At 47.4% G+C, this 144,179-nt stretch overlaps 1 protein-coding gene and 1 long non-coding RNA gene across 2 annotated transcripts; one reads left to right on the plus strand and one right to left on the minus strand.

The window, feature by feature from the left end:
• Positions 1–249: 249 nt before the first annotated feature.
• On the minus strand, positions 250–120,150 carry JPH3 (junctophilin 3). Its single transcript, XM_054048521.1, has 5 exons — positions 119,508–120,150; positions 84,569–85,346; positions 29,984–30,108; positions 14,587–15,506; positions 250–2,775 (listed from the first exon to the last, which is right to left on the minus strand). Exons 1-5 carry the CDS (start codon positions 119,887–119,889, stop codon positions 2,695–2,697), a joined length of 2,286 nt encoding a protein of 761 aa, XP_053904496.1. The 5' UTR covers positions 119,890–120,150; the 3' UTR covers positions 250–2,694.
• On the plus strand, positions 6,161–17,981 carry LOC128848553 (uncharacterized). The gene is made up of 6 exons (XR_008447067.1): positions 6,161–6,347; positions 13,891–13,996; positions 14,524–14,639; positions 15,200–15,313; positions 17,210–17,310; positions 17,734–17,981. It is a non-coding gene; the product is annotated as an uncharacterized LOC128848553 (long non-coding RNA).
• Positions 120,151–144,179: the final 24,029 nt, after the last annotated feature.

A 144,179-nucleotide genomic window follows, 5' to 3' on the forward strand; every position in this document is an offset into this window, starting at 1 on the left:
ACTGAATCTTAGACACTTTGACTGAATTTTTAGTCCCATAGAAACTAGAACATAAGAACAGCTCTAGTAGGTCAGACCAATGGTCCATCTACCTCAGCGTCCTGTCTTCCGACAGTGGCCAATGCCAGGTGCTTCAAAGGGAGAAACCAAGAGATGAAAGACAAATGGACTTAGGTTGAATTTGGGGAAGACATATATTAATTCCTTGGAGGTCTGAAAGAAAAGCAGTAATAACTAGTCAGTCACCAGTGTGAGAAACCTAGGCATGAAACCACTAGTACTTTTATTTGATGATATGCATTTTTGTGCTGTTTTATACATATCTAAATATTGTACTGTGTTTGCATTTAAATATGTCACCTGCTTCTGTAGGTATCTGTGGGTCATGCACTTACTGGAATGTACAAAAAAAGTTCTCTAGAATCTTTACAAAGAGTTGCAAACAGAATTACAAAACACATATCGCAGCATGTATGATTTCCTAGGGCTGCAATTACATTATGTCGTTATTTGGTTCACTTAAGGTCTGCAGCAACCATTCAATATTAAAAAAGATGAGTGGGGGGGGGGGGAATGAGGATGGACAAAAAAGATGGACTGTTCCCCTGGAAACAAAATGATCAGAAAAGTTACTAGGCTCGCATTATCTGCCATTCATTCCTTCCATCCCACACCCTCTACCCAGAAAGGAAAACAAACAAACAAAGGAAAGAAAATGGCAAGACGGAATGAGCGTGGCAGTTTAAGAAAAAGAACTGAATTTAACTGGCACATGCGCTAATCTTGAGTTTATTTCTGGTTAAAAATATAGCAATCCAGTGCAGTGTAATAAAGAAATCTGCTGAAAAGGTAGCAGAGAAACAGCTAAAATGTAAGCAAAGCAAAGCCAAGTCCACAAGTCAGGTTGTGTCCAACACTCTGTATGGAAAACGATGAGACGGATTTGGTCACAGACAAAATCTAGGATTGTATTTGGGCCATATCTGACCCTCATGACTCCCCCACCCGCTTTATCCAATGGCCTTGCAGTAGGTGTAATTGTGGGTCAGATAGGGTTCCGATATATACTGTATCAAAGAGAGGCAGTTAACCGTTTGAAGTGCACAGCTGACGTAGCAGGCAAGGACAGACTGCATGTGGTTTTGGGGATGGAGGTAGGCAGGGAAAACAGTTGCATTGTTTTTGGAATGCAACAGGACGTCAGGAATTTCCAAGCAACTGAGCTAAAACCATGCTTTTGTCATTGCGACCATAAAAGCTCAGGACTGGGGTACTGCATCTTTAATGAAGGTGTATTATCGGGGCGGGGGAGGGAGGAATGGGGAAAAAAATCAAGGCAGGCATAGAATCATAGAAGGGTAGGACTGGAAGGCACCTCAGTAGGCCACTTCCATTACAAAGATGTTAAAATGAACAAAATTAAGTGACGTATAGAAAAGAATACATCCTTAAAGGCTGCTGTTGCCAATGATGTTTTTTTACAGGGACATGTCGGAAGCTGGAATATACATCCTGCATACAAAGTGCAAAAATACTACATGCTCAGAGCCCAAGCATGATGTCTGAAGCGGTCCATGGCAAGATGTAACAGGCATACCCAGCCGCGTTCCTCCGCTCCTGCAGCTGTTGCAATGCGCCTCCCCAGATGTCCTTTGCTGGATCAGAATTGAATCTCCCACCAGACAGCTTCCTTGCATTCTCTGTAAGCGCTGGTGTGGTTGTGTAGGTGTGGTTACAGTTCAGGATGGGATAGCTGGTGATTGTGTTAGTATCACCGCTCCTGATGTGTGTGTATGGGGGAGTTGGGCCGTAATAAACCACCAGGCAATATATGGGGTGAGGGAAGGGCAGATTTGTAGCTAGGAGAAATCAGCTTTGAACGGAAAGAGGGTGGCTTTGGGTGGTTTTGCTCTGGCTGAGTGAGGACGGGAGGGTGGCAGCAGGTATGATATTTACACCTTGTAATCCCCCCACCACCATACCAGAACTGAGCAAAATGCTGATTGCTTCAGATTTTTTTAAAACTGTAACAAAAATAGGCCACTTTCCCTTCATCCTCTATCCTCTGTACTCAGGGGGGGGTCTCTTCCCCTCCCCGAGCACCTCCTTTTCTCCTCCTCATTCCTGCTTTTTTTTCTGGTAGCAGAGAGGGGAAGAAAAATATGAGGGTTTTTTTTTGTGGCGGGGGGGGGGGGAGGTGTTAGAGGGGGATGGGTGAAAGGGGGTTCCCCCCCATTAACTTCACAACAATGAGGTTGAGTGTTTACACCGGAGACTCATTCACCCCCCTTCGTGCCCTGTTCCATCTGCCCACCCTCTTACCTCCATTTTGTAATTTTTGTTGTTTGTTTACTTTGGAGGGGAAAAAATAACTGACTCTTATTTTGCTGGGATCCTGTCTCATCCTTTCTGGTGCTGGGAGGGTCAGAGAGTTGTTAGCATTCTGCCATGCCACACAGCATAGTGTTGTACAAGCGAAGAATTTTGGCTAAAATCCAAAAAACATTACCCAGGAAAAAAAGGCAAACTGTGAGTGAGACTCAATCATTTGTTGTTGTTCTGTGAAAAGACTTGGAAGTTGTCATAGGACAGTTCAAGTTATGATCTTTCTCTTTTTTTGATTTGTTTTTGTTTGGTTTTTTTCCCCCCGTTCATACACGTAACTCTTATTTTTGCAAACAAGACAGTCTTGAGTTAGATGAAAAAGTTAATAAACAAAATGGCGACGCCAATGTTCAGTAAGATCACCATGACTACCAGAATGGGAGCCGAGCCCTGGAACAGAGAAAGAGAAGGAAAGAAGTTACAAAGCATGTCGAAATTTGGTGGTTAGCCAACTGTTGGTAGGAAGGGTCAGAATCTGTAATTATACCGTAACCCGGCAGGGCATGATTTGCTGAGGTGCAGAGCACCTGTAACTTCCACTGAAGCTGTGGGCACCTCTAAGCATGAGACAAAACAGGTTGAGGGAGGAGTAAATAGTACTTTGCACTTAGGTAGCACCTTCCATCCAAGAATTGCAAAGCACTTTGCAACTGTTAGTGAATTTTGCTTCACTGTCACCTTTTTGAGGCAGGTAAGGATTCTACACGTGAGGAAACAGACACACACAGCAGGTTTTGTGGCAGAGCCAGGAAATACCCCAGATGTTCTGACTCCTAGGACTTTTGTTTTAACCATAGGAGCTCTACCCCCACCTGGCTTTTGTCCGTGTACAATTCAGTGCAACGGTAGCTTCTGAGACCTCAGAGGAGCTCGTTGTTGTCTTCTTCGTGAAATAAACCAATTCTGTTCAGTTAGGGGCATGCTATGTGCACCCCAAGGGCCAGATGCAGCCCCTGGCAGTCCAATTCTTGTTACTGTGCAGTGAGGACAAAGCTGATGGACTAAAGATAGAGTATGAGACACCTCATTTGGTTCTCAAAGGGGGGCGTTGGAGCAATCCAGTGAATTGGAGCCAAGTTGTGACCATGATGGGAGGTTGACTGAGGAAGTTTATATCTGGTGGATCAGTAAGTGTGGACAGCACCTGAGCTTGGATTCCCTCCTGTCATGTACATGGTGAATCCTGCTTTAAGGGACCAGCTAAAACCAGGTGCCTATCTGAGGTGATGATCTAAAAAAGATGGCGCAGAATCGTACTCGCTATGTTTTGGGACACTTTGGGGTGGTCTCTTCAGAGAGTCGGTTGTCTAATAAGTGTGAGCTCCCGTGCAGGGGGCAATACACCCTAGAGATGGGCCAGTGCTTGGACATCAGTCTTCTGTGCTTGGCACGCTAGGCTGCTGCTCCCTCCTTTAATGCTAAGCCTCTGAGTGGGACTGCTGCTCGCCTCTACCAACATGGTTCGGAAGAATCCAAGTACTGGGCAGGCTAGAGTGCAAAAATGAATGGGAGCTGGCGAGCACTGGATGGAATAGCCGGCACCTTTGTCTAAGATGCTGCAGTTGGGTAGCACAGGGAATGGGATACACAGTAGGAAAGCCAGAGGCCCTGAACGGCCCCCATTCATAGTCATTTTAATTATATAGATTTGTTTATTTCATGAAATGGAGCAATTAGTTCCCTGCTTCTCCCTCCTCCCTCCCTTCTTCATTGTAACAAGGCTCATTCCGGTTGTAACAAGGCAGGGGTGGATGCCCTCATGAAGCCAGTCTTTATACCACAGCAGATCTATTTAAAAACCTCCTTGCGAGACAGAGATCATTTCTCCTCCGGAGCTGCTTGATTCATTTCACATTTGGGGAGGTGGGGGCCCAGGGCGGGGAGGACGGGGCTCTGCCTTTGAGAAGCTGAAGCTTGCTGGAAAGGCATATGCTGTTGCGTAGCAACGAGGTCAAAGGAAGCCAACCAAATGGAAGGATTTCTGAGGGAGCCTCCTGGCAGCCAGGTAGCTGCTCTGGACTGGTTTGTGCAAATCTCTTTGCCTGTGCTAAGCCAACCCTTTTGGGTGCCGAATTCCTTCCCTGCTTGCTGCCAAGTTGGAGAGAGGCTAAATACTGTGATGCAGATTGTTATTCACTGTACCAGCTCCATTTCAAAAGATTATTGGGTTTCATGTGCTTTCCCCTAGGATCAATAGGATAATAGGTTGCTGATGGTTATCAATCTGGTTGTTTCTGCTGGCAGGGCAGCGCAGTGATGCAAAAACCCACTGGGTCTCAGCCACCCATCAGCCAGTGCAGGATTCTCTCTCAGTGTACGTTCTCTAGCCTTTGGTCCAGTCTCCATTTAAATGTCCCTAGTGACAGTGTTTCTGCCTCTTTTCCTATTCCTGTGCTCGGTCTAGTAGGTCAAATCAACCACATACAGGCCAAACGTACATGCCAGCCAGCCTGAATGCTGCTCAGGCAGATGGCATGTGATACCCTCTGTGTGCTTCTTTCTCATCGCTGAACAGAGTTGTAGAACAGGACCGGATGTGGCTAGTCTAAGCATTTCTTAATTCTCTGGTCACTAGAGCTTTCCCCTCTTAAATGCGAGAAAACGTAACTCTGCAGTCCTTCCTGGGACCAAACTCCCATGGAAATCATGGAGTTCAAGGGAAAGTTGATTGGAATTTTACCTGAGTAAGGGCTGCAGGATTAGGTCCTTAACATGTGCACTGGGATACCTAAGTCATGCCCGTGAGAGGTCTGTGAGCTTGTGGATTTAAAAATCACCTCTGTACGTGCAGTTGTCTTTGGGGATTCCTTGCAAAGGGGGCAGCCGATGTCTGACATCCTTTCAGCCTACAGCTTTTCACATTTGCCCTTTCTCTACTCCTCCGGACCTAACTCCAAAGAGGACTATCGATGTAGTGATCTCTCAGCTGGGAATGGACCACCCATTGTAAAGGCGTTGGAATGTCTTAGCAGAGGGGCCAGATTTCTGATAATATGCTGGCTAATCTAATCAAAAGCTTTGTGACCTTTCAGGCTTTTGCTTCAGCTCCAATTATAAACTTTTCAATGCTGCTTATGCCTGGGCTTTTGATTCGACAGCTTTGTGCTTTAACCTCCACCAAAGATCTACTCATCCCCGTCCCATCCCCTGCGATCGCAGGAAGCTGACTATCCTGGGATATGTGCCATCTTTGCCTGATTCCTCTTTGGTGCCCTGGAGGAAGATGAAACACTCTGAGGTGAGTGAGCCCTGGAGGAAATTGAGGCCTGTCCTCAAGCTGGCAACAGGTTAGTAAACTCCCGTGAACAGCAACGTTTTAGAACCAGCAGATAAAGTGACTGCACTGCACTGTCGACCATGCTGGACCTTTAACAAGGGAAACCTACATTGAGACAAAAGCAAAAATCCCTTTTACCTTGAGGCCTTGTGATTTGAGACGCCACACACAGCTCTAGCCATTCAGTGGCATTTCATTTAAGTCTTGCCGCACTTTAGCTATGCGGGAACGGATCATTCGCTTGAGAGAGAAGCCCAAATACAAACTTGGGACTGACACGCCTGCAGACTTTCGGGGGATGGGACTCCAGAGCCTGAGCTGTTTTGCAGCGAGGACTCGCATGTCATTTGAGGGCATAGTACTTTATCACAGCACCTACAAAGAGCCACTGTGCAGAACGGTAGAGAGAGATGTGCTGGTTCTAGGCAGTGACGCCAGGAGCTGCAAGGGGTTGTTTATAATTTCCAGTCCATCTCCCTTGTAAAGTCAGGGCACGGTTTCAAAATTTCACTCCACAGCCCAGCATCAATGCACAGATTTCCAGACTCTGCTCTCCCATGAAGTAGCAGTGTAACTACATGCAGGGTGAATAGCCGGCTGACCACATCCTCGGAAGGGAATTATATTGAGCCTCCTTTCACTCCCTCGCCTTTCCACGCTGGGGATGGTAAATTTCAGCAAGAAGGTGAGGCAGCTGAACGGCTCGGGGGCCTGATTCTCATTTATCTGAAGACCTCTTTGCTTCTCCCTGGCAGTGTAAAAGGGCATGGAAGGAGGGGTAAATTCTATTACTGCCAGAGAGGTGTAAGTGGGCCTTAGTGACAGCCAGGGCCTTGGCTTTTAAACTCATGACTTCCCAGGCACTGCGGCTGTGGATCAAGAGGGGGGCTCGGCGAGAAATAAAATGGCCCCCTGCTATGAAATCACAATTAATCATAAATATTTTGGTAAGCTTTATGTTTTGAATGGAGCTTCCAAGCTGTCTCTGTGTATTAATAATGTCATCACTGCAGTATCTAAACACCATCATTTCTGTCTCATTATCCTGTTTGTTTCTAACTGTTGTACAGCAACCCAAGGGTCTGACTGGGAATATGGGGGGCCGGGGAGGTGTACCTCACAAATAAAATCACAGCATTGTTAATTAAAATATTAACAATCCATTGTTATTTGTTATCACAGAGTCCGACCTTTGTTATCTCTGCCATGGAAACTGTAGTGCGGTTACCTAGGAATCCCTCTGGGATCTCTTGAGTGTAATTATCAAGGATGCTGCTCACCAGAAAGCCTCAGCACTGGGAACATGCTGAAAAATCAGCGGCTGGATGTCCTGTTTACACGGGGTCCACTATTCAGCAATCTATAGGAACAAGTCACTGCTAAGTAGGTAAAGAGCATTTACCAAGTAAAACATGGGGGTAAATTCTGATTTACACCCATGCAAAGAGGGACTCCAGTAAGTGAGCACCCTAGTAACCAAGAAGAGAATCTGGCCCCAAATGTAGTTATGTAAAAGCAGCAGTCGCTTGGCGCCAGTGCACAATAAAATAGGGCATTACTGAAAAGCCATATAATACTGCAGCGAGCGGGGCGTAGTTAGATGGCAAGCGGATCCATTATGGTTTATGGTCTCAGTAAGAAACGCTGTCTGGCGTTCTATGGGATTTGTACTGATGCCCATCACCTGGGTGTCTGAGCATCTCCCAGACTAATGGCTTGGCATAGCAAGGTCTCTTGTGTATTTCATGGAGTCTCTGCATCATCTCTCTTGCCTGGTCACAGGAAGGGCTGCCTGGGGTATGGTGAATCGGTGTGCTTCTCCAGAAGTAATGGGGGCCGGGTAAGTAAGTGGTAGAAGCTGATAGGTCAGAATGTAGAGATAACAGAAATTTGATCCTCATCCTGCAGTCCTCACTCATTGAAAAAATCTCATCAGCCCTTAGGGACTAAGCCCTGGAGCCATGACAACTATTATATATCTGGGGACCCATCCTGCAAGGTGCTGAGTACCCCCGAGTCCCAATGAAGTCAGCACATCACAGGACGAGGGCCTTACATAATATGCATTTATATATATGTGAGAATATGTTTTATGTAAATAAAAAAATTAATTTAAAAAAGGTCATCCTGGAGATTTTTACAATAAAACAAGAACAGATTAAGGGGCTACATTTTCAAACCTGCATTCCTAAATTGTACCTGTGATGTTTGTGTGTCTGTGTGTGTGTGCAAACGTAGTGTAATTCCATCCTACTTATGAGGGTTGTATGTATTAGTGCACCTACCAGCGTGACCTACGTGCCCTTGTTATGAAGAGCTGTAGAGCTGGGTGTGAGTTGCAGGTTCTAGATCCAAATGCCAATGTTTCCGAAGTTTGGGGGTGATCCAGGATTTTAGTTTGTTGAATTAGCAGGAGAGGGAGCCAGCCACAAAGTTGAGATCCAGATCTTGATCCCAATTATTGCCTGGTGGGGGTGGAGGAGTGTTCATAGTTCGGGGGTTGGGTGAGGCCCATCTCTAAATATTCACATCAAAAAGACTAAAACACGTACACGATGACAATGACAATAAAAATGAGGCTAAATCCTTCAGCTACATCAAAGGCCTCCTGATATCAAAAGAGTTTTAAAAGGACAACGTCAAATTGAACATCACACTTCTGTCTGAAAACTATTTACCTAGAGTTGTTACAAGTAATCCCTGAGATGGCTGTACATGAAAGAGATTAGAGGGGAAAATAGTATTTCCTCCCCTCCGCCCCCCCATGTGTTTGCTCTGTGCATTGTCAGCACTTTATGGAGAGGCAGTTTATGGATAGTTTTATGGAGAGTTCTCCATGCCCACTGATGGGAGAACAAGAAGTAATGAGCTTAGTTTGCATCAAGGAAGACTTAGATTCGGTATTAAGAAAAACTTTCTAACTCTAAGGACAGTTAAACAATGAAACAAGTTAAGTGTGGACTCCCCATCAATGGAGGTTTTTAAGAACAAGTTAGGCAGATGCGTCAGGGATGTCTAAATACCCTTAATCCTGCCTCCGCATATGGGGATGGACTAGAACACCTCTTGAGGTCCCTCCCAGCCCTATGTTTCTGTGATTTTTATAATTTTATAGTTTGTTGTCTATAGTCACTGTGACATAGTATCCACTGGCTTTAAAGGGAGGTGATAGGCAAGCATGGTCCAGTCCTGGCTCAGCCCTAAACCAGGGCATTCTGGAGGATGTCATCTAAAGGGACTGATAGGTGGAACAGTCTCAGGAACAGATGACAGTGGTCAAGTGACTACAGGACTAGATATATGGTCAGAAAGGAGAGTAGTTAGGGAGACATTGGCCCTGTTGTGAGTGTCTCTAGTGAGGGAGACCAGGGAGAGCTCAGAAATGAAGTGTGGTGCTGTGGAAGTAGCCTGGAGAGAGGGCTGTGGAAAAAGGCTGTGATGAGACACGAGGCCTGGGAAGGGGTAAGATCAAGGCCTGAATGTGGAAAGACCCCAGGAACCCCATTGCCCAGCTATGCAAATAAGCCCTGTTCACACCAGTGTATAGCAGATAAGGGGACTAAGCCAATGGCCTGGAAGACCGTGGAAGTCTTTCCATAGATTTCATAGGGCATTGGATTAGGCCCAGGCAGAGATACAAATGTGGGTGAACTGAACAGCCATTCAGAGTCCGAACAATGTTCTCGTTGACCAGCCCAACCTGCCAAATGACAGCAGCGGGTGGGGGGTGGGAAGAGCCCTTTACCAGGAGCAGCTAGGAGAGATTCACTCTCAGTGGCCTGTCTTCCTAAACATCAAGTGGAAAGAGTCTCTGTTGGCGCAGGGAGTGGGTGTTAGTTCATTACGGAGGCAGCAACCGGTTGCTATTTTTATCACTTGTTTCGTATTCTTTGGGACTCAAGGTGACTAAGTTTTCAAATGCAAATTGTCCATCCCGAGGTGCAATCCCTTTAAAATACTTTGAAAGCCCCTGAAAAAGCTGAGAAAGGAACATTTGTCACCTACGTAGGCTGGGAGGTTCTATTTCTGGGGAGAGCTGCTGGATTCCATCCGCCCCGCTTCCTTCCCCCTTTACGCATTGACTCATATCACCTTCTCCTCTCAGGTATCCTCCCCCTGGCTCAATACCTGGCCAAGCAGCCTACACTGACACCCCATCACTTCCACTGTGATACCTCAGCAGAGAGGCTCTAATTATAGGGTGACTGGCTCCCTTTCACTTTCCCTGATGACAGTGAAACATGCTTAGGATATCTTAATAGAGAATGTGCCTCTTAAAAAAATAAAACCTGGCTGCCACTGGAATGTCTTCCTCTTTCTGTTTATAATGCCTTGCCAGTAGTTGAAGTTGAACAGTGTCATTTCTGTGGTCTTTAATCAAACAAAACTCCCATACCCTTCACTGAGCATCTGGCTCCATTGAGGACCACACTAGTTGTTCTTGAGTAGTTTGAAATAAGACAAGATTTCAGCAAATAACTGAGAAAACCAAACCGGCATCTGACAATGTCTAGGGGTGAAGGCAAATGTGTTTTGGGTTGTACCCAAAAGTGGACAGGGCTTTACTAATGAACGTCTGGGAAAGGAGAACGTCAAAGGACCAAGTATTGGTCCTGCTGAAATCAACAGGCCATTTGTCATAGACTTCAGTGAGACCAGAATTTGTCCTTGTAAGCACTTCATCTAAATAAATGTGATCACTCCTGCTAAATTACAATAGTCAAATGAAACTTTTTGGTATCAGTTCATGTCTGAATTCTGGCCTGACTGACGTCCCACAACACTCATTAGCTTGCCTGGGAGATGCAGATGTTCACCCCTTTGGAACTCAAGTCATGTATTTATTCTCCCCTTCCTAAAAACATGATGAATTTTGTGTTAACGAGTGAAAGGGCTGCTGGCATTTTAAAGACTCTCTCTTCCTCCATACCTCCCCAAAGGTTAGTTCTCTTTTTCAAAGACTGGTCCAGAGGATACAGAAACCTATGGACCACCTAAATGCAGGACAGATTTCTGCATCATACGGTCCCCCAAACCTGACAATACAGGTGCCAGTACTCGCCCATCCATAGAATCATAAAATATCAGGGTTGGAAGGGACCTCAGGAGGTCATCTAGTCCAACCCCCTGCTCAAAGTAGGACCAATCCCCAACTAAATCATCCCAGCCAGGGCTTTGTCAAGCCTGACCTTAAAAACTTCTAAGGAAGGAGATTCCACCACCTCCCTAGGTAACCCATTCCAGTGCTTCACCACCCTCCTAGTGAGAAAGTTTTTCCATGTCCATATTCCTCTGCCCAAATGGTGGCAATCCGCTGCATGTTGATGTGAGTTTGTTCTGGGTGTGCAGGTCCACACACACACAGAAACATTAAGTTTTTTTTAAACTTTATTTTAAATTTTTCATATGAGTTGAGTACTGGCTTGAGAGCCCTGAAGACTGAAGTCCCCTGACTACCCACAGAAAGCACATGCCAAAGCAGCGCATGCTTCCCAACCCCTGCCTCTCCCCTCCCCACACACACTGTTGTTCAGCCCTGGCCTGGAAGGATCACATCTAGAGGGAAGGCAGAGCCTCCGCAGCACTTCAACCCCTTGGGCGCTCCTAGAACGCTAATAACAAGGGGTGAGATTAGTGCCAGCTGTGATAATGGCTTCGCTGGGAACTGACCTGAACCCACCCTGTTCTCTTCACATAGGGCACCCAATAGCTATCGGATGGTCATTACTGAGCTGGGCTGGATTTGAACTGATCACCCAGAGGAGAGAGGCTACTGCAACTAGGAGCTGGTATTCTGGTTTCATTAGTGGCTCGCGTGGAGCTGGTTCAGGGTCGATTATTTTTAAAACCGCCTGTCCTGCAAGGGTGATGCTCAAGGATGTTCCAGGCAGGTCAAAAATCAACCTGCCCAGCTAACAGCGTCCATTTCTTCCACTTTCGGAAGTGGCCCAGCTGTCTTTGAGATGAGAAATGTCCTTTTCAGCAAACAGCTTCCCAAATGGCAACGCTGGGGATGGCAGAAAAGCAGGGCTGCCATGCAAGTTGACCAGTGCGTGGGAGCGCACAGACTTTTGCAGGAGCTGTGGTTTGCGTTTTGCAAAACCTCTCCGCCAGGAGGCCGTGCATCAGGGCTGCCCGCGTGCTGGAGGCAGCCTGCTGGAAATAGGAAGGCTTGTCTAAAACTGGCAGTCTAAGTTGTGCTCTGGGGAGGCTGGATGGACTTAAACTTAACTTAAAGCCTGTCTGGGAAATCCAGAGCGGCAATGCTTTGCACAGGTGTGGGGTTCCTACTCATGAACTTGGTGGCTCTGACGGCACAGAGCTAAAAGGTGCTATGTCCTTTTCCTGGTTCTGATACTGCTTCACTGTGTGATCTTGGACAAGGGGCTTAACTGCTCTGTGCCTCAGTTTTCCCATCTGTAAAATGGAGCTAACCACACACACAGCTACCTTTGGGTAAAGTGAGGCTAAACTCCCTAATGTTGGTGAATTGTTTAGAGATCCTTGAAGGTGCAACATGCTATATGTATGTGACATTGTATTGTTGTTCTGCTATGGATGGGTGATGCTTTGTGTTCTAGATATACTCACTCAATAAGCTCTTTCTGATGACTCCCTTCCTGCCCATGCCACTGGACTCAAACCCTGTTAATGCAGCAAAACTCTTTCTAGAACAGAGAGTCGCCAGCAACATGGGTTATTTAAATCCCCATATCATCTATCACTCTGTATTTCATTAACTTAACTCAAACCTTCACCATCTGTTCCACCCTTGGTTATGAATGTGAGAAAACTGAACATGCTGCTTCACAGTTATAGCACTTAGAAATATGATGTGCATGCTAATGGCTTGTCTGTGCATCTTTACATGCAGGCTGTACCTGCTAGTTAGTCAGTAATAACTGTCTTGTATTAATGTTTGTTTAGATCTGAAGCCAGGGTTTGAGCGCCAGTTCCCTGTGTGTGTGATCTACATAGTAACTATGTCTCCAGCACGTAGGTTGGGTTCAACTCCTGCGAACCACAGAAGTTTGTCTAACTCTGGGGGCGTATATGATGTAGTGGGTTTGTGTGCATAAGTAACATCACCTGCTAGGGCTTAGCCCACAACAAGGGCTGGATTTCACCTTTAGCTCTTGTGACAGAGCCCTGTGCATTGGTGCTAACAGTAGGGTTACCATATTTTGTGCCTCCAAATGGAGGACACTCCACGGGGCCCCGGCCCCGCCCCCAGCCCCGCCCCAGCCCCGCCCCCTCCCCAAAGTCTCCGCCCCCTCCCCTGCTTCCCGCGAACATTTAATTCGCGGGAAGCCTGAAGCAGGTAATGGGGGGGAGGAGGTGCGGGCCCAGGCTGGCCCCCCCGGCGGCTCCAGCCTGGGTCGGCTCGGGCCCTGGGGTGCCAGCCCCGGCCGACCACCCCCGGCCCGCCCAGCACTGCCGGCCGGCCCCCGGCGGCCCGGCACACCCCCCCGGCCCCGCGGCCCCCCCCCGGCCCCGCGGCCCCGCACCCACCCGGCCCCGCGGCCCGGCGCCCCCCCCCGGCCCCGCGGCCCCGGACCGGCTCCCGGACCGGCGCACCCCCCCCGGCCCCGCGGCCCGGCGCACCCCCCGGCCCCGCGGCCCCGGACCAGCCCGGCGCACCCCCCCGGCCCCGCGGCCCCGGACCGGCTCCCGGTCCGGCGTACCCCCGGACCGGCTCCCGGCCCGGCGCACCCCCGCGGCTCCGCAGCCCGGCTCCCGGCCCGGCTCCGCGCACCCCCCCCAGCGGCCCAGCCCCTCGGGCCTGGACCGGCTCCCGGCACCGCGCCCCCTGCTCCCCGCCCGGCCCCGCGCCGCGACCCCGGCCCGGCCCCGCACCGGCCCCGGCCAAAGAGGCCCCGGCCGAGCCCTCCCTCCCTCCCGATTTTCCCGGACATGCCCGGCTTTTGGGGGGGATTTGAGCCCCCAAAAGCCGGACATGTCCGGGAAAATCCGGACGTATGGTAACCCTAGCTAACAGATCAGTTGTTTAGGCCCAGCTCCCTGCAGATATTAGGGCCAGACAAAGCACCTACATGCTCCTAGTGACTTCCATAGGATTTGTGGGCGTTTAGTGCTATGCAGCTCACTCCCAAGAGTTAAACTAGAATCAGGATCCCTTATCCAGAAATTCAGAGAACAGTCCTAATTTTCTTGGGCCTCTTCCATGACTGTCATATTGCATAATTAAAGGATCACATTTATTTCAGGCTTTGCAATGCAACAACATTATGGCACAAAAACATTGCATCACACTTGGTGATACACTATGATGCAGCGACATGACATCACCTTACATTGATGCAATGGTGTGAGGTAAGGATTGAAATACAGAGCTGTTGCAACTGGGTTATTTCATACTGTTGGATTTGTCAGGCCTACCGATAAAATATATCAACAAGAGCTGCATGGACCTGCTCCTTTTTTTGCTGGGTGAATTTTCATGTGGGCAGGAACCTGATAATTATTTTGTTGTTTCAGAGGGTGCTGGGTTTTTATTGGGTGGAGGGAGGGTGGTTTGCAATGTTTCATGCATTTGATCAAGTCTGAGTCCTGCTGGGATTTCATTGTGACAAAATTTTACCTTGGAACAAATCACATTTCCCTGCTTATACCTTCCCCCGCCCAATGTAGAAAATTTGCCATTTCCCCAGAGACATTTTGCCAGTAAAGCAAGCTGCAAAAATCACCTTTCAATGTACTTGATACCTTGTGACAAATGGGAGGCAGGGGGAATTCAAGGCACTAAAGGTAGGTGGTTGGTTGGGAGAGAAGGGGGCAGTTTTTCTCATGGCGTGAATTTTCTTCCACACCTTTCTAACACTGCAACGGTTCTGAACCAGCTCAGGTTCGCCTTGGCATCTGCTTCCTGAGTCAGGTTCAACGACACAAGTTTGTCTACTTACCGTACTGGATTTGAGCTCATCCCCATTTTCCTCTTCGGATTCTAGTGCAACAGGTAAGGATTTCTGTGGCGGGGAGAAGGTTAAGTCCCACCTTAATAGCCGGGGTTCTGCTTTGTCCCCGAACCTCAGATTTTCCAGTTTCTGCACTGTGGGCTCAGCAGAGGAAGCTGGCCTGAAATTCTCTTTGTTCTGGGACTTAGACCTCAGTCTCTGAACCCCAAAGCCCCGGTCTTCCCCACGGTGGTCCTCAGCCAGGCTCCTGCAGGGGCCTGCTTTACTATAGTGTCTTTTTTGGGTGTGAATCTCTTGCATATAAGAATCCATCCTCATGAGGGGTTTCATTTCCATCTCGTAATTGCTCAGCTTCTCCTCATCCAGCTCAAGCAACTTGGCACTCCCTGAGCTGTGGTTGTGGGACCGGTGGTGGGAAGTCCAAGAAACTGTGGCCGGGGAATCTGTCCACCTCTCTCTTTGCTTGTGGTTGGAGGCCATATGTTTGTGCCCTCCACTCCGGCCTCTGTAATCTTCAGGGATGGAGGCAGACCCCAAATGACTGCTGCGCAGGGTCCCACTTCTAACGCTACGTGTCCCGCCTGCTTTGTCTTCGTTCCAGCTGTTGGGTCTCAAGTAGTCTCCGCCTCGTCCCTCCAGCAACATCTGGATGTCCCCACCCCTCTCTTCGTCCACCGAGACTTGTCTGGAGAAATGGGCGCTCTTGGTCCTGCAGGTGGGGCCCAGTGGCGGGGTAGAGGAGGGGCTGGCGGGGAAGCTTTGCAGGGGGCTGTCGTCAGGAGTGAGGTCAGAAGGGGTGGTGCCTTTCCTGTACAGCTCCGGGCTTTCTTGCTGGAGCGGGGTTCCTGTGGAGAGGACCTCAATGTCGTCGCTTGAGTTCTGACGCTTTGGCCTCTGGCACTCGAGCCCTTTTAAATGAGGAGAGAGAGAGACAGGGTTACTGCTATTCTGTGAGAGCATCACAGGGCCTTTCAGGGTAAAGAACAGGACTGACAGTATCGGACACCAGAGGTCAGGCCCATGACAACAACCTTTTCCCTGCTCCTAGACCAACAGAGTAGACTCAGCTGGTTTCAGACCATGACTGACACTACTCGCAGCATCCGAAATGCTGCACTTTACGACGAGCTGGAGCCCAGCAGGGCAGGGAGTGTGCAGACAGGCCCAACAGGCACCACCCATGTTCTGCAGTGGCTCATGTCCTACCCTGGTGTGGGGCAAGGGAGTGCTGGCTGGGGCGCCGGGGTGATCTGCTAGGCATGTCAAAATACCTTCTTCGGCCTGGCCAACTCACCGGTGATGGGCAGACTGGCACTCTAACAACACCGATGCTTTGTCCTTGTTATCTTCCCTTTGAGGCCCTTAAGGCACCTGACCTACACGAGTGAATTAAGCCTTACGGTCCGCTGTGGGGAAGGGAAGTACTACCCCTCTTCCCCGTTTCATAAATGGCACAGAGAGGTCCCCAGGGCAAAGTTGTGGCTGGGTCCCCGATCCTAGTCCTGTGCACTAGCCACATGGCCATTCTCTGCCCGTGTCTCTGAGCATCTCATCCACAGTATGTACATGAACACCCCTTTCTCTTCCCTGCTACTGCACATCCAGCGGTGGGACTGAAATCTACTAGACTAGTGGGCTACCCATCTGAATTGGTTTGACAATGCATAGGTCATTTTTTGTCTGGAACTGGCAGGATTAGAGATGAGCTTGAATCAAAACCCCAGATCCAAACAGCAAGGAACTTCGGGAAAGTTCAGAGCCGGATCTGAACTTAACAGTTTCCCCCTGTCTCTATGATGGATCCAAACATCCCTGCACTTTGAGAGCATTAGGGTCAGGATTCAGAGCTGAACTTTACTCTGAAGATAATCTAAAGTTGCAGGCTCCTGGAGCCAAACGTTGAGCTCCTGACTTAGGCAAGACTCTTATTGAGAACTGGGCCCCCGGAACTGGCCCCATTTTTTTGAAGGGCTGGATGTTATTACAGACTTATAGGCAGGGCAGCAATTCATGACTAGCATCCTGTGCTTTCAAAGCAACGCACCATGGGGCCCTGAGTGCCTAGGAGACATGAGACTCGCTAGGATGAAATGCCTGTTCACGGTCCATGAGAATCCTCTGAGTCTCCGTTATCGCTGAATCTAGTTTATGAGGAAGTAAGCAGAATGCACCCCTATGCCACCCCACACAGCGTACCCTGCAAAGAGTGCATCCTACATGGACCCTCATTAGCCTATCAGCATTCAGATTCTCTCCCCATTCCAAATTTTCAAGCCCTACTGTTTTGCTGGTGGAAGGATGTGGTGTCTTTGATTTAAGCTGTTTGGCTGAATCAGTACTCTGGCCAGTTATATTAAAAATAATACTTTGTACTTACATCTAAGGCTCTCAAAGCCCCTCACAAATTAGTTAACTCAGCCTCATAACTCCTCTGAAGTGCCCAGTTTTTATTATACCAGTTCTGCAGTAGGGGAAACTGAGACACAGAGATTAAGTGGCTTGACCAAGGTCATGATGTGAGTCAGTGGCAGAACTAAGACTAGAACCCAGGTGTCCTGCCTCCCCATCTCCTGCTCTACCAATTTAACTTTGCTGCCTCCATTGTTTACAGACCTATTTGCACTCTGCACAGTGGGCTTCTCAGAGAAACCAACACCATCACACAGGACCGCAAGAGGGAAAATGTGACTTTGCCATGCTTGGGCTATGCTGGTGAGTGCATTTTCCAACAGGACCTACTCAAGGGTGTTGGGACAGCAAGATAAATTTCACATGTCAGGCTGATTACTTGGCTATGAAAGCAGCATTTTATTAATCCCTTAACAAACACCTGTGAGTCCAAGGAGGTAGTGAAAACCAAAAGTTCTTAATGCTCGTTTAACACACCAAAAGCATATTTGTTTCCAGGTAAAGCCATGCTAAGTTACATGAAAGATTTGATCTATATATTAACTGCCTGACACCCCTCAAATACACCTAATTGCAATTGCTATGGCTAGATGAGAAATGAGTCTCAAAAAGGAAGAACTCAATTTTCTTGCCTTGGTTTAAAAATAAACGCTATGAAATGCCTGCTTTAATCTCTGCCTGATCCTGCTGGATAATTTGCTTTATGTCATCTTGTTCCTCCTCAAGCACACGAGAGAGACTCTGGCTCAAGAAGGCAGGTCGGGAAAGAAGTTATAGTCAGGAAATAGCGGAAGTCTGTTTGCTGTTTCTGAAGCAGTATGGAACCAGACTCAAGCCATCCCCCAGATCCAAGTTGTCTCCCTGAAAGATGTCTCCAAGCAGAGGTCACTTCCAGAGCAGAATCTTTAGCCAGGTTCTTGGGAATATTAACCTGAGCCTGGATATGTGATGTAGTATGGTAACATTTTATTGTAACCTTGTCCTAATAAAAAGTAAAAAAAAACAAAAAAAGTGCAGTGTGAGTTCACCCAAACAAAAGGAAGGCACTCGGATTTCATAGCTTAGACTTCGTGGAAGAATCAAGTGGTCTCTATATCAACTCAAAGCAAACTATCTAATCTGTGAGCCCATGGTTCCCCTTTTTAGCACAGACCTGGATCCACCACGTACCCAGATCCAAATCTTGATGTCGTTGCTTAGAGCTTATTTTTATTATTATTATTGCAATAGCACATAGAGGCCTCAACTGTAACTAGGGCTCGATTGTGCTAGACGCTGTACGGACACAAAGTCAGAGACAGTCCCTACCTCAAAGAACTTGCAATCTAAATAGACAAGACAAAGGAAGGATCATTACAAGGGCTGGTTGAAAATTTTCTGTTGAAATTGGTTTTCAGTGGAAACCTGGGTTTTCGATTCAATGACACCTTTTGTGAAAAGTGTCCACTTTCCACAGAAAATTGTTTTTTGTTGAAAAATGTTGTCTGAAAACTGAAGTATTTCAGCTGAAAATGAGAGCTCTAGTGCCTTATAGGGGTTGCAGTTTGCTCCTAGGGGTTGCAGTTTGCTCCTCTTGCCCTCCTTCTCCTCTACGGGCTGGGATCCCCAGTTGGACTACATCTCCCATAATGCACCATGAGCAGGGACTCTGTGATGCACAGCTTACGCCAGTGAAGAGCGGGGAACCATGATGCATTATGGAAGATATAGTCAAGCTGGGGATCCCAGCCCTCAGAAGGGAACGGGGACAAGAGAAGTGAACTACAATTCCATGTTCCCTGAAATAATTTGGTTTAAGAGTTTTCACTGAAAGTTGCCAGCTCAAATTATCACTCCTGTTTGACATATGGGGAACTGAGGCACCAACAAATTTAAGTGACCACACAAGAAGGCCGTGCCAGAAACAGGAATTGGACCCAGGCCTCCTGAGTCCTAGTCCAGGGCATTAACCTCCCTTTGATGTCCTTCCTTCTTACTCTGCCTCATGAGAATTCAGCGAGAATTTGCTTGAGTTAAAACTGAGTGGGGAGCTCCGGGTTGGCCCCATATGCAGTGAGAGTGAGGATGTACATCTCACCTCGTTATGTACAACTAACCTCGTTATCTCTACACTGATTCTTGCCTGCATATTTATACCTGCCTCTGGAAATTTCCACCACATGCGTCTGACGAAGTGGGTATTCACCCACGAAAGCTTATGCTCCAATACGTCTGTTAGTCTATAAGGTCCCACAGGACTCTTTGTCACATCTCACATAGGAGTCCCTTCAGACTGCTGTTAGGAATTGTCAGACTGGATGAGACCGAAGGTCCATCTAATCCAGGATCCTGTTGCTGAGATGCTCCAGATGCTTCGAAGAAGGTGTAAGAACCCTGCAGTAGCAGATAGGTCTCATCCTCGTCTCTCATAGTTAGACATTGGTTAAGCCCTGAAGCAGGAGCTTTACTATTCCTCCCAGAATGTTTGTTTATTAATTATTCCGACTCTGGATATTCTTGTCGTCCGTATAAATATCCAGCCCCTTTTTGAATCATGCTAAGTTCTCGGCCTCGACAATTTGCTGTGGCGGTTAGTTCCACAGATTAGTAATGTGTTAAGTGAAAAAGTATTTCCTTTTATCGGTTTTGCATTTGCTACTTTGTAATTTAGTTGAATCTCCCCTTGTTGGCCTCCAAAGGGTGCAGCTCCTGAGAAGAGTCAGCCTGGGCATCTCCCTCACCGAACTGAACTTACCATGGGTGCATCTACAACATAGAAATTGGATCCCTCCACTTCAGGGACAGCGGCCAGGCTGGGTGTGTGGAGTGAGCTTTTACCCTAACCTCTTTGTTCTTCCTGACTAAACTCTAAAGCCCCCTCCCCCAGCAGGGTGCTTCTTGAACATCCTTTTCTAGAGAGAGCTTAAAACAAGGGGCAAGATTTTCAGAAGAACCCAGAATCCAGCAGCTCCCGTTGTGCTCAGTGGAGAAGTGGGGGATGGGAATTCCCCAGTGTTCTCCAGGAGAGTCAAGGGTGGGAATTCCCCAATATTCTCAAAGGGGGGCAAGGAGGAGGCAGGAATTCCTCATTGTTCTCAAGGGAGGGGCATCGGGAATGGGAATTCCCCATTGTTCTCAAGGGGGGGGAGAGGGTTGGGAATGGGAATTCCCCATTGTTCTCAAGGAGAGCCGCTGAATGCTAAGCACTTTTTAAATATTTGTCCCAAATAAATTTCCTTTGAGAGCTTTACTGCTTCTTTGCATCTTTCAAGGACAGGCGATCAGTGTGGCAGAAAGACATAATCTTGGGCCTTCTTAGACCTTGAGCTTGTGCCCACCTCAGTCTGCCGAGCCACTGAGCCTGCTCCCCCACTCCACCTCCCACTCCACCTCCAAAGTGTCCAGATTAATTTGTTTAGATGAAGTTTGGGGTTATCTGGCCAAGTCTAAACAATGTTCTCCATATTGCACATCCAAGCCGCCTAGTTATTGCCGCCTCTTGTGGGAGGTTTAGGTGGCCTTGAAACTTCCTTGTAAAGTTGGAGGTCCATTTGGGAAATCCATGCCTGCTGCATTGGGGTAAATAGTGGCTTTCACCTTGTGACGGGGTCGACTAGGTGTGGAGGCCCTCTGCTGGAGCCCTCACAGTCCTGTGTCACCCTGTCCCAGAATAGAGTAGCGGAGAAGTCCTCCAGGCAGACTAGAGTGGCTGCAGAGAAGCAACCAATCAGAGGGGCTACTGGAGCGACCAATCAGGGCCTGGAAGGCCATATAAAAGTCAACCAGGCAAAGAGACAGTGTAGTTCCTGCCTGGAGCTTGAAGAGGGAGGACTAGGTGCATTGTTGGCTGGCTGAATGAGCAGCAGGACTGTGGACAGGTCAGTGCGGGCAGGCTGAGCCCAGAACCTGGCCTGATCAGCTGAGGGCACTGAGGTGGGCCCAGCTGGTCTGGTTGCAGACTGAGCCCAGGGAGGACTGCTGAAAGGACACCAGCTGTGGGTACTAAAATGGGCCCCGGCTGGATTATTGAACAAGGCAGGGCCTCTGGGAAGAAGTCTTAGAGCGACAGCCCCATACCAGGGCTGGGGGAAAACCCCGAGACTGTATACCCCGGAATGGGGGACAGTGAATGCAGCTCAGCCGGAGGCTCGGTTCTCGCTCAAAAGAACTGTGATTGCAGGCACTATCGGGCAGAGAAAGGGGCGCTTGCGAGAGGCAGGCGTGGACCTCGTTACATGCCCCCAGAGCTGTAATGCTTTACTAGATGATGTACGCAATACAGCTGGAGCCAGAGAGGTCTTTGTGCCCCGTGTTACTCTGTTACACAGCATATTGACTCAGCAATCTCTTCCTGCTGACTCCTTCCAAACTACTTCAGTGGAGCAAAACCCTATTACCCCAGCAGATCTCTTGCTAGAGCAAAGCATTGCCAACAGCATGGGTTATTTAAATCTGCATATCCACTCTTCTTCTGCATTAGCGTCAACCCAAACCTTCACTGTCTGCTTCACGCTCAGCTATGAACATGAGAAAACCCAAATGTGCTATGGCACCTACGAATCTGGAACCTGGCCCGGCACATTTTTACTCTGTGGGTAGCCCTATTGACTCCACTGGAATCATTCATGTGAGAGAGGCTTTGCCAGGTTGAGTGATGGCCTTAAAGGATTGTCCACCCATGGAAAAACTATGCAAGAGATGCTTATTAAGTAACCTCCCATCTTAGGAGACGTCCTTAATATACATTTTACTGTATTGAATATAATTTTGCTGCCCTTTTATTAGCTCAGTTAAGCCACTGCTCTTTCTCAGTCCCTTGATTAGTGGTTTAAGACAGGTCTCATTTCTTAATATGATATTCTCATCTTTAGCCCTTATGTAATATCCAGCATGCCAGATGGATGCACTTTGTGTCAATATTAACCCACCACCCAGGGTAAAGGCATTCAGTTCTTCTCTGAAATACGGGTGTTGCCTTTAAAAGAAACCTGACAGCAGCACGGTACAATCTTGCCTGCTTGCAGCATCCAAGAATGTTCAACAATTATTATAAGCTAAAATTAGCATTGGAGCATGTGGTATTCCTGGAAGAACCACTGTGAAATTGCAAAAGAGAACACACAACATTCATGTCTGGATTTCAACGTGCTAGCGGATTTGAAGCATCCTTGGCTGGCATTGATATCTAAAGCCAATGAGCAAAGCACCGAAATGTGCTATGGCCACCTCCTGTCAGGTGACATTTAACCCTTTGGTTGTTGCAGTTTCAGCAGATCGGTTATGGGTCCTGGAGAGGCCAGGCCTTGATGAAGGGAGGTTGGCAAGGGGGCAGTGTGGCATAACCTTGTACTGCCATTGCCTGTGCTGTACCCGTTCTGGGAATACAGTGGGATCAGACTGAAACTCAGAATCCCTGGGTTCATTTCCTGGCTCTGCCACGGACTTCCTGTGTGACCTTGGGCACGTCACTTAGGTCCAGATCCTCCAAGGTATTTAGGCTCCTGATTTCAATGGAAGTTAGGAGCCTAAATACCTTGGAGGATCTGGGCCTTGATCTCTGTGTCTCAAGGCTTGACTATATCAGCATAGCTGTGCCCGCATAATCCACGCAGTGGAGACGCAGCTACCTCTGATGGCAGGGGTTTTTCTGTCCATGTAGGAATGCCACCTTTCTGAACACCAGGAGCTAGGTTGACAGAAGCATTCCTCCATGGATCTAGCTGCGTCTGCGCTGGGGGTTAGGTCAGTGGAGGTATGTCATCCAGGGGGGTGGGTTTTTCATACTTCTGAGCCACATAGCTACATTGACCTAAATGTTAAGGGTAGACCTGGCCTGAGTTCTCCATGGGTAAAAAGGGGTTAATAGCATTTCCCTGCCAGACAGGGGGGCTGGGGGGATAAATCTAGGAGCTGTTTAGGTACCATCGTGATGGGACGTACATACAAGGCTGTCTGCCTGGCACCTTTGACCAGCACTGCTTTCGCTTTTTAATAAAATGATGCCCTCCGCAGTTCCTAATGGTTGCTGATCAAGTATCCTGAGGGATGCTAGCTACACGGAAAGGAATTCCACCGTGGGGACTGAATGCTGGCCTACAAGAATAATAAAGGGCACGTCACCTCTAGTTCAGCCACAGCTGGCCTAGATCAGGGAGGTGCCACGGCATGTTCTAGGCTGCTGTAGCCGACTACGTGCCTCAAGTGTCTGTGTCTGACTGGAGGAGGCTGCAGTTAAGTTGCGTTAGATCAAGTCACATGCTGGGACTTCACAGTCCTGAGAAGTGGCCAGGTGTCCTGCCTCACCTGCAATGCAGTGTGCAGCAGCTGGGCTTTCAGGGAGAGGGAGGGGCGAGCGAGGGACCCGGTTCCTGCGCCAATGTCTGGAGGCAGAAATGAGCAGTTGGTGCCATTTCACAGCCTTGTCTCTGGAGGTTTCACAGCCCAGGAATATCCCCTTCACTTCCAAGTCTCTTTACATCAATAGATGTGGTGAGAGGCTAACCTTGGGTGGTCTCAAGGGGGGGGGAACTTGCCCCCCCAAGTTGCATCTTAATCCCAAATTCTAGGGCTTCCCCCAGCCCCAGTTGTGTCCTCTTTGTCACCTAAACCAAACCCCTCATCCATGCCCCAATCATCCCCCGTCTTGGCTATTGCTCCGTGCTTGGCTCTGGCACCCCCATAGCCTTCTCCAGTTCATTCAAAACCCAGCTGTTGAGATCATCTCTCAGCATGTCACTCTGTCTCCCCCCTGCCCTGAATCCCTCCACTGGCTCCCCCTTTTCCCACCATATCTAGTTCAAGTTTCTTGCCCTCGCCCTGAGCCCCTCTCTGTTTATCTGCTCTTCTGGCTCATTGAGTTGCCCCTGCCCAGCCTCTCCGACCCCTTCATCTGCTTCACCCACAAGCATCTTGGCACCTTCTTTCCCATCACCTCTGAAATGTTGAATCTCCCACTCCCCCCCCCCCAACTGCTCTGTCCTTCAAATCACTCCCCAGAGCCACCTCTCCTGTGGCGTCTGCAGCTACCTATGGACCTGTATGACATTTTCATCATCCCCCTTATCTCCCTTTCCTCCATCCCGTCTCCTGTTTGTCACGTTCACTTGTCACATCTTGTCCCACGGTGGACTGTAAGCTCTTCAGGGCAGGGCCCCCATTCTCCTATGTGCCTGTGCAGAACCCTTCACTTCAAGGTCCTGATTGGTTCATTTGATGCTGTCACAATACAAATTCCTGACCCGCTCGCTGAACCAAACCGACCCAGCTAACAATTGCCATGATCTGCTTTCCCATAGAAACGGCCTTATTCCATGCCAGCTCTCCTCCCCAGCCCTGTATAGCACCCCCGTGAGACAACTGCAGCCTGCCAGTCTCCCATCCACTCACCTGCTAGGAACCTTGCTGCAATTTCCCCTCTCCCCCAAGCCAGCTGCTTCATTCTGCCCCCACAGCTGTTCCTACATCACACCCTGATGCTGTGACCCCACATTCCTATGGGTGCCTGAAAAAAGCAAGGCAGGGCTCTAGGGTTGGGTTAAGTGACAGTGATTTTGGACTTTTAAGGGAAAGAAGAGGGGAAATGTAGGAAGAGGAAATCAGGCTAGCTGTAGAAAGGGGAGGGAAGCCTTTTACAGATATATTTTGTTTTGTATTTAAAAAGTTCAGTTCAGACAATAACAAATAATATCACCTGTTTCTGTAGCACCTTTCACCCTAAAGGATCCCAAAGCCCTTGATCACTGCACCACTGGAATGCAGCCACCTCTGTGGTAGAATGTGGCAGCTGTTTCACAGTGGCTTTGTTACATGACACATTACACAATCAACTGAGGACCGGAAGTGGAGTAGAATGCCAGGTCCCTCTGGAAGTGCAGGGGGGCTTTTCTGGAGGTAGAATGTGATGTAAGTTAGAAGTAGGCCAGGGCACTGCATGCCTGCTCTTTCGAAAAGGGCGGTGGGGTCTTTAATGAGCACTCCTCTAAGGGACCTTCCATTTTACAATTTTTCCAATATTACAGGCCCAAGGAACCCTACCAACATCATCTCCTGCAGCACCTGGCTTTCACTTGAGGCCTCCCATCCAACACCTGACCCCACTCAACTTGTGAATGCTGACAAGTTCACACCCAGAGGTTACAGAGCTGGCTGCAGGTAGGACAAATAGACTGACTGAGATGCACACTCCTGGCTTTTATCTGTGAGAATTGTTCAGCAGGCACTTCCAGGTTTCATGCCACGTCTTGGTTGGGGTGTTTGTTTTTTCATGCGTTCTAAGTGGAAACTAACATACACACACACACAATCCACCCGAACACCAATAGCAGACACACAAACCCCAGCACAAATCAAACAGCAGATCCCTGCCGAGAAACTAATAAAAAAAATGTATTACCTAAAAAGTCTTTTTTCAAGAAGCAATGTTAAAAAGGAAACGTCGCTTGGCAATAGGAGATGTAGATACTGAATATCTCAGGGTTGAAAAAGCCCCTGGGAGTGGGAAGACCTGTTAAAAAGCTCAGCTCTCTGATATCCGAATTGCAGCTCTGAAAGGAAGTGATAACCCGGAGGGATATTTCAGTCAGATCCGCATTTGCTCGCAAAACAGACATGGTCCCTTTACTGAGTTTTCTTGTTTACGTTATAAGTGGTTCTGTCCACAATGCAAGCCCCTCTCTGGCTAGCAAAGGGAAATACACTACGGTAAATATTCAGGGTGCAGGAATGAATGCGTGTGTCAGGGTGGGTCTGGTCCATAACCCCAGCCCATAGGACTGGAAGGGACCTCTTAGGACCACCAATCAAGGCCCTGCTATCCCAGGCAACCCTCTCATTTAATCCCACTCATGCATGTGTCAAGCTCTCTTAAAACTAGTTTAGTGGTTTGCCCCCACTCCTCCTGTTAGAAGGATGTTCCAGAACCTCACTGCTCTGATGGATAGAAAGGGATAAAAGATCCAGAACCCCTCTTATTAATGGACTAAAACTAAATACATTCTGATTTTGGGACAGTTCAGATTTAGATCCACATTTCAAACCCCACCTCCCACATTCAGGGGCATTCATATGAGCTCATTACAGACATGCAGCTTGGCATCCATAATTAAGGTCCAGAGGGTTATTTCATGCTCCTTGCCATTTGGAAGTGCATGGAATGTACAGGATGGATACAGGGAGAGGGGTACAGATGTCAAGGATGCTGGCTTGACATCTTGTAAACCTAGGATAGTGGGGGAGGTTCCTGAAAAGACAGAGAGGAAAATGATCAGAAATGTTTCAGGGCAAAGAGACAGACGCGCACACATGCAGTAAGAACAAAGGAACTACAGTGGGGCGTGAATGATACAATGCCTGCTGTACTTAAGTGAGGAGCAGATGCCGAATGCCAGCGCCATCCTACAAACTACAAATGTGCCTGAGCCAAACTCAGTAAATCTGACAGATGAACCATTGGATTCCCTCCCCTCCCCCAGAGTAGCTGGGTCCCATGCCAACCTTTCTGTGGTTCCTAGTGTAGGGGGCATGCTGGGATTGGGAAGGGGGCAGCAGAAGGCTGTGGCTAGAGCACACTCTGCTTCAGCAATTCCCAGCTAGCAGATGGCTCCCAGGGGTTAATGCCAGACAGCATATATTACAGCAGCCCCCTGGGCCATGGCTGGCATAGAACAGCCCCAGGTTTAGGGAGCCACAACTGGCCCCCTTATGATCTCCTCCTTTCCCCTTTGCTGTAACCAGTGGAAACCAGGCAAAGCAGACAGCCACTCCTAGATCTACAGCACCAGCTGACTATTCCATGCTGCCCGAGAGTACAGGAGATGTGGCGCACAAGGCACTAAACACGTCCTTTTCTCCCCCTTCTTTTCCAGTTCCAGACTAACCCACTCTGATGGGACACTCCACTATCCACCCAGCAGGTATCACCACGCCAAACAAGGAATCTCACTGGAATATGGGAGTCTCATACAGGGGCAGGGTGAGGCCAGAGACTCTTTTTAATCATACTGCATAGGTTTGTGAAGCTTTAAATCTGTATCGTTATCTTATAACCAATGGAGTCTGGAAACAACCTGAGACTTAACCTTGACATGTGATGGAAGGAAGACAGAGCATAATGTGGGAATGTTTAACGGAGGGGCCTGTAGGTGTCTCTGTGTATTTCTCCTGATCCCTTATGGCAGCGGTTCTCAAACTGGGGCCGCTGCTTGTGTAGGGAAAGCCCCTGGCGGGCCAAGGCCAGTTTGTTTACCTGCCGGGTCCGCAGGTTCAGCTGAACGTGGCTCCCACTGGCTGCGGTTCACCGCTCCAGGCCAATGGGGGCTGCGGGAAGTGGCACGGGACAAGGGATTTGCTGGCCGCCGCTTCCCGCAGCCCCCATTGTCCTGGAACGGCAAACCGCGGCCAGTGGGAGCCATGATCGGCCGAACCTGCCGAACCCGCAGGTAAACAAACCGGCCCGGCCCACCCGCCAGGGACTTTCCCTACACAAGCGGCGGCCCCAGTTTGAGAACCACTGCCTCACGGGGAACTCTGAAAATGACGATAGGGCTTTTAAATCCTCCATTCGAATTTAGTAGAGAACTGTATCCCTGACTAAAGATGGCCTACCCCTTTAAGGTCAGTCAGCCCTGTGCAGTTAGCCCTGGGCAGGGTGGGACTTAAAAGGAAGCCCAACAGTGGCCAGCTGGCTAAAGAGAGGAGCAGATGATGGCGAGAGGGTCAGAGACCAGCACAAGCACAAGCCAGGCAGAGAGAGGTGTGTGGAGGACTCCAGGCAGGAAAACCTGGGAGGGGTTGCTTGTAAGAGAGCAACCCCAAGGGGCTGAGGGGAGGATGAAAAGGACAGGATGTAAACTGAGTCCAAAGTGTGCTCAGAGGAGTGCTTGGATTAGAGAAGGGAAGACAGCCTCCTGGGGAAGAGGAGCTGGGCCTTGCCGGAGACTGGGGCAAAGAGTTTGTGTTTTGTTTTTGGAATTGGATACCCTGGAAGGGGGGGATTTTTGTTAATGTCTTAGCTGGATGGCCAAGTCATTGTGGGGAAACTGAGGCAGGGATGCTGCAGGGCCACCCCAGGCCATGGGGGAAAGGGGACTCTGGAGGTGCTGACCCCGTTGCGCCCTGCCATATGGGTTGGCTGTGGTTATATCTGAAATATATCTATTTTAAAAAGTAGTAAAACTCAATATCCGAGACCCCTGACAACTTTTGTGGGTTTACAACCCCATTTGTCTCCTTTTAAAAATGTCTCCGTCTCCCTTGTTGCTGTGTGAAACAACAGGGGGAACTGACCAAGTGACTAAAGAAACAGCCTATGTACAAATGCACAGCGTGACCACATGAAAAATACAGAAAATATTTTCTCTCTAATTTCTTTTGGTTACGGTTATTTGAGAGGTTAGCAATAACAATAGCAGGTGGGAACATTTTCAGGCAGCACTGTGATTTAAGTTGATGGTGCCCCTTTAAATTCAATTGGGGTTCTATAGAAATTACTCTAGAGGCCTTAATTTCTATAGAATTTTCCATAAGGAGTGCATTAAGCTAATGCTTAGCCCCAAAGCAGTGGAGAAATCTCAGATCTGGGCACCGTAATGGGTATGTCTATATAACCCTTGGGTTATGTAACATTTCCATTGTCACCCTGCCCTCAACCAACAAGCATCATGCCTGTGAATGTACTTCCATCCTCAGCTGGAAAAGTCCTCTGGGGTCATCTCTAGTCCATCTTCCTGCCAGACAAAGATTTTCACTATACACTAATCTTTGAAATGTTTTATGTAATGTCCGTCTAATAGACTGATGCATAAGAGCAATGGGCAGGGCTTCCTTGGGCCATCTAAGGTAGCCAAACACATGATCTCAAGGAGGGCTCATCCGTGCGGTTTCCCTGCAGAAAGGAACTGTGGCAGTTGATTGTTACTAGTATAATAACAAGGATAATTTCTTACATTTGTATGGTGTAGCATGCCAAAGGAGTCACAAATTTTACCTAGTGTGGGCAAAAGACACCCCCAGTTACGGAGTCAGTGGAATCACACGAGGGATTAATTCAGCTTTCTCTCTCTAGATGAGAATTGTCAGGTACCTGTGAAATGCAGCCACCTCTTGGGTGGCACAGGTAAGCTGTTCTACAGCTTGCAGCAACAATACCTGATGGGAAGTGAAGATGAGTCTCACATCCAACTGAAACAATGTGAGAACATAGGAAAACATATGTACTCAAATTTGAATTTGGCCAGGACACAACAATTAACCATCCCAACGCATATGAAAAGAACCATGGATCTTTGATGACTACAACCAGTGGATGGAATATGTTGTCCTAAAGATGGCACAACCCCTTAATGCCACACTGGGGCACTGACTCAGGGAGACTAGCACCAACGTAATGAGTCACCAACATCAGACACTGAAGCGATTCGGATGGATGAGTAACCTCCGATTGAAGAGCTTGAGGAAAAACTGGTGGTAGCAGCCTTCTAATCAGAGTGCAGTGTGCTAAAATTTTTGAATAATACCATTCACATATGTTAATTAATGCAGTTTAGTCTTAGATCTTCCCAACTACCCTCACTTATACCTGTCCCCTTCCTACTCTCTGGTGCACATGCGCACGCATTTGAAGGGAACGATCTGCCTCAGGAACTTTTGTGGCCTAATATAGCCCTGCCTGGCTTTATTTTTATTTTGGGCTTTGCTTTTCCATGAACCTTACATGAGAGTTTTAAAAAGTAAAATTTGGCTACTGTGTCAGTGTTTTGTCACTGTCACTTCTACTACTTAATGCTGACTAACTTTTTGTACATATTTTAGCTAGTTTGGGGGCCCTTGCAGATTATTGGGATGGGGGCAAATTTTCTCTTTGCCCCCCTGTAGCTCCAGGCCCCCCTGCCCCCGAAAAGCCCCACAATGCCCCTATGCATTGTACCATTCGACACATGCGCGCGCGCACACACAATGAAGTCATCCTGGGAGACCGGCCGGCTTGGCAGCGCAGACTGACCGTTTTCCCTGTGTTGGAAGGAAGGCGAAAACTCTTTGGCAGTGATCCTGGCAATCCGAGCTTCCTCTTGAGCTTTCTGCGCTGCTGTCACAGCCGCGTCTGCTTTAGCCCTCGAGTGGGAAGTCCTGCAAGCGAATGAGAGACAAAGACTAATTAGGTATCTCAGTTATTCAAGTGGGAAAGAGGCATCATTCAAAGAGCTGCAGCAGTAGCAATGATCACTGCCGTCCTAGCTCAGAACCCCCTCTCCCCCCCCGCCACCTCGACTAGTTACCTAGCTAAACCCAGAGCTTTTCTTCTGGTCTAGGCACCAGCCCTGCCACTGTCCAGTGCCCTACTGGTGGCCACTGTTCTTGAACCTGTTTCTGCAAGAGGGACCTCACATGGCAAACAGATCAGCCCTGTTTGGCGCTACAGAAGCCACACGTTAATGGGAACCTCTCCCCATTAGGCAGCCCCCGCTGTAACCCTGTGTCAGGGTTTTGCTGTGGCAGTTGTTCGCAGCGAAGGAATTAGTCTCGTTGAAAATATTGGGTATTAAATGTGCACTAAGAACTTGGTCCTTTGAAGTGCTGAGCAACTCCAGGCTACGCCAAGGGCCTTCAGCTGGCCTGGAAAAGATGGGCATGCTCAGCCTCTCCAGGAGCCACTCAGTGCTTGCCACTCCTCAAACAGATGGGCTGAGAAACAGACACTCAACTGGCCACTGAGCATTCTGAGTAGTAACAAACCCGACCAAAACGCCTTCATCTCCGAATCGGAACTCGTGGGTCACCTCCGCTGGAGCAGAATTATCCCCTGCAGTCGCTAGTTAGAAAACAGATGCTTTCTGTGGGAAACGTTGACTTTTGGGCAAAAGGTTGTCAGCTGAAAACTTTTAGTGGAAAAGCCAAAGTTTCAAGTGGAAATGCCACCATGGGTGCTTCGTGGGAGTTTCACAAAATGATGTATTTCATCAAACACAAATCTCCACTGAAAGACAGTTGGCAGTGAGTTTTCAACCAACCCTATCTACTGTACCTTTTTATAAGTCATTATCAAGCCATGTTTTTAAAGTCCCAAGTCCTGAACATAACACCCCTTCCCTTGAGGGACTTTTCTACTGACTAATTGTTCATGCAGTGTTCCCAGTCGCCTACATTTTTCTTAATTTCATCCTATTGCTCGGAGTTGCTTGCTCTTCTACAATCCCTCCTTGTCCTTGATGTATGCATCCTTTGACTAATGGTAATCAATTATCCTACCTCCCACCCTTAGCCAAGCTATAGACGTACCCTTAAAAAATGTTATTGCCTAGACACTAGGGTAAAGGGAGCATTAGCAATAGACTGACTCTTCCCCACACCCCAATCAGTCCCTCCGGCTCCTTCAATCATTTTTGTTCCTGATCTCTGAATTCCCTCTAAGTTTTCCAAATCTGTTTGTCACTGCATGTGCCCAGAACTGAGTGCAGTGCTCTGAGAAACTCCTATACATGGAAAATAAGAATGACAATAGGATACATTCTACACAATATAGTTTTTTTAAAAAAGAACTAAGTGTATCCAAAACAAATGTAGGGGTTTTTCGTGTGTGTGGTCAGTTATTTGAGTCCAGATTAGAAAGTACCATTATTATGATTTAGTTGGGGATTGGTCCTGCTTTGAGCAGGGGTTTGGACTAGATGACCTCCTGAGGTCCCTTCCAACTCTGATATTCTATGCACCTACATCTGCAGTCATTCTGTAACAACAGGGTACTGTGTAATCATATCCGCACGATGCATAACTGCAGGAAACAGTAATGACCTGTCACTTGTTGACACGTTCTGTTTCTTTCACAAGTGCCGGGTTTATATAAATTGCCTCCGCTGTAGTAGCTGATGGAATTGATATGACTAGTTCCTAAAGAGTTATTTAAGGTGGCAGTGCGAGAGTAGTGGAGATGACACTGATATAGGGAGACCAGATGTCCCAATTATTATCAGGACCAGCCCGATATCAGGGGCTTTGTCTTCTATACACACTATAGCCCCCCCCCCCCCCCGATGCATGGATGGCATCATTGTGGCCAGTTCATTAAGGGCAATTTTCCACAGATTCATACATTAAAAGCCAAGAAGGGACCACCATTGTCTGGTCTGACAGGCATAGGACTTCCCTGAGCTAATTCCTGTTTGAACTAGTGCATAGATGGTTTTAAAAAAAAAATAAAGAAAATCCAATCTTGATTTTAAAACTCTCTGAAATGGAGAATCCACCATAACCCTTGGTAAACAGGGAGGGTAATTAGCCATTGGAACAAACTTGCGGTTTATTTCCAGTCTGAATTTGTCTAGCTTCAACTTCCACCCGCTGGATCTTCTTGGACCTTTTGTCTACTATATGGAAGAGCCCATTATCTTTTGTCTGCTATATGGAAGAGCCCATTATTACAATTTTGTACCCTGTATAGGCACACTTAGATTGTGATCAAAGCACCCATTAACCTTCTCTTTGTTTAAACTAAATGGATTGAGCGCCTTGGATCTATCAATATAAGGCATGTATTCCAATCCTCAGGTCATTCTTGTGGCTCTTCTCTGACCCCTCTCCAATTTAAGGTGCTGCAGCGGCAGTAGTTCTGATAATATGCATCTGGCCAGTTCCCATACAGTTTCTCAAATATATAAACTCCTTTTAAAAAGTGCTGTAGAAGAAAACAACCGTTCTTGACCTTTGGTCTCTGGAAGAACAATTAAAACACTTGCTTTGCCGAGAGCAGCACTTGACACTCCGCCTCCTATCACATTCTCCAGAGAGCAAGCAAGACACCCAAAGAATGAGTCTGCTCTTGGTGACTGTTCATGATGGTGCATGAAACAGACAGGGGACAGTTTGACTTCATCAGCTAGTTTGACCTCAGGGTGCAAGGAGGCAAAAACAATGCAATCAACTGAGTAAAGATGACACCGACAGAATGTGTGCAAAGATCACCAGCGTTCTGCTTTCCCTTCCAAAGGGATTGCGCCAGAGGAGCTCAGAGTGCAGAGCTCAGCAGATGCTGGGCTCCTGTCTGTCTCAGAGCTCAACATTGGCAATATTACCGTTTTTAACTCCACACACAGCCTAATTCAGCAGGGCCCTGCCAGCCGAGGTCTCGCTCCAGGAACTGCAGGGCACAATGAGCAAGCTTTCTTCTTTGCTGGTGCCAGGCCTTAGAAAGGAAGCTGTCGCCAGGCTGTGCCCAGCCACTTGCTGGAAAACTAGAACTCAGCATGAATCCAGTTCAGCCCACTGGAGAAATTCAGAGTTCAAAACCATGCAAAATGTATAATCACACCCTATTTGGATGGGTCCCTTTGGGATTTCATGCGTGCCCATAGCTAGGCTTGGAAGGATTAGCTTTTTCTCAGTAAATGTTGCTAAACGGTGATTTTGCTGTACACGCACAAACTGAGAAAAAACATTTCCATCTATACTAATAGACAGTGACGGGAAAATTAAGAAAAATGCTACTTAAGAACTTATCCTTAAATCAGACTCAATATTTACGTTGTCTGTTTTGACATGTGATGTTGACAAGTAGTGTTTTAAGCATTATAAGGCTTTAACTGAATCGCAATATCTATTGCCACTAAATATTGTCTGACCCCCTCCATAATTTCCTGCAACTGTGAAATTTAAATTAAAAAAAGCTAAAATATAAGCCTCAAGATTAGCTGCTCAATTCACAACAAATAAAAATTCTAGATCTAGTTTAGTCAGGGCACCGGTCAGCTCTGGTTGCTGCCTGGCTGGGGAAGCTCTCAGGTGCCATTGTCTGATATAAGTGGTGGTGGTGGTTCATTTGGGTGCTTTTCCGTCTGTGTCAATACTGAACCAGTGCTCCATGATGTCCTGGTCCGATGGTCTAGACAGTATTTGGTCCTGCCATGAGGGCAGGGGACTGGATTCGATGACCTCTCGAGGTCCCTTCCAGTCCTAGAATCTATGAATCTATGAACAGTGTGGACTGAGCTTCTGGACGACCACCACAAACACCTCCACTTTGCATTCCAATTGCAAGGTGCGCCTCTTGAATAAAAACACACAGCACATCATCCCCAAAAGTATCCACACAGGCTCTCCCTGGAGAAGGTACTACACGTGACAGAGGCTTGTATAAACCAAACCCCTGAGACAAAGCGTGCATCTGCATTGTGATAAAAACCCCACGGCACCAAGCCACAGAGCCCAGGTCAGCTGACTTGGGCTTAGGCTGCAGGGTTAAAAATTACAGCATAGCTGTTCAGACTGGAGCCTGGGCTCTGAGACTCTCCGCCTCACAGGGGTCTCAGAGCCCAGATGCCAGGCCAAGCCTGGACGTCTACACTGCAATTTAATAGTCTCGCAACCTGAGCCCTGCAAGCCTGAGTCAGCTAACTTGGGCTCTGAGACTCAGGGCCGTGGATTTTTTTTTATCAGTGTAGACGTATCTCAAGAGTCTCCTAGAATTGTAGGACTGGAAGGGAACTCAAGAGGTCATCTAGTCCAGTCCCCTGCACTCATGGACGTGTACAGTGTGCAAATCAGGTGGTTTACATTTGGGATCCCTTTGGAGTGACATATAAATATATCAACTTACACTATTATGTTAGAAAGTAAGGACTAGAGACCAGTCTTTGATAGTAAGTGAAGTTCATCATTTTCACTTTTATTATTACAGTACTGACTCGATTCCATGATCAGGACCCCGTTGTGCTAGGCACTGTATTTATAGCCTATGTACATATTGGTCCCGGCCCAAAAGAGCTACCATATAAGTAACAGACCTATAGCATACATAGGGCTGGATCATCAGGTCCAAATTCATACACCTCCACAAAGGATCTGTTTCAATTCACGTTGGCTGAGGATCGGTCTCATAGCCGATTCTCATATCGCACTGAGGGCTGATGGTGTGTGGCCAGCCTTGGGATATAATGCCCATAGTTGCACTGACAACTGGAGGTTGATTTTCAGTCCAAGGTGCAATATTTTTCCTGGTGCCCTAAAACCTTGGCTGCTATTTATTAATCATATTTATTTATTAAACCGTTATTAGTTCTATGGCACCAACTGTGAGCTAGCCACTGTTCACACAAGTCTGAAGACATGGCCATTCCCTCAAAGACATTGTAGGGCAGATGTGATGCTACCAAAGAAAAATGATTCAGCCAGGAAGTTTAGTAAGGCACTTGTTAATTCCATTATATTTGTCCAGAGTGTTGATGTTCTTTAAATATATATATATACTCGCCTCTCTTCTAACTCTTCTTAGAAGTGAGGACTAAGGTTTATAGAATTTATGCCCGCCCACCACACATAATTGTCAATATACAGTTTGCAGCTCTGTTGCATCTCTTGAGAGAACTGTTGCACTTTACTTACAGATGTTTTCAGAGCACACGCTGCTTTGTTTGTCCCCTGAATCTTTTGAGATTTAAAAACCCCCAAAAGGCCTCTCTTCTTGTCCTGCTGTTGTGCCCTTCATAATTGTCTACATTAGGAGAGGGTAGTTTTACAAAGCAGTAAATTAAAGGTGGGATCGAGTGCCTGTGAGAACTTAATCTGGGCCTTGGTCTTGCTTCCATTCGTTCTTCGCAATCACACCTATATTGTTTTCAAGCAAACACCCAGGCAGAACAGTAGGTTTAAATAACATTACATTGTGGCTGCCATTAGCTGCTGCCAGGGAATGCAGGGTCTCGGACCAGTGCTGCGTGATGCCCATTGACGTCAGAGCACTCGGGAACTCCCACTCACTCCAAGGGGACCCCACAGAATGGAGGGGAGGACTCATGGAGTGCTGCAGACTTGAGGCTCTGCTTGGTGCACCTGGGGTGGGGTGCAGAGGTGGCAATATGGTAAATTTCTGCTCCCCTGACCCAACAGGCCAAATCAGTGCCAGTCAAAGTGGACACTGAGGGCACGTCTACACTGCAATTAAAAACCTGCAACTGGCCCCTGCCAGCTGGCTTGGGCTCGGGCTGTGGGCCTGTTTAATTGCGGTGTAAACACTCAGGATGGAGCCCGGGGTCTAGGACCCTGCAAGGTGGGAGGGCTGCAGCCTGAGCCTGCACGTCTACACTGTAATTAACCAGCCCCTTAGCCCAAGTCCCAGGAGCTTGAGTCAGCTGGCACGGGCTAGCCACAGGTGTCTAACTGCAGTGTAGACATACGTTGGGATGCTCTAACGCCAGCTGGAAAGCCCGCTCAAGACCGCCACCAGCCAGGATCCCAAGTGCACAGTGCGCTCCAGCTATTCCCCTGACATGCACCACAACACCCCCTTCATAGAAGAGGGGATGGAGAATGGGTGGCATAGAACCAGCTACACCAGCGTTATGTCACTGTGGGATTCCCCTCCATCGGGGAAATCCCAGGTCCAGGGACTCAGTCTGGGCTGAAGACCTGGCCCCTCTGTGGTAACCTGCACTGCTTTGCCCTGAGGATTTGGGTGGGAGAATGCAGCACAGCCTGGTCCCCCTTACAGCCCTCTCAACCCACAGAGCTGGACCACTGCAGAACCCCCTATGGGAAGAAGGGCAGCACTCCCCTCTTCTATACACATTCCCCCCTCGGAGAGCCGCATGCTCAGGCTTCCCTCTCTTCACGGAAGAGGATGGGAATGTCTGGCCATGAGGGTCGGATACAAGTCCCACCAAAGTCAACAGGAGTTTGCCCATTGAGTACAATGAGCTTTAGATCATACCTTGAGCGTGGGCATCCGGGGCGGGCCTGAGGCAGCTGTGGTTGCTCAGCCGCTTTTGGGATTTGGCCCAGGTAACGTAAAAATAAATGATATTAATTGTGATCTCCATTATAAAAATATACCCAATTCCCGCAAAGCGGATACAATGCACACCGCTGCGCAGAGGCGTGGGTGGGCTTAATTGTTTGTAATGCGCTCTAAGATGCTTGGAAGGAAGGCAGCATTGAAGCGAGAAGTAGAATTATGATGATCCATACATTGCATAATAAAATACATAAGTATTCCCAAATCAGTGCAAGTAATCCAGTTAGTGCTAGCATGAGTTTCTCAGGCACTATATTTAACAGCTGTCTCCTTTATATATGCATGCTGTCTATAGCGTGCACTAGATCTTAATTCCCCAGTTAATTGCTTGATTTTTATTTCCTTGTAAAGCAGGTCCTCCTACATGACACACACACGCACACACATTTTAATTGCTCTTCTCCTGCCTCATGTGGCTGAGTCTAACTTTAAGTAACCTGGGGCTAGTTGCGTGTAAAAAGATGAGCTCTGTATATATTACAAAGAACACATGGTCCCTAGCTGAACAGCAAAGCGGCAGTTTCAGCGTCGCGTTCGGCTGTTTTGTGAATGGGACTCACTTGAGTTACAAGACTGCATCGACTTTGGAATGTGTTCTGGAATAGCTGTAGTGCCACCTTGTAACCTCCTAGAAACCACTATAAAAATAAGGTTTAATCTTTCCCTTTGGTATGAGCTTAACTCTAACAGCAGCTGCTGTGTTAGGCTGGAGCTGCTGGTATCAGGTATGCAGGGAATTGTCTTTAAAAATAAAGGATTGGGGACAGAGCTAAGTGTGGAACAGGGTAGCTGAGTGAGAAAGAAATGGGGGAAGGGGGAGCAGAAAAGGTCATAAATGGACAGAGATGAAAATATAGAAATTCCTAACCATGAATAGCTCCTGTTGATTTGTATCTTTAACTCTGATCAGAAAGTTGCTGATCACGCACATAGCTAAGTTACGTGACCACGTGTTCCGATGAGGGTTGGCTACCATTGCTCATCCTCTTCCATTTCTTATCCCCACTTGTGGCCTCTTCTTCCTACTCAGTCCCTAAGTTCTTCTGGACAGGGTCTGTCTCTTAGTAGGTTTTCAAGCCTGACCTCTGTTGGGCCCCCAAGGTGCTACTATAATATTAACATGACAAATAAAAAATAAGATACACTATAGTAATGGCTCCAAATATTAAAGCTAATTGTAGAGTATCAGGCCATTAGTCTGTAGTAGGGATGTTGGCCGGGGCAGAGCTGGCAAGGGCAGCTGGGGTTGGAGGTCAAAGTCATCCCGCATCTGAACGCTCACAATTGGGTGGAGTGACAGCTCTGATTTGGTTGAGGCAGACAGGGGAGCCAGATTTGGGGCTGGTTCTGATTCTTCTTCCCTCCCTGTCCCCTTCCTCCCCGAAACCTTATCCCTGATTACTGAGCAACTTGTCAAATTGGAAGGCAGAACTGGCCGGAGGAAAAATAACAACCAAACAGATTTCGGTAGATCTTTTCAGATCTGTTGTGATTTGGCCGATGCTAACGGGGGGAGGGGGGAAGGGATACTACCTAAGAATGGATTGTAACGCCAAGCTTATCTGCTCTGTCTAAGCTATAAGAAGATGGAATAAACTGATTTGAAAGGAAGAGTCTGGCTTTCAGGAATGCCAACAGGTCGGTCAGGGCTTTGTTTGGGGAAAGAGCCATTCAAAATGATAATTATATATCTGAAACTCGGCCCTGGCTTTGTGTGAAAGGATTAGGGTATCTGCAAGCCTAGACTGATTTTATAGCAGATCTGGGGCAATTCATGGTTTTAGGAGGAAACTAAGCAAAATCCAAACCAGGCAAGACTTGAATGTTTTTAGATCAGTTTTGACTTGGTTTGAATTGAAGGGCAAAGGCAGAGTTCGGGGAGTGACAATTGTAGGCATGCAAAAGACGTGCTCTCTGGTTTCTTTGCATTTTGTTACCAAATGGAAAATAGACCCGTCTCCAAATTTTTTTCAAAGGTACCGCATTATCTGAGGAAAAAATGAGTTGGCTCTATGCTAAAAGCAGGAGGCAAGATGTATTTTTCACACTTTTGATGTGAGCGGAAAAAGCCATTTGGTCAAATATTTTGCATTGGGTGAAACACTGTTTTGCAAAATCACATGGAATTAAAGGACCACGCTTCTCATGTGATTCGCACCTCCCAGGCACACAAACATTTTTATTTTTCCTTAACTCTAAGGTGAGCCCAAGCAAACCCAAAGCAAAAGTACATATGGGTGTTATCAGCCAGCCCCTCCATAAAGGCACTGAGGCTTGCAAACAAGGTCCAAAACTCTGAGCTTTATTGGTCACGTTTATCTGGAGTCAGTGCTGTGTGAATACTCCTGCAGTAAATACTCCCACCATGTACTGAGATCAGTATAGAACCTGCCAAAGAGTAAAGAGGGGATAGACTCTTTGGGTCCCAAACCCCACCTCTGACTTTCACACAATTCTCTGTACCTGGCTGATTCCTGGGGTTCACCATAGCTGCAGGACTAGGCCTTAAGGCCCAGATTCTCAAAGACTTTAGATGCCTCTACAACCCACTCCTGCTCCCTGTAGAGTCAATAGCTAAATTCCATTGACTTCAAAGAGGGTGTGACGCTTTCTCGGGGCATCTAGGACTGGAAGTCACTTTGTTACCCTCCAGTGTGAGGGAGACTTTCCCAGGTCTTTGACATTGCCAGCCTGTCAGCCACTCAAGCACTCTCCTCAGGGCTCTGCCAGTCCCTGCTTTGCCTTCCAGGTTAACACCCCAGTCCCTGCACTCCTCAGAAGTGTCCCCTTATACTACCCAGCCCTGTTATTCTACTCTGACAGGTTTATTATTCCCAAGAGAACGGTATCTACACCAGCTTGTTTGATTCAACTGGGGATACGCACTCTGCTTACTACCACAGCAGCAAGATGCATTTATAATAGAAACAAGAAGTTTATTAGCAAAGAACAGAGATTCAAATGGATAGTGAGTAAGAATACTGGAAGCAGAACTGGTTACACATCCAAAGCGCAATCCTAAGTCTAGAGGCCTTACTGGTTTTCAGTCCTAACCATGTTCCTGGTTATTTCATGAACACCACACCCCCTTTAAGAGGTTTCCTCAGTAAATGGCTGCTAAAATGTCTTCTTGCTTCTCATTGCTTTGTCCACCAAAGACAGGATGTCCACAGTGTCTGGTTGTCAGGCGTCCGGTTTTCGACTGGAACGCCCAGTCGAAAAGGGTCCCTGGCGGTTCCGGTCAGTACTGCTGACCGAGCTGTTAAAAGTCCAGTCAGCAGCGCAGCGGGGCTAAGGCAGCTCCCTGTCAGTGCAGCTTCCCGGACGCAGCCAGCATGTCTGGCCCCTAGGCGCAGGGGCGATCAAGGAAGTTCCACGTGCCGCCCCTGCCCCCAGTGCCTAGGCGCCTGGCTGCACCTCTGTCTAGGGGCTGGACATGCCAGCCGCTTCCAGGAGTGGCGTGGAGCCAGGGCAGGCAGGGAGCCTGCCTTAACCCCGTTGCACTGCCAGCCAGGAACCGTCTGAGGTAAGCACTGCCCGGCAGGAGCCCGCACCCTGAACCTCCTGCCCCAGGTCAGAACCCCCTCCCACACCCTAACTCCCTCCCAGAGCCCACACCCTGAACCCCCTATCCTAGCCTAACTCCCTCCCACACCCCGCACCGCCATCCGCATCCAAACTCCCTCCTGGAGTCTGCACCCCACACCCTCTCCCACACTCCAACCCCCTGTCCCAGCCCTGAGCCCCCTCCAGCACTCCAAATCCTTCGGACCCAGCCCGGAGCCCCCTCCTGTACCCCAGCCCCACCCCAGAGCCCACACCCCCACCTGGAGCATGCACCCCCTCCCGCACCTCAACCTCCTGCCGCAGCCCTGAGCCCCCTCCTGCACTCCAAACCCCTTGGACCAAGCCCAGAGCCCCCTCATTCACCCCCAGCCCCACCCCAGAGCCTGCACCCCCCCTCACCCCAACCCTCTTCCCCAGCTTGGTGAAAGTGAGTGAGGGTGGGAGAGAGTGAGCGACGGAGGAAGTGGGGGCTGGAGTGAGTGGGGGCAGAATCTCAGAGAAGGGGTGGGGCAGGAATGGGGCCTTGGGGAAGAGGGGGGTGCCGGGGGCGGGACATGGGTTTTGTGCAGTTAGAAAGTTGGCAACCCTGCTGGTCCACATGTTTTTCCTGATGACTTTCACATGTAAATGAGGCTTCCATTGTGTTGGCTTTATAATGCTTAATTCACCTTAGGCAGGGGTAGGTGAATAAACAGACTTTGTCTCGCAGAAAACCTGTATGTCAATGCTGGCTGGTTATGTGGTTTAAAACAGATTTTTAATGGGTACACAACTCCTTACACACCCACTGTATATACATCTTGCAGTGCTTATGATGACCAGTATGATGTAAATCATTTGATGCCTTGCATGCCACCCTTGATAAATACTATGGCAGCAGTGTGTTAGGTGTAGTGAATCTGTCAAGACTGATAGACACAGCTGGTTCAGAACAGTGAACTCTTTGCCAGTTGTCATTGAGACATAGGGCCATAGAGAACATGAGCTACTCCATCATCTTTATACTTCACTTCCCCCCCACCATCTTCCATTTGCTTAGCTCTGATTCAGAGTTGATCTCACTGTTCAGGGCTTAGAAAGCTGAGACCAAGCCCCTGCCTGGCAACAGGTATTTAAGATTAATTCCCCATAAGAGAGTGCAAAGCACCTGCAGTGTTGGGAAGCTCCCTCATTGGTCTCTTGCTGTGTAGCGTATTGAAGTATCAGATCCTGTAGCAAAGGCTTTGTGGCTCCATCCAACGCTGCTGTGCTCAGTTGAATTAAACGATTAAATAAAAAAAAAAAGTACCTGAGTCATTACTTGCAACAGACAGAGTCACTTTTTCAGAAGAATCTTAACAGAGCCTCATTGTTTACAGAGAAGAAGCCTAGATTCCTTATTGTTATGGGCCAAAATATGCAAACTTGGGTGCTTAAAGTTAGGCACTTAACTCTATATGTAAGTACATAAGAAAAGTGGCTGAATTTTTATAGATGCCAAATACCCGTCATTCCAATTTCCATCATCTCTGAAATCAAGCCACTTTATTAGGTGCCTACATGTGACTTTGGGTTCTTAAAGTTAAGCACCCAAGTTGAAAACTGTATCCGTTATTTAAGAGTTGTAATGCCCAGCCAGGACCATTGTGCGAGGTGCTGTACAAAGACACAGTCCCAGCCATGAAAAGCTGCTGGTTTAATTAAAGCTTGAGACAAAGATGCAAGAAGTGAATGTGACCTACCAAGAACTATGGCAGGTGCATTCTGCCGGCATGTACCTGGGACATTAAGTAATATGATCGATGCATTCTGTCTGGCTTAGAGTGTAACTGGCATTTTCAGCAGCGTGCCAGAGTCTCCTGCTTGTTCAGACCCGCAATATTCACCAGCAATTAAGCAGTTAAGGAACAAGTGGCTTTATCATGGCAGATGAGGAACTGTCTCAAGTTTTCCTAAGGGGCCAGGGCTGGCTCCACTGCATTCATTTAATCTATTAGGTCAATATGTAATCAGGCTGGGGTTTTTTAAAACGCATTTTTATCTTCCTAGGGGAGGAGAATATCTTCTCTCTCCATTCCCTGGGCTTTGCGTGCTTTTTTTTAATTCTTTAAAAAAAACCCAACAGGAATATTCACTTAGATATGAACGGTAAGAAATGTTTTTAAGGACATTTAAGAAGCTGCATTTCCAGGGCTTTTAATATCTATATCTTTCCCCTGGAAATACCAAAAAGTAAGCGTAGCACATGGCTGGATTTCATATTTTAAGATCAGTGCTACTTTTAGGAGTCCTAGCTACACAAAGGGGTAGAAACAGCCATAAACCCTTTGTGTATGGAACGCTTGGATAGAAGTTCTATCACATGTATCAACTCTCTGGGCAAACTAGTGGGAACTGTGGGGAAAAATCCACATCCAAGAGGTTCTAGCTGGGTAAACCTGTGCTCCAAACCAGGAGAGCTCTGCTAATGTGACAGTGAGGGTGCCATTTTGTAGCAGGGGTGTGGGAGTGGTGTATTCTCCTGCTGTTGGTTCATTACTGGTAATTGATTATGCAGATTTTTCTATGGCGTAACTCCTGAGTGACTGTCAGACACAAATAACACTTAGCTCTGATACAGAGCTTTTAACCACTAAGTGTCAAAGTGCTTTCCAAAGGACCGTCGCTATGATTATCCAAATTTTACAGATGGGGAAACTGAGTCACCAACAGGGATGTGACTTGCCCAAGGCTACATAAGAGGCCAGTGGCTGGGAATAGAAAGCAGATCTCCTGAATTCCTTAACTGCAGGAACATCAGGGATCAGCTCCATGTCTAACTCCTAGGGCCTAAACACTCCCAAACTTTGGGGAAGTTCAGATCTTGACCCAGGTCTGAATTTTGTGTCCTTCTCTATTGGCTTGTCCATGAAAATAGTTTTGTTCCTTCAAGCTCATCTGATCCTGTTGCTTAAAACTTGGCATTTATATAGGGCTTTTCATTGTCAGTGTGATTTCAAATATTGCCGAGCTCTTGATGGCCCTGTGAGGTAGGAGAATACTATTTTACAGATTGGAAAATTGACCCAGAGCTGTGAAATGAGTTGTCTAATGCTACAGAAGGAACTCATTGCAAGAGCCAGGGTGGTTAGTGTTATTTATTAAGCCCTGACTATGTGCTTAGTGCTGTCCATAACATAAAGGAAGATACAATCCCTTCTTTGAGAAATTGACGATCTTGAGACAATTTAGACAAGATTCCTGGTTCCCAGTCCTATGTGCAGGCCACTGTCCCATGCCTCAGTCAGTAAGCCACTCCCCTTTCACTAGACAGCCACCTTCCCTTTTGAAGTCATAATCATCTGTAGGATATCACAGTTTGTTGCCATGGGATAACAGCGATGCCTTCAAGAGGGAAGAAGCAACAGGTGCAGAGAAGCTTGTAGGATCCAAACCCAAAGCCAGTTTTCCTGCAGTTATCTCTTGAAAATAAACAATGAAAGGGGGAAGACGGAGAGGAAATATCCAACTTCTGTGGAGTTAGTCCAGATTTATACTGGTGTATTCTGAGAGCAGAACCCAACTCCTACTCCATTGACTTCAGTGGATTCCTCCAGATTTACATTAATGTAACTGAGAGGACAATCTAACTATTAGAGCTCGTCTATATGGAGAAGCTATTCTGGATTAAGGTAGAGTGTAAACCTAAAGTGCAATAGCTATTACAGAATAACTCTCCATGGGAACACTCTTATTCTGGAGTAAGAGTTTCCACAGAGATCTGCTCTGAAATAGACATTCTGGTCAATGGTCCCATATAGACAAGTCCTTACCCCACTGACTTCAGTGGGGTTACTCTGTATTTACACCAGCGTACATGAGAGCAGAATAAATACATCCAACCTACAAGCACCAAAAAATGAAAAGCAAAAGTCTCTGCTCAGAGCTGGTAGATGAATCCCTCAGCAGAAGGGAGTAGGGTGAAGGCCGTGTACATGACGTAACCCTCTCCAAAGGGTATCTGATTATCCAAGAAACCAGCTAACGAAAGAGAAACACTGCAGCAGGTACCTGCTTAAACTCGGTAGCTCCAGACAGCCATTGGGAAGGCTTTTGCCTGCCTACGGCAATGCTCAGTAGCAGCCCTTCTGTTCTCAGGTTCTGTCTGGAAGCGACTGAGGATTGATTGAGATGGCAGCTTTATCATCTCCGCACGCGCACTAGAGGGTGCAAACTGGAACTGAATTATTAATAGCCACTGCAGATTGCCTGACTTCCATCTCCAGCCATCTGGCTTCCTCCGACTGCCGGAGCAGCTAATTCAAATGCACCTTTGCGGGGAGGGGAAGGAGAAAGCAGGAAGCTCCCAAGCCTGGTCACACCGCCCTACCCGGCCTGCAGATACCTGCCAGGCCCACACACCATGCTTCTGTCCCCTAGTGCCTGCCCAGTCCCTGCAGCCATCTCCAGGGTACCTTCCAATGAGCAGCCCGTCGTCCGCCAAATGCCCGTACCCCTCTTCAGCCCTTTTGATGAATAACTGTAGTTCATTCCTTCTCTTTACAGTGTCCCTGCCTCTGGGGCGGGAAGGGAGATTCCATGAAGGGGAAACATACACACGACCATTATAGACTATGCTATAGATCCAGGGGTCAGAGCCATCCCTGGTGTAACTCCAGTGAAGTCAGGGCGCTTGCCCCATTCAGCTCAGCACTGTTGATGATCTCCCTGCAGTGGCTTTAGGGTAGTGTGTGAACTCATCTGGGATTCCACCCGCCCTTCTATGTCTGAGGACACTGGATGCTTCTTTCTCCAGCACTGGCTTCCATTGTTCCTGGCTCTGCTGGAGGAGGTTCTCCAGAGCAACATGAGCTACTCTGCCCACTTCAGAAGCAACCTAGGACTCAGCAGGCCACTTTCCTAATACTCCCAGAGTCTATTGGTCCTGGGGAAGCGGTTGCAGGGTGGGGAACTGAATTCAGACCCCTTGCACTGAGCTGCCAGTAGACCCATCAGACCATCCATCCTTCTTGCATTTTACTCCCGCCATCCCTCCCGATCTTCTTCACAGCTGTTCTTCTCCCCCATGACTCCTGTGCTGTGAACATTTCCCAGCTGCTCCCAGAGGCTCACACCCTGTAAACTGGCTTCCCAGAGATCTGCCAGCCTTTCAGGGAATAACTGTTAGAGGAGGGAGGAGGTGCTAATGGGCATTAATTCACAGCACAGGCAGAATCTATTCCAGAAAAGCTCGCAGCTTTACAGCCAGGGGAATGAGCAGAGCAGACACGGGGCCAGGAGTGTGTGTGCTTCCTGGATAGACCTGTTGGGTGTACGTCACCAGTTCTCAACCCTTTTCCTCCTCTGATGCTATAGTACAGACCCAAGGGATGTTATCACCTCCTCCCCTGCCCCAAGGATCCTGTCTGCTCAGTCCAGTTCTAAATCCTTGTACATAAATATCATGCCTCTGTCTACAAAGGCTCATCATGAAAAATGCAATGGCTAACACCCTGGCCCAGCTGAGGGACATGCCTCATTTGAAGTGTGAACTGCAAGTGGAGTGTAATTCTTACAGTAAGAATTCTACCTAAAAATGCAGCTCAGGCTTGCAGTCCATTCTGACTGCACCTCAAAACCTCATCCACATCTCAGTCTTTCTCTCTGGCGGCAGGACTATAAGTGGGAGGAACAGTGGCTTTGAGTTTGTAGGTGTGGGACCAGGATTAGGAGTTAAAAGGTGTGGGTCTAGATGAAATTTCTATAAAGTGGGTGCACAACTGGTTGAAAGGCTGTACTCAAAGAGTAATTATCAATGGTTCAGTCTCAAACTGGGAAGGCGAATCTAGTAGGGTCCCACATGGGTCAGCCCTGGGCCCGGTACTGTACAATGTTTTCATAAATGACTTGGATCCTGGGGTGGAGAGTATGCTTATAAAATTTGCAGATGACATCAAGCTGGAATGCAAGCACTTTGCAGGACAGGATTAGCATTAAAAACGACCTTGACAAATTAGAAAATTGGTCTGATATCAACAAGATGAGACAATAAAGATAAGTGCAAAGTGTTACACTTAGGAAGGAAAACTCAAATGCACAGCTACAAAATGGGGAATAACCAGTTCTGCTGAGACGGATCTGGGGGTTACAGTGGATCACAAATTGAATATGAGTCCACAATACGATACAATTGCGAAAAAGGATAATACAGTATTCTGCTGGGAGATGTTAACAGGAGTGCTGTAGGTAATTGTCCCACTTTATTCAGCAGTGGTGTGGCCTCAGCTGGAGTACTGTGTCCAATTCTGGATGCCACACTTCAGGAAAGATGTGGACAAATTGAAGAGAGTCCAGAAGAGAGCAACTAACATGATAAAAGATTTAGAAAACCTGATCTATAAGGAAAAGTTAAAAAACTGGGCATGTTTAGTCTTGAGAAAAGAAAACTGAGGAGGAACCTGAGAACTGTCTTCCAATCAGTGGTTTGAGCATTGGCCTGCTAAACCCAGGGTTGTGAGTTCAATCCTTGAGGGGGCCATTTAGGGATCTGGGGCAAAAATCTGCCTGGGGATTGGTCCTGCTTTGAGCCGGTGGTTGGACCAGATGACCTCCTGAGGTCCCTTCCAACCCTGATATTCTATGATTCTATGTTAATGGCTGTTATAAAGAGGACTGGGATCAATTGTTCTCCATGTCCACTGAAGATAGGCTAAGAAGTAATGGGCTTAATCTGCAGCAAAGGAGATTTAGGTTAGATATTAGAAAATGTTCTAACGATCAGAGTAGTTAAACTTTGGAATAGGTTCCAAGGGAGATTGTAGAAGCCTCATCTTTGGAGGTTTTGAAGACCAAGCTGGACCAACACCTGTCAGGGATGGTCTAGGTTTACTTGGTCCTGCCTCAGCACAAGGGGCTGCACTTGATGACTTCTCAAGGTCCCTTCCAGCCCGACATTTCTATGATTCTATGATAAATTTTCTGTCCACACTTGGCTGCAATAGTGGAACCCATACCTCAGCTCACAAGGCAGGATGGTGAGAGGGCCTTGGCAGACTCCCATCGGCAAGCGTTCAATATACTGGAACAAATGATAACCGATGCTGCTGTCCTGAAGCACTGCAGCCCGGAGAGCCACTTGCATTCCAGCGTGGTGCGTCAGAGAAAGGACAGGCTGTAGTTCTCGCAGGATCTCGCAGCTGCTTTTCAAATTCAAGATGCGCTGAGTGTGCAGGATTGAGCTGTTGTCCCTGCCCCATTCCACAGGCATGCCATGCAAAAAAAGACATGCTTCACCCCTGGGAATTGGCAGTTGTCTTAGACAGGCTCGAGAGGGTGTTGACTGGCCAGGAATGAATACACAGCTCCACTCCTTGATAGAAGGGTGGGACACCTGCAAGATGTGTGATAACTGCCAGCAGAAAGAGACTGTTTTCCATGAGCTGCCCACCTGATCACAGGGAAAGATGGGAGTGGACTGACTTACCTTCAATGTAAAAACCAGTACTTGATTACAGTGGACAATTCTTCAAATTTTGGGGAGGTTGATGCCCTGCCTGATACAAAAAGCAAGTCAGTGACGGGAGCACTTTTTGAGATGCGGCATTCTGGACACTGTATTCATCCACAACAGACCCCCATTTGCCTTGGGAGAATTCAGTGCAGATGGGGAGTTTGCCCCACCACACCTCCTCTCCAGCATGCCACAGAGTAATGGAATCAGCCGTGAAAACAGCTAAGAGACTGTTACACAAGAAACAGAGGAATATCCCATTACAGGGGTGCCGAAACAGTCCAGCACAGGCACTGAGGGGATGAAGGACCCCAACGAGAAAGGGAAAATCTGCTGCAACCAGAAAGATGGAGGCACTAACAAGAGGAGATGGCCAATGATCAGAAAAATCTGGCACTAGAAAACAACAGGTGAGTCCAGGACCGACAGGCCCTCCTGTGAGGATTGGGTGATGTACAAAGGAGTCCGGGTGAAGGAGTTGGGAGCGCAGGTGGTGATCTCTTCGATCCTTCCAGTCAAGGGTAGGGGCTAGGCAGAGACAGATGCATCCTGGAGGTGAGTGCCTGGCTGCGAGGATGGTGTCACCAGGACGGCTTTGGCTCCTTGACCACGGGATGCTGTTCCAGGAAGGACTGCTAAGCAGAGATGGGGTCCACCTATCGAGGAAGGGGAAGAGCATATTTGGATACAGACTAGCTAACCTAGTGAGGAGGGCTTTAAACTAGGTTCAAAGGGGGCAGGAGACCAAAGCCCACAGGTAAGTCAAGAACATGGAGATCTGGGAGAAGGGTCTGAATTTGGGGGAAGCATGGACTGTTATAGCAGGGATAAAGGAGAGACAAGACAGAACTGGGGTGGGGATGGGGAATCAAATCAGTATCTTATACATCTGTATACTAATGCGAGAAGTATGAGGAATAACCAGGAAGAACTCGAAATGCTAGTAAATAAACACAACTATGACATAGTTGGCATCACAGAAACTTGGTGGGATAATACATATGACTGGAATATTGGTATAGAAGGGTACAGATTGCTTAGAAAGGACCGGCAGGGAAAAAAGGGAGGAGGTGTTGCCTTGTATATTAAAAATATATACACTTGGACTGAGGTTGAGATGGAAATAGGAGACGGACTTGTTGCAAGTCTCTGGGTAAGGATAAAAGAGGTAAAAAACAAGGGTGATGTCATGGTCAGGGTCTACCACAGACCACCTAACCAGGAAGAAGAGGTGGATGAGGCTTTTTTTTAAAGCTAACTAAATCATCCAAAGCACAGGATTTGGTGGTGATGGGGGACTTCAACTACCCAGACATCTGTTGGGAAAATAACAGATGTATTGGAGACAGTTTTTTATTTCAGAAGGTGGAGAAAGCTACTGGGGGAAGGCTGTTCTAGATTTGATTTAGACAAATAGGGAGGAACTGGTTAAGAATTTGAAAGTGGAAGGCAGCTTCGGTGAAAGTGATCATGAAATGATAGAGTTCATGATTCTAAGGAATGGTAGGAGGGAGAACAGCAAAATAAAAACAATGGATTTCAAGAAGGCAGACTTTAGTAAACTCAGGGAGTTGGTAGGTAAGATCCCAGGGGAAGCAAATCTAAGGGAAAAAACAATTGAAGACAGTTGGCAGTTTTTCAAAGAGACATTATTAAGGGCACAAGAGCAAATGATCCCACTGCGTAGGAAAGATAGGAAGTATGGCAAGAGACCACCCTGGCTTAACCAGGAGATCTTCAGTGATCTAAAACTCAAAAAAAAAAGAGTCCTACAAAAAGTGGAAACTAGGTCAAATTACAAAGGATGAATATAAACAAACAACACAAGTATGTAGGGACAAAATTAGAAATGCCAAGGCACAAAATGAGATCAAACTAGCTAGAGACATAAAGGGTAACAAGAAAGCATTCTACAAATACGTTAGACGCAAGAGGAAGACCAAGGACGGGTTAGGCCTGTTAATCAATGGGGGGGGGAGGGAAATAATAACAGAAAATGTGGAAATGGCAGAGGTGCTTAATGACTTCTTTGTTTCGATTTTCACCAAAAAGATTGGTGGTGATTTGCCATCTAACATAGTGAATGCCAGTGAAAATGATGTAGGATTAGAGCCTAAAACAGAAAAAGAACAAGTTAAAAATTACTTAGACAAATTAGATGTCTTCAAGTCACCATGGCCTGATGTAATGCATCCTAGAATACTCAAGGAGCTGACTGAGGAGATATCTGAGCCATTAGCGATTATCTTTGAGAAGTCATGGAAGATGGGAGAGTTTCCAGAAGACTGGAAAAGGGCAAATATCGTGCCCATCTATATAAAGGGAAATAAGGACAACCCAGGGAATTACAGACCAGTCAGCTTAACTTCTGTATCCAGAAAGATAATGGAGCAAATAATTAAGCAATTAATTTGCAAACATCTGGAAGATAATAAGGTGATAAGTAACAGGCAGCATGGATTTGTCAAAAACAAATCATGTCAAACCAACCTGATAGCTTTCTCTGACAGGGTAACAAGCTTTGTGGATACAGGGGACGTGGTAGACGTAGTATATCTTGATTTTAGTAAAGCTTTTGATACTGTACTGCATGACCTTCTCGTAAATAAACTAGGGAAATGCAACCTAGATGGAGCAACTATAAGGTGGGTGCATAACTGGTTGGAAAACCATTCCCAGAGAGTAGTTATCAGTGGTTCACAGACATATTGGAAGGGCATAACAAGTGGGGTCCTGCAGGGATCAGTTCTGGGTCCAGTTCTATTTAATATCTTCAGCAATGATTTAGATAATGGCATAGAGAGTACACTTATAAAGTTTGAGGACGATACCAAGATGGGAGGGGTTCCAAGTGTTTTAGAGGATAGGATTAAAATTCAAAATGATCTGAACAAACTGGAGAAATGGTCTGAAGTAACAGGATGAAATTCAATAAGGACAAATGCAAAGTACTCCATTTAGGAAGGAACAATCAGTTGCATCCATACAAAATGGGAAATGACTGCCTATGACGGAGTACTGTGGAAAGGGATCTGGGGGTCATAGTGGACCACAAGCTAAATATGAATCAACAGTGTAACGCTGTTGCAAAACAAGTGGACATAATTCTGGGATGTATTAGCAGGAGTGTTGTAAGCAAGACACGAGAAGTAATTCTTCCACTCTACTCTGCTCTGATTAGGCCTCAACTGGAGTATTGTGTCCAGTTCTGGGCACCACATTTCAGGAAGGATGTGATCAAATTGGAGAGAGTCCAGAGAAGAGCAACAAAAATGATTAAAGGTCTAGAAAACATGACCTATGAGGGAAGATTGAAAAAACTGGGTTTGTTTAGTCCTGAAAAGAGAAGCCTGTGAGGGAACATAACAGGTTTCAAGTATGTAAAAGGTTGTTACAAGGAGGAGGAAGAAAAATTGTTTTTCTTAACCTCTGAGGATAGGACAAGAAGCAATGTGCTTAAATTGCAGCAAGTGAGGTTTAGGTTGGACATTAGGAAAAACTTACTAACTGTCACAGTGGTTAAGCACTGGAATAAATTGCCCAGGGAGGTTGTGGAATCTCCATCATTGGGGATTTTTAAGAGCAGGTTAGACAAACACCTGTCAGGGATGGTCTAGATTCTTAGTCCTGCCTTAAGTGCAGGGGACTGGACTAGAGGTCCCTTCCAGTTCTATGATTCTATGATTAGACACCAGAAGGAGTGGACCAAAGGAGTGCTGAGGGGTGCAGTGTCACCTAAATCATAGGAGGTGACTATGCCGGAGGGACAGGTGATCCAAAGGAACAGGAGGGACTTACGAGTCAACAGACCCAGCATCTGGAGAGAGTCTACAGAGATCACCGTGGATCAGAGAGAGACAGAACCATCCGGAGGCCAACCCCACAGGGAGGGAGGAGATTTCACAAGCTTGCTAGACTTGGAGACAGAGATCCTGACTTGTGATGCAGTTGCCTGTTGAGGAGACCATTCTAGATCAAAGACTATGTGACCAGCTGAGTCTGTGGTAAAGATGAGCCTCCAACTCAGCTATCTAGCAACCTGAGGCCGAAGGGACTCGTGATGGGTGTCTGGTCGCCAATTCTTTGTTTTTAATGTTTGAAAAATAGGGGCAACGTATCACGATCAGTGGAACTGGAATCAGAGGGCCTATGTTCCCTGGAATGTCTGTTATTGAGGGCGCAGCAGCAGAACAGGGAATGTGGAGAATTGGGCGGGAAGCAACTCAGCCATGTGGACAGAGCAGTCCACAGAATTGACTAAAGTTCCACTTTTTCAACTTAACCTGCATTCAGCTTTGCTCATGAAACAATGCTGATCTCCCCTCCCAGGGGTTGTCATTTCTTTGCCCCCTTAGTGCAAAGAGGGTGGAGGTAAGCAGCACTGGAATGTTATTTACCAACTGCAACGTAATTAACGTCTGGAGAGGGAGGCATGTTTCCAGCCACCTGTCACGTCTAATGAAGCTATTTGAGGGCACCCGGCAAGCAAGCAACTGATTAAGACACCTTGTGTCACCCGCCTTGTCTCTCTAAGACAACGCAGACAGGAAATACTTAGCTACAGGAAATCTAGACGCTTAGCCTATATCCTCAGCCCCAGTTCCTTCTGTCTCCTCCCCATCCCCCAGTCATCTTTCAGAAGCATTACAAGCCACAAGAAACTGCTGGCAGGGTGGAGGTGGCATGCACTACTAGAACATCCCTTTGCACACACTCCTCTCCTCCTCCTCCTCCTCCATCCCACAGACAGCACAATTAACAGCGCAACAGCTAGAGCTTTGAGAGGAAGGGAAAAAACTGCTTCCAGATGGGCTCTTGCAGGCAGTACAGCCTGCTGCAAGGTGCCTTTGCTAGCTGCTCCGTTGCTCACCCATGCACCCAGAGCCTCCCCAGCTAATAAGAGATGTGACCCCCCACATGCACTGACCCCAGAGGTTACAGCAAATCCCAACAGCACATGACTGGATGGGAACCGTGGGGGCGGTGCCAGCAGCCAAAGGGTTACAGAGAGCTGGGCATTGGACTATGGAGTCCATTGCCGCTGCGCAGCTCCTGGATGGGCTCTGGTTTCACTCCCAGGAGGCTGTAATTGATTGGAAGGCGCCAGAGATGCCAACCCTGCCCCCCCTCACCCCCACAATTAGCAGCATAACAACTCCAGCAGGCTGCAGCCTCTATGTAGCAGAAGTGGCAGCTTGTTACAGGGAGGGGGAAGGGGAGGCGCCTGGGCTCATGGCAGCAGCCCAGGAGGCTGTGTAGTGTTAACAGAGCACTTTAAGGAGAGGCTGTTGTATCTGGAAAGCAGCCTCCTCTATATGCTCCCCAAAGCCCCCACAGAATAAACAGGAGAGGAAGATGGGGGGGGGGAACCTTTGTTCTCAACAGCATGCCACTCCCTTTCACCCCTAAACCCCTGCTCACCAAAATATCTACGCTGCGAGCAGAGGTTAGACCCCGAATAGGGAGACGTGCCAGTGGTGTCATGAAATGCACCAGAGACTTTGTTGTTGCTGTTGCTTTCACCTGGAAGATGCTCAGATACCACAGTGAGGGGTGGCAGGATAGAACCCTAAGATAGATAGAGGGGTGTGTCTGGGGATATAAAGAGAAAAGGTTTAGCAGGCACCTTCCAGGCTGCGGAGGGGTGAAAATTCCCAACTCACATGGGAGTGCGGTGAGATGAGTGTCTGTAAAGCAAGGGCTGGCAACGTACAGCCTTACCCGGAGCAGTAAGTATTATTATTCACAACGACAGTGTGGAGACTGCGTTGGAACAGGGCAACAAACACACCCTTCCGTGCTGCAGATTCAATGCACCAGACAGCAATGCCCCAGCGCTTTGTTCAGAAGTCTGAACAGGAACTGGAAAGAGCTAGTTGCAAGCGGTGGCCTGTCTTACTTTCCGACTCGCTCTTGTGGTTTGGGGAGAGCAGGTTTCGTTGTGCATACAATGGTCGGCTCGGATACTTAAAGAGTAAATGTGAAATACAGGCATTCCACCTGCTTCCTACTCACAGCCTTTTGCAGAGGCGGGGGTGGAGAGCCCTACACGCTCATACCGCTTGCATGCACACCCTTGCAAATACACCCCTTCCATACATGCTTCCACAACTCCGTGCAAAAGCAGCATGTTACAAAGTGCCCGTAAGCAGGAGGCAAAACGTTGGGGAAGAAATCACCAGCAATCCTAAAAAAGAGGCCGAGGCATAAAAGTTCTGAGAAACCCGAGCAGTGGTGAATGTGCCATACGCTGCAGATCTATATAGTCTATATTAAATACAACCCACTTCCCCCACACACATCAGTGCAGCATTACGGTAGAGATTTTAAATGCAGAAAAAGACGAAGTTATAGTTCCCAGAGCAGTCATAACTCAGCCTGTTTGGACATGTGTAGCATTTAGTTTGGCTGCATATGCTGCCGACTTCAATGATTTAGGGTTGGATCCTGAATTCTTTTCACATTCCAAAACTCCCACTGGCTCCAAGCAAGCCTGGTGTAGGCTTTGAATGAGCCCACAGCCCTGCGTGTGCTTTCACATCAAAACCACACAAAGTGCATAGCTTCACCTTTACGATTTTGTAACAAAACCAGCTGAACTGTCCCTGTTTTGACTGAAGACCCCATGGGGGATATTGACACCCATAGAGCTAAGCCAGTGTAGATGCATCGCACCAGTGGAACATGCGGCATTCCCCAATTTGAAAGCAGAAGTACAAACAGCCCTAATATAGACAGGTTTTGACTTCGTTTTTTTTTTTTTTTTAATTCTTTCAAGCCTGAACCAGCAAGGAAATCTCAATGGAAAACAACATCCAAAGAATCGCAGCAACAGTCACTAAACATCCTCTGTTTGTACAGCATTACATTCTAACACAGGCACTAATGCACCTGTCACTTGTCCTTGCAGCTCCCGGATGCAAAGAAGGCACCTCCTTGAGGGAAGAATGCATTGCTGTTCTCAGGTTTGCCTAACTTTCTGAGCTCCAATTGAGGGCTGAGACAGCCCCGGGGGCAAACTGCCATATCATTGTCAGACACAAATATTCCCAGCTGAATTCAGCAGGAGGAAGAGGGAGCGGGGAACCAGCCTGCTGTTCCCACCCTTAGGACAAAGGCTGGTATGTACCTTTTGGCTCCCGTGCTGTGATCTCTCCTAGGCATGGAGACAGGGTTGGCCAGAGCCGCCTTGAGTTAAAGTGCTGGTCCATAGCCAGCCTCAGTGTGGAAGATCATCACTGTTGCCATGGCAACCACCAGGCTCATTGGCTGCTTAAAACTTCAGGCCCCCTCCAGAAGGAGTCAGTTTTCCCATATCCCTTTATCTGGGTCCTTCCCTTACTGCTGCGTTTAAAACAGAGGAGGCAGGGGGCAGATCCCGTCATCCCAAACACAGCCCCAAACGCCCTCGTACAAAAACAATCCTGGCATTCTGACTGGCCAACCAGTGTGTAACTGGAAGGCAGCCCCTTCTGACCTGGCAAACATTGTCTGTATTGGCCTTTGATTGTACATGTATAAAATATAGGCAAACAACACAGGAATGCAGGGACAAGATTAGAAAGGCAAAGGCACAAAATGAGCTCAAACTAGCTACGGGAATAAAGGGAAACAAGAAGACTTTTTATCAATACATTAGAAGCAAGAGGAAGACCAAAGACAGGGTAGGCCCACTGCTTAGTGAAGAGGGAGAAACAGTAACAGGAAACTTGGAAATGGCGGAGATGCTTAATGACTTCTTTGTTTCGGTCTTCACCGAGAAGTCTGAAGGAATGCCTAACATAGTGAATGCTAATGGGAAGGGAGTAGGTTTAGCAGATAAAATAAAAAAAGAACAAGTTAAAAATCACTTAGAAAAGTTAGATGCCTGCAAGTCACCAGGGCCTGATGAAATGCATCCTAGAATACTCAAGGAGCTAATAGAGGAGGTATCTGAGCCTCTAGCTATTATCTTTGGAAAATCATGGGAGACAGGAGAGATTCCAGAAGACTGGAAAAGGGCAAATATAGTGCCCATCTATAAAAAGGGAAATAAAAACAACCCAGGAAACTACAGACCAGTTAGTTTAACTTCTGTGCCAGGGAAGATAATGGAGCAAGTAATTAAGGAAATCATCTGCAAACACTTGGAAGGTGGTAAGGTGATAGGGAACAGCCAGCATGGATTTGTGAAGAACAAATCATGTCAAACCAATCTGATAGCTTTCTTTGATAGGATAACGAGCCTTGTGGATAAGGGTGAAGCTGTGGATGTGGTATACCTAGACTTTAGTAAGGCATTTGATACGGTCTCGCATGATATTCTTATCGATAAACTAGGCAAATACAATTTAGATGGGGCTACTATAAGGTGGGTGCATAACTGGCTGGATAACCGTACTCAGAGAGTAGTTATTAATGGTTCCCAATCCTGCTGGAAAGGCATAACGAGTGGGGTACCGCAGGGGTCTGTTTTGGGACCGGCGCTGTTCAATATCTTCATCAACAACTTAGATATTGGCATAGAAAGTACGCTTATTAAGTTTGCAGATGATACCAAACTGGGAGGGATTGCAACTGTTTTGGAGGACAGGGTCATAATTCAAAATGATCTGGACAAATTGGAGAAATGGGCTGAGGTAAACAGGATGAAGTTTAACAAAGACAAATGCAAAGTGCTCCACTTAGGAAGGAAAAATCAGTTTCACACATACAGAATGGGAAGAGACTGTCTAGGAAGGAGTACGGCAGAAAGGGATCTAGGGGTTATAGTGGACCACAAGCTAAATATGAGTCAACAGTGTGATGCTGTTGCAAAAAAAGCAAACATGATTCTGGGATGTATTAACAGGTGTGTTGTGAGCAAGACACGAGAAGTCATCCTTCCGCTCTACTCTGCTCTGGTTAGGCCTCAGCTGGAGTATTGTGTCCAGTTCTGGGCACCGCATTTTAAAAAAGATGTGGAGAAGTTGGAAAGAGTCCAGAGAAGAGCAACAAGAATGATTAAAGGTCTTGAGAACATGACCTATGAAGGAAGGCTGAAAGAATTGGGTTTGTTTAGTTTGGAAAAGAGAAGACTGAGAGGGGACATGATAGCAGTTTTCAGGTATTTAAAAGGGTGTCATAAGGAGGAGGGAGAAAACTTGTTCACCTTAGCCTTTAAGGATAGAACCAGAAGCAATGGGTTTAAACTGCAGCAAGGGAGGTCTAGGTTGGACATTAGGAAAAAGTTCCTAACTGTCAGGGTGGTTAAACACTGGAATAAATTGCCTAGAGAGGTTGTGGAATCTCCATCTCTTGAGATATTTAAGAGTAGGTTAGATAAATGTCTATCAGGGATGGTCTAGATGGTATTTGGTCCTGCCATGCGGGCAGGGGACTGGACTGGATGACCTCTCGAGGTCCCTTCCAGTCCTAGAATCTATGAATCTATGAAAAGGTGAGAAGGCAAGCAAGGAAGAGGGGAGAAAGACTGGGTCATTCTTTAAATCCAGGTGAAAGGAAATTCCCATGCTGAAGCCCCACTAACCGGCTGTGCAGGTCTGGTGGAGATCCCCTCGTCTTGTGACTGGACTCTCACCGCTTTCGGGGTAAGTCAGTAATTTGTAGCATCTGCAAATTTTGCCACCTCACTGTTTGCCCAGTAACAGTCTAGCAGCCTGCTCACCAGCCTAACCCGAGGCCTGCTAGTCCTTATGACCATTGTCTGGAGCTTTCTCCAGACTGTTCCCTGGTGGCCTGCAGGGGAACTCGGCACCTCCCTCTACCATGGGCTCCAGCCCAGGGCCCCTGTAGCTGGTGATGAAGGTCTGTTTCTTCAGACCTTCTCTTTCTTCCCTGGGCTATGTCCTACTGCAGCCTGCCTCAGGCCTTCTTTCCCAGCCCTCTGCAGGCCTTGGAGGAAAGGCACCAAAGAAAAAGCACAATATCAGAATAGTCCAAACATGTCCTTTCTTGGGCTCCTCCTGTTGGGAGATACGTGACGAGCCATGGCTCGGCTCCGGGTCTCAGGGCTATTGTGAAGTGCTCACAGGACCCCCAGGCAGCTCCGTCCCACCTCAGCACTCCTGACTGGAGCTAACGGGGAGAGGTCTGTCCACCTCCCAGGCTGGGCCCTTCTGGATTTAGCTTCTCCCTTTTAAGGCTCCTCCTTCAAAACTGGCATGCCTAGTAGGTGTGGCAGGGCAGGGCTGCCAGAGCTCAAAGCTGTTTTAACCTTTCCTTGCCTGGTTGGGGGTTTCTACATACCATCACATGCCAACCTCCCCTCTAGCCATAAGTAAAGAGAGGATGATCACGATCCACCTTGGACTTATTCGTAACCCTCAGGCTGAGCACAAGTGAGACACTTAAGGTGTTTGCATTGGCAGCAGAATGCCTCATTTTACTGAGTCTGCCCCTGAATCAGGTTGTTTTGAAGTGGGTTATTAGATTAGCAAATTAGTTAATTGCCATGGTTCCCTCAAGGAGTTCTTAGCTGCCAGAATAAAGTTCTTTGTTCGGCAGGTATGTGGATTCAGAATGCTCACGTTGTGGCTGAACCAAGTAATTGCAGATCAGTATTCACTAGTGAACATATAGAATCATAGAATTGTAGGACTGGAAGGGATCACAAGAGGTCATCTAATCCAGTTCTCTGCACTCAAGGCAGGACTAAATATTATCTAGACCATCCCTGACAGGTGATTGTCTAACCTGCTTTTAAAAATCTCCAGTGACGGAGATTCCACAGCCTCCCTGGGCAATTTGTTCCAGTGCTTAACTACCCTGACAGTCAGGAAGTTTTTCCTAATGTCCAACCTAAACCGCTGCAATTTAAGCCCATTGCTTCTTGTCCAGAGGTTAAAGAGAACAATTTTTCTGCCTCCTCCTTGTAACAACCTTTTATGTACTTAAAAACTGTTATGTCCCCCTTCCCCCAGTCTTCTCTTCCCCAGCCTAAATAAACCCAATTTTTTCAATCTTCCCTCATGGGTAAGGCTATGAATCATTCACGGAGGTCACAGCTTCTGGTGCAGCTGCACTGGTGTGGCTGACCCCAGGAGCACCCCAGCAGCAGGGGAAGCCCCGGGGCCGCCCCGGGGCCAGCCGCACCGGCCGCTGCTCTGACAGCCCCAGGCAGCTGCTCCCCGGCACTGTCCTGGAGCAGCGGTCCCGGTGTGGCCCTGGGCTGTCCCCCACCCAGAGTGGCAGCAGCAGTAGGGCCATGGGCCATCCCCCACTCCAACAGCAAGGGGTCCCAGGCTGCCCGCCCAGCAGAAGTGTCACCTGCACTGCTCCCCCACCCCCAGCAGTAGTCTTCAGGAATGCCCCCTTCCCAGCAGGTAAGATTTAGTCACAGGTATGTTTAGTAAAAGTCGTGGATAGGTCACGGGGCTGTGACTTTTTGTTTATTGCCCTTGACCTGTCCATGAATTTTACTAAAAATACCTGTGACTAAAGCTTAGCCTTACTCATAGGTCATGTTTTCTAGACTTTTAATCATTTAATCATATCCTCAATCCCTATCAAAATCAAAATAGTGCTGTCATGCAGTGTACATCCAAAAGCTGATCTCCTTTAAATTGGTTTGAATCTGGTACGGGGAGTGGGGGTTGGGAGAGTATGCCCTCTGAGGAAGAGTCAACATGGTTTTAGTAAAGGGAAATCATGCCTCACCAATCTACTAGAATTCTTTGAGGGGGTCAACAAACATGTGGACCAAGGGGATCCAATGGATATAGTGTACTTAGATTTTCAGAAAGCCTTTGACAAGGTCCCTCACCAAAGGCGCTTATTCAAAGTAAGCTGCCACGGGATAAGAGGGAAGGTGCTCTCATGAATTGGTAACTGGTTAAAAGATAGGAAACAAAGGATAGGTATAATGGTCAGTTTTCAGAATGAAGCGAGATAAATAGTGGTGTCTGGCAGGGGTCTGTTCTGGGACCAGTCCTATTCAACATATTCATAAATGATCTGGAAAAAGGGGTAAACAGTGAGGTGGCAAAATTTGCAGATGCTACAAAATTACTAAAGATAGTTAAGACCCAGGCAGACTGTGAAGAGCTACAAAAGGATCTCTCAAAACTGGGTGACTGGGCAACAAAATGGCAGATGAAATTTAATGTTGATAAATGCAAAGTAATGCACATTGGAAAATATAACCCCAACTATACATATAAAATGATGAGGTCTAAATTAGCTGTTACCACTCAAGAAGGAGATCTTGGAGTCATTGTGGATAGTTCTCTGAAAACATCCACTCAATGTGCAGCGGCAGTCAAAAAAGCAAACAGAATGCTGGGAATAATTAAGAAAGGGATAGATCATAGGACAGAAAATATAATGTTGCCTCTATATAAATCCATGGTACACCCACATCTTGAATACTGTGTGCAGATGTGGTTGCCCCATTTCAAAAAAGATATATTGGAATTGGAAAAGGTTCAGAAAAGGGCAACAAAAATGATTAGGGGTATGGAATGGTTTCCGTATGAGGAGAGATTAATAAGACTGGGACTTTTCAGCTTGGAAAAGAGACGGCTAAGAGAAGATATGATTGAGGTCTATAAAATCATGACTGGTGTAAAGAAAGTAGATAAGGAAGTGTTATTTACAATTTCTCATAACACAAGAACTAGGGGTCACCAAATTAAATTAATAGGCAACAGGTTTAAAACAAATAAAAGGAAGTATTTCTTCACACAACGCACAGTCAACCTGTGGAACTCCTTGCCAGAGGATGTTGTGAAGGCCAAGACCATAATAGGGTTCAAAATAGAACTAGATAAATTCATGGAGGATAGGTCCATCAATGGCTACTAGCCAGGATGGGCAGGAATGGTGTCCCTAGCCTCTGTTTGCCAGAAGCTGGGAATGAACGACAGGGGATGGATCACTTGATAATTACCCTGTTCTATTCATTCCCTCTGGGACACCTGGCAGTGGCCACTGTCGGAAAACAGGATACTGGGCTAGATGGACCTTTGGTCTGACCCAATAGGGCCATTCTTATGTTCTTATGTTATGTTCTCCAAAATCCATATTCTTTTAATCTACCATTTTGTTGCCAAGACTGGAAATATATATGTGTGTGTTTATATAGACCCTACAGTGTTTCTGCTTTGCTCCTGCAGAGCCAGCTGGCAAAATAAACACTCGTGCACCATCAGTCTCCTTTCCCAGAGCTGTGCTGCTATCATTAGTGATGCTGTTACTCAGACAAGAAAGTAAGAAATCTGAAGGCAGCCAGGCCCCATCAAAAACATAGGCAAAGAAATTAACATTTGCCATAGGGAGAGCGAGAACATTTGGTAGGGGAAGAAATGTTATTTTCAAGCTCCTGAGAGGTTGCTTCAAATAGAAGAAGTAATGAGCCAACATGAAAAGTTCTAAAACTGGGATTTGACAGTGTGGTGTTTGGATTTAGATTCATAGATTAAAAGACCAGACGGGACCACCCAGCCTGACCCTCTGCATAACACAAACCACAAGACATCCTTGAATTAATTCCTGTTTGAACTAGAGCATATCTTTTAGAAGAACATTAAACATTTCCAGGGATGGAAAATCCGCCAGCACCCTTGGTACACTGTTCCAGTGGTTACTCATCCTCACTCTTAAAAATGTGTGCCTTATTTCTAGTCTGAATTTGTCTAATTTCAACTTCCTGCCATTGGATCTTGTTATACTGTTGTCTGCTAGATTGAAGATCCTGCTGTTATTAAATTTCCGTTCCCAGGTAGATACTTATAGACTGTGATCAAGTCACCTCTTGATCATCTCTTTGTTCAGCTCAGTAGATTGCACTCCTTCAGTCTGTCACTATAAGGCACATTTTCCAATCCTTTAATCATTCTCATGACTTCTCTAACTCAGTTTTTCAAGATCCTTCTTTAATTCTTGACCAAAACTAGACACAGCACTCCAGCAGAGGTCACACCAGTGCCACATAGAGGGGTAATATAACCTCTCTACTAAGCTGGACGAAGCACTGAGCACATGGGAGCCCTGCTCTACTTTGGTGGAGGGCTGTAAGTGTCAGTGCGATAGCCTTGGCAGTGGTAGACCCAGGCAGTGGCAGGGGCCTGTGCCCGGAGAGCAGGGGATCTTTGTTACCCCTGCGATCACTGTGGGGTTCAAGCGGTGATGGCTGGTAACACAGGGGCATGCGCGGAAGCTAGGTCGCCATGGATGGGTTACCCTGTTAGTATTCAGAACTGGGAAAGAGGACAGAAACCAAGATAATGACACCTGCCTTGACGACACTGTTTATCTGAATGTACAGTTCCACCTGCTAGGCTTCTTTTTCAGGGAGCGGCAGCAGGAAGAACCCTGGGGAAAGCTGTGAACGAGCAGAAAGTTTGGGCAAAGGACGGAAAGCAGGGAGCCCTGGCAAGGAGGATACCTTCTGATGGGACACATGCTGGGGCGGGATCTCTGTGGCCTGGGTTGCATAAATGACCACCCTAGGGAGACAGGCTGCAGGCTTCTTCCATTATCTGTCGGTCTGTCTGTCACCGCTCTCTGATCTGTCCCTCATCAGCATAGCATGGAGGTGAAGGATCCATAATTAAAAGCACAGATTCTCTCTGGAAGGGCCAGATTCCCCACCTCTCCCTTGCTGCGGGGCTGGCTCTCTGCATGGAAGTTTTCCTTGGTTCTGCCTCAGCGGGCAGAGCAGCCCCGGCTCGGCTGCAGCCATTGTCCCTGCGTGGAATTGGAAAAGTGGCACCCAAAAATCAGTGGCCAGTAGGACGACTTGGGCTCAGCCTGGTCAGTTCTGGCGGTTCTGCAGCCAGACAGTTCTGCGGCCAAGGGCCTTCCGCTGAAAACACTGTGCCTCCAACACCACATTTCCCTTGGGATCATAGTGTCCACCACAGAGACCAGCTGCTGGGCCAGTTGTGAAGGGAGGGTCCATTCCTTAGGTATCCAGAGTCTTGTTCATTGTGGGCTTTAAACAGTGCCCTGATTCTGTTGAGAATAAGAATGCTGGGCTCTGGCACGAGCATCACCGAGACCATTAACTGGAGATTAGGTATTGAGGGCTGCTTTCCCACTTCTCTGCACCCGTCTTCCATATCAGGCTTCTGAAAGAATGCTTCATGAGGCTTTGAATGCTGGAAACAGCATGGGCTGTAAAGAACCAATCCCAGAGCCAACATCCTATCCACTGAACCTGAACCACTCGCTTGTGAGTCACTTTGTCACCAGGTCCCAACAGTATTTTCTTTTGCAACGTGGGGTCTGTTGTGATAACTGGGCCTAGAAATTTACCCTGATTGTGAGCTCAGCTGTGAGGAGTGAGTGAAAGTTCACAGAGTGTCACAAAAACCTATAACAATGGATGTGGATGGGAAAAGGTGAAGTAGAGTGACCATATTTTCCCAAAGGGAAAACGGGACACTGCATGGGGATGGCACGAGGCCTCGCCTCCCACCCCCTGCACAAGTGCCCCAGCCCTCCCTGCCTCCTGCCCACCCAGGGCTGGCCTGAGGTTCCCCCTCTTTCCCCCCATGTGCAGGATCGGCCCCAGGCCCCCCCTTCCTCCCCACTGCCTGCCTGCGCGGGGCTGGCCCAGCCCAAGCTGCTCTCCTGAGCCCTTCCTCCTCTGTAGGCAGGTGTTGCTGCTTGCCCCCCTTCTCTCCACATGTTCCTCTGTGCCCCCCTATGGGACACACCCCTTTTTTTTTTGGCAAAACTGCATTTGTCCAGTTTGTTTTTGCCAACTGGTGATCAAATGCCCAGTTTTGCAACAACAACAAAAAGTCAGGACAGCTGGAACAGGGCTTAAAAAAGAGACTGTCCCGGCCCAAACGGGACATATGGTCACCCTGACTTAGTACAAACAAAAGGGGCTCCGGATATAAGTCGAAGACTGTGTTAAGATCACGCCTGGTAAACAAGAGACGTGTGGAATCGGACATCAGTGAACCAAAATTGGTGTGCTGGAAACGAGGCCTAATCAGTGGACAAAATAATGAAGGGGTGGGCTATTCTTCCCATTACTCTCTTTTGCAGCACTTAAAAAGCCAGACTTTGAGGGGGAAAAGATGGATGGACAGATGGATGTGAACGCGGCTGAAAGGCAAGAGAAGGGGAAGGACCAAGCATCATTCTCAGGGCTGCTACTCCCACCATCTCCTGGGACCTCAGACTGTCTACATGCTAATCCTGAGAGATGTCCTGGCCAGACTGGGCCAGCGAGCGGGAGCCAGATGACATCACCACCGGCTCCAGCTCAATCCCAAATACCACGTGGGATGTGAGATTATAGTCTCCCACCCTCTAATGTGTCCTTTTCCTTCCCTACCTTATTTCTTACTTTCCTAACTCTCTCCTTTTTCCTTCTGTTTAAAAAGAGTCTGACTTAGCCTGCCAAGACTGTATTTTGCAACACTGCTGTGAGCCTGCGGCCAGAAAGACAGCTAAAAGCTAAAATGCCCTACATAGCTCGATGCTGGTACAAGTTTGCCAGGTCTTGGAGGGTATGTCTACACTGCAGTTAGACACCTGCATGTTTTTAATTGCAGTGTAGACATACCCAGAGTGGCTAAATAAGACCCTGTGACGGGCCTGTGTTTTTTCCACCAGAGACAGAAGCTGCATTTTCTCTCTTTGCTGTTCTTTTCCTTCTCCTTTTGTTTGTCTTGTTTTGCCTTCTAGGAAATAGGATCAAACTTTAACAATTGCAACAACGACAACAGCGCCAGCACCTCTCAACTAACTTCTCTTTCCCCCAAAAGGGCAGTTATGACCAGCTAAGAGACTGTCAAACAAGTGAGATTACTTTCCCGCTAAAGGGAAACAGAAAAGCCGTATTTAAAGGACAGCCTTATTTCATACCATTTCAAATGCTTTAACAGCTTTTCCTATTTTTCCCCTGTATCTTTAATAAGAGGTTAAAAGGATTTTTAATTATGTGTTTGCCATGGGCTGAGGTCTCTATAAACCAAAGTCCCAAAACACTGTTTAGTGTTGGACAAGTTACAGGGTCATGTAAAGACTTTTGACTCTTTGGACCCACATATTCCATAATCTAAGTTAATACAACAGGTGACAGTATGAAAAAATTTAAGAACCACCAATGCTGTCAAAGAAGTTTGTTCCCCCCATAAGCTAGGGCTGAATTTGGTCTATTTTTGGCAATTTTGCACATCTGATTTGTATTCACTACCCCTAAAATCAAGCCTTTCAAACAATGTGTTCTTTGAAGAATTCTGAAATGGTTTCCACCAACTTCCAGTAAAGAAACAGCCTCTCAACAGGACAATAATAACTAAGAGCAGAGAAAAAACATAATGCTCATCCTCGTCTTGCTAATTGCACTGAAGAAACTAATTTTCTAAAGATAAAAAGCATGAAACTATCTTTCAAAAGAAAGTGAGCAGAAGCCAGGATGCTAGGTTCTGACCTGACAACGTCAATGTTATTTCACATGCTGGAAAGAAAATCCCATCTGGTTAGACTCTGGATTGATAATACAAAATCCATGGCCACCTGGAACTTCAACCAAGAGAGAACCATGTTCTTCCTGCTCCAATAGCACACCTACGGCTGGAGCCAAAGAAGAAGCTGAAATAGCAATGAGCAGTAAAGGGCTTATGACTCATAATTTAGCCGATCTGAGTCTACCCAGTAGAGGTTAGTGGTGTGCAGACACACACACGTCAAGCAATATTTGTTTGTGCATCTGCAAACTAGACATAACCTTTAAATATAGACACCTGTGAAGTTCAGCTTCTCAAATTTGAGTGAGCCAGTCAGTGCAATAGGCTTGATTCTCCATGCCACACAGTCACTGACATGAGTGCAAAGTGGGTGTAAAACAACTGAATGCATTAATAACCTTCTAGTCCAAAACACAAACACGGATGTGGTGCCTGTGTGGAAACATTAACACCGAAGACAGAGGCTGCACATGAGACTTGGCCATGAAATGACTTTTCCAGTCATACAGAACTAGAAACTCCTAAAAGCCTGGGAGCTGTGGTCGGATCTGACCATTTGGACAGTGGGAAAGGCCAATTTATATTCAAGAGGGAAAAGATTTAGACTTTTGTTACAATAAGAAGCTCACATCCTAACTGGCAGCTGGTGAGTACTTCTGGTTGCTGCATACCCCATGATAAGGGTTAGGGAATGAGATCTCATCTGTCCACATGCCAGGTTCTGAACGCTGCTTCTCCCCTAACTTCAGTGGGAATTGAGGGCGCTCAGCACCTTGGGACTTTTCTTAGTCACAACATTAGAGGGATAATCAGTCAGATCCATGGGTAAATCCCCATAGGATTTTCTGGGGGATTTGCTGAGCTCGGTCTATAGACAAAACCTTTCATTTCCTGGATTATGAAGTCACAACGAGTGGTCATTTGTCCTTTAAGAAGGTGGCAGAAGCCTCATCACTCAAGCCATTTAAAATTAAACAAGACAAAGCCCTGGAAAAATGGGAGCTACTTAGATTCCCCCTCCCTCCAAGCCCTACCAAAACCCACCTATAATAATGCAGGAGGCCAGACTAGGCGATGAAAATGGTCCCTTATGGCTTGAAGATCTAGAAATCCATGACTACGGGGATTCCTGGCAAGCAAAATACTTTTGCCCAGACACTGTGAAAACACCCCTGCATTTTCATCTATACTGGGCTTCTTGTATTCCTTCTCCTCCTCTCTGGATGTGAAGGAAATCAAGCGGGTCCAGAGGCATCAGTGTATTTGGGTTGTTATTGTAGGAAAGAAGGTGGGTGGGGGACTTAGGGAGGGGAACAGTACTGCATGGAGCAAAGCATGCCAGGGAATAAGAAGGGGAACAAGATAAGAAAGAAACACCTCTGGATCTCTCAGGATGGGCGGGCAGAGTAAATCATGCCAGCCTTCTGTACCCTGTACACCCCAAAGTTCTTCACCAACTGTCTGTAACTCCCTCCTCTCACCACCCAAATGCATCCCTGTCTGGGGTGTAACATGGCAGCTGTTTGACAGCACTCAGCAACACAGCTGAGAACAGGAATCCTGCATCTAGTGGAAACTGCAGGGGGAATTTAGGGTGTCTGAATATAGTTGCTCCAATTGGAATTTGGCCAAGACACTGAAGTTAATATGCCTAAAATCATGAAAAGTGTCCTGTCTGGGATTTTTAATGCACAAAAGAGATAAGATCTTCAATGAGACCAGGCCCCCGCTGTTTCTAGTTTCACAGTAAGCCCTTTCCCCCACCCTGTGGTGAAGAGGAAGAATGGGGACAGTGGGACATAAAGGCATATGCACCATTGCCATGATGCCCGAAAACCCAACCGCACTGGGTGTGGGAGGTTCTCTCTGTCTCTCCTCTAGACCACAAAGAAAAGCAGCTCTGCAGTCTCTGTTCTTTGCATAGGAAAAACATTCGCAGTGGGAAGCTGGGGAGTCATGTGAGGAACTTCTGCTACAAGAAGCCACCTGAGAGAGACGAGCAGCGCACCAAGGAACACAGCACAATGCAGCTGCAGTGCCTGATCTTGCTCCCACAGGAGGAGGAACTGGTCCTTCTGTCACATAATGCCCATAGCTCAAAATGCCTTAGAGAGGTAGATCATGCATGTGCAGAAACAACAGACAGTCCCAGCACTGAGGGATGGTCCAGGGAGAAAAGATCAGTGAGTCGATAAAGCAGAAAGAAAAAGAGGCTTTTCCAGGAGCTGTGGAAGAGAAGGTTCTCACTCCAACAATGGCAGGTCTGTGGACCAATATGTCCCACAGGGAGGTCCACTCTGTGTGTGCATTCCCCTCCTGCCCCCCGGTGTGCCTTACTCCACAAGCCATTAGAGCCTCACTCATTGCCCCAGAAGGATGTATATGAAACCTGCTCTGCAGAGACTGGGGGAAGCTGGAGATATCAGGTGAAGTGAGCAGAGATGATCCCTGTCTCAGGGATGCCTGAGAAGTTGAAAACTTCCCAGGGGAGATGGGACGAAGTGGCTGCTATTTGCTCAGTGTATTTTGGCCATGTTGGAAGTCAGTTGTGTGTTGGTGAGGCACAGCCTGGAGTCAGCGGAGACCCGCTCATATCACACGCACCCTGCCTCCTTTCCCCCCTCACCAGCAGGAGAGCCACAAAGGCCACTGTAAAATGTCTCCAAGTAGCTGTCACGTGATGACAGGGAGTGTTAGTGCTTTGAAGGAACAAGGAGAGGACAGCTGGAGACATCTGTGGTCCCTTACTCATGGGAGTGACGCTCACTCATACAAGTAGTACCACTAACTGCACTTGGGGACTGAGGGTTGCAGGATGGGAACTTCTGAGCTAACACTGATCTGTGTTGTCTATACACTGAGTGGGCCAAATTCATCTCTGGTGAAAGCCCACTGAAGTCAATGGAGTTACAACAGGGAGGTGTTTGTCCCGGTAGGCTGGAAGTTATTGTGTTCCTAATGCCTTCCCTGCACTCCTTGCCTTACCCTGCCAAGCCAGGTAGCCACTCCACGGAGTCGATAACCTGTCAGGCTGTCCCACTGGGTGAGAGGAGGAGGCTACAGAGATTTTGCAAATTCTGATTGGAAGGGGCGATTCTGCAATGGAGCCGTCCCCAGCAGAACAGCGGTGTGATTAGCTCAATACATGCTGTAAGCTTGTCACAGGCTCGGATTAGATCAGACAGAGCATCTGGTCTGGGATGGACTGCAGGGTCTCTGTCAGGCAAGAGCAGCAGGTGGTGATGAGGAGGAAGGACAGGGTGAGGAGATACAGCTGGCTCCAGCAGCTTTTTGTGCAGGAGAAGGTATTATATTTCTCTGTAAAAGCTGGCAACTGAACCCCACATGCTGCCCATCTCCTCATGTTGTTTCCTAGTCCCTTGAAAGTGATAAGTGCCAGGAATGAATCACTCTCAGATTCTTCCTGTCTCACTACCGTGCTGTGTCATTTCTGCCTGTTCCCAGCTGGCCCCAGTGTAAAGAAGACTGCCGCACAGGGACAGAACGTTCAGCTTCTGACTGTTCCTTCACCAACCAGGCCTTGCCCACACATCCACTACATGCACCCCTAGCCAGTCTCCACCCTTGCATTAGCTTCACCCCCACAACACCCCTCTGAGCTTTTAACTCCTTACTGTGCCTTCGTGACACTTCTGCTGCTTGGCTGTAAGGTGAAAATGGCATTTCCAGTGTGTATCACTGTCAGGCATGCTGAGATCTAACAGCACGGGGCCTCCTCACAGCTCATGTACTCCAAAGGAAGATGTCAAACTGGTGCCTATGTCAGAAGATACTGGTACCAGATAACTGTGATAGGAGGTAATCAACCCACATCCCTTATTTCTATATCACACGGCACAGTAAAAAACATTGAAAGGGTGACTGGAATGATGGTTCCACTGAATAACATAGGACATGTCAGCTTGAAAAAGGAAAGGACGAGGCGCACAGACACCCGCAGTGTTCAGGATACTGAATGGGACAATGGCAGTGCCTAATTCAATAGGATAGTGATCTCTGATCTCACAATGTTATTTCAATGAGCAATTGACGTAAATGATCAGACAAACACATAAAGAAAAACAGGAGTACTTGTGGCACCTTAGAGACTAACAAATTTATTAGAGCATAAGCTTTCGTGGACTACAGCCCACTTCTATTATAAACCAGTGATATGTATCTTGAGTGTGTACGTTCACGTTCTACTTAGTGGGTGCAAAACATTTCACATTTGGAAAACGCCAAGTCAGAAGAAGAGGAGCTTAGCTGTAGAAAGACATGATAGCCATAAAAGAAAGAAAGAAAGAAAGATACCACAATATTGTCCTCTCGGGAACAAGATAATAGCTGTTTAAACAGCCAAGTTAAATAAGATACAGCCAAAGTGAACGGGAGGCATTTAGCTTTCTGTTGGAGGGGTTGTTGTTTTTTTAACAAAATCATTTGCTGTAAAACTTCCTGAGGATTTTCCAGCAGATTAATTGCTGAGCATATAAGCAAAGCGATTTTGTATTGTGAAGCCATCAAAAAGTATTGCCCTGCACTCCATCCCCACCAAGAAGGTGGAATAAAACTCTGCCCTTATGCAGATTGCTAAGTGCATGCAAGTCCGAGGGGCCATCACTTGAGATGGCTGATCTGGGCCTCACCATGCGACTGATTGGGGTGTTCTGCAGCAGTAATTCTGTATTCTGTGTAGATGGCTTGTTAACACAAGGGCTTAGGGTAGGAGGGTGGCTGTATCCCTGCATAAGACCGACAGGTAGTACAATGCTGCTCTGTTCTGATGGGTCCTTGTACACAAAACCCATCACCGTGGTATCTGAACATTTCTGCTAAGATCCCACACAGAATACAGTCTCTAAGTCTGGTCTGAGCAGGAAGTTATCAGCTTTGCCCTGCAGGGGAACTTGACCAGAGAGAGCAGACCTTAAATGCCAACAATCACTGATTATGTAATTGTTCTATCAAGGATCCCTTAAATGCTCATGGAATCCAGCTGGGGATCCTTGCTTTCCTGTGCCATCCATCCAACTTTCTGGCCTGGAAGTGGACGTGCTGGCTGCACAATGAGTCAGACGGCACCCATGTTATCCAGCCTGACAGCTACACAGTTTGTTATAAGGCCAAGAGAGGAATAACAGCTGATCCTAATCACATCCGACTGTGGTATCTTCTGACCCCCTGTCAGTAAGAGGTGGGCTGTGATGGGGGGAGGGAGGAGAGAAAGATAGCAGAGGATAGAAAGGAGACAGCACTAAAGGAACTTCCTGTGCTTGGCATTTGCCTGAACACAGCTCTTCCATTTGTAACCAAACACACAGTGACCCCCTCACCTGAAACTGACAAGCAGCATGGAGGCCAGGTCTGAAAGCACGCTAGGTATTGCTGTCTGCAGTAAATGCTCATTGTTCTGGATGGAGGGTGGCAGTTAAATGTAAGATAGGAAGGTGCAGAGAACCACTCTTCCCTCCCCCAGCTAAACGTAGCCTTCCTCTCCAAGCGCCCTGCTTCCCAGTGCCGGGTTTACAGTGGCTCCAGTGGCCAGGGCCGGCTCCAGGGTTTGGCCGCCCCAAGCAGCCAAAAAAAAAAAAAGCCGCGATCTGGATCTGCGGCAGCAATTCAGCGGGAGGTCCTTCGCTCCGAGCGGGAGTGAGGGACCGTCCGCCGAATTGCCGCCGAATACCTGGACGTGCCGCCCCTCTCCGGAGCGGCTGCCCCAAGCACCTGCTTGCCAGGCTGGTGCCTGGAGCCGGCCCTGCCAGTGGCTCCATGCCCATGCTGAGAAGGGCCCTGGCCTGCTCCGTTGCACTGTGCCCCGAGACCCCACTGGCTCCCCCCACCCACCACTTGCTCCTCTCCAAGGCCTCCTCTCCACCCCCTGGCCCCACCCCCTGCTCCTCTCAGCCCCCTGGCTGGACCCCAGTGCACTCCGGCTCTGGGCAGTCTCTGCTTCCCACCACTTGTGGGGCCCCACCTGTCTCCTCGCAGCTGAGCCGCCGGGGACTGGGCAGAAGCCTGGCCAGTCTCTGTCAGGTGTGTGTGTGGGGGGAGACAGTGCAGAGGGCTTGGCTGGGCCCCTCCAGGCAAATAGGTCCTGAGGGAGCCCGGCCAGGGCAGCCCCTGGCCTGGCTAATCGTGGGCCGGAGCGATTCCTGGCCCTGGGACTAGCCCTAGCTGCGCTGTCGGCTCTACAGGCAGACTCAGTCACCTCCCAGCAAGGATGGTGACTGCGGCCGGGAGGCAGGGCTTGGGGGAGTGGGTCTGTGGAGAGTCTGGGGGGGTGCTGGGCTGAGAAGGGGCGGGGAGGATCTGTGTGTGTTGGGGCACTAGGGAGTGGGGGTTCTGTGGGGGCTGCTGGGCAATTGTGTTGGGGCTAGGGGCAGGGGTGGTGTTTTGCAGGGCGCTGGGCATAGTGGGTCTGGGGGGGCTCTGGCCATAAGAAGTCTGAGGGTGTGGGCGGGGGGAGGGGCTGTGTGATGTGGCATAGGCCCACCCCCAAAGGGAAGGGGCACGCTGGCAGCACAGGGCCAGGCAGGCCACTGTGCATCTGGCAACTGCCGGTTTGTAAATAGTGCCCTCGCATTGGGTGGAGCAGGGCCGCCCCTGCCATGCCATGCCATGCCATGCCCCATTGCCTCTGGCTGGCCCCTCTCTCCAGGGACTGACCTCCCCGCGCCATGCTCCATTGCCTCCATGGGGGCCCACAAATATGTTTGGTGCCTGGCCCACAGAAGGTTAATCCGGCCCTGATGCTTCCCACTCCCCTCTAAAGTGCTGCAACAAAAATGCCTGACTTCCCTGTCACTTGGGCCATGATGTCGCTTCTCTTGTCTGATCCGCGTCTCCCTCCCGCCTGTCAGGAGCCGCGGCTGGGAGTGGGGCTGAAATCGGGAGCAGGGCTGAGGCCAGAGCCCGAGAACCAGGGCCAAGGCCAGGAACGGAGCCACTGCCGGGAGCAGGGCCACAGCTGGGGCTGGGCCAAAGCGGAGCTGGGGACTAAGTGGCACTCCCTCCCTGTCCCCCATGGGGACTGGCCTGGAGTCAGATCCCTCTTTGGGAAGGTGGCTGGTTGGTGGTTTTACTCTCTTTTCCCCCCTGCACTAAGGGGCTGCAAAGGAAGGATTTCGCTGAGAAGTTGAGAATGCCACAGGAGACATCAGACAAAAAACTCCCCACAATGGTGCTACTTCGTTGGCTTTTTACTTCCTCTTGAAAAAAGAAGAACAGGATACAGACTAACACGGCTGTTACTCTGATACTTCCTCTTGGAATCTCTCTGGAGACTCCTGCAGTATCTCAGACTTTGTGAGGTTCTGGACAGAGGCTGCGGAGGGCTGGAAACCTTGAGGTAGTTGAGGAAATTAGAAGGAACTGGGATCACAAATGCCCTCATGTTCCGGGTCTTTTGGGTGCTGACTGAAGAGAGAGGGAATGGGGTCTCCTATGAGGGTTTGGAAAGCCACTTCCCCAGAGCTTTTGGACTGGAGAGGTCCTTGGGACAGAGAAGCAGCTGTGGTTTTAGAACAAGCTGCCCTTAAGATGAAAACCCCTGACTGATTCCCTAAGCAAGTGAGTGGGTGGGCGAAAGGACCAGGCCCTTCCTGGTATATTTGGGCCCAAGTGAGCTGTCACCACAGCAGGCTTGGGCGAGGGGTTGTCCCCCACCATGGACATTTCCTTCCCCACTAACTGAGCTGCTCCTTGAATCCTGGAGCCCCAATCAGCAGTGGATAGAAGCATTACTAGCTGAGGAAAAAGCCAGGCTCTGCCTCAGAAACCTGCCCCCAAAATGGCCGTTTCCAGGGCTGCTGCAGGGTGGGGGAAAGGTGGCATAATTCCCACTCTCCTGGCACAGGGCCCATCCCCAGGCTTACACAGCTCCCTTTGCTGGGGTGTCCACCCCTCACTTGCCCTGAAGGGGTTAACGTAGGCTAAGAAGAGGGCCAATTAACCAGGCCAAAGCTGAGGGGAATAGGTGGTGTAAGTAATCCTCTGAATAATGTGAGAGGCCAGCTGAGGAAGGCGCTGGGTTTATAAGGGCAGGAAGTTGGCAGCAGAGAAGGGGCTGCAGGGAAGGAGTCTGCAGTCACTTCCTGGGAGAAGAGAGGTGTGTTTGTGGGCTACAGAGCTTAAGTAGCCTGCAGTTACTCCCTGGGAGGAGGGAGTTTGGGGGCTGGCAAACCCAGAGAAGGGGGAGAGCCAGAAGGTGAGGAAAGGTTCAGGGAAAAGGCAGCAAGGTTTAAGATGGTGCAGACTTTGCCTGCTGATTAGAGGGTCCCTGAGCTGGAACCTGAGTAGAGGGTGGGCCTGGTTTTTCCTACCAGTAAGGATACCAACCCTCCAGGATTGGCCTGGAGTCTCCAAGAAGTAAAGATTAATCTTTAATTAAAGATTATGCCATGCAAAGAAACCTCCAGGAATACGTAGGGTTACCATATTTCAGCAAGCAAAAAAGAGGACGGGAGGAGCCCCGCCCTAGCCCCGCCCCTGCCCCTCCCACTTCCCGCCCCCCCAGAACCCCCAACCCTCCCCCCGTTCCTTGTCCCCTGACTGCCCCCTCCTGGGACCCCTGCCCCTAACTGCCCCCCAGGACTCCACTCCCTATCTAAGCCTCCCTGCCTCTTGTCCCCTGACTGCCCCAACCCTTATCCACACCCCCACCCCCAGACAGACCCCTGGGACTCCCACGCCCCATCCAACCACTCCCCACCCCCTGACAGCCCCCCCCAGAACTCCCAACCCATCTAAACCCCTCTGCTCCCTGTCCCCTGACTGCTCTGATCCCTCTCCCCACTCCTGCCCCCTGACAGCCCCCCCCAGAACTCCCAACCCATCTAAACCCCTCTGCTCCCTGTCCCCTGACTGCTCCGATCCCTCTCCCCACTCCTGCCCCCTGACAGCTCCCCCCCAGAACTCTCAGCCCCCCACCCCACTCCTTGTCCCCTGACTGCCCCCTCCTGGGACCCCTGCTCCTAACTGCCCTCCAGAACCCCACCCCCTACCTAAGACTCCCTGTTCCTTGTCCCCTAACCGCCCCCTCCTAAGACCCCCCCCAACTTCCCCCCAGGACCTTACCCCCTACCTGTACCCTGACTGCCCAAAACTTTCTCCACTCCCCCCAAAAAGCCCCCCCCCTGTTTCTTGACTGCCACCTCCAGAACCTTCCTGCCCCCTTACCCTGCTGCTCAGAACAGGGTGTTGGGCTCTGTGCGAGCCGGACACGTGGCTGAGCTCCCCAGCACAACAAAACCCGGTCCCTGGCCCTGCACAACAAAACCCGGTCCCTGGCCCGGACCGGGCTGCAGGGGAGAGCTGCCCTTGTATCAGCACAAAGTGCTCTCGCTCCCGTTTTGCTACGCTGCATGGCAGAAACCGCTCCCAGTTGCAAAAGGGGGAGGGCTGCACTTTGTGCTGATACACTTGCTCAGAATGCAGGGCGGATCCGGCTCCTCTACAGCTGCTCCGGAGTCCAGCCTGGGACTTTCCTGCAGCCCTCCCAGCCGCTCGCTCTGCTCTGCCGGGGGAGGGGGGAAATCCCGGACATTGTGAGTGCTTTACAAATTCCCCCCGGACGCTATTTTTAGTACAAAAAGGAGGACATGTCCGGGTAAATCCGGACGAATGGTAACCCTAGGAATACGTCCAACCAAAATTGGCAACCTACCTGCCAGCCCCTGGGGAAGTGGCACCGGCTGGACAGTGAATGGGAAGACTGCCTGAGCCTGTTTGTAAGAAGCGACTTTGATATGCTGGAAGGGAAGGACACATGTGACTTGGTAAGAGGACTAAACTATGAACACAGAGCATCTCGCCTCGCTGACAGCCAGGAAGAAGGCAAGGCATGTGGTGTGGGGCAGAAAGGCGGCGGCGGAGCTGGAATCAACTACTCTCAAGAGCGACCAGTAGGAGGCACACTAGTGGTGAGCAAACCCTGTGACATTCTCCCTTGCACAGGCCACCTCCTTAGGAACACCTGGTTTCCTGCTCGCTTTCCACAGGCATCCCAGTACAAGATCACATTGTTAGCCCCCTCTCACAGGCACATGGTCCCCTCGCTGCTCATTCTCTAAGAACACTCCTCTCCCTGACTCACTCAGGCTCTGTCCCAGTGTCAAGTGGTTCCCAGTCCCTTTCCACAGGCTGTGTTCCATTAACATATGTGTCCACACAGGTCATTTCCCACGACAACGCTATGCCCTCTACTTTGTGCCCCTCCTCCCCCAATTCACAAGCTCAGGAGACAATTACAGCATGAATTATGAATGGCCGCGTTTCTCGTGCTCACTGCTTTAGGTAATAGCCGCTCTCGCTATTTAAAATAGGTCAGCGCGGGACATGGCTCGCTGCTGCTCCTCCTCAAAGTTGAACTTTCACGCTCAGTCAGCCTCCAACATCATATTTAACCATGACCCATTTCAGCTTAAATCTGTTAGCAACAAATTCCCCTCCGCCCTGGCCCCAAACGGTTCCTCAACAAAGATAGGAAGCAGGAAATCCAGCTGTACGTGGACCACTGCTTTCTACCACAAGTTCAGATTCTTTACTGCTCTGCCGTCATCTGTTACAAAGATACTTCTGATGACACACACACACACACAAGGGAGTAGGAATGAACTCAAGAAAGAGCCCCAGAGAGAGCTCCCTGAGGCATCAAAAAAGCCAGCAGATATCTTAAGTGCAAGAGTAAGTACAGCTAAGTACAAATATAAGACCCTGTGCATAAGCTTTACAAAGAACTAGAGTAGCATTGTTATAACTCAGTGCACTGCCTGTAGTAACTTTATTGTAGCTTTAGAATGTTTTGGACTGTAAGGGTTCTGTTCCATTGGTTTCATTCGGGCTGGATTTTTGAAGGAGACCTGTATGACTCAAATAACCTTTTGCACCTTGCCATTTAACTGTAGAGGGGTTTTTCTTGCCTTCCAGCTTCCTTCTTTGTGTTGGAGCGTGCAGGCCTCCTTTGACTCTGTTATGGCACCCTGAAGCAGCAGCCATGCCGAATCTAAGGATTTGAATAGTCTCATCTTTGTCCGGTTCTTTTAGACTATCTTGCTTTTTTTAAAAAATATATATATTTTCAAGTTCCCCTTTCTAAAGTTGAATGTCACTATTATAGATTTTGGCCCAATTCCTCTGCTGTGGATGGCAAATTTAATTATATTTTTCTCACCATTTTCTTAGTGGCTCAACTATAATATATCTTGAACCAACTCCTGTGCCGTACTTGGGACTAACCTGGGAGTAGCATCACCTGTTGAGTGTTTTAGAAGCTGTTGTTCCGAGGAGCAGTTGGTTAAAGTATTGAGAAAATTCTTTCCATAAGACATGTCCTGACATGTGACCAGTTTATATGCTGAATATCTCCAGTCTTTGAAGGGTGTAGTCAGTGGTCCCTTCCATGAGTGGCTAGTCCATTCCAGGAATTAGGGAGACCCTGACTGGTGACAGTGGGCAGCAAAAGGTGTGTTGTTCATGCTACAAGATAGTCAAGGAGAACTACAGGGCCTGTGGGCATGCAGTAACCCCAACAAAGAATTCCCATCCATTACAATCAAGTCCTGTATCTTTTCAGCAATGAAGGATACTACATGACCCAGCTCAAAATCTTGTTTGCTTGGGCCCACCTGTACACTTAACCTATTGGAGTCCATCCATCACTAGCTGACAGAGGGTTTGGTGTCTAGTTCTGCTCCCTTCTAGGCTATGGAACTGTAGAGTAAAACTAAGTAGTGAAATATGAATGAAACATCCCATAATACAAACAGAAGGTTCTTCTGGGCACCACGGAAATGCATTCTAAGTAGGCTTGGAGGGATTCCATGTTTATTATCTTTTTTAAATGAAATTCAATGGATAATGTCAGTGTTAATTTCCAAACACATAAGACCCGATCCCTTGCTCTGATACCCCATTGACTTCATTGGAGCTACACCAGCATACAACAGATGTAAAAGAGTGGCGAATTAGAACCATATTCTTTCATTTTAATTGCATTAAAGGAAATCTGGAAAAGCTCCATCACTAATTCTTATTTATCCAAAGTTTAAGTTAAAAACATTTTAAACAAACTTCCTTTCCTATGTTACCACTAACTCCGATTTGTTAAAACTGAAACAATGTCGAGAATCCAACTGACCTGTCACTAGTTATGCTGCATTTTTACTTTTTTTTCTTTTTCTTCATTTCTCTCCGTTTGGACAGTGAAATTCAGTGAAGAGATTTTCATTTTTGGTGACAGTTGGTTTCCCTTTCAGGTTCCACTTACTAACGTTGCAGTGTCTGAGCTGCAGATGCTGCAGGGGAATGCTAATGATTTTAACAAAATTGTAATAAATAAAGATGTTTAAATAGATAAAAACATGAAAATATTTCTAATTGCGCTTAGGTTTTGTAAACTGTTTGCAGACTCTAAATTTTGGACCAGGGAGTTAAGAGTGGCCTGTTAAAGGCTGTAGAAGCTGAGAATCATAACATTCAAAACAGGGCCGGCTCTACCATTTTTTGCTGCCCCAAGCAAAAAAAAAAAAAAGCCGCTCGGACTGTGCCACCCCAAGAATGGATGGAATACCACCCCTTAGCATGTGCCGCCCCAGGCACGTGCTTCCTCCGCTGGTGCCTGGAGCCGGCCCTGATTCAGAAATGAAATCATACAGGGATAGATTCTTAGCTGGTGAAAATTGGCATAGCTCCGGTGTACTTCAGTGGAACTACACTGATTTACATGGAGCTGAGAATTTAGCCCATAACATTTCAAAGGAAACTTACAGGTGCTGTCTGCTTACAAGGTAATGAATGTACACTGGGCTAAATAATCTCCAAGGGTCTTTTCAATAGACAAGCAGTCTTCACACTCCAGAAACAGTGTTTGCAAAATAAAAAGACCACAGCTTTCAATGCTGAGTGAGGCCATGCTCTCTTTCTTTCTTATGGGCCTATTGAAGGGCAGGCTAGATAACAGCTGAATGGGAAAGGTGTAGGGAGCAGTCCTACAGAATGCGGAGATCAGACTAACCATGGCCTCCTGGTAGCATTCCTGTTGCTGGCTCTAAAGGGAGGGGAGTAAACTGTCACTAAAAGTCCTCTGTCAACTGGAATCTCTTTAAAAAATGGACTATACCAGTTTCTGATAGACCTTAGTGCATCCTACTTCGTTAAAATTCCTTTCAAAATGCAAAGGCTTGTGTTTACTCCTTTTTGGGATGGTTGGAAGTGTCTTTGGGGGTGCACTCAAAAGCAACACTCCCAGAAATATTCTGGCTCCTTTCTCTCTGTCTGTGTGCATACTTGCTGGCTGCCCATTCACTTTCAGTTGTGACTTTGCTGCTGCCACTGTTCCTTTTGCAGAGCATGGGAAAGGGCACGCACTATCAAATAAACAGTGAAACCGACTGCACGCAAAGTGCTGTCAAAATGCACAAAGTAAACCAGAAATAGAGAGAATAATGTTTTCCTTCATCTCTTTCAGTTACAGAAATCCTAGGCATTAAGTGCAACAATAATGGGTACAAGATTTTCAGATGGGAAAATGATTTTTAAGTTAATGGTGTCTCTTTAAACAGCTAAAAGATATATAGCCACTGTCATCCAAAGATCTCAATATGCATAACAAACAAGCTGTGTTATATACTGAGTTCCCTTGACCCATTACTGAAATGCAGCCACCTCTGGGATGGTGTACATCAGCCATTTAACAATACTCAGCAACAACAGCACAGTTCTGCACAAAAAATAAGTACCATACCCAGGTTGGGAGACAGAATGTAGTTACCTAAGTTGGGATTTGTTCTATTGTTGGGGGGAAATACTATGGGATCTATTAATGACCAAGACAGGTCAGGAACTCAGTTTTGCATCTCACATGAAAGATACAGGCCCCCCCACCCAGTGAGGGTCATTGGTTCAGTACTAGGAGATGGGGTCACCTATGGAGTCACCAGCAGCCCTTCCTCCAGTACCCTGGGTTTCCCTTGCAAGCCTCCAAGCTGAGCACTGACCAGGGCTGATCCAGCTCATTTCGCAAGATCTGATGAGATAACCACCTGTGGGTACTACAGCTGTAGATCCCATGTACTCACAGGGGGCTTGTTCCCCAGAGGGGCTTGCTCCTTGGGGGCAGAGCTCAGTGCAAGCTTCCTTCCATCCTCCATTCTCTTGGCCCTGGACTTCTGCTGCATTGAGTGTTTTGGGGTGGGGGAGAGCTAATTACAAACACAAGCACACTTGTTCAGTTTGATTTTTCCTTCCTTAAAAAAAAAAATAAAAATAGAAGCTATAACTTTAAATGCCACAAGCTAATTGAAGCATCACCAGCTCTGAATTATGTCTCCTCCATCTCCAGCACTCCTGCGTTATTGGTCTTTCAGGACAGATCAATCACACACCCCGATCTACTATTACGAGTGAGTTATCACCATGGGATGAAGAATTCACAAGTGCTCAGGTAAGGCACCTCCTATCAGAACAAAAGGCACAGCTTTTCTACTACAGCCAGTATGTGTGGCAATAGTACATGAGATTGCTGGGGACCTGGCGGTGGATCAAACCACACTGACTGATCTGGACTTGCTTGTGTTCTACAGTTCTTTTCTCTTTCTTTTCTAAACTTTGACAGTAATTGGATACAACACCAGTTAGAAAGTATCATCAAATGCAAATATGCTCAAAAAACAAGCCCAGGAGGCTCATTCACACTCAGATAAGAGATCCAGCCCACTTTCTGATAAAGCATTTTTAAGTGTCACTTTGAATACGAATGATTGAAACTTACAGTTTGTCTAATTCGGTTAGGGCTGGGTGGCACCAGACTTCTTTTCTTTTTCTCCCCCCTTTCCTTTCTAATTAATTTCATCTCACTCAGAAAATGGAGAGGAAACACTACGCTGTAATAAACAATCTCTGCACTGCAGCCTTAAGGCACTGAGCAGTAATATTAAGGGACATTTAATCAACGGAGAAGCCTTTTCTCTCCAGCCTGCCTCTCTTTTGCCTGGAGTAGGTTCTGAGTCATTAGGCTCTCAGGTAGATTTTGGGAACCAGCGAGTTAGCTGTGTATATCTGTCATGCGCATTTGTATAAATCTAGCTAGCTGGCTACAGAGAGAGGAGAGTTTAATTTGTCTCTGGAGGATCACATTGTTCTGAACACATCATTAGCACATGTCCCTCCCTCTTCCCCACCACCGCTCCATAAAAAGCTTCCATAAGTCTAAAGATTTCTATTAAGAATGGAATGGGAGAGAGGGCACTGGCACAAGGAAAGGAATAAATGGAATTTCTCATGGGACGAACATAGGGTTGGAACAGTGGCTACTTAGCAAGGCTTTTCAAATAGTGAGGAGACTGGGTAATGGGAAGTGTTAGATAACACTCCCCCATGCTTTTGCCTGGTCACTGGGCTGCTGAATGGGCTGGGAATCAATGCCATTATTACTTTATTTAAATTTGCAGTGTCCGTTGAAAGGAAAGCCAGCAGTAGAATATCAGAAGGGGTGGTAGGTCAGGATGGAGAAATATCAGCAGAGATATGGAGTGAGCCCAAAAGACTAGAATAGTATGGGGAGTGGCAGCTCGGGACTGGGGGGCACAGGAGAGCCCAGGACTGGAACAGCAGGGGGGTGGAGTGGGTTAGGAATCAGGGGCATTGGAGGATCTTTACAGGTATCCCACATCTGGAATAGCAAGGGGGCTGCAAGAGCACATGTGCTATAAATCTGGATTGTGGGACATTAGCAGAGATGGGTGGGCATGCTTGCACAGTACCCGTACAGCAACTGCTCACCTCCAGCCAGCTCTACCACCCCCATACTCACTGCCAAGAACTCTAAAATTCACCCTTCTTTGATATACACAAGCATTAATGCCTGAATGAAAAAATGCAGGTCATGGTGGAGTAGCCGAGACCTGAAATCCAAACTACTGTCAAACTGTTTTAACTTGGGGGGAAAGTGTGTCCACTGGATTCTCTAGGGTTCCACAGCGGACACGGGGCTGAAGGATGTTCTTTTGCAGAAGGTGCGGGACTGGTACTGAGCAGTTCTGCGTTCAGATCTGAATTCTATCGCAGACTTCCTGTGTGATCTTGTTACGTCCTCTCTGTGTTTCAGTTCCCCAGCTGTAAAATGGGCATAATGATCCTTCCTTTCTCCTGCCCTTTGACTGTGTTGTCTATTTAGACGGTAAACCCTTTGGTCGCGGGAACTGACTCTTCCTATGTGTATGGACAGCACCTTACACAACGGAGCCCAGATTTCAGCTGGGGCCTCTACGTGCTACTGTAATACAAATAGTTAATAATAATACTAGAATTCGGCTCTAAATGCTTAAAGAGAGAGAGAGAGAGAGAGAAAGGACTCTTTTTTCCCCAGCCCCAGCATTCCCCAGGCTTTTTCAGAGATCTGAAAATTGGATCATTTTTTCATATAAAGCTGAAGTGTTTTTTGTTTAGTTTGTTTTTTGGCAACACGTGTATCTCTTATTCTAGCCCTGGGATGGATATTTTCCAGGTGGCGGCTCCAGGGGAACATGGGGGAGGCACATAGGCAGAGATGAGATTTCCTCAGCCAAGTGACTGCAAGGCCATCATCCCTGCATTCCAGCAGCCTCTCAAGTGGGCGACGCTGCATTTCCGCCTCACCCTGATGAATGGGTTTTCCCTTGACTGACAGGAATTCTCTGGATCTTGCTAAAAGCCTCGTGGGCGGCACAAAACAGGCACTGAGCATAGCAGTGCTACGAGAAGCGTGAGATAAGGCACACGCAGCTCCCGTACCTGAGATACCAGCACTATGCCACCCAGGTGAGCCATGCAGAGGGAAATAGGTTGAGAGTGAGTAGGGGGGAAAGTAGGTCACAGTGAGGCCTTCCCCCTGTGCACCCCACCTGCCTGGCTTTGATGGAAATGTCCCTGCCACTGAATCATTGAAAGCATTGTGACCATCAGTGACTGGCATAGCATGCTGGTCTTCAAGGGGCTCTGTATTTAATCACACGGCCTAGCAAACATCTGCCAATATGTACCCCAGAGCAGGTCAGCACTGGGAAAGAGAGAGAGAATGGGAAAACAAAGTCTGAGACAGAGAGACACACACACAAAGGCCCAGAGAGAAAAAGTGGAAAAGGACGGATGGATGGATGGATAGATTAGATAGAACAAACACAGGCCCAGAGAGAAAAAATTGCAAAGTGTAATTAAAAACTAAAACTGGGTCTTTCCCTCAGGTCCCTTGCACTGCTCTGTGATTAATAAGAAGAGCTTCAGGAAGACAGTCTCTAGGCTGAGTGCCTCGTTTCCTGGGGCATGCAGGAATTCCTTGGGTACACGGAGCCCCTGCTCTCCAAGCAGAGAAGAGCCTAGCAAAGGGCAAACCCTTCCCGGAGCTGCGGCTGTAATTAGGAATCTGTCTCTTCTTCCCTTTGAAATCTTGTTTATCAGGGGCAGCGAGAAGTAGATGGGAATCCACATGGCACCAGCTAGAACCCACCAGGTTTTTCTGAGCTACAGACCAGCAAGAAAATACTAGGGGAGTAGCTTGTAGAGAACCCTTCTGTCCAGCATTAGAGATATGGTCCCCATTAATGCAGGGCTTTAGAACAGGATGCAGAGGAAAGAACCAGCAAAGGGGTTAATGACACCCAGCACCTCCTAAGTGACAGCTGTGTTGTCACTGTGTCCCATACAAGTGATGCCACTGGTAAAGAAATAGAGAGAGGAAATTAAACACCAAGGCCATGCCACAACATTGACAGTGAGGGGCATATTTCACATGTAGTGCCTGGAGACCAAGCTGCTCGGCTCCTGCTAGCTTTAATGGTAGTTGCACAGCTAAATCTCTGTATACCAGGCTGAAAGAGTCACCGGCTAAGAGGGTGCCTGAGCCAGGAAACCGTGAATCACAGCTGATGCCCAGTTCCTTGACAAACAGGGACGCAGCTTCTCAGCCTCTGTCCTGCAGCAGGAGATGCAATGCTGCAAAACAGGGTCATGACCTTTGACCCCCTGGGTAGATATTGCCTCATTGGGTATTGGCGTGAGGTTGCCACCAAATGAACCTGGGGTTCTGCCACTGCCCTGACTGCCACAGGGGATGATGGTGCTACCAGTGTCACATGGGATAACAGCAGCACATGTAGCTATATCCCCTGCTGCCTGGGGTTTGTATATTAACTGAGATTTTGTTTTGCTTTCTTCACTTAATTCGACACCCAGCACCAGTTTTCTGGACCTGAGAACATCCTTTGAACGTGTCTCTGGTGTGGCTGAGCTGCTGTGACTTTGACCTTTCACCTCAGGGCAGAGTTGGCTTCAGATGAGAATCATCTGTCCCGTGAGTTCAGCACAAACAATTGCCACCCTTAGCAAATAGAGGGATGTTGAGATCTATGCAGAGCCGAATTCTAGGCTGGTTTAATGCAACCAACTTATCACATTTGTTCACCTTCATAGCTTTAGTTCCCTGAAAGATCCTCTCCATACACCTGACCAGGACTTTGGAACAAGTAATGTTGAGACAGCCCTTGAAGAATCCATCCCTGGTTTTAGATGAGACCCTGTTTATGCAGGGACAGGATATATGTTAGGTTTCCAGGCTGGCTGCATATGGCCAATAAAACTACTACTTCTTTACCTTGATAATACTGGCCCAGATTTGCAGTCACACCCCAACCTGTCCTCCACTTTTGCACAGACAGCTTTGCACAGGCTGCTAGAATTGGTCACCAATGCATGCAGGTGCCATATTGGTGCAGCAAACTGCACACATCAGTGTGGTGGTGCAAAATTGCAGTGGTAAGCCAGGGACTGAAAATCAGATACGTTGAGCTTTGTGGCCTTCTGCAGCCACCTAAGCTCCGACATCCAGACGAGCGTTGCCTGCATTTGGATTGAAGAACTGAGCCCTTTTTGTGCAAATTAAAGGCTCCCAGTTACAAAGCACTGTGCTGGGGAAGGGAGACCACTCGGCCAACATGCTGGTTCAGATGAGTGAGGTGCCCTCACTTGTTGCTTTGAATAAGGTAACGCAGTCAAACAGTCAATTCCATTATTGCAAAGTTCAACCCAGGACACAAGGAGCCCTGGGTGACACTGAGCAGCTCCAGCTGTGTCTATCAGCCCGTGAGAGCTGGAGAGCCAGAGAGAACCACAGGCTCTATCTGTGTCCATCAGCCCCAATAAAGGATCCCCTTTCTATCCATGAAGGTCAAACCTTGTCTCTCCTCCACCATGAGGGACACCACAGATCACACAGAATACCATAGAGATCAGAGTCACAGCAATGGGCTCTCTGCCACTCTGCCGGCCAACATCTCCCCCAACCACCCCTCATTTCCGTAACAACCAGACATAACAACGAGGCAGCCTTACCTGGAAGCCGCAATCTCCGCTTTCTGCTTGGCGATGGTGGCCGCCCTCTCTGCCGCCTCGGTGGCCCGATCCACCTTCTCGCGGATCTTGCTGGCCCTCAGCGGAATGAGGTTCTTCCGCTTGCCGCTCACCAGGACGTTCTGTTTGTACTTCCCCTCCTCCTTGGTGCCGTCCGGGAAGGTCATGGAGCCGTAGCCATGGCGCTTGTTGTTGGCCCACTCCCCCTCGTACTTCAGCCCGTCCGAGCGCTGGCTGACCCCGAAGCCCGAGCGCTTGTCGTTCTTCCACTCGCCCACGTAGATCTCGGTGGTGGTGGCATCAATGTCGTCCTCGATGACGGACAGCTCGGCCTCGCCCTCGCCTAAGCTGATGGTGGAGTTGATGTCGCTGGCGGTGGAGCTGACGGTGCTCATGCCCGCCTCACTCCGGAAGGAGCTCTGCTTGCTGCGCTGGCTGGCGAGGGAGCTCTTGGACTCAGACTTGCGCAGCTTGAGTCCGCTCAGCAGGGACCGCCGGAAGATCCCCTTCTTCTTGCTCTTGAGGATTTCGGCGTCGCTGTGGGCCATGAGGACGAAGCCGCCCCTGGAGACAGCAGGGCTGCCGGCCACGGCAGGCGAGGAGTCGGGGTGCAGCGCTGTGCCGTTGGTGTGCTCACTGCGCAGCGAGTTAATGGATGTCCTCAGGGGCGACCTGATAACCGCAGCCATGCCGTAGGGGACACTCTGCCGGACGCCATAGCCTTGGCGCATGCCACCAGCCCACTGGCCCTGGTACGTCCCTGTGAACAGAGATGCCGGAGGAAAAAAACAGAGAGAGCTTGATTTACGCACTGCACCAAGTCCTGCCTAGCGGGTTGTATACAGGAGCATAGCAATCACTGAGCCATTCGTTACTGGGAGGATGGGAGCCCAGCGAAGGGCAGATCCAGAGCCAACCCCCCTCCCAAGCCTGGAGGTGTTCTTAGTCCAGGCCCATCTCTATTTGTGGGGGCAGCCAGTGTGTTGGTGGGGGAAGGAGGAAGAAATATCTTAGCAAGAGTCCAAGAATGCATTTCAGCTCCCTTGGGAGTTGGCCCGGAAATAACAGGAAACAGCCAAGGCACCACATCACATGGGCCTATCCTTCCAGGAATTGCCTATCACACCCACACCCTAAACTGAAAGGAAAGAGAGCAGGGAGACAGAGCCTAGGAACTCTTAGCCTAGAACAGAGTAAAATCCCATCTCTTTTGGTCACCAGCCTCTGACAGTGATCAAAGCTGGCTGGTACATTACAAAAGATGTATTTATATACATAGCACCTTCCATCCAAAGAGCAGTGGAAGGAAGCAGCAATAGAGAAATAAAGGCCACGTGCCTAGGGACCCATTTGGATATTACATTCAGAAATGTGCACCCATCTGCACTCCTGCATTTGCGTGGGCATTTACCTGGGTTACTTTACAGGTATTTAGGAGTCTACAAGTACACATGGGCACTTGTAGTAATTGTAGGTGCAAAGGTATGTGCAGTTTTGAGGGCTATAAGTTACAGTCCCTGGGAAGGCATAACAGCCGTATTAGTGTGCAGTATTCGGCTCGGGGGGCGGGGCGGGAGGACTGTCTTCCTGCCCTGAGCTGATGTTCATTCATGTCCTGAACCACTGGGATCAACCTCCTTTGTAATTTTATCCCAGGCATTTTAACTGCAGATCTTGGTCTTAATTCTTAGTGGCTTAATCCTTTCTGTGCCCAGAGTTTCCAGGCTGACTGAGTGCACAATGAGGTATTTATGAACACGAGTAAACACTCCGTCCTTGCTTTGCCAGCCATGAAGTGATAATGTGCGTAGGGCAGGAGTTAAGTTTTTGCTAAGAAGCCATCCACCTTATTTCATAGAAATTTGAATCATAGGACTGGAAGGGACCTCAAGAGGTCATCTAGTCCAGTCTCATGCACTCATGGCAGGACTAAGTATTATCCAGACCATCCCTGACAGGGGTTTGTCTAACCTGCTCTTAAAAATCTCCAATGATGGAGATTCCACAACCTCCCTGGGCAATCCCTTCTCTCAGGGCCTGATCCGTCAATGTGCTGACAGCTCCTGAAAAGTGCTCTGCTCTCTGCACTCCTTCTAACATCAACAGGCTCTGCCTAGCACCACCCTGGGTACACTCAGCGCCTTGCAAAATTGGGCCCTTCCTTTGTACCATACTGATACCTACGCTGCAAGGGCTTCAGAAAATAGACTTGCTGGAACAGTGACCCCTCTGAACCAAACTGAAACTAAACCTTGATAAAAACGGCCCTGGTAAAGCCCAGATTATGACCTCGGACTTAGTCTGATAAAGTCTTTCTATCCTCTCTGCGTACAGCAGGACACGTTCTTTGCCCTTGGTAATAATCGTGCAGAAATTAGTGACCTGTTAGGTTTCTCCTAGCCTATCCCTGTGGCTGGTGGAAGGTTGTTCCCTGCAATATTTTCCAGGGCTAAGTGTTCTGAGCAATCGGGTTTCTACTGCTATGGCCAGAAGGGCTAATTAGGATGATCTAATCGGACCTCCTGTATATCACAGGCCATAGAACTTTCTCCAACTCACACCACTAGGAGATATTTCCTAAAATGCAATCTAAATTTCCCTTTATTCCCTGTTATTGGAAATTCCCTATATAATTCTGCTCCTTCCTTGAAATCTAGGCTGGTGAGACACTTCTGTGCAGTTTTGGTTATCACCTTCTCTTGCTCATCCTTTGGCCAAGCCTTACAGTCCGAATATTGTTGCCATGGGTTACCTCAATTGTTTTTTAAATAGTCCCGAACTACTGTATTTGTCTGCCTGACAGGGCCGGCTCCAGGCACGAGCTGAGCAAGCTGGTGCTTGGGGCGGCAGATTGTTGGAGGCGGCGTTCTGCCCAATCCTAGGGCGGCATGGCCGCTTTTATTTATTTATTTATTTATTTATTTTGTTCTTGTTCCGCTCCGGCCGCCCTGCAGGGCAGTCCTCTTCGTTCCCTCCCCGCCGACCGGAGCGGAGCCCTCGCGGCAGGAGGCAATGCAGCGGGAGGGGCCACGTGGCAGCGCCCCTGCTGTAGCCCTGGCTGCCCCCTTCTCTCTCTCTCCCGCCCACTCCCTCCCCCTCCCCCGCCCCAGCCGGTCCCCCTGCACCCGCGCTCTGGCCGCGCCGCAAGTTTTTTGTTTTTTTTGCTTTGCCGTTCTGGCCGCCCCGTTTTTTTTTTTTTTTTTTTTTTGCTTGGGGCGGTCAAAAAGCCAGAGCCGGCCCTGCTGCCTGAGTGGGGGAAGCCAGAAGCCAGGTCTCTTATTTGCATTGCCTGCTTGGTGTGTTTTAGACGAGGAAAACAAAAAGCCCAGCCTGCCTCAAACAATTCAAACCGAAGCCCTTTCATTTTGGCCTCCTGGACGGTATTATTTATTTGTGGCACATTCGCATTGTGGAAAAACTCCTGTCCTGGGCTCTAGGGGCCAGACTGTCCAAGGGATTCAGGCACCTAAGGATGCTGCTAGGCACGTACAGGGATTTTCAAAGCACCTCAGTGTGTTAAGGGTCTAACTCCCATTGACATCAATGGGAGTTAGACACCTGACCTGCATAGGCCTTGCCAGCTAATCAAAAATATAATCCAAATGAGTAACAAAAAACAAAACAGGAGATCACAAAATAACAGCCAGTCACGTCCCCCAACTTGAGACTCCCAAAGGAATGCCCCCACGCTCTCACAAGCACCTCAGTTCTCTTCAAACACTTTCGGAAAGGCCGCAGATCCGGGGCTACTTGGGACTGAGAGGAAGTGAATTCCAGAATGGAGGGGCCCGCATAAGAAACTACCTGCCAGCAGTCCCCACCCTTACAGGGCTTGTCTACATGGTGACATCCAGGAAAATTAATCTGAATTAAGTGAAGGTGTGAAATTGAAGTGAATTAGGTAACCACATTAACCACAGTGTGAACACCTTCATTCAGAATTAAAGTGGTCTTAAATCAGTTTATCTTAATTCACTTCCAAAGTGAATTAAACTAAACCAAATTAAGTCCGTTTTAATTCTGAATAGCAGCATCCATACTGGGATTGAATTAGATTTAATTAATCCCCTTCAAATTCACACCTGTAGTTAATTCAGATTAATTTTCCTGCATGTCCCCATGTAGACAAGCCCATAAACCAAAGTGGGGTTCCAATATGAGCACCTCCGTGCTGGTCACAATCGAGTCAATGTGGCACATGGAGAGAGGTGTCCCAGGTTGGATGGTCCCAGGCAATTTAGGGCTTGATAGGTCAAAACCAATACCTTAAACGGCAGCCAGTGATGATCACAGAGCACTGGGGCGGTGTGATTGGGATGGGCTATGGCATTTAACAAATGAGCTGCTGTGTTCTGCACTAGCATTAGCCTGTGAGTGGGTTTCAGGGGTAGCCCCAATTAGAGCACATTGCAGTAGTCCAATCCAGAGGCGATGAGTGGATTTCAGCAATGAGATATGAAAGAAAAGGACACAGCGCTGTAACCAGATACAAATGGGAAACAGCCACCCTGGCTACTGATGCCATTTGTTCACCTGGGAGCCGCTGGGAATGTAACCAGCCCCCCATACTGTGAACGTCAGTAACAAGCAACGGACATAAACCTCAGCCAAATTCTCTGCTTGCTTCTTCCCAGCACATCATCATCACCTCCCTTTTATCTCGAGTCTCAGCAGCACTCTGTGAGCTGGACAAGACAGAGATATTAAGCTGACTGTCATCAGCACGCTAAAAGCATTGCAGCCGTACCATATTGCTCACTAACGCCCCAATCCAGCAGAGCACTTAAGCATGTAACACCTGAGTAGTCCCATTGACTTGACTTAAATCTGGATCAGGCTCTTACTCTCCTTAAGAGCCCGGAAGGACATTGAGGAAGAGAGGTGACAGTACTGCACCCTGTCTCAAAGTCGCCAGAGAAGTTGGATGCACTTTCTGCTTCTGCTTTCCTTAGCCAAAGGTAACAGATTTGTGCTTTGAGCTTCCACAGGCTGATTTATCCTAAACAATTGGGACTTGGGAGATCTGGATTCTAATCCCAGCTCTGCTGCTGGCCTGTTGGGTCACTGCCCTGCTCTGTGCCTCAGTTTCCCCATCTGTACCATGGGGCTAATGATATTGACCTGCTTTGTAAAGAGCAGTTTTTTTTGAGATCTACTGATGAAAAGTGCGAGAGAAGGGCTAGGTGGTATTATTACCCCAACGTGTGAGGATCAACGGTCCTTGTAATTTCATATTGCTCATCCTTTCTATAAGACCTTACTAGGCTATTTGCCGCATAGAACTTCCAGATTGGAAAGTCTGGTAGGTTCTATCTAGTCCTTCCCCTAGAGCAAGTGCTGTCTATTTTCGATAATAATATGTAATAATAATAATAATTGGTACTTTCTAGCTAAGGATTTCAAAGCATTTGATCCATGGACTGAGGCACAAATAGGTTTGTAGTAGAAAGCGAGAGCCTGAGACATGAGGCCTGGTAAAAGGGGCCTGGTATGAGGCCTAAGGCCTGAACTGAAGTAGTCCAGCCCCGCTGATCTGAAGCAAAGTTAGCAAGAGTCAAGCTATGAGCAAAAGTCAGGCCCTGTTACAACGCATACCTATTTGCAAGTTCACAGAACTTGTCAAGAACAGGGCTAGTATTGCAAAAATGCAAATCCTCCTAAGAAGTGCTAGGCACAGGACACTCACATAAACACATTGCAGAGCACCCCGATACAAGATTATGGTGTAAACACACTCCCCGAAGATGGTTCAGGGACACGCTGACCCCTCTGAAAGATAAGGTCAGGATGACAGGGTGCTGGATAGAGATGTTTTGCCCCAAACTACATATACAAGATAAAGGGTGGTAACTAACCACGTCAGAGGGGCAATTCATAACTTGTTTGTATCAGTGTATAAAAGAGGGCTCACAGGTGTCTTTGTCCAGCCATGGGGGGGAATGGAAAGTCCTGTCATTCACTGAACCACATCCATTGTCACAGGCGTACATGTGCTAGTGTAACTGTAGACACTGATCCGGGGAGCTAGGACCATACTTCGTGGTCAATAAACCTGGCTGAGTGCCTTCACTATAGAAACCAAATCTGTGGTCTTCGGGGCAATTAGATCGGAGCCTGCTGTAAGGGCTCTCTAGCCAGAGCCAGCGCAGCACACAACAAGAACACACACGCAGCCAACAGCTGAATACAAGGTTAATGCTAATTTTTTCCCCAACACTAACGAGCTGCTCCAAACAGCCATTTGTGCCTCCAGTTAGAGGAGCCTCCAGTTAGAGGTTTCAATTGGAGATGAGCATGCCAGGGCTTTTCTGGTTGCACCCAAGTTGTCTGGGCACCAAGGCGGTGTGATCTGGGGGGATGCGCACCCAAATGGCATTTTCAGAAGGCCCCCACTGGAGCACATGGGCTGCTCCCGGGGCTCAAACGTTAGTTGTTGAAGAGGCATGCCTGAGCCCGGAGCAAAAATGAAGCAATGCAAGCAGCAGCCCCTCACCGTCTGCACTGTAGTCAGAGAGAAAGGATCCCACCCAGACTTACTCCAAGAAGGCACAGGGAAAGAGTCGGCGGCAGACAGAGGATTTACTGAGGGTTTATTGGATTAGTATAGGACAGGAGGGAGGAGAGTCAGGATTATGGGTGCGGGGAGAGGTGGGAGGGAGAAAGTGGAAAGGTCAGGGTCTCATGTTGGCATTTGGGAGTGGGAGGTTCAATGAACAGAGAGAGAAGCTGCATGTCAGGGCCGTACACCATGGGTATGTCGACACGGCCATAAAAGACCTTTGACATGTCAGTTGACTCAGGCTTCCAGGACTCGGGCTGCAACGCTATAAAACTGCAGTGTAGACCCTTCCCCCCGCGGGGGTCTGAGAGCTCGGGCGCGAGCCTGAACGTCTACATTGCTATTTTTAGCCCCCAGCCCAAGCCCCGTGAGCCCGAGTCAGCTGAGTCGGCTCTGAGATGCAGTACCGCAGGCTGTTTATCGCAGTGTAGACAGACCCCATGAAACTGCTGAAGAAAAGAAGGCCAGTGCGCTGAGCAGGACATTAAGAGCCTCAGGCCCCAGTTCATCTCTCTCACACTCGGCTTCCCAAGGCTTCCCGTGGGCCCTGAGATGCAGAGAACAGCCAGTGCCCTCTAGCCATGTCTCCTCCTCAGTCCTGATGTGACCCTTACCACGGGGGCTGGCACAGGGCCATTTTGGCTATTGACCACTGATGGGAAAGGTCCCTCATGCGGGGGGTATTCTTGGGGCCTGTCTGCCCTTTACAGGTGCCTTTATGGCACCAGCGTGATGTAAAGGGGCCTTAGCACAACGGAGATTGGCCTCTTGGGGTCAGCAGTTCAGTAGCAGAGTCAGGAAAAGACCCTACCTCTTACTGCTAGCCCTCGGCTGCATCCACAGGACCACACTGCTATCAAGGAATGCTCCTCACTTCAGTATGAGTGGTATAGCCAAGAAGCCTAATGTCAATTCTGTTCATAGTTACAGCTGTACAGGTACCGCGCAGTCGCTCTCTCTCCTGCATAGCTGACTTGGCAGTGAACTCCTCCCTGGGTTGTCCCTGCAGGAGAAAGCTCTGGGGAACATGATCAGGGAACACCCTAAGGAAAAAGGAGTGAACTCTCCCCAAGCCCTCTTCCCCAAGCCTCAAACTCCCTTCTTTCAACCCTAAGGATCATAACCCAGCCACATAGCCTCTGGTCCCTGCTTCCTCCTAGAAGCAGGATTGAGAGCAAATTGAGATCCTAATTTCTCCGCATTCCAGGCTGCCTGGCTCCCGGGTGCTGGTCTAGACCCATTTTTGCTTCCTTCCTACATTCTCAACTGCAAGAGCGGGTGCAGAGGAGGATGCACACACTGTCAGTGCAGAGAGGGGGGATGAGGAATAAGGCACTGCCTGGCACAGCTACACAAGCTGTAGGCTTCTCTGCTCAAGTTCTGAACTCTCCCCCTCCCATCTGAGTCACCTGACTCAGTTTCCAACCCCACACAAGTCACTTGACCTCTCTGTATCTGAGGCTAAGTCTACACTACCCGCCTGAATCGGCGGGTAGAAATCGATCTCTCGGGGATCGAATTATCGCGTCTCGTCGGGATGCAACATTCGATCCCCAAATCAACGCTTGTACTCCACCAGCGGAGGTAGGAGTAAGCGCCGTCGACGGGGGAGCCGCGGAGGTCGATTTGCCGCCGTCCTCACAGCGGGGTAAGTCAGCTCCGATACATCGAATTCAGCTACGCGAATTGCGTATCTTAAATCGACCCCCCGCCCCATAGTGAGGACGTAGCCTCAGTCAATCCCCAGCTGAAAAATTGGATTAAGCCAGATAATAATAAAAAAACCCAGGTCTTTGCTGAAAACCAGAGGCTGCACTGAAGAGCAGAACGAAAAACTATCAGGGAGCGACAGAGCAAATCTCTGAGGGCCCTCAGGGAGCAAATTGGTTGCACCAAGTTACAGCAGAAGCAATTGTCTGTGTATTTCTTTATCAACATGAAGGACCCAGTGAGACTGCAGCCTGTTTTTCCAGAGATGACCCGGCCAATGTGTGGCCTTAAAACACATTTCCAGAACTGCATGTGGCTCGGAACAATCGTTCTCTGCTCCTTAGTGGGTTTGGTTTGGCTTTTTTAACCAAACCCCTAGAGAATGGGAAGACACAAGGCCAGCTTTCCCACCCAGCGGTTTCCTTCTGTCGTACCATTCCTACTAGCCATATCACCCTTCCCCCAGATGGTAGCTTAAATTTATATTGTTCCATGGTTGTTTCCTTTCCCGTTGGACACAGGCACCCTGGATTTTGCTATTGGGGACTGGCTGGAAAGCACAGCTGCCAGCATCTCAATCAGCCTGGTGGGTGGGAACGCGTAATGGCACTAATGAAAAAGAGCAAATAAATCAACTGAGGCTGGGAGTGTGTTTTGGGGGAGCCGACCTGCCCCTCTAAATGAACTTTCTACGCCTTTTAGAAACATTCCAACATCTGGGCGTGAACAGAGGAAGGGTGCATGCAGCCTGTTATTCACTGCCATATGATCTCTCGTCACTCCCTACCACCCTGCTCACATCGCCCACCCACCAGCTTGACTGTCACCCCCTAACATTTGCAAAAATACGCACAAAGCGTCAAATCTCAGTTGGCTAGGAGATTGTTGGAAATGGAGCTCTTTATAGGAAATCTCCTGAGGTTTCTCTAGTTTTCACGAGGGGCCAAACCAGGTTTTTGGACAGCTACAGAATTGGGGAGCTGCGGAGGGAATGTAAAAATTTTCCTTCCCCTCCCCCACTTTCCCTCTCTGTAACTCGGGTCCTGAGCTAAGCACAAATCGGCCAGACAAAAAGATCAAGGCCTGCATCTTTAAAAAGCCTTTTATGATTTGTACAAAACTCCGCAGCCAGGCTGTCTCCTGGGATGAGCTGTAGTGGGTGGAATTCCAGAAAGATCCTTTTGTGGGGCAGTCAGATGGAGGAGTTGAAAATTAGGCTTAAAGTTGGAAGCCAGCTTGAACCTTTACTAGGGTGTGGCGGCTGCTGGCACATGATGAACACAAAAGGAGCCTAGCGGTCTCTGTAAACAGATTTTACAGACATAAAGCCTGATCCTATGCAGTGCTCTCTGCCATCGACTACACAGCTCCCCTCCCCCCCGCCCCCATGGATGTCGGAGGGGTTGTATATGGAACCAGAATGTGGCCCTTGTGAGGGGATGTGTACCCCATGCAGGGAAGGAGAGGGCTGAGGGGCGTGCACCTGAAAGGTCAATTATGCTGCCTAGCTGCCCCTGGAGGATGGGCCAGGCATTATTAAAGATGAAGCCCGGCTGGGGAAGGAGTTGGAGGGTGATTATAAAGAAAAGCCATACAGATTAGAAAGAGGCACAGGGAAAAGGAAAGAACTTTGCAGTCCATCTCTGAATAGTAGAGCACGGAACCCAGAGAGATATGGAGATGCCCCCAGGGTGACGCATGCTCCAGTGGTGAGCCCTGCAGAAGGGCAGGACTTGGACCTCCAGGGAAGAAACCCAGGAAAGCAGTCAACAGAAGAAGAGCATCGAGCGGGAGTCTACACCCTGGGATGGGCTCTGATGGGAGAGGGTAGCAGGGGTGAAGGAGACTGCTGGAGCAGAATTGGGAGAAGGCCAGCTGACAGGCAGATGCCCTTAGGATTGGACTGGAGTGAAGGACCCACAATGGGGGCAAGTCTCCTGTGGGGTAACTCTTGAGAGTCAGAATTCTGCAGAACAACAGAAAGCTGGGGAGGATCCGGGACAGATTAAGTTTAAGCCCTTGTGAGTTTGGTGAAAAGACTCCAGGAAGGAGACCTGGGACCACTGCCCTGACAGCCAAGTGGGACGGAAGGGGAGCTTTGGAAGGGGGAAGATGACAGCCTGATGACTGGTGTAGTGTATGAAACTGTCTGTTAGGGACACAGATACCCTGGAAGGGGAGAGACTTCAAAGTGACCTGGTCAAGGGGGATGTCAAGTCACGAGAAGAGAGACCACCACGGGGCTGGATTGCCTGTCAGCGTGGGGCACTAGAGGAAAAGGCTGCTACGCCACGCTCAACACTGAGCAGGAGCGTCATTGGTGAGTCAGGTCTTCTACACCCTATGTATAAAAATCCAGAGCATTCCTGCTGCCATGCAGTCATCTCTAGGGTGGAACATGGCCTCCGTCTGACAGCGCACAGCAATGCTGCCCAACAGATTGGGGAAGGAAGCGGAGAAGAAACCAGCAGGAATTGGGCCGGGGCTGGAACCACTCTCCCAATAATGCGAGATGCTCCGGCCCTCTAGAGAATTTGGGTCCACGCTGCCCACCCAACGTGCCTGCCTCTGGGGCAGAATAGCCAATTGGAGCTGTTGCAGGCAGAGCTCTCTCCCCCCTCCCTCCCCACAGCCACCAGGAGGGGAGGGGGCACCAAAGAGCCCAACAGCTCAGGGTAGGTCTGCCCCCTCCTCCCCTCTGGCCTCCTGTGAGCAACGGGGTCAGGACAGTCCCTCTGCTCCTCCCCTCTCCCTCCCTGCAGCACCTGGCCTGGGCAGGGGCAGAGGGGATGAAGAGCCCCTGGAGCTCCCCCCCCGAGCCTAGAAGGGGTGGGGGGGACCCTGCTGTCCCCCCAGCCTAGAAAGGGGCGTGGAGAACCCCAGGAGGAGCAATGGGGAGATAGAGGGCTGAACTGATGGGGGCAGAATTAATGGGGTGGGGATTGAGGGAGCTGAACTGGTGGCGGGGTTGAACTGATGGGTGTGGGGGCAAAGGAGGGGCAGAATTAATAGCTGGGCAGGGGACAGCTCTGGGGGTGAGAGCTCTGTCCGCTGGGGCCAGAATCACCTTATTCAATACATCTGGGAGAGTAGGAAACACGGATTGTCTCATACACTGTCTCTCCTGCTGGGGATGGGCAGGGACATTTGAAAATCAAATGACAGACCAAAAAACACAACATGGTCTTTAAAATATAGTTGGCAGGACTGAGAATCCTATAGCCAAATGAAACTGCACAGGGAATTTTAGGTATGCCGAATGGGCTGGCGTTACCCAAGACTGGAGTAAAGGCAGGACACTGGAACTGATCCCTGTACCCCACTATTGCAAAATGTGCCATGGCATTATTTCAGGGGCCCAGAGGGCCCCCTATTGCCATGCTGAGATAATGGTTCAGTATTGATAAAGGATAAACCACCACTCACTGAATTACTGGCAACTCTTCCTGCAGCCCCCAGGTTATTTGTGATGGTCTTTCATTGACCTAGCCTAATCCCGCTCATATTTCATGAGAACTGACATGATTACACCCCAGAGCAGTATGGGAAACAGTTCTGAACCAACACTGCTAGCAGGCTATCGGACATGCCGATGGCACTGAATAACCAGAGGGTAAGAACGCCCCAGCTACCCTCGCTTGCACTGCTAAGCCACCCCCGACCACCCTTTGCACTGGGGTCTCCTGCTAGAGTGGCCATGGGTTGCCCTGCCAGCCCCGTGGCTCCCACAGACATGTTGCTCTTGTGCCAGGAATTATTCATTCACTGGGGGTTCCGGGTGGCTGCTTTGTGGTCTCTTTGCACTGGCATATCCAGTGCAAAAGGGCAATGGAGCAACCATGAACCAGCCCCGTGGGCTAGAATGCTGAAAGGAAATGCTCTCTTGCTACATTTTTTTTGTCAAAAGTCCAGTACTTACTTTGATAATACAACTAGAGCAACAGCCATTTGCTTTGTAGCACTTTCTGTGTAATCAATCAAGGCAAAGTGCTTCCCGAAGCATGAACGGCATGAGAGCAACCGAGTGAGTGCATTCAGGAAAATGCAGCGTCCATTATGCGGTCAGCAGCATCCCGCAGGCTGCCATGGACACCAGGGCCATGTGGTCCGGGCTAATGCTCGATGACAGTCACTCAAAGAACAAATGTATGGAAAGAAGGTGGAAGTTGGGAATCCGAGCCAAGGAATCCCAACCACTGCCCTTGTGAAAAGAGCCATGGGAGTTTTGCCATTCACTGCAGGGGGAGCAGATGCAGGGCCAGAATGAATACATAAGCAGGCCAGATTCTAATTTCACGTGCGTTGGCTTTCCAGGAGAGAGTGTGTACGTTAAATATTCTGCATTCCACTTCTTGGCTGCTGCCCCTCCCAGTGCCCTGCTTCTTGACATGACTGGAGTGTCAGAAAGTTGGTGCGGGGTCTCTGCACTGGGGTGAACATCACCCTGGCTAACAGCATCAAAATGGAGGAAGGGGTCATTTTTTTCCCACTAGACCATCATAACCTTATATCCCTTGTCTGCAGTCCCCTCTAACTCTTTCCCTCTGACGGCTGAGTAAGCCTGGCTTGTGCAATCTCTGTTCCTGTGTCAACAAGCAACAGGCTTCTGAGAATCACAAACTAGCCGACAAGGAGCTCTCACGCGCGCACACACATACCCACATACACGAACTGAAATAATTTGGGAAGATAATTGGTGGGGAAAAAAATTGACATGCTGAAAGATGGATTGCTGAGACTATTCCTCCTGACGATTGCAAAATCTTCAGCTGCATCCACAGCAGATGGAGTGCAAGAGAGGAAACTGACTCACTAGAAGTAAAAAAAGAAAAGATGGTGGGACACAGGGTGGGGGGAGAGAAGAAAATGGCTGATTCTTTTGCTTTTCTTTTTGTCAAGGAGGGGAAGGATGGTGAACTGCCCGCAGCAGGGATCCTAGTTCCTGCTCTGGGAAGGAAAGAATTAGGTGGTGTGTACATTGAAGATACAGGAAATAACAGAGATCAGCCGCTCCAAAGGCTAAGGCCAGATAACAGCCTTTGCCAAAGGTTAAAGAGGCGCTGTCACCTTGGTATCTGCTCCAAAGACAAGCAGAATTTTTTAATCCAGTGCGACCTGGGAGCAAACCCTTAGTAGTCACATACTGAACAAACGCTCTTCCCACATTTTTAACAAAAACAGCAATGGGAAGAATTGTAAAAAGTCAAATGACTTCCCTCCATTTATACTCTATTCTGTCAGCTTGGGCTGTTACAGTCAATGAGGTCCGTTTCCTTGTTGTTTATAGTCTTTGGTTGTTTGGGTTGCCAAACCCTTAAGTGAAGGTTTTATTTGTTTCACAACTGGTTCTAGAGTTTTCGTTTCTTTTTTTAAATCTAGAAACATTTCTATTGGCCTTAGGTTTTGTAAAATCTTTTCACACAAATCCAAATTTGAATGGACAGTATCTCTTTGCAGGCAGCTAAGAGGGAAATGAGTGGAGTCTGACAGGTCATTTTTGGTTGAAGGTCTAGGATACAAGGTTCCACGTTCCTAAGACCTGGAAAGTCGCAAAGGTAATATCGCTGGGCCTCATTATTCAGTCCTTTCTTGGCATCTGACCTGGACTGCTGATCTGGAACTCACCCCTGGAAGAGATATTTGTGAGGCCACAACTCCCGCACTAGAGCTAGATGGAAAAACGACAAAAACTATTGTCATAAAAAATTCCATTCACTTTTTTTTCCACCTTTCATCAAAATTTTGAAAGATTTCAACACACTTGGCCCAACACCTTCCAAGCAAAATGGAAAACCTTCTTCCCTGAGCTGCCTACCTGTCAGAACAGCAAACGCTAAATAAATGACATGCGAAACTGCAGGCCCTGCTTGTTGGGGTGTGTGTGGGTGGGGGGAAGCAAGAGAGAAGCTATTGCTTTGTACCCACTTCATACTTTTCAAAGGACCTTACATAGTAGGGTGATGGATGTCATATAAGAACCTAGACAGATTTGTAACAGAGTGGCTTGTCTCCTATGAGCTGGAGCTAGCCAACCCTGATTACAGAATGCACCACACCTGAAAAGGCTCATATAAAAAGCTGCCATGAGGCAGGGAGAGAAGCTCTGGAATCCATGGTAGAGTTTGCAGAGGGAGGAAAGGGTCTTCCAAGGAAGATCCTGAGACCAGGCGGGGATGTCTGGGAAAAACCCTGTCCAACCAGGGGAGGGATTGCAGAGACCCTGGGCAGGAAGGTCTGGGAGGAGGAAGAGAAATCTTTTGCTGTGTGGACTTAGGGATGGACTTGTTTTGGGATGTTGAGTTCCATTTGCTGTTTAGTTTATATTAATAACCCTACTCCTCAAAGAGGGGTATTGTTGACCAAGAAAAGGTCTGAAGGGATATTTTATTTGAACAGTCCAAGTGGGGAAACTGAGGCAGACTGCCTGTAGCATGACCCTAGGCTGTGAGGGGATGCATGGGAGGCAACTGACCCCAGTTACGCGATTATTCAAAATGGCCAAGAGAGGGAGAGCAACCAGTGTTTCCAGGGGGGTGAGCCTCCACATCCTTGACGGGGGAGATACTGGTGATACATTCTGCATACTGCCGTAGTAGCCACAGAATGGCTCCACTGGCTCTACGCTGCCTGCTGATGGAGGGGGAGGATTCTTTTACCTCCAGTACCACCGGACACCCCTGAATGCAGGCACAGAGCTGGGCTGGGACAGAGGATTTACCCTTCACATAGCTGTTGGTGGCAGTAATAAATCAGTTGGGTGCTGGTGGGAGTCTAGCAGCAAGTTCAGCCCAGTTGATGGGTTTGACCCTGGGTGAAGCCGGAGATTAAGTGGGAGCGGTATCAAGTGTGATAACATGGTGGGGCTCATCATGACATTAATGGGCAGAGCTGTCCGGTGGGCTGAAGGCTGGTGAACAGTTTTGTCTCATTTCTCTGCCACAGCAGCTTATGTGTTGTCTGCTATAAACACTCCCAGCACCCCCTTGTGAGGAGCTGGGAACAAGCACCTGGACGGCAGAGTTGACTGCTTTGGAACTGAGCCCCCCAAGGGAAGAGCTGGGGTCCAAGCTGACCCCCAAAGTGTTGTGTCCATTGAGCATGGTTCTGAAAGCAGGTATCAGACTGTACCTTTAGGTGATGATCCTGCCAGCAGATCCCCACGTGTGCAGAGGTCACCCTGCACAGAGCTGGTTACAGGAGTGAGTGTAAACCTGGGCTCTGGAGCGCTAATCCTTGGAGAGGTGGGGAGGCAGTGTGGCCTAGTGAACAGAGCAATAGATTGCAACACTAGAGATCTGGGTTCCAGTCCCACTTCTAGCGCTGGCCAGCTGGATGACCTTGGACAAGTCACTTACCCCCATTTAGGGAAACTGAGGCACCGGAAGGGGAACAATACTGACCTCCTTTTTAAAGTGATGAGATCTCCTGATGAAAAGAGTTAGGCATTATTATAATTATTCTGCTGCCTTGTGTCAGTCATGGGTGAACAATCTCTCTGTGCCCCAACTTTCCCATCTGAAAAGCAGGGATAATACTGCAATACCTGAGCAATTCATAAGGGTGTTGGGAAGATTGATTAGCTCCTATTTCCAAAATGCTTGAAAGATCTGAAGTGTTATGGACTTGATAAGAATGCTGATGTTCTATTCATTTTATTTTACTTAGCGCTCAAGTGAAGGTGCTCCTGTGTCGACGGGAGAGCTTCTTTCATCAGCGTAGTTAATCCACGTTACTGAGAGGCTGTAGCTGAGTTGATGGGAGAAGCCCTCCCATGGACATAGCGCTGTCTGCACTGGGGGTTAGGTCTGTATAACTAAGTCACTTAAGGGTGTGAACTTTTCACACTCCTGAGTGACTTTGTTATACCGATATAAGTCTGTAGTGTAGATCTTGCCTTAGGAAAGGTATTTTTACAGCATATCCCAGGGCAGTGGGACAACGGGGACATAAAGGGCACCTGCTTTCTGTCCTGGTGCCCCTCTCATTTCAGAAACAATCCCTGCCCTTCCGTCCCACTTATCCGAACCATACATTCCTCCTTCCGCTTGAGTGGATGGGAGAAGCAATCTTCTCGAATGCCCCTCCTTAAGCCCTGCTACCTAGAGACTATACTCCTTTGACCTCAAAGACTCAAACTACGGGAAGTGGTAACAGTGACTTGGTGGTGATGCGTTTCTCCCAGAACCAGTCCTGCCCCAGTGCCCCAGCTTGGCACTGGGAGGTGCTGTGCTGCCTTTCAGGGGAGACTTAAAACCTGAGGTCTAGACTACATGTAGTTATGGAAGATCCCATCACAATTTAGTAAGTGAAGGAATGTTAAAAGCCCTGGCTACGTTCCAACTGGGGCACTTATTATTGGTATAATGCCCACTATGCACTAAGCAGTTTACAGGCAGATATGAAGACAGGGGGCCAGATTTTCAAAGGTATTTAGGTACCTAAAGATGCAGTTAGGTGCCTAGTGGGATTTTTGAAAGCACCTAAATTCCCATACCTTTAAAATTGTGGCCCAAGGTGCCCACCCCAAAGAGCTTAGCATATAACCAGACAACATATGGGGAAGGTGCAGGGGAAGTTGAATATCTAATTAGCCAAAAACATTCCCATGGCTGTGCACACATCGACAGGAACTACACGTGTAAATGACAAGCTCCGTATCACGTGTACCATTTTAAAAATCTGAGGCACAGTTTGAAAGAAGTTATTCAATTGATTTAATTCCTATAAATGAATGTCAAGAGATGTACTGTAGGCTCATTATCAATTGGAAAACAAGAGAGGGAGAGCATTTTGGAAAAGAGGTTCAACGATTCCAAAATATGCATCTCTCCCCTCCCCCACGATGAAGAGACGTGTCAGACTTATTTATAATAACTGATACCATACTCAGCACATGAATGTAGCTGTAGCCATGTGACGTGCAATGCAGCGATGACTGTTCAGTGTTGCTGTTTGCTACTTCAGGTTGAGTGGCCTGCTTTCTATTGTTTGTTTTGTACTGGAGTAAGATCGTATGAATGGCATCCCCTGGGAAACTCGCAAAAACAAGTTCTTACTCCCAGGAGGATATCCCAGCGAGCCTGAGTTTCAAATAAATAAACAGCGCCCAGAAGGTTCTTTATTATAGAGCTGGGGTCGGCAACCTTTCAGAAGTGGTGTGCCGAGTCTTCATTTATTCACTCTAATTTAAGGTTTCGCGTGCCAGTAATATATTTGAACGTTTTTAGAAGGTCTCTTTCTATAAGTCTATAATATGTAACTAAACTATTGTTGTATGTAAAGTAAATAAGGTTTTTAAAATGTTTAAGAAGCTTCATTTAAAATTAAATTAAAATGCAGAGCCCGCCCCCGACCGGTGGCCAGGACCTAGGCAGTGAGTGCCACTGAAAATCAGCTCGCGTGCTGCCTTCGGCACGCGTGCCATAGGTTGCCTACCCCTGTTACAGAGAGTATAAGAGCAAAATGCCAGATCTGGCACATTAAATTGATGCACTAGCATTACTTATCTATTTTACCCAATCAAACATTTAGAACCAGCCTTTATCCCTCCGCATACACAGTTCTTGTGGATTTCATTCACCAAATGCAGTGTCATTTATTTGACTATAAAATCTGGCACTTCCTGTCTACACCATCAGAGGGACAAAAGAGATCAGGGTTTTTTTGAATGGCTGAACCTTTCTTCCATCAAATTTTTCCTTCTATGAAACGGGCTCATCAAATATCTCTGAGAGCTTGCAAGTTGCTGAGCTCTCTGGCCTTGATCCGGTGAGTAGAGCACTTAAGTGCATGCTGTACTTTAAGCACATGGGACTACTTACATGCATGCTTAACTTTCAGCATATAAATGCTTGTCCTGGATTGAGGCCAGCATGTTCCACCCCTTCCAGGGATCGAGTCTGAAACACTCATATAGTAATAAAACACTCTGATTGGTTTGCACTTGCCCTCAAAGGTCCTCAGCCTAGCTCTGCCACAGTCTCCAGATCTGTAAAATGGAGATAGATACCCTGGTAAAGTGCTTTGAAGTGTATGGCTGCAGAGTGGCATCCGAGTGCTAAGTGTTGTTGTTCTGACACTGTCAGGTCAAAAGAATCATGCATTTAGAAAAATATTCCTTCCCTGTGTTACACAAATTGAGTTGAAGAAATAAATAAAAACAACCCCCAGTTAAGTGCAGTTGTTTTTTAGTGCATGTAATAGGGTGGCCTGCCCCTTTAAGGACCTGGGGCCAGCCAGCCCTGTTCACTATTTAGATGATGCTGAGAAGGGGGATAGGTGTTTCCCATAAAGAGCTGCAGGAAAGGGGACAGCCAGGAGCTGATGCAGTGAGAGATCAGGCCTGGTCTGTTCCCCAGCCATCAGAGAGCAGGAAGAGATAGTTGATTAGGGAGGAGGGGTTGGGCCCTGCCTGAGAATGGGGTGACAGTTCCCCTTCTAAGAGTAGGGTGCTGTGGGGATTTGCACAGCCCAGAGGAGAAGGACTGTGGTGTTTCTTGGTGAGGAGAGCTGATGGAGAACAACAGATCCTGAGGTAGGAGGAACTGGGTCTAACTGAAAGTTGGGGTGGGCGGAGGAGATTTTAAGGTTTTTTTGGATGTAATAAAGTAGAACCCTAGCTGGGGAATTTTGTCACATAGCTTTTGGACTGTATGGAGTTCTCAAGTGGCTCTGAGACAAGGGGAAATGGAGGCAGGGTGCTGTAGTGCCACCCCAGGCCATGAGGGGGTGTAGGGAAGGCCTACACTATTACAGTACAGGCCAGGTTAACAAAGCTATATCTGTGCAAAGTACTACAATACTGGCTGTTTTTTGGGTTGCCTAAAATAGATGGACAGATAGATACAGATACTTGGCCTTTTGCAGAGGTTGTGAGTGGCAGGCTTCAAAACCTCAGTTTCTTTGTTGTTCCATGCATTCTTTAAAGTGTATCCAGATTTGCATGGTATGAGGACTATATCCGACCAAGGCAGCAATCCAAAATGTGGACAGCTGACTGTTTGCACTCAGTGGGGCTTTGCAATTAGGTCTGAATGGTCCAAACCGCCTGTCCAGGTTGCAAAACGAAATGGAATGAATTGTACCTTGCAAGTTGCTAGTTTCTCATTATTAATCCTTCTGGTGAGTTCACCTTCTCTCTTATCTGTAGATTCTGTAGTACACTAATTAAAGGACTCTAATTACAATAATTAGGCAGATTTCTCTGCCATATCTTCTTCTAAGAGATCTTCTGAATTATGACACAAGAACACATGTTGTACAGATATCCCTTGCCAGCAATTCAATATCCGAGGGGCCTGGGCCTCTCTATCTATAGTAATATTCATGCAGGTTGTTTAAAAAGCATATTTAGCATCTCAGAAAATATGTCCCAAGGAAACTGAAGTGTGAGAGGAAAAAGGAGACTGCATGGCCTAGTTTCAGGACCCAGAGCCTTTTGCCCCTCATTCATTGGTTCAAATTCAGCTCAGGCTGACTGTAAACAGAAATCATTACTCGCTGATGGTTGGGTGACTTATGTGAGATGAGCTGGGAGGTCTTAGCTCAGGTGGTGGTGGTTAGGTGGCCCTGTTACAGAACCCACCCTCGTTATTTATAATTGGCATTAATTGGCCTCTGTATTGGCAGCAGAGTGGTCAAGGAATGACCGAGCCAGGGAGATTGTATTCCCCTCTCACCCCGAAAGTGGCTCCTTCAGAGCAGATGGCAGTGGGACTAAGGTTGCACGGCTGCAACCCAGGCTGTGGCTAAATACAGGCCCCTGCTCTCCCGTGGCACCAGCCCAACAGCTTTCTTGAGCATTGTCTCTATTTTAATGTACAATTCAAACATCCCAATAGATGCCTTTGCTCATCGCTGGTGGGAAACGCTTGGGCTGATTCTTCTCTTACTCATGGAGGCATGAATCCGGAAGATGATAGAACTTCTCCAGGCCAAAAGCAGTGTCAGGGAGAGGGAAACCAGGCCCAGAGATTCCCAACAGGCTTGCAAGCAGGTGGTGAGACCTTTTTAAAAAGAAGCTAGTGACAGGGTATGTAATGAAAGAGCTGACTGGAGATCAAGGAATGAGTGTTCCTGGTTGCACCTGGGGGGTGGGCCAGACCCAAATGAAGATGAAGCTTAGGCCAGGGAGGTGCTGAGTGGTGACCATAAAGGTAGGAAGCTCAGAGGAGACATCAGCAGGGAAAGGGAAAAACTCTTCTAGCCCTCTGGTGACTAGAGTGGAGAAAGCCTACAGGGGGCAGAGGTACAGGAAGTCCAGGGAGGGGCTGTTGGTAAAGGCCTGAAGGAAGGCCAAGCTAGGAAAGCAGCAAAGCATATGAGAGAGCAGAGCTTATCTGCCTGCCATAGGGTCCATGGACTGTAGCCCAGAGAAGAAGGGCCTGGGTTCCCTCACCAGCTACTGGAAAGGGTGGTGTGGAAACACGCCGACACAAGGGGAGAGAGAACAGTTGAGTTTGGTGCTGGGCTGCCAGGAAGCAAGCCCTGGGAGGCATCCCTCTGCACAACAGCAGAACAACCACCCTGCGGAGCCCAGGAGGAGTGAGTCCGAGTAGGGGTGAAGAATTAAGTTTGCTTGAATTGACTTCATTGGGCTCTTTGTCTGCTCCAGAAGTGTGTGTGTGGGGGGGGACTGAATGTGACCTGGCTAGAGAGGTGAGTCACAAGCAGAGAATCGCAGGGCAGGAGCAGCTGTCAGCGGGGGATGCTAGCGAAGGAAAGCCGGCCACCTCCAGCCCTGAGGGGGTGCACCAGCGGTGAGTCAGCTCCTAGACAGCCCCAGAGAACAAGGACAACATGGGCAGTGGCAGAATGAGGGTCCCTCACTCCCCATCCTCAGCACCAGTGTCTCAGCGCTGACTCAGCGATCAACCTACAGGCAAAAGGGGTAGTTCAATCACCACATCCTCCCACCGGGTCCGGTCTCTGCTAACGCTGCTGACCAAGGTGCCAGAAGAGAGGGGGAGCATTTTAAACGTTGTCTATTTTGGATAGTTTTTTAATTGTCTTCATAGTCATACACACATACATGTAATTACTCGTGCATGTATGTGCACATATACACGTGTGTGTATACCAGAAGCAGAAAGCGTCAAGTGGCCACAAATACCCTGATGCCCCATCCATCTGTGTGGGGGTGGGGGAGGGGGGGGGTATTTTGGCTTGTGTGTTTAAGCTGCTGTCTGCCCCTAGGGGCACCCTTCCCCTTGTGGTCAGGGCATCCCACCACTGTCATTTAAACCCAAGAAGAGTTGCCCAGTGTCGCTTCTGCCTTCAAGGCACAGGGGGCTTTGCTCCACTCTAAAAAGTGAAAACAACAAGGCGCCTGATGGCGCCTTAAAGACTAACAGATTTATTTGGGCATAAGCTTTCAGGGGTAAAATGAGGTTTTTTTACCCCCAAAAGCTTATGCCCAAATAAATCTGTTGGTCTTTAAGGGGCCATCAGGCGCCTTGTTGTTTTTGTGGATACAGACTAACACGGCAGGGCCGCCCAGAGGATTCAGGGGGCCTGGGGTCTTCGGCGGCAGGGGGCCCCCGCCGCCGAATTGCTGCCGAAGACCCGGCACTTTTGGTGGTGGGTCCCGGGGCGTAAGGGCCCCCCCCCCACGGGTCTTCAGGGCAATTCGACGGCGGGTCCCGGAGCAGAAGGACCCCCCACCACCGAACTGCCGCTGAAGACCCGGAGCAGAAGAAGCTCTGGGGGCCCGGGCCCCGCAAGAATTTTCCGGGGCCCCCGGAGCGAGTGAAGGACCTGGCTCCAGGGCCCCCGAAAAACTCTCATGGGGGCCTGGGGCAAATTGCCCCACTTGCCTCCCCTCTGGGCGGCCCTGTAACATGGCTACCCCCTGATACTTGACACCTTTCTAAAAAGTGAGAAAATGACACCAGTCAATTGCTTGTACCTTCTGCCCAGTATCTGCACCAACCACAGCTGTTGATTTGACACACAGATCTTTGATCTTTCTGCTGATAGATCCACTTAGGGAGCAGTCACTCCAGTACCTGAAACTGCACTGCAAATTCTACCAGTGGGGAGCACCTGCCCTGCAATAAACAGTCCTAGGTTGCAGCTACGTGCCTAACAGGATGCTTCTGAACTGCCCACGGCTAACAACACATGGGCAGCTAAGGAGGGTTGCAGAGCTCCGCCTAAAATGGTGACCTAAGCCCATCACTGGAGTCACATAGAGGTCTAGGAAGAGCCACAAGTGATGCTTGAGGCCCTGGATGAGGTTCAGTGGCAGTACAGCGTATGCAATGCCAAATAGACATGGAGCCAGCTGCAGACTAACCTCCTCCCAGCCCTGCATTAGATTATAGATGTTCAGACCATGACTAGATTATACTAAATATGGCCACAGTTGGGAAGAGATTCCCCAACACATAATGCTATTAAGCTGCTAACCAGGTTGGGTATATTTCCCCCCAGGAATATTTGGCAGAAGCCACACCAGAAAATGACACACAAATTTAGCTAGGCTCACGTCTGTGATGGAGGAATCCCTGCAAACTAATGTATACATTTTAGATCATGCCTGACAATGGCTTCTAAGGCATTTAGACTACATGCTTTGAGAGGCAAAAACTCAATTTTCTCGCCACTGTGTACTATAAAATAGAAATACATTCTTAGCCTTTCTGCCCACCCCACTAACCCTATATCTGTATTGCATCCTCCCCCATGAATCTTGTTTGTTTCATTAGCCACTTCCTCTTCCAGCCAGTGTTTAGAGGAGAATAACTTCAAAAAAAATGTGTGGTTGCTAGCTCTGAGTTGCTGCGCTTCTTAAAGTCTCAGTTCCTGGAGTCATGAGAATCTCAGCTTTCATTTTATAAAAGGAAATCTCTAGCGCTCTATTTGCAGAGCAAAGCTGGAGGAAAATATCCCCCTAAATAAAGTCTATTTATGAGGGGAGGGGAAATCTCATGATTTTAAAGCCAATCTCATAATTCTGGGGGCCTGACTTGGGGTTTGCAATGATTGTTGAATGCTTAGGGTTGACAGCACGGGATTGCTCACTTGTGGGAAACTCCATGTGAAGCTAGTGTAGGCAGCTTGCAGAAAGAAGACCCATAACTGTCCCCAGGAATAGACTGACTGCTCTGGGGGGAGCTCATGTGCTGTCACGGAGTGTGGGGGAATCAGGGCCCGGCACCCCTCACTTCCTGTGATTCACCATGACTCTCAGCCAGTCAGTAAAACAGAAGGTTTATTAGACGACAGGAACACAGTCCAAAACAGAGCTTGTAGGTACAGACAACAGGACCCCCTCAGTCAGGTCCATCTGGGGGGGTGGGGTAGGGAGCTTAGACCCCAGCCTTGGGGCTCCCTCTGTTTCCCCAGCCAGCTCCAAACTGAAACTCTCCAGCCCCTCCTTTGGCCTTTGTCTCTTTCCTGGGCCAGGAGGTCACCTGATCTCTTTGTTCTCCAACACCTTCAGTTGGCACCTTTGCAGGGGAGGGGCCCAGGCCATCAGTTGCCAGGAGACAGGGTGTCGGCCATTCTCTGTGCAGACACCATCACACTGGCCCTCTAGGGCTCTGGAGCAATCACACACCCCCTTATCCCACCACCTAGATACTTAAGAACTGCATAGGGGAAACTGAGGCACCCACCCAGTATTCAGAGAAAACATTAAGAACGTTCCTACTTTGTCACATGTGCATGCTCCAATCCATGCTTCCTACCAAAGCAAAGCAATGGCCCTACAATCAGAGCTATGCGGGTGAACCCTCACGGACCTGTCTGCATGATGGGGACCAAAAAAACATATTGGGCTTTAGAGTGTAAAATGCTAAATGCATTAAAATGCATTCAGCCTCCTTAATATTTCTAATATGCTTCTCTCACAAAATATAGTAGGATCTGGCTAATTCTCACTCTGCTAATCCTCCAACCCTATAATCCTCCTCAAAACTCTGTGATCTCACCTCACTTTGCAGCAAAGCTTTCATAGAGCTCACTGTAGTAAAGTCTCGTGTTGCTAACGGCTTGTCTAAATGCAAAAGTGGTACTGCTTGAATTATACTGACACACTCCTTCTTAGTACAGATGCAGATATATCAAAATAAAAGTGTTCTATACCAGTATTGCAGAGGTCCCCAAACTGTGGGGCATGCCCCCCCAGGGGGTGAGGAGGACCATTTGGAAGGGCACAGCTTGGGCCTGGGCCAACCCTCATGGGAGTGGGGAGGAGGTGCCACCCAGCTTGGCTTCTGGCCCTGGCTGTGGCCCCAGCCTCAGCCCCCTGAGCCCTGTCTGTCTCCCCCTCCCTCAAGCTCTGGACCTGCTCCTGGCCCCAGCTCGCAGAGGGGGTAGCATGGATGGGGTAAGGGGGGGGGGTCCAACCCTGAAAAGTTTGGGGACCACCGCATTAGGGCCAGAAGTGCCAGTGCTCCCACTAATTTCAGCATTGCTGGGGGTGGGGGAAGGAGCAATTGTCTGCCATTCCCTCCTGCTTACCTCCTGGGAAAGAGCAGCCAATCAGGAGACAGGCAAAGCTCTTCCCCCTCCCTAGAACTGATGTAGAGGCTGAATAATGAATGGCTGGGGCTGGAGAAAGGGCAGGGGTGTGAGGTGCTGGGGCAGGGGGGAGGGGAATTAATTAATGAGATGTTTGGGGATAAACTGGGAGCTCTGCACCCTCAGGCAGCCACGAGTTCCTGCAGTGGGGACCAGACTCACTCGGTGCATTTAGGAGAGCTGCAACACCAACTGGCGCACCACTCCACGTGGGGATGGGGCGGGGGAGTTCAATCAAAAGACAGACCAAACCCCACAATCCCATTTTTTTAACTCCTTATTTTGGGGCCAATCCTATGATTGTTGGAGGAGCGATTCGTGATTTTTAACTTTGGGGTTGGCAATCCTGAAGACTGAAGTACGTGCTTAACTGAACGGGGCTACTCATGTGTGTTAAAGCTAAGCACATCCTTATGCCTTTGCGGGATCTGGGCCTTCCACCTCCTGATTTACGCCTACTGCCCAGGGCTGAAGCAGAAAGAGTAGCTGGGGAGAGAAAGCATAGTAATAAAATCCTAGACTCTAGGGATGAGAATGACCCTCTTGGTCCATCTCCTTGCCAGTGCCCAGGACCGTTGTCTGTGTGTCCACATTTGCTAAGGCTTAGTTTGGTCCAGCTTTAAATAAACCAAGAGACAGGAGTTACCGCCGCTTCCAGCCTCAAAACTTCCTGCTTATCCTTGCTGGATCCAGTGGCTGGAAGTTGAAGCTAGACATTTTCAGACTGGAAATGAGGCTAGGCAGGAGGTTGGAGTCGATGATCAGTGGCCCCTTCTGGCCTTGGGATCTATGAATCCCTCTCCATCGTCACCTCCTCTCTTATGCTCTCCCCCAGGTATGGACTGACTTTCTCATTCCAGTGCATCAAACCCCTCACTCCCCGCTCAATTCCACCAACAGAGACTCACAGCTCTTGTACACACTAGCCCACCTCAGTGTAATACACTCTCCAGCACAGCATGGGCACTATAAACACACACACATCTAAGTGGATGCTATCGTCTGGGTCTCATCTTATCTACATCTCGTTGTTATGCTGTAAGCTCTTCGGGACTGAGCCAGACTCTTAGCTGGTGTAAGTTGGCATAACTCCGTTGGAGACAGCTGCAGAACAGGCTCCATCTCCTTATTTTTGTGGTTTATACAATTCCAAGCATGTCAGCATTCAATTAACTAATAATTTTACACATTAATATATCTCAGTGTCAGGGAAGTATGCATCTGAAGAAGTGGGCTGTAGTCCACGAAAGCCTATGCTCTAATAAATTTGTTAGTCTCTAAGGTGCCACAAGTACTCCTGTTCTTTTTGCGGATACAGACTAACACGGCTGCTACTCTGAAACCTGTCAGGGAAGTGTTATTTTTCCCCAGTAGTCAGTTACCATTTCCTCTTTCTTAGTTTCCTCCCATTGTTCCATTATCCAATCCAATCCTGAATAATTCCTCTCCCTCCCTGGTGTTTACACCATTCTGATATTTTTCTTCAGTTATCTCAAGGGTAAAGCAGAACATAAATGTTTACTCAGTAATGCCAACCCCAAACATTGAAAAATCATGAGATGGGTTCCTGCCTCCTTTCTCCCTCTCCCCCCAAAAATCATGAGATTGAATTAAAAAACATACCATCTTTAAAAATAATAAATATTGGGTTCTTTTTTGTTGGTTTTTGAGCCTTTAAGGGTCACCTTTTCAAGTGTTTCTCTACAACCACAAGGTCAACAAACTTACTTTAGGGAAAAAAACAAATGAAGCTGAGAATCTCACATGATTCCAGAAGTTGGGGCTTTGAGGAAAAACACCAAGTCACAATAAACAAGTAAGGGCAAGGCTGCTTTATAAGGATGTTCCAATCTGCCTATTTCAGTTGTTCCTATGGTAGATTATTTTTGGGTGAGGTTTTGGTGCTGGTGGGAGGTGCGAGATGATAGCCCTGGATACCGAAGGTCTTTTTATCCACAGGCTGGGTACAGCACTGGGTGTGGTAGCTCAAGCAACATCATGCACCTGCAGAACACCCTGTGCTCATGTGCTTTGACCCTGATTTGAAGGGATAACCTCTAGGAGTAAGAGGGAAGTTCCGTTTCCAGGTCTCCTTGTGAAAAGTCCCTCCTAAAAAAGGAGCCATGAAGCCCCACTAGTGATATATGTACAATAGGAGCAGGGCTGGGCCCTTAGAGGACAATGGCAAAGCTCCCACTGACTTAAATGAGGCAGGATCAGGCCTGACATTCTGCTGGAAAATGTGCCCTAACGTAAACATATGTGGTCCTTTATATGAAGCTCAGTTGAGCTGCTCAGTTAATAATGGACTTTAGTGTTTAAAATATAAAACCCACTTAATGAAATTGATAAAAAGGACTTGGAAGCAGCATGGAAAGGCGAGTACCAGCTTCTCTAAAATGCCTGTAATCTCCTCCTTGCTCTCAGCCAAAACTCAGAAGAAGCAGGTGCAGCATCAATTTAACATCTGATACATTCCGTGTCAGGGGACTGTCTCCTGCCCTTGCAAGAGCACAGGCTCAATGATCTAATAGGTCTTTTTCTGTTTCTAATAGCTGTGATACTGTGTGAGATGGCAACACTCCTTGGCCCTGATGTTGCAGACAGGGAGCTGGTCTGGCCTAGTCATTATGGCACAAGAAACCTGCCTTCTAGTTTTATGCTATAGTCTTGACTCTGACACTAGCTCGTTATGGCACGAATCCTGGACCACTGAAACATGAGTAGTCCCACTATAGTCTGGGGTCTCTGTGACCTTAGGTCATTCATTCCACATCTTAGTGACTCTGTTTCCATCAACCCCTGTAAAATGGAGGTAATATTTTCCAAGCACTTTATCTTATGTTCCAAAATGGTCATGCTGCAGGGTTCCAGCTGAGCTCCTGCAGGGGTCAGCAAGGGTTTCCCCCACCCCGCATGTCTTGTGGTGTTGCCATAATTTTTTTTAAAACCTGCTTCCACAAAGCATCAGGGATGGCAATGGCCAGAGATGGGTCATTGGATTGTGAGTTGACGCTGCGCATTCTTTTTCTCAGGTGCTTGGCTGGCTGGTTCTTGCTCACATACGGAGTCTAACCAATCACCATATGGGGGGGGGGAATTCCTTTCCGACCCCACAAGTCAGATTGGCAGTGATCTTGAGTTTGATTTTTGCCTTCCTCTGCAGCATGTGGGTGCAGGTCACTTGCCAGGATTATCTAGGTGTATCTCACATCATTTCCCTGCTGTTGCAGGGGTCTCAGGTGCCTCTGTCCTTCCCATTCTCTGCCTATGGCACACAATAGTCTAGTCTCCTGTGGGCTGTCATACTTGAGTCTAGTTTCAGATGCTGGGTTTAGTGTGTGGGTGCTGGGTGGTGGCCTGTGCTATACAGGAGATCAGACCAGATGATCTGGTGGATCCTTCCGGCCCTGAACTCTGACTCTCTGACTCTGAGATCTTCTGAATAAAAGCTTCAGTCTCTGCTATAATAATAATTAATATTCAAAAAGGTATTGGATACTTCTGTGGATATTTAGAATATCCAGAGTTAAACAATTTAACAATGACAGATTTTGGAAGCAATATTAAACAGTGTGCTTCAGGCCCCAAGTCTGTCTCTGACAGTTAGGTCTCATCCTGGTCTCTGTGTGGGGCAGATTATCCCACGTCTGCCTCTTGCAGGATTCTTACATCTTCCTCTGAATCATCTGGGGCTACTTCTTGTCAGAGACAGGACACTGGGCTAGTCTGATCCTGTCTGCAAATTCCTATGTTACCGTGTTTGTTTATTACCTGGGCCAGACTCCTATTACTTCAGTATCTCTCTGTGCCTTGAATGAAGTAACATGTTACATGTCTCATTTAGTATTTTGATCATTTTTCTGTTCTGTTTTAATTATTGTTCACTTATTATCATTATTGTATTTTAACCGTGTACCATACCCAGTAAACTTCTAGGCAGCTGGGTGCTTTATAAATAAAGCTATCATTGTAATGAAATTAACAATAATTATTTTAAAATCCGCTTATTAGCATCAATTAGGTCTTCGCCTTTGGATGCCGTAGGAACCTGAATATTTAAAGAACACTCGGTATTTGTGTTCGTTTCCCACTGACTTTTTAAAATGCTACAACAAGCCATTTATGGGAACAAAATAACTTGAGAGCTGACACTTCCATAGCACTCCTGCCATCCAGGATATGAACAGCTCTCATGTAAATTTGTCCTTGTGGGTGGTTGGCTCCTTGCAGCATTAAGAAAACCTGTGGAAAAACATCAATGCAAACAGCAATACCACAAAGACACTAGATTCTGCAAGCACCCTTAATGGCAATATGAAGAGTTAGTTTTAGACAGACTGCCTCTATATTAAGGCAAATGGGGCACATCCTCTTCTCTGTTACATTAACTTCAGGAGGGTTTGAATGGATGTAACTGAGAGCAGAAATTGGCCCTACATTTGTAGATATACAAGGTAAATGTGGGCCCAACACTCCTGGTCCATCTCTACTGTACCCGTTTACACCTTTAGTTCATAGGATTTACAGGGCAAGGACTTAATTTCATTCTCTGGCTTTTGGCGGGGGAGGAGTATTTTGTATTTTCTTATAACAACACGTAAAATCTTTTGTTTGTAGATCTCAAAGCACTTGACAATCAGCATTATAGGCATCACTATCTCCATTTCATAGATGAGGAAACTGAGTCATGGAGATGTTAAGGGTCTTAAGCCAGGCTAAACATGCAGAGTCAAGTATGGAACCCAGGCCTCCTGACTCCCAATCTCAAGCCTCATCTCCCATCCACTGAACCAAGCTGCCCCTTGGGTGGTGATGAGTCACTCCTGTGCTAGGCTCCAGCCAATCCAAAAGCCAGGAATTGGTCTTGTGACTCCCAGACCAGGTATATAAGCCTCACAGGAGGAACAGCAGCTCAGTCTGCTCAACGCCACTCTGGGGCTTGGAACTCATTCCTGCCTGATAGTGGCAACAGACTCCCTAAGCCTTAGTCCTCCTCCAACCTTGCACCAGCCCCGCCCTGGCCTCCTGAGTCTGGCTCCAACCACTAGGCCTGACCAACCCCAGGACAATTTGACACCTCCCTCTTTTTTTTTTTTTCTTCTTACTGGTTGCAAAACACTCTACACCTCTATGGCAGTCTTCCAAAACAGTCATGAAAATTTGCTAGCCCAGGCACAAAATCAAATTGCTCACCCATGCCTAGTGAAAATACAAATAATATTTCACTTATCCATCAAATAAATTATTCACCCCAGGTGTGTGGACAAGAACTTTGGAAGACTGATATTTATGATGATCCTTTTTGATTGGGATGGTTGTGTAGATGTAAGTGGTTTATAAGACATACAAATTATTGGGGCCCAAACAACCTCAGATGTTTGCCCCGAGACTTCAAATACCAGACTCCTATATAAATCCTGCTAAAATCACCTACGTATAGCACAGAAGCATTCTTGCATTTAGCCTTTGGTCTTCTTTTGGTCATTTATCCTTCTCTAGTGTTTGTGGTATGATAACAGATGGAGAGAGAATACACTGAGAAACATTGCTTATTGCATGAAGCATCCTACGTTGAGTTTATCATGGAGCACGTTCTCTGGAGTTAAAAGAATGCTCACTTGATTTATGCAAACTATTCACCCCCAGGTTGTTGGCTTGTATGGGGCTTGTGAAAGAGAGACCTGGAAGAGCTACATAGACCCTTTTGTAAGTGTCCCACTAAGAATGGAGGAGTAGATATTCTCAGCATGGGCTTGGGGAGACATGTGCCCATTCAGCACTGTGCTACTGTCTCTCTCCAAGGTCCTGAAAAGAGAAACAAGCCGGTCTTCAGAGACTAGATTGATGGAGCTGTGGGTTTTTTCCACCTGAGGTTTGGCGAGGTTAATTCAAATTGTGAACATCAATCAGGCCTACTCACTACTGTATCACTTAGCTATTTTAAGAGGGTGCTGGTTCTTGGAGGTATTTACCCAATGCTGCTTCAATTTCCAAATATAAAGCAGCTAAAATAGAGATGGGTAGGAAAGAAAATAGCTTTTAAGGCTATTTTTTTCAGTAGCCATTTTTAGGCCTGAGATTGGCAACAATTAATTTGATATTTTTATTAATTTCCCCAACCCCACCTCTTAGTAACCATTGTTTTAGCAACTAGAAAGAGTCTGCTTCAAAACACAAAGCTTTTCCTGCTAGTTGGTGTGTGTGTGTTTGGGTTTTAAAGGATTTATGTGGCAGTACTTTATTTTCTACTTGAATTGTGTTTTCATAATTTCTTTCCCTTCTCCCCTCCCCCCACACATAGTTCGGCTTGGGAGAAATTGTTTAACATTTTAACCAAGCTGTACTGAGGTTTCAATTCAGTAATGAACTCAATGGGACAATTCACTTGCTTCAAGTTGTGCCTACAGTAAGGTTCCTTGATGAATCAGGGCCAATGCCTTCAAAAGATTTCTGATCAGCAGCTCCATAAACAGCAGATCTGATTCACTTCTGCATTAATCCAGTTTTATGGTGGTATAATTCCAGTGAAGTGACACTGTCGTAAAACTGGAGTAACCCAGCAGTAAATCAGGCCCAGTATCAGAATTTGACATAAAGCAAACAGTAAATCAGTCATTTGAAGCCTGTTTATGAATGGGCATAAGTAGGAGTCCAGGCTAGAGGGGAGGAAGGGTTTGGATTCAGGGGAGTTGGGGTGTGATATCTTTGCAAAATATGGTTTGTGTGGGAGTTATATCTATGGGACTGTGCATGGGATATGCATGGAAGTGAGTGTATCTATATGCAGCAGGTGTGTGAGCGTGTAACTGTCAGTGTGATATGGAGAAGCGTGTGTTTGCAATGCACATGGGGGGGCACATGTTACATGCATGTGGTTCTTTGTGTTTGTGGGACATAATTATGTAGTCTGAGTGAATGTGTCAGGGAGACCGAGCATCTGTATGGGGCTGAGGTATGTGTGGCAAGACTGAGCATGTGCCTGGTGATGAGTGTGTCTGTGGGAGGTGTGAGAGTCTGCGATCTGCATACGGGGGATGTGTGTGAGAGACCGGTGTGAGTACAACGTGTGTGTTGGGTGGGGGGAGAAGACACACAGGTCTGTGAGCAGGACAGGAAGAGTGGCTGGTGGAAACAAAACTGAATTCTTTGCATGCCATATTCTAACTCCAAGCTCAATGCACAATACACTTGAGCATTATTCCATGCAAAATACAGCTTCCCAAAGTCAGCCTAGACTCATACTCATAGACTTTAAGGTCAGAAGGGACCATTATGATCATCTAGTCTGACCTCCCGCATGATGCAGGCCACAAAGCCGTCCCAACCCTTTCCTTTGACTCTGCTGTTGAAGTCCCCAAATCCTGTGGTTTAGAGACTTCAAGTAGCAGAGAATCCTCCAGCTAGCGACCCCCGCCCCATGCTGCGGAGGAAGGCGAAAAACCTCCAGGGCCTCTGCCAATCTACCCTGGAGGGGGTCGCTGGAGTTCTGAGACCTTTGCTGATGCTTTGCTACTTTTCTATCTACTGTTCAAAAAGAAGTAAAATTTTGAGTCAAAACCCCCCATTCACTAGCATCCTGCTTTTCAACCCCTGCTTCCCATTTGGTGACCCCTCAGTTAGCACCAGTTGATTTTATCAGACAATGCAAGGGACTGATGTTTAGCATTGGTGGCAAGCAATAGATGATGGGACAATGATTGCAGAACACCTGAAAGTGACTAAACTAATAATTTGGCTAGATTAATGAGATGCACATAATTTCCAATAGCTGCCTCTTTCTTATGATATCCAGACAATTATTCTTTCAATATAATAACCACACACATCTGGACCCAATTATCCAAATGCATAATGATCATTTAGATTTAGCGCCAGGAAGCCGGGAGATGCCCAGATCTGGCCTTTTTGCCCAGACAGAGTGGCGACAACCATTCAGAAAGGGACCAGGGCTGCTTGGTACCCAGGGATCCTGGAGCAGAGTTCACCTAAGTGTGATTTCTATTGGGTTCAGTCATCCCCAGGTGAGCATCAGAATGAGATGTTATGATGAGCTGTGCTTTGATAAGCATAACCAGGTCACACTGGAATATACGTTTTGTGCTTTGTATTTTCTCTTGGTAATTACAGGCCTAACCATAGGTACCACTTTATGTAGTTATCTATCACATCCTTTTCCCTACCCTTATAATTGAAATAACTTTGCTACAGATGCCATCCTTTTTTTTTTTTCCCTAGCAATTTTCTTAACCCTTCCTAAAATAAGATTTTTTTTAATCCCAAGCACGGACTAGATGGGGATGAAAGCTTTGTTTCTGGTAGGTTCTTGAGAACTATGAATTGCTCATAGTCTGCCCCCAATTTGGGTTTGGTGCCCTCACTTCTCAAAGAGCTGTTCTGCTGCAGTTAGTCACAGGCATGCATTGCTGGTGACTGTGTGTACATATGCATGCATGCACACTCTGCCAGTCTGATGACATGTAGTTCACGGAGCCGCGTAGTTTGAGACTTTTACAGCCTGACTTCTGTCTGTCTCTACTGAAAATGTTGTTTATCAGGGCCTAGATGTCACGAGGGGCATAGAAAGGCAGTACTATGCTCAGGCGCATACAGGATCTGGACAGATTCTGTCCTAGCATTTCAAGAGCATAAGAAAAAAATCATTATTCCCCAAACCTAGATTACCTCTGCACAGAAGACTGTCAGTATTTAAAGATTGCTTCACAACACAAACCAATAGGGTGACCAGATGTCCTGATTTTATAGGGACAGTCCCAATTTTGGGGTCTTTTTCTTATATAGACTCCTATTACCCCCATCCCCCACCCCCGTCCCAATTTTTCACACTTGCTGTCTGGTCACCCTACAACCAAACAGATTTAAAATGGGCTCCTGATTCTTTCCAAGCTATGTGAAGCAGAAGGCTGCAATTGCGTTTTCTTTTGGGGAAAACCCTAACAGCGCAAAATTTTACTCTTTAAATAGATCATTCCATTTCTTTTTGAAAAAACTAAAAGCTGTTTCAGGTAACATTTAACGTTGCCTTCTTATCTCATCACAAAGCAGTGAGCTCTGTTTTCCAGAGACATGTCTTACAAGCAGAGCTTTTTCCCCGCTTCCAGGAAGACCGAAAATTGCAATGTTTATGAGACCTCTCTCAGTCTAAGAGTTCTGGAAAAGAACACCATTGGAAAGCCCAGTTTTGATAGACACACACCCAACAAAAACAGGCCAGCCTCATTAATTCCACTGGCTTCTAACAGATAGGCCTGATTATTTTTATGGCGGCAGTTAGATTAGATGGAATGATACAGCCACTTGCAGCAGAAATGCAGCTGTTCGGCCTTAAAGCCTGTTAGTCTGACAATTTTTGATCACCCTCACTGAGTTTTCTTGTTTTTATTTAATCCTCATTTCCCTTCAACATTTTATTAAGCCTTGTTGAGAGAAGAGCTCTTTCTATCCCTCTGAGCCCCTACAAAATGCATTAAGCTGTAGTGAAATAGGAGCATAAGAATCCTGTTTGAATTAAAGTCTCTTGCCTGGTATTATCACGTGTAGGTTTGTGTTTGGAGGGGACAGGAAGGCGATAGGTGGATGTAAAGATCTGACCCTTGCTGAGAGCATTTGCCATCTGTTTCTTATAGCTAGAATTTCAAATATCTGTCCAAGAGCTTGCAGCAATTCTACCCAGGGCTGCTTTGGAGGCTTGGTGGAGATCCTACAGGTTATGGTGGTGCAGTCATGACTCTGAATCCAACTTGGCCTGTCTCCTTTCAACTTGGCTACGCTGCCTCCTGCCTCAGATCTGTGTCCCTCTTCCTCCCATACCCTCCTCTGAAAAGCTTTGGTCCTCTGTAGGGAGAAAAAGCTTAGAGCCCCATTGAACATAGGGGGCAGCTTGTGTCAAATGGCTGGGATAATACCAGGCTGGGCTGGTTTCCTGTATCCTGTAGGAAATTGGTGTGATCATCACTCGCTCCCAACTAGCAGGCTGCAAACTCTAAAAGTTCAGCCCAAACAAAGGGTCCCTCTTATGGGGGAGGCAGGGGAAATTTCTTCTAACCTCTTATTTCCTTTTATCACAGCATGATCCGTCTCAGAAGATACGAATGCATCACCTACCTCCATCTGAGTAGGTCTCTGTCCCGTAGCCATCCTGTAATCCATTGCTCCAGGTGCCTTCGTATTTGGCCCCATTGCCACTGCATTCGCGGACCCCGTACCGTCCCTTAAATCCATGAGTCCACTCTCCTTTGTACACCCACTTCCCCTTGCTCTCCAAACCGATGCCATGGCGCTTGCCCTGTGCCCAGGTGCCCTGGTAAGTGTTGCCACTGGGCCAGGTGTAGACCCCCAGCACCTCAAAGCCGTGACTCCAGGAGCCTGTATACTCGCCTTGACCCTTCGGGCCGGTACAGATTCCATGGCCGTGAGCCTTTCCGTCCTCCCAGCCACCACAGTAGGAGCCTCCATCGTCAAAATTAAACCTTCCCCCACTGGACATGCATGTAATTCGGTTTGCAAATCCCCAAAAAGGTGAAAAAAGAAAACGGCAAAAAAAAAATTGAATGATTATTTAATCAAATCTGAAGCGTGCACCGGCTCCAGGGTGCTGCTTAAGTCAATGTCTTGGGGTTATTCATTCTCTAGGAGGATCCTCAGGATCAGTCCCTTCTTCTTCTGCTGTGGAAACAGTATCACACCAAAAAAAGGGAGGGGGAGAGGGCGGGGGGGGGGAGAGCAGCAAGAAGAGCAGCAGCTATAGGGTTTTGGTGCAAACGACTCCACCTAAAAATCATCCAAGGCAGAGCCCAGGAAAGGGAAATAAAGGGGGGAGGGGGAGCAGAAGGGGGGGCGAGGGAGACCAACTGCCACCAATGTTTTTTTTTTTTTTTTTTTTTAAATAATCCCTGTCTCCACTCAGAAGAAATCCAGGGTCTCAGCCCCCCAGCTGTGACCTCCACCTGGGGCTGCCCGCTGCTGAGATTGACTCGCACGCCCCAGCCCTGCCAGCAGCGGCATAGTGGAGACTCGTGGCTCAGCAGCAATGCAGTGTCTGTGTCTCCCCGTCTCTCGCTCACACAGGCGCACACACACACACACACACACACACCCCTCACCCGAGAAAACAACTGAGCGGCTCTGCTTCCTCCCCCCAGCAAACCTCACTCCATTCGGCCTCCGCTCGGGGCGTGCAATAAGTCCCGCATCTTGGTGCAAAGATGCTCTCAGCAGTGTGAAGGATGGGGTGGAGGGGCGGAGGGAGAAGGATCTGGAGGGAGGGAGGGGGGGTCTCTTTTTTTGTATCTCCAGTCTGGGGGGGGAAGAGGGGTCCTCTTGCTTCCCCCTCTCTCCCTTCGGTCCCCCCTTCCCTTCTTCCTGTCTTCCTAGTGGTTATAAATCTTGCTTATTAAGGAGAACAGATCCTAGGCGGGCTGCTCTCGGTTCCATGCTCAGCCCGGATTTAAAGAGACAGGAACTGCGTAAGGTGGAGACTCCCCGAACAGAGCTCTCCCACCAGAGGCTTAACCCACTACCTCCTTGGACACAGCAGGCTTATCTCAGACAAAACAGGCCGCCGGGTTAGCCTGCAGCAGGGTGATTATTCATGGCAGGCTGGGATCTGTCAGCACAGAACCTAGAGGAAAAACAAACCCGGGCTTGTCTCCTTTATTTATTTATTTGTTTGTTGCTGCCTCTACATTCCTCGCCTACCCTCCTCCCCAGATTTAATTGCTGGCTAGACTGTGCTTCTGGACCCTGTTTAAAATAAAGGCGAGTCGATTTCTCTTAATGTTATGGGGCCACACATGTTGTTAACCCCCCACTGCAAAGTCTTGGGGCAAAAACTGCCTTTTATACAGGGCCAAGCACCCTGATGGTGCAAAAAGACATTATTCATTAGCTGTTGGTGGTTGTTATTGTTTAATGCAGACACCAGCCTCTGAGCTATATTAATAAACCATCTGCCCTTCTGTCCAATTCCCATTAAAGTGGTCTCACTCCTAACCCCCATTTTACGTCACGACCATCCTTGCCCCACAAAAATGTGCAAGAGAGCAAAGAGCCAGCCACAAACACATACCAGGATCCTACAGGCACTCGTGGAATTCTTACAGGCTAGAAAACGATAAACATACTGGAGCTACTCAAGACCATGCTCAGTGGAGCTGGAGTCACAGCAGCAGGGAATTCAGGCCACATAAGGCTCCAATCCTGAAAAAGCATGTGCTTAATTTAAGTACCTGAGTATTCCCACGGGAGAGATGTGCTTAAGTGTTGGCAGGGTCAAGGTTTATATTTTCATGGATTAAAAGGGGGGCTTTGAATTTCAGAAAAAATATTTTTTTTTAATATCGTTCACATGAGCTGGAGCCTGGCAAAGCAGAATCTGGGAGGGCGGGGGCAGGGGGAGGAGATCAGCCTCCTTCAGAAAATGTTTGCGATTTTGTTGTCTCCCAGCCACATGCTTGGGGAACTGCATAGTCTTTCCACTCCTGCATTATTAATTATTCATTTATTGTTAATTATTAGTGATGGACTCGAGGCAAGAGGATGGTTGGATCTGGACTCAGATCTGAGGCCCCAGGTCAGCAAAAAACGTAAGCATCTGCTTAACTTTAAGGAAGTGCCCAAGTCCCATTCAAATCCGTAGGACTTAGGGGCACATGCTCAAAGACAAGTAAATGCTGAAGTGCTTTGCTGAACAGAGATGGATTGCTGAATTGAGACCTGAGTCTATATTTGCCCAAGCTTGGGGAGGTTTCAGATGTAGGATTCCCATTCGGGTCCATCTCTATTAATAATTTTTCACCCTATCCAGTATGGTAATATATTTTAATGTGTATTACATTCTAGTCTGTAAGAATATATTTGGTAACCTTTAGCCTCTCATTCCTAATTATTATTCTAAGTTACTCCTTTGTATTAGCGTAGCATTTAGAGGCCCCAACTAAGATCAAGGCCGCATTGTGTTGGGCACTGTACAGACACACAGCAAGAGACAGTCCCGGCAGCGAAGAACTTGCAACTTAACTGGATAAAGGGTTGGAGAAAGAGATGCAACCAGTGCAGATGGAACAGTTTCCATTGAATCAGTTTTTTGATGGAAAATGTTTGTTCAGCAAACCGGAAATTTTCACAAGAGAAATGCCTATTTTCATCAACACTCTGTGGGTTTCCATCAAAAACACAGAACCTGGAAAAAATTTCAGTTTTTGGCAACCAGAAGATCAAACTTTTTGTTTTATTTCCAACAAAACCCCCAAAACACTTCCAAGACCATTTTTGAGGAAAATGAAATTGGTTTAGACTTTGTCACAAATTTTCAAGGGGAAAAAGGGATTTCCCTGCCAGCTCCAGATACAATATAAAAGCAGAGTGATGCCTGGCACACATCACATCACTTCCATTTTTCCCTCAGCCACTTTAAAGTATCTTCTGTGTATTTTCACATGTTAGCCACCTACTTTTTAAATGGGAGCAACCATTATTCCATTCCAGCTGATTCTAATGAGTCCCATACTCTATAGAAATCACCTGCCAGGGTATGCTCATCTACACCAAAAGCCATGCATAGCACAATCACTGAATAAATTCACTCTAAACAACATGTACATGAGAACAGCCATACTGGGTCAGTCCATTTAGCCCAGTATCCTGTTTTCCGACAGTGACCAATGCCAGGTGCCCCAGAGGGAATGAACAGAACAGGTAATCATCAAGTGATCCATTCCCAGCTTCTGGCAAACAGAGGCTAGGGACACCATCCCTGCACATCCTGGCTAATAGCCATTGATGGACCTATCCTCCATGAACTTATCTAGTTCTTTTTTTAACCTGTTATGGTCTTGGTCTTCACAACTTCCTCTGGCAAGACGTTCCATAAGTTGACTGTGTATTGTATGAAAAAATACTTCCTTTTGTTTGTTTTTAAACCTGCTGCCTATTAATTTCATTTGGTGACCCCTAATTCTTGTGTTACGAGAAGGAGTAAATAACATTTCCTTATTTACTTTCTCTACACCAATCATGATTTTATAGACCTCTATCATATCCCCCCTTAGTCGTCTCTTTTCTAAGCTGAAAAGTCCCAGTCTTATTAAACTCTTGTTATATGGCAGCCATTCCATATCCCTAATCATTTTTGTTGCCCTTTTCTGAACCTTTTCCAATTCAAATAGATTTTTTTCTGAGATGGGGCAAACACATCTGCACACAGTATTCAAGATGTGTGTGTACTATAGATTTATATAGAGGCAATATGCTATTTTCTGTCTTGTTATCTTTCCCTTTCTTAATGATTCCCAACATTCTGTTTGCTTTTTTGACTGCCGCTGCACATTGAGTGGATGTTTTCAGAGAACTATCCACAATGACTCCAAGATCTCTTTCTTCAGTGGTAACCTGTTAGGTTCACTCCCTCTGGGGCACCTGGCATTGGCCACTGTCGGTAGACAGGATATTGGGCTGGATGGACCTTTGGTCTGACCCAGTATGGCCATTCTTATGTTCTAATTTAGACCCCCTCATTTTATATGTATATTGGGGATTAAAAAACGTTTAAGGAAACCTTGTTTTAAAAAATCAAGACGGAATTTCTTTTAAAAAGCAATCAGTAATCTATTAATACTGCACTCAGACAAATTTAGGCCAAATGAATATTGCAGGGAGTTTATAGGTGCGAGGTTTAATGATGGGGTTGTTTCTGTAGGTGGGCCATTCGGCATGCTTTCTGATTTTAAAACTGAATATTATTTTAGGTGCAGCACCCCAGTGACCTCAGTGCTAGGGGCAATTTCTACCTTCATTTATTTCCCTGTCATTCTCAATCTATAGTTGCAGAATATGAGGCCAATGGGAAGGGCATTGGGTAAAAGTTTCATTTCTATATTTTGACATCATTGGTCATTGTTTTTACTTATTGGTACCGTTGGATGAGCAGCACATACTCCACAGTAGTTTCTTTTGGGGCGAGGCATCGTTAAAGAATGACGAATGCTCACTTCATGGCCATTTCTGCCACCCATCTGTTAGCACGTCACTCTGTAGCTGGTGAAGATCAGTGACACATGTACACAATGAAACTTCTCTTGCTCATTAACTCCATGATGGATTTAGACTAAATGAAGTCCAGATCCAGTCCATGGAAAGCTTGCCCCCATGCAACCCCATGCCTCTTGCTAAATTGCTTGCAACACTCCTGACTCCCTATCCTATGCATGCTGTATCTGGCTCTCCCTCCTTTGATTTTATGGGTCTGAATGCCCCATCCCAGTACAAGGCCCTGATTTGTGGAGGCTTCCTTAATCCACCCCCAGCCTTATCCTGAAGCTAGCAGAAGGGCGGCTGAAAGCCCGGAAGGCAGTGTAACCGGGAGGGGCGGGGGGCGCTGGTTGGAAGGCTGGGGTTCCACCAATGAGAAGATGGCCTCTTTGCAAATTTGTTGTAGAGCAGTGCTTTCTGGTGACTTTTCTTCACAGCTCCGCCCCAGGAGCTGGGGAGACATGGCTGGTGTGGGTACATTACTGCATGGGTCCGCTGGTCAAAAGATCGCATGAGGGCAGGGCACAGCTGCAGATGTTGTTTGTGGCCCTGAATCTCTGTGACCTGGGGAGGAGGGTTCAGGCATCCTTATTGCCCTAGAGAAGCCATGGCAAAGCCTGCTTCCTCAGGCATTGCACAGTTACTGGGGTTTAGCCTGGAGAAAATGCTCACACTAAGCATGATTCCCTGCCCTCCTAACTACCTCTCAGGACCCCTCTGCGTGGCAACCTCAGGCATTCTGGCTTCCATTGGGTTGGGGGAGGGGCGGAAGGAAGAAGGCAAAGTTGGGCAGGGAGTCATTGAAGCCTCTTTCTGTTGGATCACGTCCCACTCCCAGCAATCTACAGGCCGTGTAAGATGATGACTGATCCGGCCATCTTGGGGGGTGGGGGGCTAGCAAAACTACCATTGAACTTAATTGGGAAGGTTGAGTGTGATAATATCTTTTATTGGCCCAACTTCTGCTGGTGAGAGTAGGGTGACCAGATGTCCCGATTTTATAGGGACAGTCCCGATTTTGGGGTCTTTTTCTTATATACCCCCCCACCCCCACCCTCTGTCCTTATTTTTCACATTTGCTGTCTGGTCACCCTAGGTGAGAGAGAGAAGCTTTCAAGCCACAGCTCTGTGTAAGCTCAAAAACTGTCTCTCTCACCAACAGAAGTGGGTCCAATAAAGTATATTACTTCACCCACCTTGTCTCTCTAATATCCTGGGACCACACAGCTATAGCTACACTGCAGGCTGAAGTCAACGTCAGTTTCATCTGCCTAAATGCTGCAGTATCAGGCCCAGAGTGGGTATGTTTCTTGAATACCAGGAATTATTTTGGGTGAGGTAATATCTTTTATTGGATCAACTTCTGTTTGTGAGAGAGACATGCTTTTGAACTCCGCAGAGCTTTTCTTCAGGTCTGGGAAAGGTACTCAGAGTGTAACTTGAAAGCTCGTCTCTTTCACCAACAGAAGTTGCTCCAATAAAAAAATATTACCTCACCCACCTTGTGTCTCTGGGACCAACAGAGCTGCGGCAACACTGCAAACAGGAATTATTTTGGAATTCATTTGGTCCAATCTCGACACATTTCCCCAGTATATTAAAGGGGACCGTTATTGACTGAGCCTTAACTCAAGTTAGTGGGTTTCCACTTAACCCAATCATCTTATCTCGGATTAATAAACTACTAAATAAATAAAAATGAAATAGAATAATACAATACAACAAAAAGCCAACAAACATGTGATGATAACCAACATCCAATGGATCAACCAGCTGAGCAGGGGTAAGGGGAGACCACCCAATGCTCAGACAGGATGTAAAATGCAAAAAGCAAAACCCACAGCTGTAAAGGATTGCCTGCCTCTGTTGTGCCATGTTTACAAATGACAAGGGGCTCCCATTGTGCTGGGACGAGATGTGTTTCACATCATTTCAGTGCTGTTCTTTGTGTGTATGGAGCCAGCATGGCATCTGTAAATAACAACATGTGAACAGAGGAGAAATCACTCTGCAGTTTGCTCTTGCTTTTGGCAAACAGGCTTTGTGGCATGGGAGTTGGGTCTCATCTGTCATTATAAGCTTTCCGTTACCAATCAGTTCAAGGTAATGCAGTTACACCTCTGTGCAAATGGGAAAATACCCTTCATTTAATTTCATGCGAGCAATAGCCAGTGTGTTGTAGTATTGACTGAATACTGTTTTGGGGTTTTTTTTTGTTTTTTTTTTTTTAGCAGTTTTAGTATTTTATTCAGACTCATAAATTCTGAAGCCAGAAGGGACCACTGAGAAAATCCATTCTGACTCCTGCATAACACAAGCCATAGAACTGCCTCAAATTACTTCCTGTTTTAACTAGAGCAGATCTTTCGGAAGGACGTCTAATCTAGATTTTCAAATCGCCAGTGATGGAGAATCTTTCTAATATCTGTTTCGTCACTGATATCTTCAAACCATTAGCATCATTTGTGCCTTGTGGAAAATATTAGAAGACGTGTTGTTTTAGAAACAGATCCTCAGATGTATTCTATTTTCTGTGTTTTCTTGTGTTCCCAGTAACTGGGATATCTTTAGCATGTGATCCTACACTTAAAAGTGGCTCTGTAAAGACAGCATTGTGGGGATCCATGTTGATTGTCTCACAAATGCTATAGATCAGATTTGCTGGCCTTAAAAGTGAAAAAGTGTGTTTTCTAACTTCAGACTACTGCTGGGATCTGAAAGTCAAGCTGGGGTCTTTCCTTCTCACCCCCTGAAATAAAGATTCTGCGAGCCAAATTCTGTTCTCCGTTATCCCTATGGAACTCCATTGTCTTCAGATTGCACCCTCTGTTATGTGTGTGCAACACCAGTATATTTAGTGGGGTTACACAGTTGTAACTAATTGTAAGCAAGGTCCTCATTCACTTTCAGGGTATGTTTATATGGGAACAGTGGGGTGTGCTGGCAGCTCAAGTAGTCCTACCTGAGCTAGCTTTCATCTAGCGAGCTCAGGTACAGGAGCAGAGACGCCGTTGCAATGCATACTGCAGCATGGGCTGTACAAGCCCACCTGGAACCCTGGGTGATTAGTTGTGGGACAGACCCACACTGAAGCGTGCTGCTATGGCTTTGCTGTTCAGGTATCTGAGCTAGCTAAATTAAAGATAGCCTGGGCATGGCTACTCGAACTGCAGTCACACCCCATCATTGCAGGATAGACCGACTCTGATTTGGTAACCCTTTACACTTCCTGCTCTTTGATCCATAGTGTGCAGATCTCTATAGTATATTAAGCCCTTGCTCTGCATGTGAAGTTCCCACTAATGTCTACGACCCAAGTGCATGGAATGGGCATTAGATATACACACTGTGGGTCAGAGCTATCCATGGGGGAAAGGGGCAGAGAATTTTGCTCTTTACATTCAAGGCAAAGTTCCATTCATAGGCACTCTCCGTTTAAAAACAAAACCCAAACCCAAACTTCCCCAGCAGCCGGGGCACAGAGTAGAAGTTAGTTGCCCCTCTTCCGCTCACCACACATCTTCAGGGAGGTTGGCCTTCATCCATAGGAGCTATGGGGAAGCATTCTGGAATGAGGTCAGGAATGACGTTCGCTGACCGATTGTGCAGACCCCCGTCTGCATGGGGGGGTCCATGCGTGGACTGCTGCCACTCACAAGAGAGGTGCATATTAATGTTACTTATTCAGCATACAGGCCTGATTCCTTTCATTTACACTATAACCAGGAGTAACACAAGTGAAGCCAATGAAGCTACACCAGTGTCAAACAGATGTCAGAGGGGCCGCTGTGTGCATCCTTTTGAGGACTGCTTGGGCTACCTATCCCACCCTGGCTAGAATGGGTCTGATAGCAATTCCCTGGCATAGATCAATCTGAATTGCCTACATTTTACCAGTTCTAATGACATCAGAATGAAAAATACCTCTCCAGAGACTTGATTGCTTTTCATTTTAACTTTCCCCCTCTTTTCCTGTCCCCAGTTAATAGTGTTTCATTAGAATAAAGTCAGATGGAGTAGTCCCCAAGCTTTCCCTTATCTCTCTGGTCTCTAACTAATCTACTCCAAAAGACAACAGAATGATATTGTAACAAGCAGGATTGTTGCTAATCTCCCAGTAGATTACAGGTTATGAAAGCGATTTGAAATGGTTGGACATTTTATTATTGAAGGAGGTCCACCTGTGAGTCACAAGTAGCATTTTTCTGTCTTAATGTGTAACCACTTCTGTGCTAGTAATCTCTCCCCAGGTCAAGACCTGGGTTAACCAGAAAGAGAAACTCTTGCATGTATTTGGGTTTAATACGGGTTTGCTATGAGCTTTACAGAAAATGGGGAAATGTTTTACACTCCTTGTCCCCCAAGGAAATATGTTTGGGGATAGAGGGTTAATGGGCATGCTACATGCGTACAATAAATTAGCTTGATTGTTTTCTTTGTGCTTGGCCTGGGCTAAGTGCATTTGCTGGTCACTGAATGTATCCCATTAACTCGCTGTGTACAGTGTGCGTCTGTTTATCCAGCCAATTACTGCAAATCTGATCTGCTTTATCCGGGTAAAAATAGAGCCAGTTTCTGCGAAGAAATCAAGAGGCACAAAAACGGCAGCAAAGAAGTTGATCCTGATCAGCGGAGTGCAGAGAGGGCAGGAAGCTTTCTGCTGGTAATTGGAAGTATTTTATACGGTTGTTTTTTGTTTGTTTGTTTTTGTTTTTTAACATATGACAAAATGAATTGTTTTTCCGTAGGTCTTTGCTCAATCCAGTGCCCTTCATGCACACTTTGATAAATTGAGTAGGAGAGGGCTGGGAATGGAATGCAGAGCAGTAGAGACCTCATCTGGGCGCTGATGTTTCATGCACTTTCAGAAGTGCCTCGTTTCATTGCAAGCGCCTGCCCTGGGTGAATGCCAGGCCAGTATAAAAAGCTAGTGGCTGTATTACAGTCGTTGTAAGAGGAAACATGGTCTTGAGATTAAGGCACTAGACTGGGACTCAAGAGATCTGTATTCAATTCCTGGCTCTTCCACACACTGACTGTGTGACCTTAGGCAAACTACTTAACCTCTCTGTGCCTCAGTTCCTTACTCTGTATACTGGGAATAAGAGCAATTTCCTACCTCACAGGGATGGGGTGAGGATAAAGTCACTGTAGACTAGGAGGTGCCCATAAGCTCTATTGATGGGCTCCGTATAAATACCAAGATGGACGGCGGTGTATTGTAAGGAAAGTAGGCAGTATGATGGGTGCATTTGGATAGTTATGTACCCAGAATGCCCTTTCAGCTCCTAGCTATTGCATCGAACTGTATGAACCGACTGAAAGGTTTGAGGTGCATATACAATGGCTCTTTATTTTGTGTGGCCAACAATTTACTAAGCAACTCCTGAATGTGAAGTGATTCATATTAACTGTGTGCCACCATCACTGGAGAGAACCTTAAAGGATCATAGTGAAGTTATTTAGGGCAAAAATTCAGGTCTTCTTTCACAAAACTCAAGTCTAAAGAGAGAGATTGGAATGATTTTAAAGAGAGAGGTTTTAAAGGACTATTTTAAAGATCAATTACAGTACCTGTCTCTCTCCCAACCCTTATGACCTTTGCTAGGAATTGTCCCCTCAGAGCCCATCTGGACAGACGTAGAGTCCAGATTGTCCAGCCCAGAGTGCGTGCCACAGGTTGTGGGGGCAGGCCCTGAAAGTCTGCAGGGAAGGGCTGTCACCAGCTTTATATCCCTGCTTCCATCTTTTGTGACACTTCCTTGGGGCATCCAGAAGCGTAAGTTACCCCTTACCATAAGAGGGGTGTCTTAGTGCTATACTGTGTGGCAGCTCCCTGCCAGCCAAACAACCCCCTTAGAATTCTTCCAGTCCTGACTTTGGTTTGCAGATTAACCCTTGGTGTATGTGATGGACTCTCCACCCTTGCCCTGAAGGGGCTAATGTAGGCCAGATGGGCCAAATAACTTATTAGGCTGAGAGGAAAGCCATAATTAGGGGAAGCTCACCTGTACAGGAAGGGGGAACAACATAGTGACCTGGCCAGAGGGCCAAGTCACAAAGAGGAGGCTGCAGTTCCTGGAGAGAGAGGGGCCCGCAGGTGAGAAAGGACCATGGGTAGGGCCACTGTCAGAGGAGAGTAGCAGAGCTAATCCCCAGGACGGCCAGGAGGAGGCGCCACTAGTGGTTTCCTATATCAGCATGGAGAAGAACTGATAATAAAACAAGAAGATGTTTATTAATAAAGAACAGAGATGTAAGTGATACCAAGCAGAGACAACAGACAGCAAAAATGGTTACAAATAAAACAAAAGCATAACATTCCCAAGAGTCCACATAGAAACTTAGCAGGCTCCAAGCTTTGTCTAAACCAGTTTTCTCCCCTACTACAGCTGCTTCTCAGCGTCACCAACCCACAGGGCTGGGGAGCCACCATTCATAAATGCAAAGAGTGCTGACTTCTCTGTTCCCTCAGGGATGGGTAACCAAAACATCTCTTGCTTCTCTTTATATTCCCCAAAGTTTGTCGTTGTCACCAGAGTCAGGATGACCCCCCCTCACGTTCACGCTCCGGTTTCTTCCCATGCTAATTTCACATCCTCATGGTAATTTTCTCCTCCTGTTTACTGCCAGTGCGGATGAACTGGCCCTTGTCTCTGGCATCACCAGGCTCAATTTACATTAGAGACTGGGGGAATAACTGTCCGTCCTCTTGTCTGGAAGAAAACTTTGTTTCTCCCTTTGTTTGGTTAGTCTTTAAAGAGTAATATTAGTGAGTATCCATAATTCCTCGGATACTGTTAATACATCCATTCCATGACAATATTAATGACCAGTGTGTCACCAGCTTTCATGTGATATCTCGCACAGCATTCCTTACAGATAAACACTATGACAGCAATGTGTTGGGTGTAGTGAGTTTGTCAGGCCTGATGAGAGTGGCTGACACAGGGAGGTGAACCACCGCCAGGCCTCTGTGTCACAGCTTTATCCTCCAAACACTCTCTCTGGCTCACCAGGTCACAAAGCAAACAAGCAATGTCTGTTTCACATGACTCCGGGCTTCAGCGGGCTGAAGAGATGCATCAGCCTCCTGAAATCTTGTGTCCTGAAATGTTTTTATCTCTGCTCCCAGGCTTTCCCCTGGCTGTGGGCTTTGAGACCAGTGTCTAAAATAGAAGAGATTAAAAAGCACAGAGCTGCCACAAGCATTTAATGAGTTTTCAGTTTTCAGCAGGTCACTAAGTCAGCAGGAAAAGAGGGGAAGAGTTGAAAATCTTACTCAGGGCAGAATATCACAGCCCCTTCATGTGACAAAGAACATCATATTATTTAGGGCAGTTGAAAGGTGTGTGAGGGGAACAGCCTGGGATTTGCAAAATGCTTCACAGTATTAGCTGCAGCGATTGTAACGCCAAAGGAAAATATGTTTGCACAGATAAGAGGTTTCTTTGCAGCTGGTGAAGCTTTCTGCTGTTCTCCTTATGCCATTGTTCTCCTCCTCCACCTTAATAAGTTGTGGGGTGAAAACACAGCTGTAGACTCCGATCTATATCTGCCTATCCACCCACCCACTCACGTCACTACAGTATCTGAGTGCCTTAACTGGTGCCGAAAGTACCTGGTAAAGTGCACCCAGGTAGGATGCACTCACCGTGCTGCTGAATGTAGCATTTAAAAAATAAGAATGACTGATTGAATTGCATACTGGTGAAAGGTGCCAGTTTAACAGGCTTGGAAACTGCTATAGGTCCAAAACGAGTAATGGACGTGCAAATTCCCCCTCCCTCCCCCCGCTCCCTCTTGTTGTCCTGTTAGTGGGCCGCAGCCCTTCCTGAAGGTGTCTCGTGGAGGGTGAAGGAGTTAGGTGTCAGATTGTAGGGGAAGTGGTGTTTCTCTACTCAAGTTTGGTAAAATAAGCGTCATTGTCCCCACAATCCCAGAGGAGCTGGTCATATCTGCTAAAATGATCAGGGGTTAAACAGTGTTGCCAATTGCTGCACCATTAGGCTTCAGAGTTAATGCCCAATAGAGAGAAATGGGGGGAAGTTCACTCCTCTCTTACAAGCAACTAGTGATGCCCACTCCCTCCTTCAATCCTTCCCCATGCAAAGCCCAGTTGCTGAAGGGAGAGGGCATCCCCTGCCCATACTGCTCTCAGTCCTCTGATCTTGTAAGCCCTACAAATAAAGACACGGGAAAGAAGTATAGGGTCTCGGGAAAGTACTACCATTTCCCCCCAAGACACTCTACCTAACCTGCCGCTTTTTCCTGATCTCAGCTTCTGAAGGTTTTACTTATATCCTGATGCTACAAAAAGCAAGAGTAATAATTTTCTGTAGATGAGAGATTCCAGGCAATAATTCCCAGGTATCCAGTCTTAGCCAAATGAAACATGGCCTGCATGTCAAGCCTTAATGTTCTCCTTTGAGTTTATGTATGCGACCCAGGAGAGGGAATGCTGGGATAATTAAGGGTGACATCTGTCATTTGTATGTGAGGCTATGTGGCTGACAAAGTGTGAAGAGAAGAATCCTTCTTTGGAAAATGTACTTGGACTTCATCGGTTATGTGTACAAAACCTGTTCACAACCCAGAGATACTTAATCCTGCCTTGAGTGCAGGGGACTGAACTAGAAAACCTCTCGAGGTCCCTTCCAGTCCTATGATTCTATGGTAGAAAGTACCAACAAATGATAAACCCAGCATAAGCAACTTTATTGTATTATAATATTTAGCATTTTACAGCTTTGTCAGTCCCATGTGATCAAAAATCATGAGTCAGGCCCCTAAAATCATGAAGGGGTTGTTTTTTTTTTAAATAAAGTAATACATTTTGGATTCTCTTTCTTTATCTTTTGGGGGGGGGGGTTAGCCTTTAGTGGTCAAGTTTGCAAGAAACTTACTTTTTATTTACTATACTAGAAGCTGAAATTCTCTCATAACCCCATGAATCCCATGAAATTGTGATACTCAATAAAATTGTGAGAATTGGCAATGCTGATTTTTTTTTTTTTTTTTTTTTTTTTTTTTTAGTACCATTCACCTGAAGATGCCAGGTGGGCAAGTATTAGTATTCCATTTTACATTATAGTAAAACGGATTTTGTTTGAATGGGCCCAGCTTACCAAATGATCCGGATTGCTCTGTATAACTGCCCTGTCCTCATTATTTACCACTCTGCCAATCTTTGAGTCATCTGCAAATTTTATTGGCAGTGATTGTATATTTATCTCCAGCTCATTGATTAAAATATTGAATAGTGACTTGCTAGTACTGATCCCTGTGGAATCCCACTAGAAACACCCTGTTCAGGGATGAGACCCCTACTTTTTGAGATCAGTCCGTTCTTAACTGTATTATTATGATTTATATTAACAGAGGCCCCGAACCCTAGTCATGGACTGAGACCCCACTGTGCTAGGCGCTGTACAAACACAGAACAAAAAGGTGGTACCTCCCTGGTCCCTCCAGACAGGGCTGGCTCCAGGCACCAGCTTCTCAAGCAGGTGCTTGGGGCGGCCGCTCTGGAGAGGGGCGGCACGTCCAGGTATTTGGCAGCAATTCGGCGGACGGTCCCTCACTCCGCCTGGGAGCGAAGGACCTCCCGCAGAATTGCCACTGCAGATTGCGATTGCGGCTTTTTGTTTTGTTTTGTTTTTGTTTTGGCTGCTTGGGGCGGCCAAAACCCTGGAGCCGGCCCTGCTTCCAGATAATGTATTTTGACTGCACTAACTTCTCATGATATTCTCCAACTAACGTCATGGTTAAAAATAAAAAAGGGGGGCAATTTATGAGTGTCATGTCTCCCCATATGGCAACCTTTATAACAGTGTTTCCCAGAGGATGGGTCCTGACCCACCAGTGGGTCATGGAAAGGTTTTAGATGGGTTGCCACATTTAGGGCCAGATTAACCCATCACAGGGCCCTGGCGTAGGCAAACATACACGTCCCCTGGGTTGACACTTCTATTCCTGACTGGGCCGGGCCTAACCTGAGTGGCGCAGCAACCTTGTGCGCCAGGTTGCAATGCCTGGAGCAGGGCGCTGGACCCAGCCCCACAGGACAGAAGCTGCCATTGTGGGGTGAGTGTGGGGCAGGCTCACTCTCCAACTCCCTCCCTGCCACCCTGGAGCCTCCTCATCATACCAGGCTGGGATTATGGTTGTGGGGCCGGGGTGGAGGGTACATATATGTAATGGTGGGTCACCAAAAAAGACAAAATGCAATTGGTGAGTCACCCCAGGAAAAAGTTTGGGAACTGCTGCTTTATAATGATCCTCGTGGCCTCTCTTGGAAGGAGGGCAGTAGACAGTTGAAAGCGATATTTTGTCATATTCTGGAAAAGAACCTTAGCACAATCTCAGGCCTAGAAAGCTGACCCCAGGAACAAACTGCAAAGCCGATTAGCAGCGCCAGGACTTGAACTGTGGCCTTTGGGAGGAACAGGCCTGAAACTGCAGCTTTAACCTTGAACGATTTACTGACCCACTAGCCAGCTGAACGATTGCTGAGCAGATGTAAAGCGTAGCCGTCTACGGCATCCCACAGCAGCAGGATGGGCTGCAGTGAAGTCTTTCAGCAGGTTGCATACCCAGCGTTGTGACGTTATTACAAGTCTTTAGTATGAGCCTGGCACTCCCTCTGGTGCCTTCCATAGGAGGATCTCAAAGTGCTTTGCAATCATGAAGTAACTGTGAGGTGGGTCACCATTATCCCCACGTTACGTATGAGGAAACTGAGGCACAGAGAACTGGAGTAACTTGTTCAAGGTCACACATAAAGTCAAAGGCAGAACTGGGACAAGAAGCCACATCTGCTTCCCAGCACTGTGCTTTAACCAGCAGGCCATCCTTCCTCTAGATGAACTTCCAAAAGGCCTGTTATATATTGGAGTGGCATCAATCTGTTTTATGTGCTGCCACCTGTAGTTACTCTGCGTGTCAAGCTGTAGTTCTCGATCACAATGTCCAGAGCGTTAGTGTGTTTAGCTTGTTGTACCTTTCCCCCTCCTTGGAAACGATTTAAGGGCTGTTATTCTCAGCACACTGTTATGTGAAAATCAAAGTCTGCCTGTTTCCACCAAGTGAAGTAAATACAACAAGAGAATTGACTGTAAATTCCATTTGTTAAACACCATTTGTCTCCATGTATGGCTTTGCTAAGGACACTGGCATTTGTGACATTGACTGGGGCATGGCGCATCCAGGCTGGCTAACTAAGAAGCTAGTTGTTTTGATGGACAGACGGGTGGATGAGCAGCATATTAGGTCTCTGCAGGAATTAAAATCTGCATATTTACCGACGCACTGTGAGTATCTGTTCAAAGAGTTTTAAATCAATTTTGCTACTCGCTTTCATAATGCTTGCTAATTATAGGGTGCTTTTCATGTTCAAGGTGCTATACAGACACTATCTAATTAATCCTCAGCACAGCAATGTAGGTATTAACCTTTCTGCTTCAGTTTCCCCATCTATAGCACAACCAGGCCCATGGAGACCTATGTGTGGAGGTTTTCAGTGCTGGGATCAGGACTCGGGCATTGCTGATTCCCGCTCCCATGTCCAAGCTGATAGACCATTCCTCTCATTCAGTTCTCACTGCTTCTCAATGAGTTGTTTAGTTCCCTTAACAGGAGACTGAGGAAACAGGCTCCCTTATATAGAAAACAATCCTGCAGTATTCTACAGAAATAGCTATTGCTTGCAATAGAGTAACTACATGTTGTTACTGTATACTGTAATATTTATAATAAGGGTTCCAACTTACATTGGAATCTCCTAGATTGAAGGGATGTCTCTTGCTTATTGCAAAGTGTTTGGTATTTGGGAACCATCCTGGGGCCAGAGTACTTGCGAGAGATTCTCTTTAGTCAATGAGTCGTTCCAACTGCTTCTGCATAACACATGAAAAAAGAGCTACTGTAGCACTTTTTCCTGTGACTTCCTGTCTCTGAAGCTAAACCACTTACAGGTCCAATTCCCCAAACCACACACTGGCAACGCTAGATGTGTTCAGAAAATCAGGAACATTGATAATCAGGTGTCAGTAGATCAACAAGGCATGCTGACGCTCGATTAGAAAGAGAGGACTGCAGGTTCAGTTAATTGGATCCTATTGTAACTATCTCTGTCCAGTCAATTGATCAATTTTTGGAAAGTGTTTTGAGGCTGAAATGTGCCGAGCGCTGCTGTTGTAACATTTTACAGAGTTCGTAAAACCAACGCCAGGAGTTTCCCAGAATTGTTTGGATAGTGGCGAAGTGACTATATAACTCATGACTGTCTTTTTATTTATTTGTTTGAGCAACTGGGAATCTGAAAAAGTATATTCACTTGTTATTACTAATATGATTAGATTTATTATTTAAGTGCACAACAGTGTACTCATAATCTGGATTCTGATCTAAAGATGGCACCAAATAAACACATTTATCGTAATAAATGACATTTACACTAGGTTTACTAGCTATTTTTATGAAATTATATCAAGCAAGAACAATCAAGAATCTTTTTTTCAATGGCTATATGGAGATTTCTTCCATACCTTGATGTACTTTCCCAAACATCAGAGGGGTAGCCGTGTTAGTCTGAATCTGTAAAAAGCAACAGAGGGTCCTGTGGCACCTTTGAGACTAACAGAAGTACTGGGAGCATAAGCTTTCGTGGGTAAGAACCTCATTTCTTCAGATGCAAGACTTGCATCTGAAGAAGTGAGGTTCTTACCCACGAAAGCTTATGCTCCCAGTACTTCTGTTAGTCTCAAAGGTGCCACAGGACCCTCTGTTGCTTTTCCCAAACAAAATTTTCTTTTTTAAGGCCCCAGTTCAGAAGGAATTTAAGCACGTGCTTAATATTAAGAATATGAATAATCCCACTGAGGTCAATGTGACTATTCACATGCTTAAATTTAGGCATGTGCCCTACAGAATCAGAGCATTTGATAACTAAGATAAATTTGACTGACCCTTAGTCTGTATGAAATCCGTTTAAGATGCCTTAAATTTTAAAAAATTAGAGCAGAGAACAGCCTTAGCTGCAAGAAACCCAATAATTTGCTGGTTTCCCTTAATCTGTCAAAAATGTGTCTTCAAAGTTTACCACAAATTCAGTATCAAATCATCATCATGTTCACCTGCTGCTCAATAGAACAAACAGCAGCCGAAGAGCTGAGCTCTGGTAAGATTTGGAAATCTACACATCAGATGTGTTTGGGGAACAAGGTTTGAGGGAACAGCAAAAATCGCTATTGGCTAGATTTTGTCACCCTTAGGTAGTAGCTCTACCCTCAGAGCGAAGGACGACTCACATAAATAATAGTGGCCCGAATACTGATTTGTTAGACAAATAAATCCTGATGCTTATGCCTTATGTCACAATTCAGTGCAACTGCACCTGTATTCCCCTCCTATGTCTAGCAAGGGCACCTACCCTAGGCTTCTGGCTCCCCATCTGTCACCTCTCTTAGGCAGAGATGTACGTCTTTCTCCCTCCTGAGCAGGGTATTTCCAGTCTACACAGCTCCCTGCCTACGCTGTGAATTCACTACCTAAGCCAGACTGTCTAAGCAGGCCTACTTTCGTTTCTTCTCAGAGGCGGTGCATGGTGTGATTGCTCACAGTTGAGTTTCCACATAGCTCCTTCTCAGCAACCACATTCGTTTTTAAGGTAAAAGCATTACACAGAAATCGTATTAGAAACACCAACAACCAAAACAAACCCTACGCTTATGCTGATAAGCTTACCAGAGATCATCCCAATTCCAGCACGGACTCAGTGACCCAATGAACAGTCCTTCTAGCCTCACCAAGAGGGTTTTCTGTGGTCACAAATTCATAACAGCTGTTGGCTCAGAACAAGCACCCCCATGAATCTGTGAGTGCCTTCATTTTGGTTTTTTGATCTGTCCTCATGAAACAGGTGACCAGCAGATAAAAGGTCCTTCCCACACCTGTCAGGGCAAAGCTTCAAAAGACTGCGTTCTCATAGACTTTAAGGTCAGAAGGGACCGTCATGGTCAACTAGTCTGACCTCCTGCACTTTGCAGGCCACAGAACCTCACCCACCCACTCCTGTAATTGACCCCTAACCTCTGGCTGAGTTACTGAAGTCCTCAAATCATGGTTTACTGCAAGTTACAGAGAATTCACCATTTACACTAGTTTAAACCGGCAAGTGACCCATGTCCCATGCTGCAGAGGAAGGTGAAAGACCCCCAGGGTCTCTGCCAATCTGACCCAGGGGAAAATTCCTTCCTGATTCCAAATTCCATACCTCTCCTCCTAGAGATTTCCTAGGAAACCTTCTCTACTTCAAAAGTTCATTCTTGCCTTGACTGTTTCAAATAGCCCTTTAAAGCTCATAACACTTCCCAATGTTAGATGTTACATACAATCCCACAATACAGAAACATTTGCATTTTTAAAGCAATAAACTCCTAAAATACTTGATCTTAATTCATCTAAATTTGTCCAAGATGTTGCAGGAAATTGCCATTTCTGTCACACCTTTTGCCAAGAGGCAGTGTGGCGTGGTGGATACGGCACAGGTCTGAGTTGTCAGCCCAGCTCTGCCCTTGTCCTGCTGTGTGATCTTGGGCACACTTGGCTTCTACACGCTCCTGTTTTCCTTCCCACCCGTTTTCTCTCTTGTCTGGTTAGATTGTACGCCCTTTGGGGCAGGGACTTCTTCTTACTCCGTGTTTGTACAGTGCCAGAATGGGGGCCCCATTTTGGTTGGGGCATCTGGGCTGGACTATAAGATCAATTTAATATCTCTTTAAATAATTTTGACTGGTGTGTGACGAAGATCTGCGTAGAGTAACTGTGCACATTAGCAGAGGAGATGCCTTGTGGACTAGAATCTCCATTTCAGAAAACAAACCTACCTCTACAGAAGCAAACACAGCAAAATAGTATCACATTTACTCTGCGGACAGGGAATGGCAGTCTCAGGGCCCCATACTACAACCAGGGCTTGCCGCGTATGAGGATATTGCTGTACACAGTGCAGTATGGCCTGACTCTGCTGCTGAGGGTAGTGCTTGCTACGGACTGTATTACCAGTAGTGTTCATGTTTAGCTAAAGGAGGCACTGAAAACCCTAGGCCAAGAGCACTTTCTATTTGATTCACTTTTGCAAAGAGATTGGTCAAATTTGTTTGCATTTTTCCCCCTTCTGTCCCCGTTTCAGGATTGTTGTTGGATGCAAGCCAGACAGTCGTCAAGCACTGCTGTCCGAACTGCTGATAGCTTTTGTCTCAGGCATTGCTGCTTCAAGTACGTTGTGTGAGATGATATGCACCATAAAGCACGTTTCCCTGACCTGGTGTGGCTAATTTCTTAGCACCTATTTCCCCTCCCCCACTTCCACCCACTTTTTTAGCTTTGGATATTACAGCTAATGCTGGACCTACTCATGTGGGGATGGAGAAGAACAGTCATCCCACTGCTCCTCTCCTCCAGTCCGACACTGGGGTCAGATATGAAATTAAACTGTTCTGCAAACACGTTCTCCGGGCTTCCATGCTGTCTCTGCAAAACGTGAACAAAGCTTTACCCGCAGAAAACCATGACAGGTAATTCCTCACCACTGTCGCTCCACTGCGTTAACTGGGGGCAGGTTTCACTCCTTTGGGGTTAACAATCCAGAGGGGGAAATTGCGAGTGTCAGGGCAGACGGATTTGGAGAGACTCGGAACCAGAAGGGCTGTTGAGGTCACCCAACAAGGAGTCACGAGGCTGGGGGAAGCCAGGGTGGGAAGCCAGGATGTTTGCAGGCTGGTTAGTGGTGTCACAGCTCTGAGCCGCAGCAGCAGCATAACATTAAGGCACCCAAAGCTACAAGGCAGCCAGTGACAGATGCCCTTACTGGTCTGGGTGATCCCCAAAACATCACAGCGGCAGAGGGGACTGGGAGGGTTAACCCGTTAGTGCTAGTAAAGCACTTTTAAGATCCTGAGATGGACATGCTTATAGAAAAGCAGAGTATTTACTACTAAGTCTAGCTAATTTTTTTTAATAACTCATACCCCCCATTCGTTTTGTTTACATTGACGTACTCTTCCAGTTTTAGCAAGAGGCTTTGTATAATAGGGGCACGGCGGGCTAGTCATCCCATCAGCACATCCTAAGAGATCTTTGCCTGTGCCTCACTGCTGACAACTCTTTTACAAGGGATTTATTGTGTTATATCCACTTTCATTCCTTTCGGCACTGGTCTTCCTTTTAAAGGGGGCATCATCAAGTTAAGTCAAACACTGGAAAGAAAATCCTTACCTCTGCTAATGACACCTAAGATATGAAAATGTACATTTTAAAAAAACTGTATTTTTCACTATTTATGCTGTTTTGTTTACTATTTTGCACCGCCATCCGCTCAGAGTATGAAACTGGACTGGTCAGTTTCACTTTTGTTTATATTCAGTTTTACTTCCTGGTTTGCAAACCCTATCACGCACACCTAGATATAGAGATATAGACATGGTTTCACTGAAAATATTAATTCTCTTTGTATTAGATTTTACCAGCCAAACTCTTTTTTTTCCACAAACAAAACCTAAATATTGGATGTAAACTATTCAGCAGAGTCCCCTTATTTATTTTTTGGATGGGGAGGGGAGAGCCATGACTGAAGGCCAGATTGTGTGATGTTATTCACTTGGGTAATATTTACACAAGTAGTCCTATGAAGTCAGAATCTGGCCCTGAATTTATTACTTTCAGCTAGATAAAATAAGAAGGTTGCTTCCCATAAATGTGTCTCCTCTGTATATGTTTGTGTTTTCAAGAGTGGTCGTAAGTCTTTGGACCACTGGAAGGCATTCTTTAGCTGTCTGCAGATGCAGTGTTAATACTCTGTACTATCACAGCACAGGAGTTATGTGTCTAGACTGTATAGACACATTGAAACCCTTTGCTTCCAAAAAGTTTTAGTGGAAGAGCTGTAGTGCACATTCTAGAGTTTGCATTCAAAACAATTTCAGAATCAGCAAGCCAGATTCAGAAGAGGCTCGCAAAACATGGCATTGTGTTGGCACTTATACAAGTATTAGCCTTGTATAAATGCCAACACAATACCATGTTTGGCTCACCTGTGGAGATAAGAGGGCACAATCACAGAACAGCATGCTATCTAGAAATCAAAGTATGGGAATCCTAAATCATCAGCTTCTATTAGTTACTACAGGCATCTGAAACCACATGTATGGAGCATATTAGATATTGGGGATGAGGAAGAGTGGTTGTTTGGAGAGGATTAAGCTTGGGGGGTATTTGTGTGCCTAAGCCCAGACCTCTCTGTCTCCCAGTGCTGCAGTGGGACACTGACCCTGAAATGTTGGACATTATTAGAGTTGGATCCAAACTAAAACCCTTGATCTGAACACTCCTGAACTTTGGGGAAATTTGGATCTGGATTTAAACTTTGCTGTTCGGGCCTATCCCTTGGCGTGATGGGACACAGACATCATCTCTCCATTCTCTGTTCCTTGTCTATTCCTTCTCCCTGTTCTGTTCTTTTCTTATCCCTCCTTCATTTCCAGCCTGGTGTACAGTAACTAGGCTGTCATTTACCCTTCCGCAAGTGCTATTAGCAAATTTCTCCAGTGACCGGGGATGGGACACTAGATGGGGAGGGTTCTGAATTACTACAGAGAATTCTTTCCCAGGTGTCTGGCTGATGGGTCTTGCCCACATGCTAAGGGTCTAACTGATCGCCAGATTTGGGGTAAAGAAGGAATTTTCCTCTGGGTCAGATTAGCAGAGACTTTGGGGGGGGTTCATGCCCCATGCTGCAGAAGGAGGCGGGTCACTTACTGGTTTGATCTAGTGTAAATGTTGGATTCTGTCACTTGAAGTCTGTAAACTAAGATTTGAGGACTTCAGTAACTCAGCCAGAGGTTATGGGCCTATTACAGGAGTGGGTGGGTGAGGTCCTGTGGCCTGTGAGGTGCAGGAGAGCAGACTAGATGATTATGATGGTCCCTTTTGGCCTTAAAGGCTATGAGTCTATTTGTCTCCCACACTCTTTGAAATGCTCCTCTCCAGATCTGCACAAATCTCTGACTACCCTTAACCCCCATTGCAGAGAGAACATTTTCTTTATTGGCTGTTGTTTGTAGTTTAGCTAACATCGTCTGCGACTAAGCATAGTGACTAAGGCCAAAAAATTTGTAAATGCCCCCTAATTATGGGTGCCTCATAATTGGGGGAGCCCAACTTGAGGCAGGAGGCATCTCAGATCAGGTGCCCCCAAATCAGAGGCATTCAGAATGAACGGCCATTGAATCTTTTGGCTATAGTGTGTTATTCAGGATCTGTCATCACAGGCTTATAATTACAGGACCAGTACACTTGGCTCAAGATTTTTAAAATAAAATTCAGGAGCCTAACGTTAATTCCTGACGTTCTGTTTAGGCACATGCCTGATTTTCAAAACTGCTGAGCGCCCAGAAGCTCCCATGCAGGCCCACAGTTCTGAGCCCAGTAATTGTCCATGCTTCTGAGCGCCTCCTCCACTGTGCAGAGCATCCTTAACGCCCGCTGGAGGCACTCAGCGCCCCACAGGATCTGGCCTTACGTCTATAACGCAAGCTCCAACGCACAGCTGCAATAGGCTGTCCTTCGTTAGGGGGAGGGGGGAACAAGGAGTGTGCCCCATAAAGGGTTAATCTAGCAAGGTGGAAAAACGAAATAGCCGGGATGAAATCCTGGGCTTATTGAAGTCAATGAGAGTTTTATCATTGATGTCACCGAGGTTAGGATTTCACCCCCTAGACTGTCAGTGACAAGATGTCTCGTTTCATTGTCCTAAGCATTGTCCTTTCTTAAGTTTAGTTTCCTGGGAAAGTCCCCGATTTGTTAATTATCGTACCGTGTACTCTGCTGACCTAAATTCCCCCAGCAGTTTCAATTGGACGAACTGCAACATTCTCTTTCATTTCCTGTTGTGTACCATTGACCAGCTGTCCCGTTCCACCCCTCCAGTGGGCAAATGAGCCCAGTTTATATATAGTTCATAACACGCTTTGGGATGAAAGGGCGATTCAGATTGGTAAGATGACACCATCACTCATGTCAGTGGCAGTTTGCATAAGGATAGGACGACAACCTGGCAATTTTCTATTCCTGGCACATGAAATCGGAGGGCTCAGAAGATAGGATGTGAATTGGAGACTCAGATTAGAGCATGGCTCCTTCTTGTCCCCAAAGTAGGGCAATGAGATAACATCAAGAGACGTTATGGTGTCAGTGGAACTGCTCCATCTGGATCAGATGCAAAATGAACAGAAGTAACATTTCATCAATACAGAGTGTTCTTGCTATGCAAAAACCACAGCAGAAGGTCTGGAGCAGTTAGCTCCCAGTGAAAGTGCCAGAGAGAGGAAGGATGGCGTTGTGCTTAACGTACAGTCCCAGGAGTCAGGGGAGCTGCGTTTTAGCGCTGGCTCGGTTGCAGAATGGTGGTGTGACCTTGGGCAACACACTTTCCCTTCTGTTCCTCGGTTTCCTCGCCTGTAAAATAGGGATAATTCTCACTACCTGGAATCTAATCCTCAATGTCAATAAAAAACAACTGTCTCCCCAGACACTGAGGGGGCAGGGAACACTTTAGGCTTTTGGGCTTCACGGCCTTTCCAATCTGAGGCGGTGAGCTGCTGCTGCTCCTTCTCACCAACACGTTGTAGACAGCTGGCTTGTAGCTTGCTTGCCTCTTGCCGTCTGATCCCTCTCTCTTGCTTTTGGCAC

The sequence above is a fragment of the Malaclemys terrapin genome, chromosome 14 (assembly GCF_027887155.1).
Source record: "Malaclemys terrapin pileata isolate rMalTer1 chromosome 14, rMalTer1.hap1, whole genome shotgun sequence".
Lineage (NCBI taxonomy): Eukaryota > Metazoa > Chordata > Testudines > Emydidae > Malaclemys > Malaclemys terrapin.

Excerpts from the sequence above, each read along its gene's own strand:
- JPH3 (XM_054048521.1), bottom strand. The coding sequence starts at position 119,889 with ATGTCCAGTGGGGGAAGGTTTAATTTTGACGATGGAGGCTCCTACTGT. Across the intron at positions 85,347-119,507 it reads AGAGACCTACTCAGATGGAG|GGACGTACCAGGGCCAGTGG; the intron begins GTAGGTGATGCA and ends CTCTGTTCACAG. Across the intron at positions 15,507-29,983 it reads CTTCCAACACAGGGAAAACG|GGCTCGAGTGCCAGAGGCCA; the intron begins GTCAGTCTGCGC and ends CTCATTTAAAAG.